This window comes from Megachile rotundata, chromosome 5 (genome assembly GCF_050947335.1).
Source record: "Megachile rotundata isolate GNS110a chromosome 5, iyMegRotu1, whole genome shotgun sequence".
NCBI lineage: Eukaryota > Metazoa > Arthropoda > Insecta > Hymenoptera > Megachilidae > Megachile > Megachile rotundata.
In genome coordinates, this window is record NC_134987.1 from 7135836 (window position 1) to 7280014 (window position 144179).

General features: G+C 31.5%; 2 protein-coding genes across 3 annotated transcripts; one reads left to right on the plus strand and one right to left on the minus strand.

The window, feature by feature from the left end:
- Positions 1 to 33063: 33063 nt before the first annotated feature.
- On the plus strand, positions 33064 to 112325 carry LOC100877447 (A-type potassium channel modulatory protein KCNIP1; the record flags this gene model as incomplete). Its single annotated transcript, XM_012291770.2, has 6 exons — positions 33064 to 33169; positions 47764 to 48093; positions 53735 to 53923; positions 76975 to 77048; positions 98023 to 98235; positions 111080 to 112325. Coding segments are annotated over 6 exons (1023 nt in total), but the record flags the coding sequence as incomplete, so codon positions are not given.
- An 18861-nt stretch (positions 112326 to 131186) lies between these two features.
- Positions 131187 to 133862, minus strand: Fnta (farnesyl transferase alpha). Of its 2 annotated transcripts, XM_012291764.2 has the most exons (6): positions 133605 to 133862; positions 133235 to 133384; positions 132641 to 132995; positions 132352 to 132561; positions 132092 to 132275; positions 131187 to 132020 (listed from the first exon to the last, which is right to left on the minus strand). In XM_012291764.2, the coding sequence occupies exons 1-6, from the start codon at positions 133609 to 133611 to the stop codon at positions 131922 to 131924; spliced, it is 1005 nt and encodes a 334-aa protein (XP_012147154.1). In that variant the 5' UTR covers positions 133612 to 133862; the 3' UTR covers positions 131187 to 131921. The 2 variants fall into 2 exon arrangements, with proteins under 2 accessions (XP_012147154.1, XP_003706060.1); XM_003706012.3 differs by lacking the exon at positions 133605 to 133862 and having other exon boundaries at positions 132361 to 132561; positions 133235 to 133598.
- Between the last annotated feature and the right edge of the window lie 10317 nt (positions 133863 to 144179).

Below are 144179 nucleotides of genomic sequence, written 5' to 3' on the forward strand. Positions count from 1 at the left end.
AGTGCTCTCATACAAGAGACTGTAACGATTATAACGTACATCTTTCCGATAACAAACATGTCGTGGAACTTGTTCTGTCGAAAAGAACGAAAGAAAAAGAGAATTTCAGTGAAAACTTTCTTGACTCTGTATACTCGAGACTGTTCGGCGTTAATTATTATTATAGAACAGAAGATGTAAGATTGAGTTAATACTGATATACAGACGTAAAACTACCATTTGAAACGTGCGAGGAAAATGTATTGCTTCTTTCAGAAAATCTTAAGAGAAGTTTTTCTTCTTGAGAAGTTTATAAACTGTATAAATTCATCCTTCTCGGATTCTCGGGAAGAAAATGGTATACATTTTTCTCTTGCTGCTTGACATTTTGGTCTTGTTATTTGTTATGGGTGTAGTTGTGAATTTTATAGTTACAAATTATTGAGAAATTTTTTAGGTATACATTAATTTTCCACCCTTTTGTTTTGGTTGATGATTCATTTTTGATAGATAATAGTAATTTCAGTTTAATTATAGTAACTGGTGTTTGAATTTAGTTATCATAGTTGACATTCAATTATAATTGTAGCAACTGATGTTCAATCTTAATTATAGTAATTGACATTCAATTGTAATTATAGCAACTGATGTTCAATACTAATTATAGTAATTGACATTCAATTGTAACTGTAGCAACTGATGTTCAGTTCTAATAACAGCAATTGATATTCAATTATAATTATAGCAACTGATGTTCAATCCTAATTATAGTAATTGACATTCAATTGTAACTGTAGCAACAGATGTTCAATTCTAATTATAGTAATTGACATTCAATTGTAACTGTAGCAACTGATGTTCAATTCTAATAACAGCAATTGATATTCAATTATAATTATAGCAACTGATGTTCAATCCTAATTATAGTAATTGACATTCAATTGTAACTTTAGCAACTGATGTTCAATTCTAATTATAGTAATTGACATTCAATTGTAACTGTAGCAACTGATGTTCAATTCTAATAACAGCAATTGATATTCAATTATAATTATAGCAACTGATGTTCAATTCCAATTATAGTAATTGATATCCAATTATAACCATAGCAAATGATGTTCAATCTCAGTTATAGTAACTGATATTCAATTTTAATTACAGTGATAAAATTCTTACAATTCAATGTGAATTGTAGTCACTGACATTCGATTTTAATTGCAGTAATTAATATTCAATTTCAATTATAGTGTTTGATATTCAGTTTTATTTGTAGTGATTGATATTTAAATGTAATTATAGTAATTCGTACTCAGTTGTTACTATATCAATTGATATTCATTCTGAGTGATAATAATCTCAGGATTCAAAGCTCTCATACATTCATATTTTCAATTCTTTTAATTTCATGAAATCGCAAACTGTTACCAAAATTTTCATTATAAGTACATCATCAAAAAGTCTGAAATCAAACAAAATAGTATTCGTTTATTATCAAGCTATTATTTTTAATAAAAAAAACAATCAGCAAAATAGATCTTCGCTTCTACATATAATCCTTTATTAAATTCAACAACTGCTAAAAAAACAAAAAATAAATATCTCGCAAGCTCTTCCGCCAGTCCAGCAAAATGGAAACTTCACAATTCTTTTAAAAAAGAATCGAGAAGAAAGGTATATTAATCCTCTCAGAATTGGACTTCGCAATCAAAAGAATTACTGACGCAGCAATCAAAATGGAAACTTCAAAACCCGATAGTAAAATATTTCATAAACCATTAACCCTTCGTGTCAAAAAAAGCACATACGATTTCAATATCTCATACCGTAAAATTTCATTAAAATCAAGTGGTCGCATTTTATCGGTCGTTGTAAATCGGTCTTAACTGTCATGTATCCCGTTTTACTCTTTGGGAGCATATTGTGTATTACCGTGACAGATGAATTCGCATCGACGAAACGGCAGGTTTCCATCAACAAAGACGCTTATCTCTGCTAGAAACTTAAATTGCCTATCTGTCACGGATTATTTACCGTAACTTGCTCGTTTTGTTCGCACTCCAGAAGGATTTTCATCCTTCATTCCTGTGGCCAACACGCCCCACCAGCCGTTCGATCAAAGCTCACCCATTTTTCTGTCACGCGACACGACACACAGACACACACGTTTTTCCATCATGGATCAAATTGTCGGGGTTCCTTTTCATACCGGAAACAGCGACCCATTTTATTACTCGTTCGAGAAAGACTGTAACCGGACATTTGAAAATTAAACGAATAGATGGCGAAGAATTTTTCTTGCCGGTGAACTGAAGGGTTTCATTTTCTCGTTAAATCGAGGAATCAAATTGATTATTTCCATTCTGGTCTTATTACATCTGAGTTCTATTTTCTATTGGCTGCATAAATTAGTTCGGCATAATTTTCAAAGATTTGGAAATTTGAGAAATTGTTTTTAAAATTGAAATTTCTCATTTTTTAAATTTTCAAGTTTGTTTGGAATTTTTTTATGTACATTTGTCAGATTTGATGAGTTGAAAAGTTTTAATCTGAGACACTGCAATTTTTGCGAATTTATTGATTTAAAGGACAACTTCATAAATTTGTGTATTTGTAAAATTTAAATTGCATGAATTTGTAAATTTACAAATTTACGCTTTGTAAATCTGTGTATTTGTAAAATTGAAAATGTATGAATTTGTAAATTTATAAGTTTGCACATTTGTAAATTTTCATTTATAAATTTCTACATTTGCAAATTTTCATTTATAAATTTCTACATTTGCTAATTTGTAAATTTATAAATTTGCACATTTGTAAAATGGAAACATATAAAACTGAAAATCTATGGATTCGTATAATTACAACAACTGAAAACTCACCTACTCACTACAAAACACATTTACATCCAAATTAATAAACAGAATGAGAAATTTCTACAACAAAACAAAACACATATTTTTATAAAATAAAAACAAACGATAAAAGCACAAATATACACTCATGCCTAATTCATCTGACAATATTTCCGAAACAGTTCTCGTTACGAAAAGTCAATGAAAGAAATCGTATTCTTGCTTCAAGATCCAATTTGTGGTTTTTGAGATTTTTTTTGGCGAGCAAGCTCGAAACATGGCATATGAATATTTATCGTTGTCCCCGAAGAATCAACTTTCAAATGAGTGGGTTGCATTTTAATGAAAATTCATAAATTCGTCGGGGTCCGTTATTGATGTATCTGATTGAAATCTGCGTGCAAATAGTTTCACAAAAATTGCATATATTGGGTTAATGGTTTGAATGATTCTTCTTCAAATTTTCACATTTCGTTATTAAGAGTTCCTATTGTCCTTCGTGGAGAAGAAACATATCGTGATGTTATTTTACGAGGTTATCAAATTAATACAGAATTTTAAGATACAGGATGTTTCATAATTAGTGTAACCGGAAAGGGATGGTAGAAGACGTTATTCTGAACAAGATTTCCCTTTTAGAAAATAGAATTTGGAGCTCAGTTTTTGAATTATTAAGGAAAAACATGGACATTGAGGTCATATTAATATGCAGAAGGAAAGGTTAGGAATCGATGTTGATAGGTTAGGTCAATAAAATTGTTAATGAGGACAGACGATTCCTAACCTCTCTTTATATGTATGCAGGTGAATGTTTGATTAAAACTGTCTTCATTAATAATTTTGTTGACCTACTCTATCAACATCGATTCCTAACTTCTATTACAATAATTAATAATAAGAATGAATACTTTAACTGATACTACATTTAACGTAATATACACTTCCAATCTTAAACCTCACCTAAAAACCATCGTACCTCGAATAATCCTACGCAGCAAAAAATATAAAAGAATCCGATAAACCTCATCAAACTGCAAAACCAAATTCCACTATTCAAATAACCTTGCTAACAATCAAGTTCAACAATACACAACAGACGAGATATCCACAAAAAAGACAAAGTTTTATAAATTCAGATTCTCGAGCTGCAAACTTGAAAATATCTTGCGCAGTTTCTACAATCGAGACTCTCGAGAATTTCTCGAGGTAGTTCAAAAAAAGCACTGGCTCTTCGTGGAAATACCTGTTGTTTTATTTTCTTTGGGATTCTCATGGGTTATCCGCTTCCATTTTATTCCCCCGTTGCAATGGCGAGACGCGTCGCTTTTTCGATTCCTAAGGATCAATTCAATCTCGTAGGAAACGCCTACAAAAGGTCTCATGTAGAGAGAAATGCACGGTGCATCGGCCTTTTTCACTTTCTTCTTTACCCTGTGGCGAAAAGAAGAAATCTCATGCGAGAACTCCGTGACCCGTTTTGCAAGCGTCGCTCCACAAAGGTACTCGAAATCGAAACGAACGGTGCATTGGCCGACAAGAAACAGAAGCTTTTACGGTGGTGCAATTAATCCGGAAACAGAGCTGCTTCTTGCGGAGGAACACTGACGTAATTAGCTAGAGATTACGGTGGCTTCGGAGACTTTGAGTATGGTCAGCTGGTCACTGTGTGAGAGGTGTGGGATTTTCACGTAATTTGGGGTTGAAAGGACACTTTTAATAAACTTTCAAATTTGTATATTTTTGGGTTTGTAAATTTTTTAATTTAATCCCAAGATTTTCAAATTTTCAAATCCACATATATTCATGTATTTAAATATAAAGGAAGAATAATGTTCAAGCTAAGACACTTTTCATCAACATAGGTAAGTCATGTGCATATTACAGCGAAACCTCAGTACAAGTTTTCAGTTATACAATATTTTTCGTTCCTTCACATTTGTAGTTTCAAATCAATTTACCCGTAATAAGACTCAAGTTATTACATTCTAGCGACTATTTTATTGTTAGTCACATCTGGTTGTGAAGCCTTAACCGTAGCAGTAGACCTTTGTTTGCACTTTCGATACATGTATTGCTTGGTTTTGTTACTTGCTACGGTCATTTTGAGAAACCCAGACCCACTTCATACGTCATTTGTATTTCCATTTCCACCCAAATTTTAGCTAAATCAATAGAAAATTAGAAACCGTTTTCCCTCACCAATGTCACAAAAATTGTACCCACTCCGAGCTTTTGTAAAACGTAAAACAACAAAGACTCTCGGACAGTCATCAAGTACATAGCAAAATAAACTAGTCGTTCGAAATCAAATTCATTTAGATATAGTCCTCTTATATTCACTCATTGGGAAATTTAATGATTCCACGCGACGTTTTATCGTCACTATTACTGACTCTGCGACGCACACTACTCTCGTACAAGAAACTGTAACGATTATAACGTACATCTTTCCAATAACAAACATGTCGTGAAACTTGTTCTGTCGAAAAGAACGAAAGAAAAAGAGAATTTCAGTGAAAACTTTCTTGACTTCGTATACTCGAGACTGTTCGGCGTTAATTATTATTGTAGAACAGAGGATGTAAGATTGAGTTAATACTGATTTGCAGACGTAAAACTACCATTTGAAACGTGCGAGGAAAATGTATTGCTTCTTCCAGAAAATCTTAAGAGAAGTTTTTCTTTTTGAGAAGTTTATAAACTGTATAAATTCATCCTTCGCGGATACAAGAATGTTATGAAAAAATCAATAGTTCATTTCTGGAGAGAACGTTTCGTTTATTGAAAGTCAATACACCTTTATTTTGTCCAACTCATTGCTTGTGGAGTCAACTTATAGCTAAGTTAGCTGACTGTACATCCTTGATTTATCTCATCACACAATCTGACCCAATAACAAATAATAAAACTCCCAAGATAAGCACATAGTAAAAGTTGGTATTATTATCGTCGACAAAAATCACAAGAATGTCAAACACCTTGACTCCGTCTTAAAAGCGACATCACCCATCGAGAAAATTAATTCCCTCTTTCAATTGCTTCGTGCATGAAGTGACGTATATACTTTCCGTTTATAGCATCGGTTACACGACACCCCGTATATATGCTAATAAAACCGGGAAACGACAATGTGAAATATTACGATCACGTCTTTGGCGAAAGGGAAATCACGATTGTCAGCGCTTCAACAAGGTGGGTCCACAAGTCCAGCTTGCTATCTGGAAAAGTGCCAATCGGTTTGACCTACATTCGTTCGAAATGACAGTGGACTGAGCGGCTCTCGTTAGGAACTCTGATTTCCTCGAGAATGCTAAAAGTTTTGTACGAGCATTCTTGTGATCCGTAGTTCCTTTATCACTATGATCCGTCGTATATATATCGGTGAAGCATGGTAACATACAACTTTTATCCCTTTGTTTCCGAGCTACGTCTCGACTTCAATCTCGAACCGGCACGGTTACAAGGCTAATATTAAGAAGACGAAAACCGTCGAAAATGGAACACGCTTATAATGCTCGGTTTATCGTAGCTTAATTTCAAAACGGATCGAATACGCTTGCGGTACTTGTTTTGGTCCTTGAAACGGTTACAAGGCTAAATATTAACACTTTGGTCATGTCATTCATATGGTGGCTCTTAAGTTTCCGTGCAAACCTGCTATCTATTATTAATATCTTCCCTTATATAATTAGAAAATACTCGAATCAACTGTTCATTCATATTCATTAATTCTATAATCATTAATGTTTTTGACAATTTTCGAGTACTTTTTTTATTATGTTTAATATTGAAATTAACAAGCAAGTCATTTAATGCAAGTTTTCAAGTTTTCTTCTCTTAAATTGCAAGATTTATGAAGATAGTTCATTCATATTCATTAATTCTATAATCATTAATGTTTTTGACAATTTTCGAGAATTTTTTTTATTATGTTTAATATTGAAATTAACAAGCAAGTCATTTAATGCAAGTTTTCAAGTTTTCTTCTTTTAAATTGCAAGATTTATGAAGAACCTTCTTTTTAAATTTGTAGGAAGATGTGGTGATTATAGTTGTATGAAGGTGAAGAATTAAAGTGTACATTAATTTTTCTTTCATGGTTGTCTGTTATTATTTTTGTATATGTCTACTTTATGTTTAATTTTGAATTATGTGAGTATTGCACGCTGGAGAGTTTAGTGTTAATGTGGATATTAACAATTTTAGTAGCTTTTGTAGCAAGAGATGGTTGTAGCTTTTATGCTTCCGTCGTTGAAGTTTTATCAACTGCAGGACGCCATTTTACCTCTGCGTCATCATTCTGTCCCTTTTTTTATAACTCATATATTTCGTGTTTCAAAATTGCGGATGAAACTTCCTTTCATAAACCCTTATGAAGGGCTTTTTTATGTATCTTTCAAGAAAATCACCGTTAAAGTTATGATCGTGAAACTTGCGTGAAAGACCGCTCTGTAATTGAAAATTTACGATTTGAAAATTCAGAAATTTGGTAACTATTATTAAAATGATTATAACCAGTATGATTATATGTTCTGTTATTAACAACTTCGTGCATAGCATTATATCCTAAATACCATTATCTAAAGGTATGTTGAAATTAAAATGGATGACATGTCAACGTCCCATCTCCATATAATAACCCGAGCAGTACAAAATTTGCATCCAAAGATGCGCAGCTGAAGTTCATTATAAAAGTTTGACAGTTTATCGAAGTAAATGGGAAATCACATTCGCATTTGATCGATGATTTTAATGCTCGTACAGGCGTGAACTCGTTAAAACCGGAATATAAATGAATATATTTACAAAAGAAACGAATCGCGGGGAATTTTCACCGTGTGTGCAACGTCATGTGTGATTCTCATCAAATTGTTCCGAGTTCAGTGAAACAAAAAAAAGAGGGAAAAAAAGGCTTCGTTCAGCGTCCCGAACAAATTGAATCTTACAAATCATGTCACTGACTTTGAATTCATTCTCTTTTGCACGTTCATCGATTTCTGTTAATAATATTCTTTTAATGGAAAACATTTTCGGCGACCCGTTTGCTTATTAGCTTTTTAATGAAAATGGTAAAACCTCGTTGTTATCGCAAATTAAAATACGGGAAAGACAGAATCTATATCGGTTATATTTGTAATTATTATTTTATGGGTTGAAGAAATGTCCGCAAATGTTATATTTGGAAGTTTTCTTTTATTAAACAGTTTCAAGCCTTAGAGTACTAGAGACGCATCGATGACAACCCAAGAGTTGGTGCGTGAAGAGTGACTCAAGTGGTTAGAAGAGCTATGGCTCCAATTGATCAGAATAGAAAAATGGACGTCTCACACGTATTTTCGGCGGTATATTGGCTCGAGTGGTCGTACACTAATTAGGCCAAAATCAATGACAGGCAAATGTCTCGAGAGTGAGATAGTGCGAATTGCGTTCAGCAGTTGTTATCGTCATTATTATTCTTATTTGCCGAAATGTAACTGGAAGTGTTCACGGTTGGGAGCTTCTTTTACTTTGGGTCACGCACCAACTCGTGGGTTGACATCTGTACGTCTCTAGCACTCTAAGAGTTAAAACTGTTTTCGGTTCCACTGGTTGTTTCAACATACTATAGAATAATGTATCAACAAACTTTTTAATCAATTTCTACCGTTTTGAAAGTCACGCTAGTTTCTAGTGTTTCGAGTAATTCATTCGCAGACTTGACATTCGTTAATGGAATACTTATAGTGAGTTATAATCTTCGGATGCAATGCATTCTTGTAGTTTATCGCTATGTAATTCTACCTACGAAGAAACAGACAATGCAACACTATGTTAATATTTTATAAACAATCTAAGTTATCGACAATGAAAGTGAGATTTCGTTCTTCTTTGAAATGTAACTGGAACTGTTCGCGGTAGGGAGCTTCTTTAACTTTGGATCACGCGCCAACTCGTGGGTTGACAACTGTATGCATGTTGTAATTAACTCACCGGTGTGATTAAAATTTTAATTAAGATATAACTCATATTTTTTAATTAAATTGTAATCATATCGTAATACAACTTTGCGGGATATTTTTGTACATATTAACTTATACATTTTAGCTTGAATAAATAAACGAATAATTCTTCAATAATTATTGCTTTACAAAAATATATTTGGGTTTTCATTACAGTAATTACATTGTACACTACAATCTTGAAATAAAGTTTCAATTTTAGTACAAAGGTCTTGGTACAATTTTTACTTGCTATTTAATTAGTCGTTTCGCTAACAGGAATATCGATTAAACAATTAAGCAATTTCTGCTTTGTATTTAATTTGTTTCCAACGATGTAGTAATAATGGGTAGGTTTGTTATAAAATGTGACCCAATTTTTATTTTTTTATTTTATAAGTTATTTGAGAGACAAAAGGTTTTTTATTCGCTCTTTTTTCGTAATAGTAATTATATGATAAATTAAATTGTAGGAAGTTTTCTTCAGATTTTTAAAACATGAATTTACAATGTTTGCAGTTTCAAGTTTTTAAAGTGAAAATTATTAAATATAAGAATTTGAATTATTTGTTTGTAAATTTACAAATTTACCAAATTCTAAATTTTCAGTCTTAAAAATGTAGATATTTGCAACTTTACAGGTTTAGCAATTTAGAAATTTAGAAATTTAGAGATTTCAAATTTTTTAAATTTGATATTTTAGATGCTTAAAAATGTAGAAGTCTAAGTATGTAGAAATTCGGACATTTTGCAATTTGAAAATTCAGAAACTCAGAAGTTTGTAAATTTGAAAATTGGAAATTGGATAAAATGGAAATTTATAAACTTCAAAATTGTTTATTGGAAATTCGATAAAATGGAAATCTAGAAATTCATAAATATGAAATTATCCAATTTACAAGTTTTCAAATTGTACAATTTTAAATCTCAAATTTTTCATTTGTATGTTCAATGTAAATAAATAATGGAAACAATAGAAAATTAACAAATCACAGAAAAATAGAAATAAAAATTTAAAAACAATGAAGATTTCAAATTAGAAAAATTGACTATTCTAATCAAATCTAAACCATTTCAACCGTATTTCCACCTTCACAAAAATAATAGCATCACCGAAATCGTACAAAATCTCATACAATCAGCCCATGCCGTGTCATCAGTTCCAATATCACAAAGTGAAAATACCAAAGGTAACATTTGTTGAATATTTACTCGCACGGCAATCAAAGGAAAAATGTTGAATTTAATAGTTAAAAGAGTAATTACATTGATCGTCTAATGGATTGCAGCTAATTGCGCTACTGCAATCGAAGTTAATCACAAACACTCGATCGATTAAGCGATTATCACACCGATAGTCCACCGATCACTATTATCGTTTCGCTAACAATCTTGTATCGCTTTGTTGGCATCGTTTCTGTGTTGTTCCACGAGTTTAACAGTGGATATAATCTGACCCCACCATGCTGTTAGTGATTTTGGCACCGCCAGGCCATATTATTCTACCTGTTACCCAACTGCTTCACAGCCTATTGCCAAGAGAAAAGGTTATGGTCTCGTTAAAACATATTGAAGCTTGCAATAGAACAGCAGTTCCATTATGTGAGAAGTTGGAAATGATAGTGGTGTTCAGAACCGCGTTTAAAGCTTTTAGTGCCGTAGGCGTGAAAATGAAAACAGTTCTTTTACGGTTGCAGCTAAAAGTTTTTGAACGATGTCGATTTTTGTTTTACAGTGGAAATAAACGTATTCTCTTTATACAAATTTTTGGTGATTATTGTTAAATGATTTTAATGAATTTTAGTGAATTTTGTGACAAGTTCTATAATTCAGTGACTAATTCTGAGTATTTTTAGTAAATGCTGTGTTGATGACCGTAGTTAGGTTTTTAGATTGACTAGATTTTTGGACCGATTAGATTTTTAGGTTGATTAGATTCTTGAGTTGGTTAGATTTTTAGAATGATTGGAGTTTTAGATTGATTAGATTTTTCGACTGATTTGAGTTTTAAATTGATTCGATTTTTAGACTGTTTGGAGTTTTAAATTTATTAGATTTTTGGACTGATTTGCTTTTTAGATAGATTAGATTTTTCGACTGATTTGAGTTTTAGATTGATCAAATTTTTGGACATATTTGAGTTTTAGATTGATTGGATTTTTCAACTGATTTCAGTTTTAGATTGATTGGATTTTTCGACTGATTTGTTTTTTAGAGTGATTAGATTTTTCAGTTTATTTAACTTTTAGACACATCAGATTTTTTGATACTATTTTCAGCTTGATTAGATTTTTAGATTTATTAGATTTTTGAGTCGGTTAGATTATTATGTGGATTAGGTTTTTGGACTTACTAGACTTTTAGATCTCTTATGTTAATTAGATTAATTAGGTTTCAGAATCGATTAGATTATTGGATCGGTTTGATTTTTAGATTGATTGGTTTTATGGGTGGATCGGATGTTTACATCGATTCGATGTTCACATTGATTAGATTTTTGGGTAGATTAAATTTTTAGATTCATCGTATCTTTAGATTTATGAAATCTTTTAATCGATTTGATTTTTACATTCACAACATCCCTAGATTGATTAGTTTTTTTTTAATTTTGAAATGAGACATGAAATACAAAAATCAATATGGTTTTAAAACCCTTGTATGCAACCATATCAACAAGAATAACACTCATATTTTCTCAAAAAGTTAATTTACATTAACTTAATTATTAAGTTAATTTACAAGTAAATTTACATTATTATAGTTTGAGGTTTGAACAAAAATGTAGCATAAAAATAAAAAATAAATTAATATTAAATTATTATAAACAATTAGATATTTCCATTTTCTAATTTTGATGTTTGTAATTTTATCACTAATCTTATAACAGCCTCATTTTTTAAATAATTTAAAAAATCTATATTCAAATTATTATTTCGGATTAAAAACTTTATTACCATAGTTTCATTAAAATGCCAATTTGCCAATTTCTATTATGTTGATTTCTACAAATGTACATCCTACTTCATATTTTGTCGTTCATTTAATCTTTCATTTATTTCGATTTTAAAGAAACTGGTTTAATTAATAGAATTTTATGAAATACTGACTTGTGATTGTTGAACAAAGGTTATTCAAGATGAATAAAAAAAGCGACGAGCAATTGTGACTGCAATTTACTTATCCGAGTATAATTAATTACCGCAATTAATCGTTATTCAAGAATGGCGAATAAATTTCATTTTTATCGCATTTCGCGTAGGAAAACTACAGAATTAATCTATTTATTCCCATGGTCGCGTTGACGCAACAACAAATCTCCTCTCCACATGGGAAGTAATTTCGTTTTTTCTCCAGCGTGATAAATGAAATTACGTTTAGAAATATATGAACGTTTTAAATATTCGGTATCAAATAGAAACTCGTTATTTTATTATCGAACAAAAATTAAAAAGAAGTATAAATTTTCGCAAGAAAATTCATTGTGGCAATATGACAAATAAAAAAGATTTTACTTATTGTTTATTACTTTTCATTTCCTGTTCTTAATATCCTGTCCTGAATAATATTGACCCGAATTTAATTCTATTTTCTAGTAAATCGCACGCAAGATAATAAATGATCCTAGAGCAATTAACTTGAAAGCACATTCAGAGACACTTTTACACTCATCTTCCACAGTTTCGTATTAAACCCATTCATGCATTTAATTCGTACTTCTGTACTTCAAAGTAAAGTGCCATACGCTCTGTTACGTTTAAACATTTCTTACGGCTAGATTATTCACGTGTTCTGTGATATATTCAAATGTTCGCGCTTTGTAGCATGAGAAGTTGTGAGGATTGGACAGATTTTCCTACAATCGTGTATTTTCAAATTTTACTTAACTGATGTAACCTTTTAATTTGAAGATAATAAAAACTTTAATATTTTAATATTTGTCAGTTTTGGATACTAGCAATAGTTTTGTAGTAGCAATATCATAATATTGGTCGACTATGACATTCATGATTTTATGATATTAATTTTATAATATTTATTATGTACAATATTGATAATATTGATTACATTGGTAGGATTTATAATATTGATAAAGTCCATAATGCTGATAATATTGATAATAATGATAATATTGATGATATTGATAATATTGATGATATTGATGATATTAATAATATTGATGATATTGATGATATTGACAATATTGACAATATTGATAACATTGATAATATTGATGATATAGATGATATTGATGATATTGACAATATTGATAGTATTGATATTAATGATATTAATGATATTAATGATATTATTGATAGTATTGATATTATTGATAATATTGACAGTATTGATAGTATTGATACTAGTGAATTTCTAATATTAATTTTATAGTATTTACAGATTTTAATATTCTTGATTTTGTATTACAATTTTATAATATTTGTTAACTATAATATTTGTAATTTAGTTGCTATTAATTTTATAATATTTATTCACTATAATATTCGTGATATTGTAATATTAATTTCATAATATTTACCAACTCTATAATTCCTGATTTTATAATATCAAGTTCATCATGTTTATCAACTACAATGTTTATAATTTTATGATATTCATATTTTGTCTTTTTCTACGACTACCGTAAAATTTAACAATTATATTTAAATTAAATTTGAACAGTGTTATATCAATTTAAAAATGCACTAAAAAATTGTTCTTGACTTACAATTTATGTTTGAAAATTAAGTTAACGTTTTCAGTGTTAAACTAACTCAATAATTTTTTAACAAATAATTCATCCAAAGTGACAATAAAAAATGTTGCTAAATATAATTCTATTGATAATATCGCATTTTGTTGCAAATTTCTGCTCAAAATAATGCATTATAAAATTGTTGTATTGGTGGAGTATAAATGAACAGCAAATTGTGAATAAAATTATTAAAAATATTTCATCTTCTCAAAATATCGCAAATTTGCAATATTATATCATGTTTCTTTAAATGAATTTTTTTAATATTCATAAAATATTTATTTACAGTTAGTGTTGTATTAATATTATTAAATATTACTAAACATCTATTACTAATTATCTAATACCGATAAATATCACTTGTGAAATTCACGAAATTACTTTTTATCTAAAATTGAAATGAGACCAAGTTTAGTATCCGAGTCTATTTGCAAAGAACATAGTTCAAGGTGATAATAACATCAATTTCTTCTCGTGAAAAATTCAAGTAATTCTTTTACATCTTTTAACCTTTGAGTATATTAAAAGGTAAGGAGAAAGAACGATAAATTTTTGTGAATTAAAGGAACCCTTTCGCTGGTATAAGGTACCTCCAGATTCCACGACGTACAGAACCACAACCGCACATTTATTCTCAGAAGTTTGACCGTAAATTTTCTGCTAGAACGTTTTCGGAACAGAAAATCACCATTTTCAAAATTTTGCGAACTATAATTTAGGAAAACCATTAGTCATCTGTCTCGTATAAATCTCATATCCTTTCTTAAACCGCAGATAAACAATCATATAGATATTTTAGAAATTATTTTGAGAATGGTCACTGAATAAAAATGAGTTTCTATTTGAAAATATTTGAAACAAGAAATAAAAGTTGTTGTAGTATATTTTCATTAATTTCTTGGCAAAATTGTTACTGATAATTAAGGTTCATATTTATTGATTAATATTTTAGTTTTTAAAATGTGCACTTTGTTAATAGTGGTAGTAATAATTAACCGAATTGCTCATTAATTATTTTTTTTAACTATTACTAACTTTTACTCCAAAGTTTCTTTAAATTTTTATAATTGTTTAAATTCACATAATTCTTAAAATTACATCAATTCAATAATTCCTATATTTTCAATGTACAAAATTCATGAAATTCTTGATTTACCAAAATTTCAAAAAATTACCAAATTCTCTAAATTCCAAAAATTACCCAAAATTTCAAAAATGCCCAAATTCCCTCAAATTTCCCAATTTCTCAAAATACCCCAAATTCCCTAAATTCCCCGAATTCCCCAAATTTCCCCAATTTCCCAAATCCCCAAAATTTTCCCAAATTCCCCGAATTCCCCACATTTCCCAAATTCCCTAAATTCCCCAATTACCAGAATTCCCCAGATTTTCCAATTTCACAAAATTCCAAAAATTCCCCAAATCTCCAAAATCCCCAAAATTCCAAAAATTCCCAACTTCCCCAAATTTCCCAATTTCCTAAAATTCCAAAAATTCTTCAAGCTCTCAGAATTCCAGAAATCCCCAAAATTCGAAGAATTCCAAAAATTGCTAAAGTTTCTAAAATTCCAAAAGTATCCAGAATTCCCAGAATCCCCAGAGTTATCAAAGGAGAGCCTCTTACAATGGTGCCAGTCCGGAAAGCACGAAGCACGACGAGCAGGTAATCAGGTGACCGTGTTTCCTGCTTGAGAGAAGATCGATAGTGTCGAGGAATCGAAATTGTAACGACCTCGAGGAATCATCGGAGAGGAAGGACCTCTAATAGCCGAACCGCGTAATGGCGGCGAACCGGCCAATATCAAGTTATACCGTGTAGGGAATAGGATATCAAATAGTGCGCCATGCCATGTCACGCCTCTAGCTACCTGTTAATGAAGATTAGGCGTCACTTGATCGTTTAATTGAATACCATCAAGCACTCTTACGTGTTACGCGATTCAGATTACATCTAGGGTCTTTGTACGATAGATTACTATCTACGTAGTCGGCTCGTGTCCCAAACCTGTTTGGTTCGCCGCGGGTTCATGAATAAATGCATTAGAATTTGAAAACCTATGAAAATTATGTGACCTTAGAGATGTCTCGTTTAACTCGGGTTGTTCTCCTTACTTCCTCTTCCATTTTGTGATAATGTAGTTTTTAGTATTTGGGGATATTCTATTGTACTTTCGACAGTTTTTATTGATGGCGTTTTAGGATAATTTTTATAGACGATGAATGTAGTTGTTGATGAATTATTAGTAGGGATTTGTAGTTATGGACGAGTGTTACTAAATTGTCAAATTTACTTTGTAAATTCCTAAATTACGAAGTTTCCAAATTCCTAAATACTCAACTTACTATATTTTTGAATCTTAAAATTTTTAAATTCTCAATTTTTCAAGTTTCAAGTTCTCCAATTCACCAATTTACAAACTCCCAAATTCTCAAATTCTCCTATTCTCAAATCCCCAAATTCTTAAATTCCCGAATTCTCAAATCTCAAAATTTTCAAATTTCCAAATTTCCAAATTCTCAAATCCCCAAATTCTCAAATTCCCAAATTCCCAAATTCTCAAATCCCCAAATTCTCAAATCTCCAATTACTCAAATTCCCAAATTCTCAAATCCCCAATTACTCAAATCCCCAAATTCTCAAATACCCAACTTCTCAAATCCCCAAATTCCCAAATTCTCAAATCCCCAAATTCTCAAATTCCCAAATTCCCAAATTCCCAAATTCCCAAATTCCCAAATTCCTAAATTCTCAAGTCCCCAAATTCTCAAATCCCCAAATTCTCAAATCCCCAAATTCTCAAATCCCCAAATTCTCAAATCCCCAAATTCTCAAATCCCCAAATTCTCAAATCACCAAATTCTCAAATCCCCAAATTCTCAAATTCCCAAATTCTCAAATCCTCAGTTACTCAAATTCCCCTATTCTCAAATCCCCAAATTCTCAAATTCCCAAATTCTCAAATCCTCAATTACTCAAATTCCCCTATTCTCAAATCCCCAAATTCTCAAATTCCCAAATTCTCAAATCTCAAAATTCTCAAATTTCCAAATTCCCAACATTTCCTAAGTCTTAAATTCCCCATCTTCTTTAGAACTACTAAATCATAAATTTGTAATCTTAATTTGAAAAGTTTAGTTTTTTCCCTCTTACTTTGTGATCACTGATCACGCTGTGAACAGCAGACAAAATTCCAAAAGCACAGAATAGTCTTCATTTAACCAGGGATTTACAAAAATCAATTAAAACAAAAGAATCAGATTCAAAGTTAATGAAATGTTCGTACTCGGAAACGTTTTTTCTGTTTTTCTTTCATTTTCTTAAATAAGCTGGGGAAGTTTTGATAGCTTTAACGGTCCTCCAATCGTTTGGCTCAACCCTTTCTGCTGTTCCAAGGATAAAAGTATATTTGGAATATTCTTGAAGTAATCTGAATCTGAGAACCAGCTACCAATGCTTCCTAAATAAATATCACAATATTATGCTTTTCTTTGTTAATTAAAGTTGATTTGCAGGCAAAGTGAAGTTTTAGTGTAATTAATTATGTGAATTATATTCTATGTGTAATATTGATTATTTCATACATATCAAGCTAATGATGTAATATATAGATCATTTCTTTATATATGTTAAACGGTAATTTCGAACATACGGTTCAGTATATTAATAAGAATCACATTGCATACTAAATAATGATACATTTAATCACTAACTTAGATTTTTACACAACATAAATATGCAATTACACATTTCCTGCGTTGTTACAAAACCGATCGTCTTCAACCTCGATTCTTTTGTTCGTCACGGTAGATGTCGCGAACATCCTTGAATATATATTAAATAATTAATATCAAACTATAATTCAAGTTGGTATAGTATTGTATACACATAATTTTGAAGACTTTGTATAACTCGAGCTACCATAACGTTCAATATTAACAAATTTGTATCATTCAAATTATTGGAATGTATATAATATTTTATGACAAGTCTGTAATATTATATTTTCCTATTTTCCGATTTGTAAACGTCCATAATTAAGTTCGTCATTCTGTAAACAAACGCGAATATTTATTTGCATTATGTATCTTTGTTATAATGTATAATAAACTGTATGCATTTTGTATACAAATTTGAGAATCAAAGGCTATAATTTTAGTTCTATATTATTGTTGTAACGTAGCATCAATACAAGGACGAAACAATACTGATTCATGTACAACGATTCTAATTGTAAGTACTATGAAATTATAATATTAACATAATAGCGATGTCACTATTACGGATAGAAATAGTCGAACGAGGAACCTCAGAGCATAAGACGAGAATTTAAAAGTATATAGACGATTCAACGAAATTAGCGGGGTCTTCGAGGACGACTGGTCAAGAGCAGCAGGCATGGCGAGTTCCATGTTTCGAAGCCCTACGTGGACGGGGAAACCTGTGGCCGTATTCGTCGAGCATCATGAGTGTTTCGGCATGAAAAACGTCACCGTAGCACTGGGGGTAACCAATCCGCCCGGGAGTGGTGGTGCTCAACAAAACACCGAGGGCCATACCGCTCGGGAGAGGTGAGAACCCGGGCGGGGACGAGCTAGCTTGCCCCGCGCTCCGGCTGGCTGTCTGCGGGATCGGTCGCACTCGAAGACGATAAATAATTAATTTTCTAAGAAATGTACACATGCGTGGTACACGTGGCAAATGGCACGTGGCAAGTGGCACGTGACAGATGCTCTGAAATTCCAAGGAAAACGCAAATTAATAAGTATTTGATCTACCGCGGAATGTCGGCGAACCCTGGTGCATACTTCGGCAGAAAAGAAAGACATTCCTCGGCGTCGTCTCCCGACGCGTAATTTCCAGAAACGCGTACAAAGGTGCGGACGGCTCCGTTTGATGGCGGATACCGGCAAGTGCCGGCGCGCGGCGTGACGGCGCGGAGGCTCGGCTGCAAAGGGCGGGCGGCATCGCGAGGTTCGGCGGTTCGGTCGTAGAGGGGTGGCCGCGAAACAAAGAGCAACGGAGGGCACGTGGCAGATTTCGGAGAAATTGGTGTGGTTGCCAGGAGACGTCGTAGGGGAATGAAACGTATAAAATGAGCGAGGGCACCGGGGCCCGCGGTTCACTTCATATTTGTTATTCCGCAGAGACACTTTTATTGCTTGAACTACATTCGTTATACTTTAATTGAAATACATTTGTGCGTTTTTCGCCGTCATGAAATTAAATTTGTTGTGATACAGTCACACTATTGTTATATAAATGCAACGGCAGTAAAATTGTAATACAATAATAGTACAAATATAATACGATAATAATTCACTGTGAATTACATGGAAAATAATTATCTAATACGATCATGATATAATTATAATATAATACCAACAGAATAGTAACATGACAATGGTATAATAACAGTCCAATTCTATTGCAATAATGACACTATAGTGATACTAGTATAATATCATTAGTATAGAACAGTAATAATAGTATAATATCAGTGCAATAGAAACGCAGTAAATAAACAGTGAGAGTAATATTATATTATAATTGTGCCGGTTTTACTCCTACTTATCGTCACTAGACGGCGCATATCGAGACTTGACTTTCTCGCTACTACTCAACAAGCCTTTCTATTCATATAAATAGAAAGTTCCAGTCCATCCCTTCCATACATGGCCGCATCTGAGGCAGGGGTCTGCAACAAGGATGCCTTAAACACTTCCTCCCCTTTCCTTCATTTTTCCTAGCCCTTCCATTAGCTAACCAAATCGCCAAAATAAAATAATTACTTTATTACCAAAATATAATTACAATAATAATATAGTAATGACATGACAACAACGCTATAGGAACGCAATAACAACACAATTACTAGGCAACAATAATTCAGTAACAATGCAACAATAACACAATAATCGTTCGATAATAATTCAATAAAAACGCGCAGTAGGAACAGAAATACTATTCAACAATAATCCAATAAAAATGCAATAAGAACACAAATACTATTCACCAATAATTCCATAAAAATGCTATAAGAACATGATAATCATCCCACACTAATTCAATAGAAATGTAATAGGAACAGAAATACTATCCAACAATAATTCAATAAAAATGCAATAAGAATAGAAATTACTATTCCACAATAAATTCAATACCAATGCAATAAGAACACAAATAATATCCAACAATAATTCAATAAAAATGCAATAAGAAGAGAAACTACTATTCAACAATAAATTCAATACCAATGCAATGAGAATGCAAGTACTACTCAACAATAATTCAATAAAAATGTAATAAGAACACAAATATATACAGTATTTGTGTTCTCAAATACTCAACAGTAATTCAATCAATACCTATGCAATAGTACCAAAAATAATTCGATACTAACAAAATAATAGTACAATACTACCAAGATCGTGATAAAGTAGTGACGAAATAGAAATACAATGCAACAGCAGCACAAGAAAAATGTTCGTTTAAAGAATAATAGTACACGGAACGTTTCTCACCATTTAAAAGGGTTAATGTTGTTACGGAGGAGGTTCACATAGCAATTTCGTTTCCTATACAACAATGGGTCTACAATATTGGCTTTCCAATACCGATACAAACTCCAATTACTGTCTACAATACAGTATTGCTGTTGCTGTGTTCGATACCATTTGATTACACACAATGATTAGCTTTACAATACAATCTGTTTTCTTTTCTTGTATAAACTTGACGGCATCATTTAATATATATTAGTGGGAGTGGTGTTATATGAACAAGTGAACAAATGTGAAAATATTGAAGAGTTATGAAATATACTGTTTTAAGTGATTCTTGGGGGATTTTGGTAAATTTATGGATTTAGGAATTTAGAGGTTGAGGATTTAAAGATTTGGACTATTTGGAATTAATTTTGGATTTTAAGAATTTTTGGAACATAAAGATTTGGGGGTTCAGCAATTTAGGAATTTAATAATTTAGAGATTTAGGGATTTGGGGGTTTGGGGATTTTGTGGTTTAGAGATTTGGGGGTTTAGGAATTTGGAGGTTTAGGGATTTGGGGATTTAGGGGTTTGGCTGTTTAGGGATTTGGGGGGTTTAGGGATTTGGGAATGCTACATTTGGCGCAGTAGAGATTTGGAAACTTAGGAATTTGGGAACTTAGAGATTAGGAAATTTAAGAATTCGAAAATTTAGGGATTTGGTAATTTGGAGATTTAAGAATTCAGAAATTTGGGAATTTGGCAATTTGGCAATTTTAGCATTTGAAACTGTAGAGATTTGAAAATCTAGGAATTTAGGTATTTAAGAATTTTGAGACTTGTGGATTTGGTAATTTAGAGATTCAAGAATTTAGGGAATTGAACATGTAGAAATTTAAGAACTTATGAATTTTGGAATTTAAGGATCTGGAAACGTACAAATTGGGGAATTTAGAAATTTGAAAATTTACGAAAATTTAGAAGTTTGAGAATTTGGAAATTTGGGAAATTGTTAACTTCAAAGATTCGATAATTAGTTGAATCGGAAATTTCAAGGTTTCGAAATTGAGAAATCTTCAAATTACTAAATTTGAGAATATAGAATCTTGTGAATGTAGAAATTTGAACTCATCTCAGAAAGAACATTTTAAATCTACGAAAAAAAACCATCGCACAAACTCTAAAGATGAAGACAAAAACACTGATTCATTAGTGCCCTGAAACATTCCTCGTATTCTACATATGGTTCTTCATCAGCTAACAGAAGAACAAGTTTTCCAAAAGCGTAGAAGTTCGGACGAAGGGGCCATTAACGGACAATGGGACAACGTGAAAGCTTAGCTAAGCTTTAAACAGCTTTGTACAGCTTTGTGAATCCTTGATTCCTTGATGGGAAGCCTGTACATTGTACACGGTGTGTTAAGCCGAGCAATGTCAAAGATTACTTGCCGCTGCTGGCCATACTTTAATCTTAAATTGATTAAAATGATTCGACTTTGTACTTTTTGAAATTCTAGGATTCGTGGAGATTCTTTCAAATCTTAAAATCCTTAACATTTTATAAAAATTCGTAATAAAAACAGATGAATTGAATAATACACTTCATATATTAAGATTACAATTTATATATTAGAATTGAGAAATGCTAGTCTGTTTTAAGGTTATGTTACCATTGCACAATCACCATTTAGTGCACTGTGTCGGTTATTTGTTATTTGTTACTTTGTTAGTTAAGATACAAAAAATATTTCAAGTAAAATATTTCAAGTGAAATAAAAATATTTCAAGTTATATTTAGGAGGTGTTTAGTTGTGAGGTTGAAAAACATTTTAAGGATATCAGTGAGAGAAAATTTATATAAAATGTAAATGTCACACATTACGTTTGTGGTTATCTTATATTTTCTGATCACATTATATTTTAACCAGACATTTTTGTTTTTTGGTTATATTATATATTCCATTTTACAGCGACCATTATTCCATTAAATTAAATTTAGCCTGTCGTATAAAGGTGTTAGAAAATAGTATTAATAAAACCAGCATTTAGTGATTTTACCAACTAACATTTTTTATCAAAAGTATATATATTTTATATTTTGTATTTTGTATTTAGTATCTTGTAGCTTGCAATTTATATTTTATATTTTATATTATATATTTTGTATTTTGTATCTTGTATTTTATATTTTATATTTTATATTTTATATTTTATATTTTATATTTTATATTTTATATTTTATATTTTATATTTTATATTTTATATTTTATATTTTATATTTTATATCTTGTATTTTGTACTTGATATTTTATATTTCATACCAAAAGTATATATTTTAAAATGAGAAATAAGACATTTTTAATATAAATTTATTTAATTTCCCACAAAGTATCATGTTTTTTACGTTGAACTTGAACATGAGTTCTTTAATGTTAACCTATGAAAGGAGTCACATTATTACAAAAGGCTTGTAGAAAAAACTCTTCGTATATTGCCAATTTCAAGGCCAGTTTCCTGCAACACTGTTTGCGAAACAGCAACAAGAATGTACGGTATAATTATGCTTTATCTCGACACAAGTCAACACGCATACTTTGACAGAGACATGTTTCCTCAAAATGGAGAAAACATCTCGAGTCGCAATGTTAGGAACAGTACCTTACAATTTTACGCCTACGTAAATATCTTGCATTTGCATTTTCCTTCTACTGAACAGGAAATAAGACGTCATAATTTATACAGGGCATTAATTCTACAGCGTTTCATTTCCGTTTCTTTCACATTAGAAAACAGAAACCGTATACATGATTATTGGAGATTGCGTTGCATAGATCTATCCACTGAAAGTAGCTTATCAGATTAGTTAAGTACAGATTGTTTCGCTTTAATTATTCAGTTTGTATTCAAATTTTCAAATTGTTCATGGCTATCAAGTTATATTTTATGATATACGTATAATTATATTTTGAATTGTCAAATTTTTAAGTTTTCAAATTATAAAATTCGTAAACTGCAGGGTTAGTAAAGAATAAAGTTACGTAGTCTCAGAATTATGTAATTTTTTGAATTACTATATTACAAAGTTAAAAAATTGTAAAATTCCTAAACTTCAAAGTTATGAGATTTTGAAATAAAATTTTTAAATACATAAACTTCAAAAGTTCCAAATTTCATAATTATAAACTTCATAAATATTCAAATTTTCGTAATATTCAAATCTTTGTATTTGCAAGTTCCCAAGGTTCCAAATTTCCAAATTACCAAATTCCCAAATTCTCAAATTCTTAGATCCTAAAGATCTGAAATTTCTAAATTTTCAATTCTCAGATTTCCCCAATTTCTCAAATTCCCAAGTTCCAAAATTAACAAATTCTGAAATTTTCAAATTGCTAATTTCTCAAATTCCAGCAGTCACAAATTTCTATTTTTTCAATTCTCAAATTTCCATATTTTCAAATTTCAAAAGTTCCAAGTTTTTAATTTTGTAATTCTCAAATTTTCAATTTTCCTTATTTCAAAACTTTCAAATTCTTACATATTTTCCAATCTTCATGGTTTCTAATTTCCAAATTACAGAAGTTTTCAAAGTTTGCAAATTTCAAAATCCCCATATTTTCAAATTCTCATATTCTTAAAACCCTCATAATCTCAAATTCTTGTGTTCTCAAAATCCTCATACTTTCAAATTTTTACATTCTTAAAATCCTCATGTATTCAAATTCTCATGTTCTTAAAATCCTCATATTGTTAAATTCTCGAGTTTTCAAAATCCTCTTATTCTAACGTTCTCAAAACTCTCATATTCTCAAATTCTCATGTTCTCATAATCTTCACATCTTCAAATTCTCAAGTTCTCTAAATGCTCACATTCTCAAATTTTCAAGTTCTCAAATTCATGTTCTCAAAATCCACATATTCCCAACTTCTCATACCTTCAAAATCCTGTTATTCTCAAATTTTCATGTTCTCAAATTTGCAAAAAATAATGAATCCTCAACCTGTCCACCGAAAGAGTATTTAATGTTTCAGTCAGAGCTACCCAATTATTGCTCCAGCGTTAATATACATAATATATATATGTATATACATAAAGAATGTCAAAAAGTTAGATATATTTTGAATTTACTTATCTTTAATTATACAAACTGCAATTATTTAACGCTTTAGACTCCTATGTCGGGTGTGGCTCGACGTCACTTTTCTCTTTGATTTTATAAGTAATTCAGATAAATAGAGTGATTCAATATATATATATTTTTATTAATTTACTATTTATAATAAATGAAAAATGTATTTGTCACATACGTGCACTGTTACAACACACTTGATGGAGAAACCCTTTTTGGATCTATTTTGTAAATTAAAGAGTTGGTAGGTAAAAGAAATTAAGGAGTGCAAAGGGTTAATACTCAAAATTTCAAGCAAATACGATTTATTATAGTTATGTCACATTTGAACCGTAACATTCGTCACGAGTCAGACTCGCTGTTATAGGCCAGGGGTTAAATATTTCATTACTGTAAGAACTCTATATCGAAATTTGAATGTAGTAGTAAAGATCAGGGAATCATTTTAAGAATTTATCAGGTAGCAGATCGTAATAGACACCTGACAGACATTAACCAGAAAATCGGCAATTTTTCATGGATCCCTGCCAGACTACGTGACCAAATTTCATTATCAGCTGATTCGAAGCCATCTCAGCACTCGTTAATAGCGAAGGTTTGGCACGTAATTACTGCATTCCTCTTATTGTTAGTGAAAGGCCGGACATCTGTCATTTTTAGCGATCCTCATCGTATTTGTATCTTTAATTGTAAAAGTGTTACGATTCTAGATAACGTGACATAAATAAATTACCGAATTACCACCTCGTTACATAACCTCTTTAATTTTGTCAAGAAAATTGTATTCTTTTTTTATGAAGAAAATTTGAGAATTCGAAAATTTGGTAATCTGGAACTTGAAGATTTAGAAAAGTTTGAAATTGAAAATTAGAAAAGATAACAAGTTTGAGATATTATATTATATTTGGAGATTTGAAAATTTATCAAATTAAGGATATAATTCGTAGAAGCTTAAAGTTTGACAATTTGAAAACTACAAAATTAATAAACTTGGAAATTTGAGACTTCGGAGTTTTGTGCCTAGAAAATATAGTAATTTTGCAAATTAAAACTTCATACACATAAATATTGAAAATTCTGAAAAACTTAAAATGTGAAAATTTAATTGATAAACCTAAAGCCTCGAATTTTGTAAATTGCACCCCTAAAGAATTTCTAAATTTGTAAATATATAAAAAAACTTAAAAACAAGTATATAAAACATTTCTACCAAAAGAAGTAAATATAACATCTATTAAACTCCACAAACAAACGAAAAATGAGAAATTAAAATACATCATAAAACAGATAAAACCCCTTAATAACAATGATTACTCCTCATTCATCTAACGTGCAAGCCATTTATACAGCTGATAACGCACACTTCTTATTTTTACGCTCCACTTCCATTTCTTAATTCATTGTCTTCACTCTTCCTTATCGTCTGCAACCTTTTTTTGCGATTCTCCCCTAGTTTGATCGTTTCACCGATCGTCGACAACACCATCGAAAGAGCCACATTGAAAGCCATTCGAGAATCTAGCGAGAAGATTGGGAGAAGAAAAGTGGTCCATCGTGATGATCGTGCGGCGAAATTCGGAGTGGAAGGTGGTAATATAAAGAGATAGCTGTTCGAGAGAATGAGAATGGGTTTCCAGAGGAGATAGGAATAAACCATACACGCTGTCACGATCGATCACATATTTCATGGGTATGGACATCATTCGAAATGCGTTGATATCGGGTGAGCTGCATGAAACGTCGATATCACTTCTGGGAAACTTTTCTTCGGGAAATTTTCATCGTCAAAGTATTCGTGATTTAACGTATGTTTTGAAGGAATGTATGGATGGGATCAGAATTTTGTTTCGTGAAATTTTTTTGTGATTTTTATTGGGTAGATGGGTGATTAAATTTAATTTGTTTTGATGGAACGAGGTTAGGTTTTTTATTATACTGTTAGGTTAACTGTTAGGTTTATTGTACTATATGGTTAATCCTTGAAATCTACAATTCTACATTTTTACAATTTAACATTATACAATTCTATAATTATAAAATTTTACAATTTTAATATATTACTATTTTTGAATTCCACAATTGTGCACATTAACAATTCAACACAGTAAAATTCTACAACTCTAAAATTCTACAATTCTGCAATAGTACCATTCTGGAATGCTGCAAATCTTAAATTCTGTAATTCTTAGATTCCATCACTCTTAAATTCTAAAATTCTATACTTTTATAATTTGTACTAGAAACTGCCCTTTCTTCATCCTAAACTTCCAACCCCTAAGACCCCTTTCCACCAATACCTGGATAATTTTGCATAACAATTTCGCAACTGCGTAATTTTACAATCTGAAATTTCTATAATCTCAACATTCCAAAATTCTCCCAACCCCGTCATCCCAAATGTCTCCAATTTCATCACACAAAAATTCTACAATTCCTTCATCTCAAAATTCCACAACTCATCCAAAAATTCTCCAATGCCATTATCTCAAATTTCCCCAATTTCATCATCCCAAACTTCCTACCCCCAAAACCCCTTTCCACCAATATCTGCATAATTTCATAATCTGAAATTTCTGTAATTTCAACATTTCAAAATTCTCCAATCCCATCACACAAAAATTCTACAATTCCTTCATCTCAAAATTCCAACTCCATCATCCAAAAATTCTCCAATGCCATTATTTTAAATTTGCCCAAATTCATCATCCCAAACTTCCTACCCCAAAACCCCTTTCCACTAAACCAACCTTCCCTTAAAACGTAAACACCCTTCACCCGATCCAACACTCAAAGTATCATTTCTCACCCATCTCTACCCCGATTCCATCATTTTGGAACCATTAGGCACGAGCGATGCATACCGTTACCGCTATCTCGAATAATCCCGCAAACCCATAAAGCTCCATTGAAATCGTCGAGCAAAGATTCGTCCCTTGTTAGTTCCTTTGAAAACCGTCCTCGCACAAACACATCGTCATCCAATCCCCGAGGATTCTTCACGAGCCCAGCCAATTGTCCATTGGCGGTAACGATGGAACAGCGGCCATATCGGGCAACCGCAATATACATACATGTATTCCAGGCGATTCCGCTTCGTCGTTAGAGGCGGGCTAATTTATGCGCGGTAAATCGGTCAAGCTTCGGTACGACGAAACCGTGCACGATATAAGTTACGTGCATGTAAAGTATCTGTTATGTAAATCGACCGAGCAAATGTCTAAGGTCCACGCGTACGATATCTCTGTCTTCTTCAGCGTGTCGTTGAAAATTATAGGCTGTTAGGCGGATTCGAGCGGTCGCGACGTGAGTACACTCGGGTGCAATGTGCACTTCCTTTGGATTACTGTTTCTAGGAGGATCTTTTCTGTATGCAAACATTTTTTTACGTATAAATTTTTTAATTGGGGTATTTGAATTGTGATTTTTTTATAATGATAATTAGTGATTTTCGAATGAAGAAGGTTTTAGGTCTCTTGAACTACTGAATGTTTGAATGGAGAATGAGTTTAAATTGTTAAAGAGATAAATTACTAGAGTCATATATTTCCAAGTTTCACAAATGTTACAAACTTATATAAGTTTTACAAATTCCGAAGTTTCCACAAACTTCACTAAATTTTACAAACTTTACAAATTTCATTAAATTTCATAGACCTTGAAAAGAAATTCCACAAATTTCACAGATTTCATAAATTCCACAAATTTCACAGATTTCATAAATTTCACAAACTTCACGAATTTCTTCAAAATCAGAAAATTTCGAAATCCCTAATTCTTAGATTCCTATGCATTTGAATTTCTAATACTCAAATTTTCCCGCCATGAAATCACCCAATTCTTAAAGGTTTAGTGCCACAAAACTATAGTTTTCCATATGTCTATATTCTCAAATATCAAAATCTCAATATTTACAAATACTTATATCTCAATTTACCAGATTCCCAAATCCCTACGTTTCCAAATCGTAAAATACCCGAATCCTTAATTTTTTGGATCTCTAATTTTTCAAATAATTCCTACAAACCAAAATCCCTAGATTCCGAACTTCTCACAAACAAAAATCCCTAGATCCCCAAATTCCCACAACCCCAAATCCCTAGATTTCCAAATTCCCAGAACTCCAAATCCCTAGATTTCCAAATTCCCAGAACTCTAAATTCCTAGATTCCCAAATTCCCACAATCCCAAATCTCTAGATTCCTAAATTCCCACAAGCCCAAATCCCTAAATTTCCAAATTTCCACAACCCCAAATCCCTAGATTTCCAAATTCCTACAAGTCCAAATTCATAAATTCCCAAATTCACACAAGCCGAAATCCCTATATCCCCGAATTTCCACAACACCAAATCCCTAAATTCCCGAAACTCCACAACCCCAAATCTCTACATTCTCAAATTCTCACAACCCCAAATCCCTACATTCTCAAATTCCCACAAGCCCAAATCCCTACATTCTCAAATTCCCACAACCCCAAATCCCTACATTCTCAAATTCCCACAACCCCAAATCCCTAGATTTCCAAATTCCCAAAACCCCAAATCTCTAGATTCCCAAATCCCTACAAACCCAAATCCATAAATTTCCAAAAATTAAGGTCCTGAAATATCTGAATCTTCAAATTTCTCAATCCCCAAATCCTCACATAATCTTACCTCGAATCCTCACCAAATTACTAACCCCTCCTAAAATTTGCAATTCCTCACTAAATTAGTATCCTATCCCCAAATTTGTAACCCCTCCTAAAATTTGTAACCCCTCCTAAAATTTGTAATTCCTCACCAAATTAGTCCCCCTCCTAAAACGTGTATCTCTTCACCAAATTTATATCCACCCCCAAATTCTTAATTCTCTCTAAAGTTTTAAAATTCCCAAAAATGTATAAAAATCACCAAAGGTTAGCACTATCAGTAGAGAATCCAGCTTTGCTACTGACTGTACCTGCAGAAGTTGCCACATCACGACTTGGAAGATTTGTTGAGGGTGGAGACATGTCTTCGTTGTCCGACCTTCGACGGAGACAAGTTCGGTCCCCGGTCTCGTCCAGGGTCGAGGCTCGTTCATAAATCGTCCAACTTTAAAGCCAGATTTACAGAGCCTCGAACGATACACGAAACGATACCGATTGTGTTGCGAATAAGCGATGACACAGCCAACGACTCCCTTGCAATTTCTGTTACACGTGTCGCCAACCGATATTTCTGGGCAATGCGTCAAAACGGGAGTTTCCAAGCTTTTATACTTCGACTTGTTATATTTACCGTGATGCGGGGAAATGGTGTAAATAGAGGTTCGGGTCGAAATATTTGGCTATTTGAAGAAATGGGTCGTGCTAGGGGCTTCGCCCTAGGGGAATAGCGTGAAACTATGAGTCGGGAGGAAATGATGTCGAAGGAAATAGTCGACTATATTTGTTATCGTTTAGGTCATCTTACTGAAAGTGTATTTATTTCAACTTGGAAGACATATTGACATTTTGTGATATCAGTGGAGTTTTATCTTATCGATATCAATGTTTTAAGAAATGTTGATAACATTTTCAATATAGAGATGTATGTATATATATGTATAACCAATTGAAACAGAAACAAAATTGAATCAATTAAACCAGAATCAAAATTGAATCAATTGCATCAAAATCAAAATTGAACTAATTGAACCAAGACAAAAATTGGACCAATTGAACCATGAGAAGAATTGAACCAATTGAATTATGACCAAAATTGAACTCATTGAACTAATAGCAAAATTAAATCAATTGACCTAAGATCAAAATTGAACCAATTGAACCATGAGAAGAATTGAACCAATTGAATTATGACCAAAATTGAACTCACTGAGCTAATAGCAAAATTAAATCAATTGACCCAAGATCAAAATTGAACCAATTGAACCATGAGTAAAATTGAACCAATGGAACCATGACCAAAATTGAACTAATTGAATCATGGGCAAAATTGAACTCACTGAGCTAATAGCAAAATTAAATCAATTGACCCAAAATCAAAATTGAACTAACTGAACCATGAGTAAAATTGAACCAATGGAACCATGATCAAAATTGAACTAATTGAATCATGAGTAAAATCGAACTCACTGAACTAATAGCAAAATTAAATCAATTGACCCAAGATCAAAATTGAACCAATTAAACCATGAGTAAAATTGAACCAATGGAATCATGACCAAAAATGAACCAATTGCATCATGGGCAAAATTGAACTCACTGAACTAATAGCAAAATTAAGTCAATTGAACCAATTGAATTTCGATTAAAATTAAACTAATTTTATCAGAATCAAAATAGAACCAATGGAACCTAGACAAAAATTGAACCTCTTGAACCTAGATAAAAATTGAATTGCTTGATCCATGAGTAAAATTAAAGCAATTGAATCAAGAGCACAGTTGAACCAATTGAATTTGGACTAAAATTAAACCAATTGTATCAGAATCAAAATGGAACCAATGGAACCTAGACAAAAATTGAGCCTCTTGACCTATGACTAAAATTGGAGCATTTGAATCCAAAGCACTGTTGAACCAATTGAATTTGGACTAAAATTAAACCAATTGTATCAGAATCAAAATGGAACCAATGGAACCTAGACAAAAATTGAGCCTCTTGAACCTACACAAAAATTGAACCACATAAGCCATAAATAAGATCAATGACTCCATTCTTTCAAAAAATGATGTCATCAAACATTTAAGACTTTAATATTATTTCATTTAAAATGCAATTACTTAACTCTTTGCAAAAATACTTGAACATTTTAAAATAATTTCTGAATTTCACCGATGTCAAAATATTTGATCCATCGACGAAGAATAACCGACTCTAAAGATGTATTTGCTTCAGCGGTGATTGTAACATAGTTCGGTTGGCCAGCTACTTTTTGTCGATGATTCTCCGCGTACGATATTCTCCCACGATTTTCGTATTGTCAGGATAAAAGGTAGAGTACCATCTCTTCTTCAACTTCCTCTGGGCTGTTCTGCCAGAATCGAGAGTAAGAGGATATACGTACAAAGTGCACGGTGCATAAGGTCTTCTATTTCAAGTGATCTCGAAGATCTTCGACCTAGTAGTAGTTTTACGAGCGCTCTGACCCAGACTTTATCGTTTGAACATGAACCTTGTTCCTTCAGTGTGAACAAAGAACTCGTATCCGATGTGTTGTTGGCTAAAACCTTGTTAATACTTGCTTCAGCCAATTAATTACTCAATACGTGTTCTTTCTTCTTTAAACTTCGAGAGGAAGTAAATATTGAGGTACCAATTGTTTCGCAAGTTTGGCGAAATTTGTGAAATTCTGTATTTTCCAGTTTTATGTTTTTATATCTCTTTCTATTTAATCGAATGTTAGCAGCTTTAATAATATTATGAGATAATGTGAATTGCTTAGAAAGTGTTTTTAAAAAGTGTTTGGTTTAATATTACGCATAATTTTTTTGAAATATTAAGTGAGAAGCTGGAACGATTTCATGTTGCAAATATAAAATCTTTTTGGTAGATGAGGAATATGAGTTGGAGTCTAGAATAATTTATCAGTCTAAACAAATTAGTTAAATTTGTCTACTTAATCTGGACTGTATAAATTGTAAATACAATACATTATACATTGTAAATACAAACTCTTTTATTTATAAACACTTGTACATATAAACTCTTTTGCTAAAATAAGAAATCTGTATAATTCTCTAAAAGTCTCTATAAGAAGTCATACATATAACATAAAGAAGTCCCGTGTTAATGTTAGAGATAATTTAGTAACAAAAATATGGAGTTTCTATTAATATTAAAACTGTAATGTCAGTATCGGAGTTTAAAATAATTTGGTGATATAAATGTAGCGTATATATTCAATGAACCTTAAATTCGAGTTCTCGAGCTGAGAAACCCAGCACACCGCAAGGTACATTTCCATCCCACAAGTGGACACCTGTGTTACCACGTGTCTCCCTACTTATCGCCCGCAAACTGTGGTAAATTTACGATCATCCTACTGAAAGCTCTATTTTGTTCGAGTAAGCTAATCCACGAACGCTACATGTTTTTGTACTTTTAGTAAAACAATACTTTATTTCTGAAGATTGTATCGTTTTCAGGACAAAACAAATCAAGCTACTGTATCGCTTGTTTCGGACATGGAATTCTTTTAGTTGTTTAACAATTTTTTAAATATTTTTAGGAATCTTCTGGCAATAGTGATTATAACAAATTGCAGTACTTATTTAAAATAGTTTTGTATCGATAATGCTATATGTATATTATTATACATGTATATTTATTGTATACTTCTGTATATGTACTGTATATGAATACTGCTATATGTCACATATGTAGATATACCACAAAAGAAAAAATTTGAAAATAGTATTTGCCTAAAATCCTCTGAATTTACATTAATAAATACTGAACATAAAATTTTGAAGAAACTTAAATTCCTAAATTTATAACTTATATTTAAACAATACTACATAGATGTTCTTTTGTGACACTTGCGTATTAAACTGTGTTGAGCTTCCTGTGTCTTAAAATACAGAAAACTATTTAATATACAAAAATTATTTTATTTAAAAAATTACTTAATATACAAAAACAATTTTATTTAGACAATTACTTAATACATAAAAATAATACTAATAAATAGTAAATAATTATGTATTAAAACTAACCTAAATTTCTTCTTTGCCTGTTTCAGATACTAACACAGAAAATCACCTGGAAGACACACTAATCCAAAATTAAGTGCACTCATTATGATGACCTTGAGGATCCCTCCGTATCGTCTCAAGTCGTAACAAATTCGAGAACAACAGTGTGCAGTGCAGAAGTATCGAATATTTCCACTGGAATTAACACGAGTGCTCTTATTCAACTAATACAGCGTGAATTTCGGAGACCTGCTCAGCGAAAATAATATACTGAAGATTCATTTGAATACTTTATCTTTGAAGAGGGAAACAACGTGGTTGCACCTGAGAAAAGGTGAGCACATAATTGAGTTAAACAAAAATTCCATTTTCTGCACTCCAGTTTTTCAGGGCATTCCTTTTCCCGTAATGAAAATTAAAATTTACGAAATATCTGGAAAAAATTGGGAGAAATTCATATTTTCCACGATTCGAATCATAATTTTAATTAATACACTTTTAGTTGACTTTTGAACTTTTGGTGAATGAAACATACAAAATTTGCTTATGGACTTTTTTAAAAGGTAATTACATCATTTCAGTGTATTAAAATGTTCAATTATTTATGCAGAAATAATGAAGTATATATAATTTTGTGTATTGTACAAGATCAACGTCAGAAATATAACGAATATGTTGTATTAATTATAGATACAAGAGAGATAGTATTATTATTTAGTGAATTATTGTTGAAAGCAGACAAATTAATTCAGTGAAAAATTGTTCTCACGCACTAAAAATTTATTTACCATCTTTGTGTTTGAAAAAATAATAATAAATATTTATATTTTTATTCAAAAACATAAATTACTGCAACAGTTAAAAAGTACATTTTTTTGTACATAGAATATTATGCGATTTTTCAAAATAGTCAACCATTGTCACTATAATAATTTGTTAGTCCTACATTTCCAATATTAAGTGTTTAATTAAAAAATTTCTAGTCATTTGTCAAAAATAAATTATTGTAAATAATAAATGTAAATACTCAAAGTAAATTTGTTTCGTTCATAATTTTGTGCTTTTAACAATCAACGAATTGCAGATATTATTTATTATGTTCCGTGTAAAAGCAATATGGAAGTAAAGTAGCTTTAACAATGTGCACGAAGACATTTTTGACGGCATTAATCGCATTTTATATGGAAGAAAGAAGCACGGTTATAAAAGGAGAACGTGGAGGTTATGAACGTTGAACGAGAACAAAGGTTCAGTAGAAAAGACTGTTTTTAATCAGCCCAGTAGAAACTCGATTTGCTTAGCGAACTCGTCAGGCGTAAAACAGATACGTGTGGAAAACTCCATTTTAAATCACAATTCTCATAAATTCTCGGCTGTTCGTCGAGAATTTCGTTCTCGAAAGACACGAAATTTGAATATAACACATGATTTAAATTGAAATAAATTAATAACACTTTGACAGCCACGTTCAGTGTAGACATCTGTAATTAAGCTTGAAACGAAAATTAAGAACGCGTATGTCTATAATTTTTTAAGCGAATCGGTGTTAATCGATTTAATTTCTCCTTGAAATTCAACGTTTTTATTTCTTATTGAAATTTAACCTTTTTATCTTTCATTGAAATTCGACGTTTTTATCCCTTATTTAAATTCAATGTTCTTATCCCTTATTGAAATTCAATGTTTTTATTGCTTGCTGAAATTCAACAGTTTTATTTCTTACTAAAACGTTTTTATCTCTTATTATTTAATCTTTCGGATTCACTGAATAATTTTACGCTCCGACCTTTTTAAACTGGTATTGGACATATTTTTTTGGACCGAAATTTTCAGTGGAATGTGCGTTTAATTATTAACATAATTGATAAAACACTTGATAAACAGTCATTTTTAGAATATTTTAATTTTAATTAGACTTTTATTGTGTTTATTTTAAATTTAACGTATTAGTTCTTTATATTATATTATTCTTCACTTTGTGAACTCACTTCACTTTGTACTTCACTTTATAAAATTCATAATTGTTACTCTGTATTATATATTCCGTCTACAAAATATTTACAATTTATTAAAAAAATTAGGTCACGAAGAGTACTTGTGTTGTAAAACAAAACGAATTGAAATTGAAGAACAAGGTCTATTGAAAAATTCGATAAAAAGACTTTGTATTGGATTAAATGCTTAATTGGAAATTTTTTAATTGGATTATGCATTTAATTTGTACGTGTACATAACTTTTGTTTAGTAGAGAAAGCTTTAATGGAAATTATAACATCAAATATTCGGTATGTTATTTTTTGGTAAAAATGTCATTTTTCGACGGAAATTAATAACTGAATATTTACTAAAAATTGACTGAATAATAATAACTGAAAATTGGTTAAAAATAGGATGTGATCAAAGTATAAGGTAAATAAATGGCTAACCCTTGAAAGATCAGTACTCTGATATTGATACTAAACAAACACAAGATGTAAAACAACCTATAACAATGTCATGTTTGTATAAAATTTAAGGTATATTTTCACTTATGAATTCATTTAAAAACAATGGGACATATGGTCGTTCTAGTTAAATTCTATTTTTTACTATTTTTGAAAAGAGTGGTTGATTAACCTACATACATCTAATTGATAGAAAGAACACATATTCATAAAAATATTACTCTAATTTTATTAAAAGATTCTATTTAAATTACATTTGAGAATCCTATTTAAAATTCATTTTCAGTCATTTTTATTTAAAAAGTAACAAATATTCAATTCAGAAATTTCAGTGCCTTCCATCTTCCATAACTTAAAATTAACGCTTAGATTTACGGTACCTGTCAAAATGACGAATCTTAGATTCCTCGGTTCAACTTACAGAAATTAATAAATTACTTCTGTCAAGACGTAGGTTACCCTTAATTGAGTTACAAAAATAATTACATAAATTAATTTATTATGTCGCTTATTTATTACCCTATCTTATTTTTATCACAAAAGTATCTTACCAACTTGCAATCTAAATGCTACGTGTTTCTACCCTTTTTATAATTTTATTAGATATTTCCATTTTCAACAAATCTCACACTTATATTTATATTTTTTACATTTATATTGTATTATAGTAATATTATTCCATAGTTTTAGAAAATTAATACAAATATTTTTAATTAGGCGAGTGAACAAATCCTTAATAAAATAAATTTCTGTATGAAAATGTAGGTGTCATATAAATGACATGGCAGTCAAAGTGGTAAAATAAGAACTACAAGACCCATCACTTTAACGGGTTCCGCAAATATAGCGTTAAGATACAATACGATGCGCTAGCCGACAGATAATATCCCGCTTTCGGGGCGCAAGAGACTTCCAAGAATCAGTGATATCTGTTGACTAATGGCACAATCGCGCATTTAAAAAGCGTTCACACATAGCGTGCCAAATCTCACAGACTATCTTCCTCACTCCTATGTCACTCCTTGCGCTATGCTCGAGCAAGTTAAGATGCGATATCTACGAAAATGACTTATAGGTCCAAAAAAGTTATCCTCACCACTAGGGGAAGAACCCTCGAAATGTCAGGAGTTAGATTCGTAACAGATTCATAGATATCGAATATTTATTATACTGGAGACAACCCTGTTCTTGGCGTGTGAGGACCCTGTGGTTTGATCGAACTATACAAGAACAATAGCCGCAATTGATCACAACAAAAAATAGACACCTATTACATATATTTACAGTAGAAACTATTAATCTTTTAGCTTATAAGTTTTTCGGCAGATGCTTCAGTCACAGCTGTCTAATTATTATTGCAGCGTTGAAGTAAATAAAAAATATTGAAATGTAAGGTATATTTTGTATTTAGCGATCTTTAATTATACAAACTGTAATTGATCATACTCAAAACTCGATGTTCATGCAAAGACGATTTACTTCTGTCACATTTTAATTGTAACGTGCGTCACAAGGCTGACTCGATGTTGTAGACTAAGGGGTTTACTCAAACGATCACGTCAAACAATCGCTTCAAAGAACAAGGACAATTGGCAAACGTTTTGAATGGTAACCACGAACGGTAGAACGTCACATTGGGACTGATCAAAGTACAATAAGCCGTCCTTTAAACCTGGGTCAGCCTCCTACGCACCAGAAGCAGAATTGTCTGCAGTACTTACCTGCACTAATAGTACTAACAACACGTTAGATCAGTATCTGGTGCTAGTAGCCTTGCCAATAGGTAGTCGAATTTTTTCAGAAAAATTCTTGCGAGAGAAAAGAAAATGGTTCCTTCCCCTCTTATCTTTTTTTAACAATAGACCTGATAATCGCAAAGCAAGTCACAAAAAATTCAACCATCTACTAACAAGGTTAGTGACGTCACTTGACGCTTTGGCATAAGGGACCATTCACACCATACCAGTAAATCATACTACTAGCTTGGACCATTAGATAGTTGAATTTTTGCGTTTCTTTGCCTGTACCTGGTCTGTTATTGTGAAAGGAAAATGGTTTCTTTCTTGCCTTGCTTCCATCAACCACTATGCCACATTTGACCCGCCCTCTTTTAACATAAGATTCAATGTCCTTTCAATGTGAAGATTCAGGTAAAGTACGAAACGCCTGATACAAAGAAAGAAACGCTAAAATTTGACAACCCCTGACTCGTACTACTAGCACGACTGGCATGGTGTGAACATTCCCTTAGTCTGCGACAGAGTGTGGAGGTGCGTGAGTAATGCGTGAGATAGGGGCGTTATCGACATACTAAGTGACAGCACATTATTTGTCGGCTAGCGTAATTCGAAAGGTATAGCATAAAGGATGAGAAGAAGTTAAAATAAAATTGATTGCAGGGCTCGAAGAAGCCTGCGACTACGGCTCGAGGAGTTCGCGGGGCCCTCCTCAAAAAGAAGGGGCTCCGCACGAGAAGGGGCACGTAAACGTACCCCTGGACCCGTCGTGGTGTTGTCCGCCGGGGGTGGCGGTGGTGGCGGGGGTGGAGGTGGGTGCAGACGACGTGATTTGGAACGACGTGGGGCAGGAGGTCGGGGAGCTCCCTGCCTTGCAACCATCAGCTCCTCTGTTGCGGGGAGCGCGGGGGGCTGTGGCCCTGTGGTGGGGCTCCCCTCCTATAAAAAACGTCAAGGTATCTTCTTCATCCCCGAAATGTGATCAATCTTCTCGCAAATTTTTATTCGAATAGTAATCTATATTCTTGTACTTTTTGGATGCTTTTTCGTGATTATCTAACTTCTTCCATTCTTTTCTTTCGGTAGCGTTACTTCATACCGTGAATATTCATAGGGAAATATTCAAATTTTTAACGTCCTGTAATATGATAAATGGTATGTTATTTTGGAAAATGGTTAACACGGAAGTACCACAAAATTGAATTTGTTGTATACCATTTTCTAATGGAAGCTTTAATTAAAATATGTGTTGATATTTTTTCTTAGATGCAGAAGACATTTTTTTTGTGAAAATAGTCAGAACATTATTTAAGAAAATCACTCATAGCAATAATAATATTATTTCTATTTTTAAGTACAAAATTTCTAATTTTTCCACAAAAGTTCTGAAAAGTAATGAAAATTGAGTTACTGTAATATTATAATTTTGTCCTTGATGCAAAAGTTTATAGAACTCGAGTTTTGGTTATTAAAAGCAAATATTTGTAATTAATCGTTTCAATTCATAACTGACTCACTACACATAAAATTGCATATCAGTTATAGCTAAACAAAATTAGTTCCACGAAAAAGTAATATTTTTCTATTTGATTGAAATTAAATTTTGTGGTACTTTTGAGACAAAATGGTACATAGAATTAATAACCAGTAGATTTACATTTCTTAGTTTTAGCTACCAATAGATTATTATTCAAATAAAAAACTACATGTTTGTGGACGTAAAATTTCATTCTCATTCAATTCATTCAAGCTCATATTCGAATCAGCAGAAAATATTTCTCTCCCAAAGAGAATCGTGACATTTTTTCAAAATCATGTAAGAATATACCTTTTACGTATGTTAATTAAAGGTAGATCAGTAGATTAGTTTTATAATCATAACGAGAACACTGGATTCCCTTTTAATAAAATTCGAATTTAAGAATCGGGTGTACAAAAAGTTTTATAAACAGCAATTTAAGCAAAGAAGCTGTAGAGATTCGCGTTGTCTATACACAATTAAATATAAATAATGTTTGTCCGTTTTAAAAACACATGTTTTCTATCCTGAATGAAAAGCAAACAGAGCAGCATTTTTAAGCGAATGTTTTGTAGAGAAGAATCGATATGCGATGGCATATTAATTGGTAAATGTAGGAGTGGGTGTTGCCGGTGGTTTTATTCATATGTTGATTTTTCCGAGACAAAATGGTTCAGCGATACTCGGACTGTTAAGCTGTGAAAACGGTTTAGAACAAAAGAATTGCATTTTTATTGAAAGAGATTCTTGCTTTACGAATAGAGTCTACACAGTTTTGTTTCAGTGAGGGAAAAAGTAAATGTAGGCGTAGATTAGGGTTCAGGTGTGATGTTTAACATCGTTATTAAAGCGTAATCGTGTTAAGTGAACCAGGGTAGGAGATAAGGGAAGGCAAGGCATGCCTAGTTGACTTCTGAATCTTATCTTGCATGTCACGATAAACGTATCAGACTTGTCCCCACTGGCAGATGCTTAAAACCTTATTCAATCTTTCAGTAAATTTAACGTATTATGGTTGAATTTCGATTAATTATGTAGGGTTGTTAGTGTATGTTTGATGTGGACGTTGATGTAACATTAACGTTTTATTTAATGTGTTTAGATATAACTTAGGCTTGTTTTTGAGGAGAAAAGATATGTAAACTTATGAGTTTATATGTGACAAGATTTCGAATTTTTATACTTTCAATCCTATAGATTTCTAAATTTCTAAATTTCCAAACTTTCAAGCTTCCAAATTTCCAAATTTCCAAATTTCTACACTTCCAAGCTTCCAAGCTTCCAAATTTCCAAATCTCCAAATCTCCAAATTTCCAAATCTCCAAATCTCCAAATTTCCAAATCTCCAAATCTCCAAATCTCCAAATCTCCAAATCTCCAAATCTCCAAATCTCCAAATTTCCAAATTTCCAAACTTTCAAGCTTCCAAGCTTCCAAATTTCCAAATCTCCAAATCTCCAAATTTCCAAATTTCCAAACTTTCAAGCTTCCAAGCTTCCAAATTTCCAATTCTCCAAATTTCTTAATCTCCAAATTTCCAAATCTCCAAATTTCCAAATCTCCAAATCTCCAAATTTCCAAATCTCCAAATTTATATATCTCCAAATTTCCAAATCTCAAAATTTCCAAATTTCCAAATTTCCAAACTTTCAAGCTTCCAAGCTTCCAAATTTTTAAATCTCCAAATTTCCAAATTTCTAAATCTCCAAACTTCCAAGCTTCCAAATTTCCAAATCTCCAAATCTCCAAATCTCCAAATTTCCAAATTTCTTAATTCTCAAATTTCCAAGTCCCTAAATTTTCAAATTTTCAAGTCCTCAAATTTTTAATTTCCACAATTCTAAATCCTCAATTTACCAAATGTTCAAGTCTTCAAATTACTAAAGTCTTGAAATCTCCAAACTCCCAGATCTTGCAATTTCCAAATTTATAAATCTTCATTTTCTGAAATGTTCCAAATCCGAAAATCCCAAATTTGTAAATCCTCATATTCTCAGATTTCTTAAATTTCCAACTTACTGAATTTTCAAATAGTTAAATCTAAATTTTGCAAATACTAAAACCTCTGAATTTCCTGATACTTAAGTTTCCAATCTTGAAATTTTTTAGCGTGTGATCTTTTCTTCTTGATCGTCACATTTTTCATATAAAAACAAGATTTGTTCTTAATTAGATACAAAATTAAGACTTATGTATCCTCCTCAATTAAGGATATCCTCAATAAATAACTCCTAAAACAACTCTCATTAAAATTAACATAACCATAATTCACATACCAAATTAAAACATAGGCTATTATTCCTTAAGCCACATTGACACCCTTCAAAAATTATGAATATCATTTCTAAATATACAAAACAACTCAATAATCCTAACTTGAAAATTGCTATTATTTGTGAAATTATAAAGAAACTTAATTGATTCAATTGTCATCAATATTTCATTTGATCCATCGATATTAATTAAATAAATTTACTTATAAAACAAGTTTCTCGAAGTTATTTTTATTCCATAAACAAGTGAAGTCGATATTAAACTAAATAAAGAAAGTAACACAGAAACATAACACAGTAATATCATTTTATTTCTTACTTTGGTGTAATATACAATTCTTAACCTTATGCATGATACATAACCTCAACGCCTCGTATTCAAACGGAAATGAGATGAAAAACGTGTACAGGATAATATAAGTAACTGAAAATTAAATATTATGCGGTGCATGTCTGTAATGTAAATGTTCAAATTACATTCCACCTTCTGCAACACAAAATTCTGCTGCTCGTAATAAATTCTGATATGTAACTTCACTTACAGAACAATTTTGTATACGTCGACGTGTCTGCATTGCACGTACACTTTGCTTAGGAATTACTTTATTTTCTTTGTGAAAAAGGAGAGTATAGAAAGAATTTTGTAGCTGTAGACTTTTATCAATGAACTTTTGTGATAAAATTGTTAGCTTTTGGTGAAATTTTTGGGATTTTTGGTGAAATGAAATGAAATATGTGATAGATCTGTGAGGAGATGTTAATTCAAAATTAGGGCAAGTTTAATTTTATTAGAATTACGCAGATATTGAGACATTAAGATGATCGAGAGATATCAAGACACAGAATTAGCGATTGGATGTTAATCCAAACATAATTCAAAATTTTATTAACCAGTTAACTGTGGCGACCTTCTGCAAAGCGCGCACCAGTGTGTCGCGATAATCAAGCGATGACGAGTTAGCTCTCAAGGTTTTATGAATCCATCTCAAATCATTTACACTTTTTATTTGTTTATTTCATTTCGTGTTGACCTTTAAACATTTTAAATATATTACAATTTACGAATATAATTTAGTTTTCCCCACAATTTCAATTTAAATGTCAAATTGTAACAAAATTTTACGCATGACGGATATAGTCGTCATGACACATAATTCTGCCATATTTGCATGACGGGTATAGTCGTCATGACACAAAATTCTGCCACATTTCCGTAACGGATATAGTCGTCATGATACAAAATTCTGCCACATTTCCATGACGGATATAGTTGTCTAACATATTTAACTGGTTGAAATAATATTATTATACAATAAATCGATGTTAACAGAACGATGGCAACTACACGATAGAAAATAATCTTTCAGGACGATGTTCACGTATACATATATGTATAATGTTAGGTACTTGGTACAGAACAATCTTTTGTTTATCAATTAATGTACCACGATCACGTTCGATAGTTTGTAATATCCCCAACAAATGTATGGAATTTATTAAATTTATTTTAATGCCATGTATTGTGCTATATAGTCAGATATACATACTCGAAATGTTCAAACAAGTAAAACTTCTTTGAAATTCCTAATATTGCAATTTGTAGTCGATTGGAAGCTCATTAATTTTTATTAGAGACAGTTTGTTTGACTATGGGAAGAATGTAAAAAGTAGTGAAAACTGATGATATATGATTGCCACTATATATCATTGATAAGTATAACTTATTAAAATTTCAAAATTTTCATTACATTTTATTGAAATTATAAATTAATTTAAATTATGTACGAGAAGACAAGGGTCAGAATTGGTTTAGGACCACCATGAATTAAAGAGTCTTTCAACTTGTATTTTTCCCAAAAGAGCAAAATTAGGATGCTTTCCCCATAAAACCTTGGGGAAAGCACGACGACGTCGCATTTTATTAAAAACTTGTTAGAGAAGAACGAAGAGAGAAATCGGACGATAATAATGTTTGTAAAAGTGTCTGTGTGAAATATAGGCATCCTTATAATTAAACCTTATTAGAAAACAGAGGTCCAATTTAAATTAAAGTTAGAACGTATAGCTCTAATTTAAACTGAACTTAAGAAGTATGGCTCTCAGAATTAAACTTGAATAGTATGGCTCTAATATAAATTAAACTTGAAGAGTATAGTTGTAATTTAAGTTAAATTTAAAAAGTATGGCTCTAATTTAAATTGAACTTATGAACCATAGCTCTAATTTAAATTATCCTTGAAAAGTATAGCTTCAAAATAAATTAAACTCAAAAAGTGTGGCTCTAACATAAATTAAACTTATGAAGCACAGCTCTAATTTAATTAAACTTTATTCAAAAGTATATCTCCATTTCAAACAAAACTTTATAGTGTATTATCATCGCTACAAGTTAAAAGTACAACTGTTACATCAAAAGATACAATTAGTCCTCCATTAAAGTCATATTCGATAAAATAAAATGTATTTACTTCAAAACTCATTTACTGCAAAAAATAACTATATTATTCACGATTAGCTCTGAATGTTTAAATACCTGAAACAGTATTAAATATGTAATATTTAATGTACTTCAAAATGTATTTGAAACCTAAATATTTGAGACCTAAGTGTTTGAGACCTACATCTTAGTACAAAATTCAGAGACAATATTCCCGAATCAAAAATGAAAGATACTTTAACAAAATGAGACTACATCACATTAAACTAGAAAATGCAAATATATAAATTATACAGTATAATGAATACAATAACCATCATATTCAGCAATTTATAGAGCTGTCACATCAGATAGCCAAAGCCTAAGCATCTTATTCCGTGTCACTGGATATCTGGGTTGCTATGGTCATCCTGGTCCATATCTAACATTAATAGTGCACACAGCTGATTGCAATTAGGAAATTTACCGGATCAAAGACGTAAACTATACACTGTAACATCGTTCGGGTCAAAATTAAACAAGATTTCAACCGAGTTGCGCAGTACAATGACCGTCCTTTGACATGTATTGAACGCAACTGAAATTCAGAATAAACTCAAAACGAAAACAAGCGTAACAATTATAGTTTCACTAAAAATAGAAAACTTTTATCGAGCTAATTACTTGAACACAATTTTGCTTTTACCGGAATGGTTAAACGGAATTCGGTTAATTAAGATATTAATTGCTTAACGCTGATCTGTTATCATCCCGTTTGGAAGTCATTGTGCCATCGTTTAATTTCCCGAGCATAATTACACCCTTATTTAATGTAGGAAGTCTGACCGTTGCTATCATTTAACCGTATAATTTGTTCCCATAACTACTGCCTCTAATTATTCAAAGTTTATTACAAACCGGTCGGATATAGGCTGCCACGTTTATTATTATTACGCTTCTGAATAATGCGAGGTACAGATACTCATAGGTAATTCATTACAATTTTCTAAAATATACATGATTCTTATCTAATGGTTGTTTAAAATTTCACCTAACAAGTTTTACTTAAAATTCTATAAATATCTTTCATAGAATTAAATGAAATTTAGCAGAGTTATTTATATTTAACAGATTGATTATTATACTTACTGAATACCCAAAATATTTTAAAAGATATTTCTTCACTGACAATTTCAAAATGCCCAAAACCATAAAGTACCATAAAGAGAATATAAAATTAATACGTCAATGATATAAATCCTAGCGTATAATACGGCGATTGAAATGATTCGATAACGAAATTCTCGTTAATTGAAGATCTTTTTTCACGGCCATGAATATTTGACCGATTAAATGCGCGAACCGAAACTGAAACTAAGCCAACGACGCTTTAACAGGTTTCCCGTGTTCTCGTTAAAAATTCAGACATTTTTTCGCGACACCAACGAACGAGATTCACGTTCGTGATTTACCCAAAGCAGCAACATCCTGCCCGAAGGATACTCGGTTTAAGCTCAGCTTGGTCTAATCTTTCTGATTGTTCTGGCGTACTGTGTAACTGTGTACGTATGTAGATCTGGAACAGAGGTTTTGATGGAAGTTACGTCAGTGTCTAGCAACTATAATATGCTTTCGAGACTTCCTTCCCTCAAACTATCTTTACCGAGCGTTGTTGCGTGTAAACCGGCAACCGTAAATGCTGCTTCTCCAACTCGAGTTAACCGTGATAAATTGAGGAAAATGAGCTAACTAAGGTTAAGAAAACTGCTAACCGGGTTAACAGTGGCATCTTTAACTTTGTAACAGAAACACAAATTATATGTTTATCGGAACATGGGATCAGTGTCGAGGTTAGAGGCGGACGGGGTTCGTACGTTTAGAGATGTTGCAAGATTGCAGGTTTTTATGTTTTGTGGAAATTGAAGAAAATTGTTTGTTTTATTTTTATTTTTGGTTTATGGAAGAATATGAGATTATAGATTTTTATACTTTGTGAAAATTTAATAAAATAGTTTACGTTATTTTTGGTGTTGATGTACAAAAGAATATAAGATTGTAGGTTCTTATATTTTGCGGAAATTTGATAAAATAATTTGCATTATTTTTTATGTGAAAGTACAAAAAAATGCAGGATTATAGATCCTTGTATTTTGTAGAAATTTAATGAAATAATTTACATTATTTTTGATTTTGAAGTACAAGAAAATTCAAGATTATAGATCCTTATATTTTGTAGAAATTCAATGAAATAATTTGCATTATTTTTTATCTTGATGTGCGAAAGAATAGAAGATAATACATTTATATATTTTGTGGAAATTTAATAAAATAATTTGCATTATTTTTTTTCTTGATGTGTAAAAGCATACTAGATTACAAGTTTTTATATTTTATGAAAAAATGAAATTATCTGTAATTCTTCTCATTCTTGGTTTTAATATTTCGTTTAAAAATATTTTTATTTCACAAATTTTATATGAGTGTGTTTGATTTATATAATTCAAGAATAAATAAAAATTACATTTAGAGTAAAGTAGGTTTAACAGGAGACATGAAGCAATTTTCTAATTATTAGTCTAATGAAAGTTATAAGAATAAAATATTCGAACTACATATATTAATTAAAACATTGAAACTGCTTTTGGGTAAATCTCGAAGCTGATTTTCACCATATACCATGCATCAAACCCATAAACCACATTCGATTTCTTTACAAAAAAGCAAAGTTTACATTGTTATGAAAAATTACTTGTACAAATAGTAAATTGCGTTGACAGAAAGATCATATGATTGACAAACTCCATTTTGATAAAATTGTTTGGTATTTGTTTATGTACTCATATTTTCTAAAACCCATATTAAAGGGGTGAAAACCCTCAAAGTATAAATTTATAAGAAAATATTTCCAAAAGTATTAAATGTATTTTAGACCATTCAAAATGTAAATTGTCCCTTTTAAACGTATTACAAAATAATTTTGTCAATTGTTTGATACTAGAAAAATTAACTAATAATATTCAAGAGTAAGTGATTGGTACAAGTAATTATAGCAACGTAAACCATGCTTGACTTTGATAGAAAATATTTGAATTCTACCTTGATAGAATATATCTTGGTTCTACCTTGATAGAACACGCCATGATAAAATGAGATTCTAAAATCCTTAAAGTGCACAAAATCCTTCTTCGCAAAAATAATTTGAAAAAGGTAAAGATCTGAAATAAGATCGTCTAAAGAAATGTTCAGTACGATCTATTTTATGCAATATATTTTGAATGGAACTCCAAAATAAAATATAGTGCACTCTAAATGCCAAGAGAGTATTTACTGTCGCTTTTTGAGGCATCAGTTTACGATCTCACTATATCACGATTATGATTATAGTAGAGTATACTAAAGCTGGTAAAAGAAATTTGATCACTGAACTCGTTACTTGTTTATTGAAAATAAACGCACAAATGGCTAGTAAATTTCCTACTAAAATTTGTTAAGCAACTAAATAACGTTTATATTTCTTCTATAGATTCGATTATTAAAATCTTATGAATCACAGTTTTCAATCCAGGTGTCATTAAAATTAATAATATGTTCGCATTAACTCTGCAATCTTTATTACAGTTCTCAATTATCGTGAAAAGTGGCTCCTAATCACTGCAATCAATACTTTATTTTCAATGTTATGAAACAAATGTAGGACACTAGAATCAGATTAAAAATCAAGTAAAGTTGCATGAAATGTACAGAAACGTGTTCGTGACGCAAACGCAAATATAGCACTATAACGATCATTTATTTCTTGTACAGTTACTCTGTTAGAGATTAAACAAACATATGTGACAGTAATGTAATTAAATTTTTATCTGCAAGATATATTTTTCTTGTTATTACTGCAATTCTTAATCTTTAGTCCACGGTCATGTTTATGAAAAGAATGTGTAATAGAATTTAAACTTTTTAGAAAAATATTATGCTTCTATTTATACTTCTTATGTTTAAGAAGGTCGTGAATTTAGCTGCTAATAGAATAGAATAGTTGAGGAAACGAAGTTTATATAGCAGGTTGATACTCTAACATTTTATGGATATTTGATGGACATTTTGTACATAGTTCAATCAGATAAAGATGTTTAACTTTTATTATTTAACTATTTATTACAATAAAAATAGTCTTTATACTGATATTATCAAACTCAATGTGTACTGGAATAATTCAAAATCTATACTACAAAATATCTCTCCAAATCTTAGAAACTTTTAAAACAAAACTTTCTGACAACACTTCATAAGTTATCCATGACATGCAGGGTATATAGAAATATACAGGATGAAAATACTTTATAGACTAAATACTTTAAATCCTTATTAGACTTTGATAGAATAACTGAAATTGTACATACACTTTGCTTTTAGCTAGTCAATATACCTCAAAGAGAAATATGCGGAGGGTTAATAGTATAGTCTTTTCTAAGCGAACCCCGTTAGCTCTAGTATGCTCTACCAAAGTAAATCAGACTTAATTCGACATAAAAAAATCTCGAAGGTAGCGGTACCACCTGGGGTCGAGGTAGCCGGGGACGAGGCAGGGATCGCGGGGGCGGCGCGAATCTCATCGGTTCAGGCGTCGCCCCCGCGAATTACTCTTCAGGACTGCAGGGCGTAGCGCCTGAACTACGGGAAGTTGTGAATATCCTTGGCGAGAGGAATCAAGTTGGTACGCTAACTGGTGTGGGACCACCACCGGACGCTTTGGACAACGACAGCCAGGGGGACGAAGAAGAAGGCACCTCCACGAAGAGACCACCCCGACCGCTCTACAGGAGGCTGATCAACTACATACGGCAGGCTTGGACCGGCGTCAAATTCGCATTAGGTACTGTATTTTGTTGGATTATTAGTAAAGTATAAGTATTGAATTTAACTCCTTCCCGTGCTTTGATGAGTCTGACTCGTAACGCACTTACTACTCAAATGTGACAAACTCTACTTAAATTTTGAATACTCTTTAACTTCAAATTTAAGTGCAGCTGTCAGTTGCGTTATCAAGGATCCCAGACTATAAAATACGCAACACATTTTAATTTTCTTTGTTCGGTTTAATGTTATAGCCCTGATTAGTTAGTCTTGAGTGATGTATCTGCTAAATAAATGGCACGGGAAGGGGTTAATGATGTGAAACATTGTCTGTTCTCTTCATAAGGGGCTGTCTAGAGAGTAGACTCTACACTATGCTAGTAACTGAATCTTTGATTGTACTACGTTTGATTTGTACTAGGTCTATCATTGGAAGGAGACAATGGTTTCTTCCCATGCCGTTTTTTTTCTAACGACAGATCAGACAAGGTCTATTACCATCAGTTACTGGCATAGTTAAACAGTGTCTAAGAAAACTGTACTGACACCATTAGGTTTAAGGGTCTGAGATTGTTTGACACTGAGTAAGAATAGTAATAAGAATTATGAAGGCATAGTTTCTCTTTTTTTTTAAGTGGACACCCAAATTTTCTTTTTAGAAATCTGAGTTTCACTTCTCGTACAGTATTTCAATACTATCAAGTATTGAGTGTCAAGACGTCCTTTCGCACTTCAAATAGAGATCATAGAGTAAATGATAAAATAGTAGATTTGCCACCCTTTTCCAAGAAATTTGATAAAATACATTTTAAGTAGATTTTTCATTCTTCTCCAAGACATTTGATAAAATATATTTTAACACTATCACATTTGATTTTCATAATACTCGTCGGTAATCCGTACTGCAATTTTAATTAATTTTTCATAAGAAAAGTAAATGAAGGAAACTTTTGACAGTCTCACTGTTGAGATAATAAATTGCACTTTATCTTAATAATTTAAATAACCCTTCTTCTTAAGAAAGAGTTAGTACACTTGTTCTTAACAGGGATTAAGTACTTAAAAGATTAAGTTCCTTGTTCTTAATAATCTGTGTTATGTGACAGATATGTTAGTTTGCACTGTGGTAGACAACGTGGTAACACGTTCAAACATAGAATTAGGTTGGAACGTAAGTGCGGTTATTCTACCCAGAATGGTCTTGTAGAACAGTGATGGGTAGATTAACCCTTTGTACTATAGTGACGAACTGTGCTCATGACGCATTCATGGTAAACCTCTTATGTTTTTAGAACACTTAAATTTTTAATTTAGATGTAATTATAATTTGCGTTGTCGAGGTTCTTGAATAAAAACTGGTATAGTATTTTAACGCTAAAACTACCAAACTGGTCAAATGCTCCACAAGTTTCTTATTATAAGGTACAAATTTTGTTAAAGCACATTTCTTGAAATCAGTATTGATTTTCATCGAGATGCAGAATAAATGTGTGTATTAATTTATGTTCTGTTTGTTTATTTATTCTTTAACTTCATTTTTAATTTCAAAGTAAGTATACATTATATGTCGGTAGGTTTAGTATTAATTTCGTTTATCTGTTTTAACAAACACTAATTATCAGTATCAAATAAAATATGTACATAATCAATCAAAATCTAAAAATTTGAATCTACACATTATTCTGAAAATCATCCAACAATGTAAAATATCTGTATGATTAAAATCAGGTAAATGTATTCGTGTATTCAGTACAGAGACGAAAATACTTGAAATATAGTAGGTAGCTTTGAAGCATAGATCCTAGGGATTTTCAAAGTTTAAATTTTTGCGGTTAACGTTAGCCAAAGTTTCCAGATATTAGGCAGCTCAAGGAAAGTTCCTAATGTTTCGACAGGATTATAGTTAACTTAATCGGGGTTCTTGATGCGCACGCTGGCATCCTTTCTGATTACTTCTCATTTAACTCGAGTACGCTCAAATTCTATTTCAAAATAATTATTTGTGTATAAATGAAAGTAACTATCATAACCCCACTAAAAATCTTTTAAAATATTTCATAATTTTAAGATAAAATGTTTAATTACGATCAGTTTTTTAGTTAACAAGAATCTTTATGTTGGAGAGACATTAAAGTTAAAGTCGTTGAAATAGAATTGTAAGAGATGAAAATATTATATTAGAAAAGATATTAAAGAAATACATATGTACATATATTCAGTAATATATAATTTATGAATATACTGATTGCATTAAAAAAAATATTATACAGTACTTGCATATATAACCTAATAGTACATAACCTAAAATTAATAACATTAGGATCAGTAACAAATTTAGCAATTTATTAAATTCATATACCACTGATATCAGATGCTGGCGGTACAATATTCAACTCAAATGATGGTATATTAAATATACTGGTTGCATTAAAAAGATATTATATAGCACTTGCACACATAACCTAATAGTACATAACGTAAAATTAATAACATTAGGATCAGTAACAAAAGCAATTTATTAAATTCATATACCACTGATGTCAGATGCTGGTGGTACAATATTCAACTCAAATGATGGTATATTAAATATACTAGTTGCATTAAAAAAAATATTATATAGTACTTGCAAACATAACCTAATAGTACATAACTTAAAATTAATAATATTACTATCAGTAATAGAATCAGTAATTTATCAAATTAACATGCAACTAATATTAAATACTAGTACAATATTCAACTCAGGTTAAATGATGGTGAAATTATTACGACAGTTAAATCACAGTTGGTGCATTTAAATTACATATAACAGTGTAAAATTGTACAGAACTATGATACACTTCCCACGAAATAATTTCCACATGAGTAAGTTCGAAATAGTTGTATCAAACTGTATCACGAGCAGAGTATTGAACCAATGCATATCTGAAGTGCGTCCAAAACATGGTAGACAACGTCGAACTCAGAAATCGAGCGAACTATATTCCAGAAAGCAAATATGTTCGCGGCAATTTATCGTGCATCCCACCATACGCTTGAATTGCATCCCATGAAAAGGCTGGAACACATTTTCCTGAAACGTGTGAGTCTCCTGAGCTCTGTTGCAACGAGTCTCCGAAGTTCCTCACGTGCTTTACTCGGGCCATCTATGTTGCATGACTCCACCATGCTTCCTCGAGGGTACGTGCACGTTAGCCACTTTTCTACGTGTCCTTAGGTTTATTGTGCCTGACTCGCCTTCAATCGACCTTTCCTCGATCCTTCACTGAACGACTATCATTGCCGTATATTTATCGCTCGTGCGTCTTCAAATATTTATTTCTCTGTTATGTGGACGAGCAATCGTTCAATTGGGAGAATAATGTTAGTGTTGTTGGAAAGTTATTATAAGTATTATAGTTATTATATATATTATAGACACAGCATGCTAATAAGGTATACTAATAAGGTTAGGGGGTGCTTTCAAAAGAACACGTTGGCAAGTTAGCATGTACTGCATTAGTACATTAATACAGTAATACAGTACATATTATAGGCACAGTATACTAATAAGGTATATTATCAAGGTCAGAGTGATGCTTTCAAAATAACACGTTGGCAAGTTAGCATGTACTGCATTAGTACATTAATACAGTAATACAGTACATATTACAGGCATAGTATACTAATAAGGTATATTATCAAGGTTAGAGCGGTGCTTTAAAGAGGACACCTCAATACCTATGCTAAGAAGTGGGACTAAAATTAAATAAAATATTATTACATTTTATATATTTTTTACAATGTATTATACACGCATTAATACAGTAGTTCGAATAACATATATGACACTTCAAAATTAATAAATAATATATACAGAATTTATATAAAATGTGAAAAGATGATTCTGTAATCATGAAAAATGTTCTGAAGTTACTACCAAAAACGTGTCCCTTAAAACTCTAGAATAGACTGTTTCTTTTTAGAAGATTATACATTATTCTCAGAAAATATACATTATTTCAGTTTATCAATTAGAAGACATCAGCTAGATTTACCATTTAGAAGATGCCATTCAAATTAACTATTTAGAAGATATCATTCAAGTGAGCCATTTTAAAAATGTCATTCAGGTTCACCATTTATAAAATGTCATTCAGGTTCGCCATTTATAAAATTTCATGTAGGTTTACCATTTAGAAGACATCATTTAAGTTTGCCATTAAAAATATTATTTAGCTTTATCGTTGAGAAAATACCAATTAAATATATCAGTTAGGTTTATAAATTAGAATATATCACTCAGATTAATCATTTAAAATATATCATTCAAGTTAACCATTTAGAATACACCATTATAGTATATCATTGAGAATATATCATGTAATTTTCTCATTAAAGAAATATTATTTATGTTTATTATTTAAGAATATCAATTAAATTTATCATTTAGGATATACCACTTAAATTTATCATTTAGAATATATCACTTAAATGTATCATTTAGAAGATACTACTCAGATTAACAATATAGAATACATCATTTACATCTGTCATTAAAAATTAGTTCCATACCAACAAATTCCTAATATTCGAAGAAAATCGTTCCAAAATTCTCGCATAAATCAGCATAAAAAAAGAAACAGGTAATAATTTCCATTGAACGCACAATTTCTGCTAAATTGTGTTCGCGTTGTTCGCACAAGCGTCGCCTTTCGTTCGCATGGAAGGTAACTGAATTCTCAAAAGCATTTCCCAACCTACACTCCAACGCCTCGTTTAATCGAAACGAATAAAAGCATACGTCGATGTACATCGAAACAACTTGACAATAGATTGCTTGCCACTCGGAGGGGAAAAAAATTCATTTAAAACATGTCAGTGTACGTTGCCGTGATTGGTGTGTCGATCGCACGTGTTTCAAATTGTAATTGAACGAAAAAGAGATATGAACGTGCGAGTGTTAATTATCTGCGCTTTCGAAATGCCTGTGCGATTGAAATACCGCCATTAGGGGATCAAAGAACAGTTTTCAGCTATCAAATTATGATGTACGAGGTATTAATCGCGAATTAGATCCATATTGAATAATATTTTACTCGATGAGTATAAATTATAAAACTTAAGAGTTATATAATAAATTTTCAGTTAACCTATCATTCTCATAATTACAATATATACAAGGTTTTAATAATGAATTAGATCTACAACTTTAACATACACAAATAATAAATAATGTTTCCATTATACATAAATTACGTAATTTAAAGTTGCTCTATAAAATGCATAATATCGTTTGCAATGATTTTTGCTGTAAACTCATTATTCTGTCTGATATAAATTTTCTTCACAAAATTAGACTTTTCATATAATTAACTTTCCACAAGTAGTTGAACCTTTTGCAAGCTTCATTTAATACAGAAACCTTTTTGCATTTAATAAGTCAATAACAACTATATAAAGAATTAAATAATTTCGTTGAAGTGTCTATTTACAGTCAATGTCCGTATTATATCTGTAAACATAAAATGGCGTCTATGGTGTTCAAAATGGCAGCAGATGCTCAGATTAATAAAAGCAAAAGAGGTTATGTTCTAAAGTTACGTAGATATCGTCCAAGTATTTGATTTCTTTGATTTGATTTGATTTCTTGTTTAAATAAAATATGTTTCTTTTTAAAGACTCAGAATACGAAGAAGAACAGACGCCACGATACAGACCTGACTCTTTGGCGAGTCTTTGTCGGGCCACAAGATTCACCGAGGCAGAGCTGAAGAGAATATATCGTGGCTTCAAGGCAGAATGTCCCACAGGAGTCGTCAGGGAGGAAACTTTCAAGTGCATCTACTCACAGTTCTTTCCGCAAGGAGGTAAGCACGTTATGATATAATATCTGAAAAGTGTTACTACCGTTTTAAATTAACGATGAACGCGGCTAAAACCCGTGGGAAAGCGAACAGCATCTTGATCCGTTTAATTAAACTCACTCTATCCACTCTGTCTCTCTAAACTCTCTCAAGCTTTCAAGATTCCTCTTTTTTCAGCACTTACATACGTTCGCGTGTTTTCATGAAATACGCCGCTTGAATACGGTTTCAGAAACAGTTAGTTGTGAGGGAGTAAATGAAATTTCAGATATGAGAAAAGTTCTGCTGTTTTATTGTAGAGAAATTTTAATATTTAGTTGTATCTATATTTTAATTTTATATCTTATATTTAAATATGGTATATATTATACATTTAATATATGTTATATTCATATCTTTTATAGTTTTGAATTGGGAGAGTTCGCATTTATTGGAAATTAGGAAATTTTTGAATTTATTTGGAAAAAAGTTTGGAAATTTAAATTTAAATTTTGTGAATTAATACTGTAGAGATGTACATTTTGAGTAATATTAAAAATGCACGAGTATGGACGTTCTTAATTTAGGAATATGAGAAAATGGAAACTTGAAAATTTGAAAATTTAGGAACTTGAGGATTCTAAATTTGAAAATGTAAAAATTTGGTGTTTTAATTTAGGAACTTAGGAGTTTGAAAATATGGAAATTAGATGATTTTATCATTTAGGAAATTAGATGTCTTTAATTCAGAAACTTGGAAATGTGGAAAATGGAAAACTTGGAAATTGGGAAATGTGGGGATTTGGAAATTAGGAAATTTAGAAATTGGGAGATTTGGGAATTGGGAGATTTGGCAATTGAGAAATTTGGGAATTGGGAAATTTGGGAATTGGGAAATTTGGGAATTGGGAAATTTGGGAATTGGGAAATTTGAAAATTAGGAAATTTAGAAATTGGGAGATTTGGGAATTGGGAGATTTGGGAATTGGGAGATTTGGCAATTGGGAAATTTGGGAATTGGGAAAGTTGGAAATTGGGAAATTTGGGAATTGGGAAATTTGGGAATTGGGAAATTTGGGAATTGGGAAATTTGGGAATTGGGAAATTTGGGAATTCGGAAATTTGGGAATTGAGAAATTTGGGAATTGGGAGATTTGGCAATTGGGAAATTTGGGAATTGGGAAGTTTGGGAATTGGGAGATTTGGGAATTGGGAGATTTGGCAATTGGGAAATTTAGGAGCTGGAAGTTTGGAGAATTGGAAAATTAGAAAATGGGAAATTTGGAAAGTTGAAAAGTTAAAAATTTGGAAAGTTGGATTTTGAAAATATAAAAACTCAGAATGTTAAGAATATAATAACTTAGAAATGTAATAATTTAAAGCACAATAAGATTATAATTAATTTAACTGCAAATTAAAAGGTCTTTCAACGTCCACATCAAAATGGTGGTAGGTTCACTAAACTGCGCCATAAGCTGACAAAAAGATGAAACGGTTTGCATGTTCATTCTTTCCAGAAAAAGGCGTTGTTCTCCCGCTATAAATAATATAGATGTACAAGATCGCGTGTAAAGCACTTTTGTAACTATTTTCAGCATGTTTGCTAGCGGAACGAGCGTAGGTACGAATTTAAATTTCAAATGCTGCAATTCTGTGAATAATTGGCTGTTATAAGACTAGGAGCAACAGTTTGTACACCGAAATACTTTTCATGCTTTCGTGTAGTCTCATTTACGAGATTTTCTGCATGCACCATCACGTTGTTAACAAAAAATGATGACATTGAATAATTATCACACTTCAGATATAAATTTTCACTGTACTTTTCAATCCTCTCACAACAGAAAAGACAATGACTTCTTTTCGACAAATAAATATAAAGTAACACTTTTTTGTATGTATGTAATTTTATTTTCAAGAAAATCCAGTTTAAAAATTCTACGATACTTCTCTTTTCACACGTTTCTTCTTTTACAAACTTTTTCACACATTTTATTTACTTTTGCACAGTTTTTTATTACGCTTTACTTATTCAAACTCGGTTATGACGCATACTAATTAGTTTACAGGAAATATAAAAGTCGTATGTATTCTTTACAAATATTTAAAATCCATTTTTTTTTCATTACAATCTACAATTTAAATTTTTATTTCTGATTTACATTTTCTGTTTATATTTTAATTTTCTTTTATTATAATATAATTGCATTTTGTACTGATGACGTCAAAACGTTAATTTTTTAGTATGTTTCTTACAAAATGTCAAATTACTGATTTCTTAAATAATGTACCGTAGGTATTGATTTTTAAAAAATTATTGTGAAATTTAATTTTGAAAAATCATCAAAAAAATTGTGATACTTAAATTCATCCAATAAAATCCTTTTATTGTTTCTTTAGGAAATGTACACTTATTAAATAAAATTCATACAACACTAAAATATAAATCATTATATAACTCTAACTATTACATTTCCTTTAAAAAATTGTTGTCGTCATTTTATTTTTGTTTAACAAGAAACTATTAATATTTAGTATCATTTATTTTTGCTAGCACGTTAATCTCACAAATTCAAATGAACATTTTTATTTTCCACTAAAGAGAACCTTTTCATGCTATAATATTGATTAAAAGTTGTATAATCAAAGTATTTTTAGACCAAATCGTAAAAATAAATGGATACGCTATTTAGAACACGTACAGTTTACTAATTGGCTTCCAGTCCGTAATTACGAACAAATAAGAACGTTTTTTATTGTAAATTAATTTTTAAACGTTCTTTTTAACGGTACCTTTTACACGTCCCGTAATTATACCATCCTTCATCTGCATAGTTTATAATCCTTCTTCATACTTCATTTTGCGCTTCTTTTTCTGCACGTTGAATACGTATGAAAAAACTGGGAATGATTTATAAAAGCTGTTTCATTTTTCTTTTGATTTCTTTCAAATTTCTGTGATGGGCAAAATGAGTGGAAAACCACTCGGACCTCTTTTTTATAAAGGGAATAATAAACTGAATTGAACTCTTTCTGTGACAGATGACGCGTTAAACAGTGATCGATAATATTGATCGAAAACATTGATTGATAATGTGTAGTAACATACTGTGTAGTATGTCGAAAAAATAACGGAACTTTGTAAATAAAAAGAAAAGTATTAGTTATTGTGCCAAAATTAATTATTCTTATTCAAAATACATTCCTTCCGCGTTAATACATCGCTGGGCTCACACAACGTTAACATTGATTTTTTTATTTCGTTTTGAGGAATCAAACACCCTTGTCACTGCTGCTTGAACTTGTGTAACAGTGTTATAAAACGTTCCTTTTATACCTAATTTCAGTTTTGGAAAAAGGTAGTAATCACATGGAGATAAGTCAGAATTTGGAGCAGACTTGTTTTTTCGCCAAAAATTCACGAGCGACAGTTGTGTGACATGGCGCGTTATCAAGCAACAGAAACCAACTTCCCGTCGCTCGATATTCGGGCCTCACACGAACGATCCTCTTCCACAAATGTTCCATAACACCTAGATAATATTCGCCATTAACATTTTGTCCCTGTGGAACGAATTCCCAAAGTATAATTCCTTTAGAATCGTAAAAGCAAATTAACATTGTCTTCTCTTGGGACTTCTGGAATCGCAATTTTTTTGATTTTGGAGAGCCTGGAGATTTCCACGTAGCACTTTGGAGCTTTGGTTGAGGTTCATACTTGAAGCACCAAGTCTCATTACTAGTTACAATTGATTCCAGGAATGTACGGTTTCGTCTGGCTGTTTTGATAAGATTCTCGCAATATTCAACACGAACAATTTGTTGCGCTTGCTCGCGATTTTGTGACACGATGACGGAAGGTTCTGTCGCATTAAACGCTATAAGTTTACAATTCGTTGGTCGATTTCAATAATAATTGTTGTGTTTTGTCGAGGAGATATACTGCTTTCAAATAGCGTATCCTTTTAATAAATGGTGCCAGTTTTCCTTAAATTTAAAAAGTTCCTTTACTTTTCCGACATGCATAGATGAATACATAAAAATATAACAAAATACAAAATACGACATAAAATACATGAGTGAATTTTCTAAACAACCAATCGTACAAAACCAATTAAACTTCGATGAAAAATAGTAACCCGCAACTACAGATCCGTTGTTCGATCAACGGTATCGAGTTTAAGAACTGCAGGAACGCTATTTCTTTCTGTTTATTCGCAATTCAAATTCCCTCGGTTTCACCGTAACGCTACGTTTCGACGAAAAAGCATAAACAATAGCGAAGTGATATACATAGGTAGCAATGGAAGAAAAATACAAAGGGAAAAGGAGAGGACAATTGAATAGCGCAAACAGTCCCATGGTATTCCGGTGAATACGGGTGTAGTTACTATAGTAACAAACACTCGCGTCAAAGTCTTTTCGCTTTTCGGTGTTTACCAATTCCCGTAAACGGTATCTGTGGAGCTAAGATATCTGGCGTCTTTAGGTAAAATACGACGATTTAGGTGAAGAAGATAGGATCATTCGATTCATTTTAGGGTGGTTAGCTTTTGAAGACTTGAAACCCGAAACCTGAAACCTGAAAACTTGAAACTTGAAACTTGAGGCCTGAAACCTGAAACCTGAAAACTTCAAACTTGAAAACTTGAAAACTTGAAAACTTGAAAACTTCAAACTTGAAAACTTGAAAACTTCAGAACTTGAAAATCTAAAACCTTGAAGACCCAACAACTTGAAAATCTAAAAACTTGAAAATTGGAAACTCTTGAAAACTTGAAAACTTGAAAACCTGCATACTTGAAAACTTGAAAACTTGCATACTTGAAAACTTGAAACTTGAGACCTGAAACCTGAAACCTGAAACCTGAAACCTGAAAATTTGAAACCTGATACCTGATACCTGAAACCTGAAACCTGAAACCTGAAACTTGAAACCTGAAATCTGAAACCTAAAAACTTGAAACTTGAAAACCTAACAACTTGAAAACTTGAAAACCTAAAAACTTGAAAACCTAAAAACTCGAAAACCTAAAAACTCAAAACCTGGAAAATTGAAAATTGATAAATTTAAAAACCTGAAAATTTGTAAAATTGCCAATTGCAAAATTTACATTCGAATATATATTGTCATGCGAAAAACCTACATGGATTCTCAAGTACTCTCGTTCGTATATCTTTTTCATATTTTTCTGTATTCCTTTCAAGTTTCTCAGATACAGAACAGTCACTTCAAAGTCAATCGGTATGCACTCGTTAAAAAGAACGATAAACTTCTCGTATTATCTCCAAGTTTTTATTTCCCGCGATGGGACCAGCTCGCAAACTTTAACTGCACTTGAATATTCCATGCAAACTTACGCTTTGAATATCTCAAATACAAGTTATGGTACTTCTACCATATCTCTGCTACGCATATACTGCTCTGTATATTGTATAGTGTGTCCTATAAACATCTAAATTAATGGTGTTGCAACATCCTATTTAGATATTGGTGTCAATAATATTCATAGTTACTATAGAATGAGTTGTTTATTATTATTAAGTAGAATTATAAATAAATTTATGAGTAGCTTAAATATTTTTTGACAAACTTAAATTTTCATCAACCACAATATTTAAAAATTTAGTATTTCTGAATGCTGTTTATATTATTCATTTCGATCAAACATTTATTTCTTGAACTTCAATAAATTCTTCATAACAAAAAATGCAGAAGATGTGAGTTTAATTAGGTACTGTAAAGTAAAGTAAAATATTCTTGATAAATTATTAATCTTATTATATATGCTTCTTAATACAAAATTTGACTGAAATAACAAATGAAATAATAAAATTAATGAAATAGTAGAAAGCATGAAATACCAGTTGAAGAGGTAAACAATCATTTTGTTGGAACAATTTTGTATAATTTAAATACAACTGACATAATAGAATCCTTTGTTACGAAAGGTTTAACATTGTTTACAAAATTATATCAATTTTTGTCACGAACTTTTTTAACTTTCATTCGTTATAATATTAGCAAATTGTAATATAATATTAGTATTTATATATATTTTACACAACATTAATATTTGTATACATATAATCTACACAACATAGTATTTGTATATATTCCATACATATTAGTATTTGTACACATTTACGTGCATATGTATACAAATACTAATTTATATGAAAGTCAAGTTTCATTTGTATCACAGTGACAATTTATTTTCGATAACAGATTTATGGCAACCACCTACACGTCGTATCAGTGTCGTGATGTGTTTGCTATTCGACATAAAGGAAAGAACGAGAATTTACGAGAGGATACCCAAAATCCTTATACAAAAAACTCCATCTCGAAATATAGGAAAAGTTTTATCGATTTGTACTATGTCACCTCGATCGGATAATACGTATCGATATACGTTGTCTTCTACAAATTCTGATAACAGTGTTTAAGCTTTGAACAAATCGTCATTTCCTTAACATGTCATAAGTTTAGCCTCATTCAAAAATTTTTATATATAGAAATCTTTTACCAAAAATTAATTATAAATAATTATAATATTAATTGCAGCTAGTTATAAATACTAGCAGAAAGTAAACCAAATTTTAATTTCTGAGATTGAAGGATTATTGTAAAATGATTTAATTGTTTTAAAATAGTGTAAACATATTTTGTTCGAAATTAGCTGTTGACATAAAAAATTATTGTTTATTATTTTCAGGAATTATCTTAAATAATAAATTGAAAAATATGACTGCAAATATGTTTATGTTTACAGCGTATAAAACCATATGTTATATGTAACATATGTATAACATATGTGTAACATGTGTGTAACATATGTTTTAGTATAACATAATACCTTATGCTTGTACAATATGTTTAAAAAACTATTCTAATAATTAATTTCACAATACTATTGAACAAAAATTGAAATCCATAATTTCTGAAATTATTTTTAATTCATTCCTTGATTATTTTCAAGAATTATCTTAAATAACGAAATTAAATTAATATGATTGTATAAGCATATTTGTAAAATTATTCCAATAATCATTTTTACAGTCAATTGCTACACCTTATGAGACAAAAATTAAAATACACAATTTGTAAAATTATTTTTAATTTATTCCTTCGTAACTTTCAATAATTATATAAAATAACAAATTGAATAATACCATTGCACAAATATATTTATAAAATTAATTACACAGTCAATTACTGCACACTATTAAACAAAAACCAAGACACGATTTGTAAAAATTCTTTTAATTAATTCTTCACATATGTTTCGTTAAATAAAATAATTTTTGGAATCAGATAATTTGAAGATTCATACGTGAATTAAAAACAATTATCTACTTAAATCTGATTTTAGCATATCTTCATAGCAAAATAAATTTAAATCGGCCATGTGACAAGCACGAACTCTGTAAACTCCGCAATTTCCGTTGATTCCGACAGTTATCGTTTAACGAATAAAATTTACTATTCTATACGTGCTTTTACAGTCGCGTGTACAACAGCGGCACTGTTTCACGGGTTACAGCTTAACCCCCAACATTTCCTACAATTTATTGACCTTAAGCTATTAGTTTCATTTACATTCACGATACTGCAATCAAACAGAGATCAAAATGGCTACATGGTTAGCGTTATCTCGATACATGTACAGGATTTCCGGGAAGAAGGAAACCGTATGCAAAACAATATACCCGATTTGTGTAATTCTGCGAAATTAATTGTCCTGTAGGAAGTGATTAATAATTTTAGGTTATTTGGTACATAACGTTGCTTCTACGAATATTATTAAATGTTTCATTTAGATTATATGAGGTTTTTTTACTTACGAAACAAGCAAGTAGGAGATTTTTTTGAATTACGAGATGTTTTCGTAATACAAGATTCTTTTTGAAATGCAAGATTTTTGCAAAAATAATCAAGGATATTTTTATGGATGGCAGGTAGAAACAGTATAACTTTCTAGTTGGGGAAATTTAAGAAATTCTTTTGAAGTTGTTGTTTTTATATTACTAGCCGACATATTGTTCGTTTCACTGTGTTTATGCATCACACATAAAACTATAGATTCAGTTAAAAAATTTTTATTTATAATTGTTAAATAGCGTGAATGTGTCACCTTTCAAGTACAAAGGGTTAATATGCGAAATAATATACATTATTCAGAAGGTGAATTTAATAGAAAAATATGAAATGATAGCATTATAATACATTAATGATATGTTTAGAGGTAAGGTTAGTGTGCAAGATTATTTATTTATTTTTTTAATGTAAGCTTGACTACTAATTATAAAAATTTATGATTCATTTGGAAGTATTTAAAATTCGATAATTTTATAAATCCAACATAATTTTCAAGTATCACAATTTAATATAACTTTTAAGTAACGTAATTTAACAAAATCTTCAATTCACAAAATGTAATATAATTTTCAACTAACATAATTTGACAAAATCTACAACTAACATAATATAACAAAATCTTCAATTAACAAAATATATTATAATTTTCAACTAACATACTTTGACAAAATCTTCAACTGACATAATTTAACAAAATCTTCAATTAACAAAATGTAATATAATTTTCAACTAACATAATTTGACAAAATCTTCAACTGACATAATTTAACAAAATCTTCAAGTAACAAAATGTAATATAATTTTCAACTAACATAATTTGACAAAATCTACAACTAACATAATTTAACAAAATCTTCAATTAACAAAATATATTATAATTTTCAACTAACATACTTTGACAAAATCTTCAACTGACATAACTTAATAAAATCTTTAATTAACAAAATATAATATAATTTTCAACTAACATAATTTGACAAAATCTTCAACTGACATAATTTAACAAAATCTTCAATTAACAAAATATATTATAATTTTCAACTAACATACTTTGACAAAATCTTCAACTGACATAATTTAACAAAATCTTCAATTAACAAAATGTAATATAATTTTCAACTAACATAATTTGACAAAATCTTCAACTGACATAATTTAACAAAATCTTCAAGTAACAAAATGTAATATAATTTTCAACTAACATAATTTGACAAAATCTTCAACTGACATAATTTAACAAAATCTTCAAGTAACAAAATGTAATATAATTTTCAACTAACATAATTTGACAAAATCTTCAACTGACATAATTTAACAAAATCTTCAAGTAACAAAATGTAATATAATTTTCAACTAACATAATTTGACAAAATCTTCAACTGACATAATTCAATATAATTTGCAACTAAAGTAATTTAACAAAATCTCCAACTAATAATTTGACATATTTTGACCATAAAATTTCTCAATTAACCCAATTTCATAAACTTATTTTAAAATATCACATACATCAATTTAAAGCTAAAATTTTGACAAAAATATTAAAACAATTTTGATAGACATGTCATCTTTCAACTTGTTCATCGAGTTATATCACAGTACAAAGCAAAATAATACATTAAATATTGGTATTAAATTCTGTCTCGTTAAATGGAATTGTTTTCTTTGTGAGCAGACCAGTTATTTACGTATAAGCCGTGTTATAATCATTATAACATTTCCTATGCTTTGTTCATCAATAATACGCTCTTGAATGAAAATAATATTCCCGCTTTACCGTTCCCCGGTATAATTTGTAAATATTCGGAAAGAAGATTTGTGAAAAACGTGAAAACTGTTTTACACAGAGAGAATCCGTTGTTATTTAACTGATTAAATTAAACAACAACGGTGCAATTAAATGATTCTCATTAAACGGTAGGAATAATTGCATTTTTAATCGAAATCGTTATTAACGTAGAATATATGCCGAGTATTTCTTGATGAACGAATATATTTGAATCTGTTCAGTCTTCGACAGAGTTTGAATATTAAATTTGCAAAAATATGGCAAAATATGCAATCATCGTTCCCTCAAAGTTTCTCGATTAAACAGAATATTTTACGATATCAAATTTCAGATCACCAATTGCACGTACGACGAACCATCATTAAAAATATAAACTTAAAAAAAAGAATTATAAAATTGAAATTTTCATTGCTTTGAAAAAATCTTATATTGCATGTAAAATATATTATATTAACAATTTTTATTTATTTTTCACTTATTTTTATGATGAATAATGATTCTATACGCTGTACAAGATGGCGACTGTATGTCACTGTACAAGATGGCGACTGTATGTCACTGTACAAGATGGCGGCTGCACGTCACTGTACAAGATGGCGACTGTATGTCACTGCACAATATGTCGACTAATACAGCCCTTTACAAATTTTGTCCATTTTCTGTCACAAAGACAATAACATCTTTTGTAAACGAATGAATATTATTTGACAGTAATATCAAAACTTCCACCAATCATAAGTTCATTATTTTCAAAGATTATTCTTAATATTTTTCAAACACTAACCTCACTTATTACTTATCGATTTCTCAACTGTACAGATATGGTTAAATCAGCTAACATTGCTCTGAAACTTCATACTAATATTTAATTTTGCATTTAATTTTTATCATAACATTTGTATTCACTTAAATTGTAATTAAAAGACAATATAATAAAAAATTAATATACTAATAGAAAATTGTTTTGATGGAACTCTTAATTTGAAATTTCTAACCTAAAACGTTGGGAGAATTTTTTTACACAGTATAACATTTTCAATGGTGATAATAAATAAAACTAAAATGAATAGAAATAAAATTGTTTGAACCACCCCACTATATTATGCTTGAACCACCACCACTAATTATGTCATATTCAACAGTACGTAAAAGACAAATTAACAAATCAGCTAAAAAGGTTTATTTTTCGCATACATTAAAGGATATGTTCGCAGTGACCTTCTTGAGAATATAGTACAAAAATATTGTAATATCCATAAAGGGTCGTATATTCAGAGGGTCAAAAGCATCGGTGGTAAATAACTACCCTTCTTATCAAAGAGAAACATGTTTGTACTTATCTGAAACCCCTGGAGCGGTTGGAGAAAGTAAACGAAACTCTTACGTACAATTCGGGCCAACCCCCATAGAACGAAATGAAATTTATACCTTTGAAACTGACTAGGGAAGCGTGCGGTGAAGGAACACTCTGAGATTTGGATCGATATAATCGAAAGTCGAAGATGTGAATTACGACAGTGCGATAACGCCCAGTTTTCCGAAATATAGTGTTTCTTTGTTACTTGAGATAAATTTCTTCAGGTTAAATTTATAAGTAGTTATAAATGTGGGGGAGGAAATATTTTAAGATTATTTTTTACTGTGTATCAGTGGTAGGTTTTTGGGTTCTCAAATTTAGGAATATGGCACTTTGTGATTTATGTGATTTATCTGTTACTGTGACTTAGATACATGGAATATTGTGAAATTTGTAAATTTAAAGATTTGGGGCTGGAAAATTTGAAAATATAGGAGTCTGATGATATGCAGTTACGAATATTTGAAGACAGTCATATTTAAATGTTTTAAGATGTGAAGACTTGAGAATCTGAACATGTCTGAACATTTGGGGATTTGAGTATTTGGAAATGTAGCAATTTGAGGGTATACATTTGGGAAATTTAAAATATAGGAGCTTCTCAAATTGGAAACTGAAAATTGTAGAAATTTGTATAGTTAAAAATGAAGAAATGTTGAAACTTGATAAATTGGAAATTAGAAAATATAGAAATTTGAACAGTTAGAAATTGAAAAGTATAGAGATTTGATCAATTGGAAATTGGGTAATGTAGAAATTTGAACAGTTGGAAATTGGAAAATACGGAGACTTGATAAATTAGAAATTGGACAATGTAGAAATTTACGAACTTGAAAATATAGAAATTAAAGTATGTACAAATTTGAAAATCTATAAATAGGAAAATGTAGAAATTGAAAAACGCAATTTGAAAAATTAAAAATTCAGATATTAGAGAAGGTAGATTTGAAAATATAAGAACTTAGAAATTAAAAAGTTGAAAATTAAAGAATTGAAAAATTAAAAAATTAGAAAGTTGAGAGATTAAAAAATTGGATGATTAGAAGATTGGAAAAACTGAAAATTAGAAAATGAGAAAATTGGAAACATGGAAAATGGGAAATAGGAAAATTGGAAAATGGGAAAACAGGAAATGGGAAAATTGAAGAAATGAAAAATGGGAAAATTAGGAAATTGAGAAATTGGAAAAATGGGAAAGTGGAAAATTGGAAAACTGGAACATTGGAACCTTGGATATTGGAACATTGGAAGAATCGCAAATTAAAAATTGACAAATTGCAAAAACCACAAAACCAAATGATTAGAAGACTAAAACACTGAAAGATTAGAAATTTAGAAATCTAGGAAATTAAGAACTAGGAAATTAGGAAACCATAGGACCAGAAAACAAGAAAACACCAAAATTGCAAAACTAGAAAATTACAAAACTACGAAACTACGAAACTACAAAACTAGAAAGTCAAGGAATCACAAAATCAGTAAACTAAATTTAGAAATTCAACCCTGTAGAAACTACCAAAACTTTAAAATCCAAAAACGTGAAAACTGAAAGCTCTGAAAACGTACAAAATTTAGAGACCCATAAATTCAAGAAAGTTGTAAATAGTACACAAAAGATACAGTAAGATGTAACTTGAGATTGCTGATGTCCTTATCTTCCCCGCTACCAAGATACATTACGAAGTCCCGAAGAGTACGCGAAACATAATTTAGAACTTGAATCTCAAGATTCTAAAAAACTCAATTTGTATGCGGCGAAAAGTAACACTGTTCTCGAACAGAGTTATAATATGGTCTCTCGAATCCTTTCCATTGTAAACAGGAAACTTACTTATACTTGTAAGAAAATACGAGATCTGGCGGAGATATAAGTGAAAGAAAGTTATGGTTAGTATTCAATAGACATACATTTTCATTGTTCAGAAGGGTACATTAAGTGGTTGCAATCCTTGAAGAACGAATAATACTGTGTTTGTTCTCTAAACTTTGGCTGCTTTGAGAAAATATCTAACGTCTCGACAAGGATATTCTTTCAGAATTTTTGCGATAGAAAAGATCAAAAATGTATTTATTTGTTTCATTTTTTTGCTGATATTTTATTAACGCTTTAATAGCCGCTCACGCAGCATGTGTGTGATGATAGATGAACGAGGGTGGTTGCTTTAATAATTATTACTCAAAGAAAAATATTAAAGTTGTATTAAATATATCGTGATTGTTTTCGTTTGTTTTATATGTACATTCGCACAAGTTAAATTGTTTCATTTTACATAAACTTTCTTCAAATTAATTCTTCAAAAATATGTTGCATTCTTCAAAATAGATAGTGACGACATTTGACTGCGTAGACAGCCATTAGAGTGTTAAAACTTTTTGTAGTATTTAAGAAATTGTAGTATTAGTATTAAGAAATACATTGTAGTATTACAATTTATTACATATTATATCATATTTTTTATAATTTACTAATAGAGTATGACGAGTTAATTTGTCACTCAGTGGATTTACTTGCATCAGTACAATTTTTATAATATCGACGACTTTGAATGTATTGATATAATACTTTTAATATAAGTATAAAAACAATACACTATATTAAATTTATAAAATACACCTTATTTATATTTAGTGAAAATAAAATACTTTCATTTGCATTATTAGTATTTTTATTTCAAACAAAAATAAAAGAAATTATTTTCTGAATATTTTAATTAATTAATTGATTGAATGTTTAAGGTCACATGCACCTTCTTAGGTTATTAGTGACCACATTTGATTTGGGACTATGTGATAAACGTATTAATATTACATTTCATAAGTTACATCAAAATTTGTTGGAAATGCAATTCACTACGGTTTTCCTCGCAGATAATTTCGGCATAATCGAATTGTGCCTTCTTAATTATTTTTGTCGATGTACGAACACATTAACAACAGTTTTGTTTTTGTCAACTCACTCTTGCTTTTCAATCGCCATGCTCTACACGTTTATGTTAAGATAAAGTTTTATATCAAGATATTTGTGTTCTTTATTCGGTATTTTAAAACTCTCTGCTCCCTTTTTTCAATAAAATTGTTAAATAATTATTTGCGAAAAATTTTATGTTCCTCTTCACGAAATTAAACAAAATACTAAAGAACCTGAAAATGGCATTATTTTACTGGTGTTTAATAATCAAAACAATTAAATTTGTACGAAATTACACTAACCTAACCTCAAAACATATATTAATATTTTTAGAGAAACATCGTAGTTTTTTCATCAGATAAACCTGTTCGCAATTATAACAAGAATTTTAATTAAAAAGAAATTCAATGTATAAGTCTTCACGATATTTTGCGATACTTTTGCCGTGGAATTTGCTGGATTAAAAATATTGTTTTTATACTTTTTACATCATATAATTCCCTGAACTTTGATTACAAAAAAATTCATTTTACGATACTCCACGATATCCTGTGATACTTTCATCGCGTAATTTATTAGATTAAAAATTTGATTTTCGCTAAAGTTTAATTACAGAAAAGTTTAATATGCTAAATTTTTGCGGTACTTATTTGAAAACTAGTTAAATTACACTTTTTGTTACTATGGTTTTACAAACTCCATTTTATCGGTAGAGATTATTTGTGAAATTTTCAATTGTGAAATTTCAATTGTGAAATTTTCACAAACCGTACAATTCTTTTAGCTTTGTAACAGCTAGTTTGTTATTTTGTTAGCTTGCACAAAGTGAGAAATTGCGGAATTTGAAATCGAATCGCTCTCGAATTTCGTAGAATGAACGAAATTTGTCAAAAACTATCTAAATATAGAATACAGTTTTACAATCGAAAAATTCAATCTCAAAACACTCTTCCGCCAGGAGTGTATCGGTCGTATACTTCCTTGCACTCGAATTCTTGTATCATGGTGAAATGTTTCAGGAATCTTCAGGGAAAATGAAACCGAACAATATTTATTTTCCAGATACCTACACACAATACTCCAAGGATATCTATATTTTCACCCTATTCCATTTTTCGAGATTGAATTTGATAATAGTATTGGAATCGTAAAGAAAAAAGTGTTTCGATCAAATAAAATTTAATTTTTATAGTAATGTAAATCAAAATTTATTTGTAGATCTTAACGTAAGGCAAAATTAATTTTTTTTAAATATTCTTGTTTGGAAGAATCAAAGAAACATGTTAGATATACAATATTTAAAAAAACATGTTAAATATACAATATTAAAAAAACATATTAAATATACAATATTAAAAAAACATGTTAAATATACAATATTAAAAAGACATGTTAAATGTACAATATTAAAAAAACATATTAAATATACAATATTAAAAAAACATGTTAAATATACAATATTAAAAGAGTATGTTAAATAAACAATATTAAGCATACGTGTTAAACATACAATGAAATAATACGAAAAATATAAAGTGATGTGAAACTAATCAAAAAAATGAAACTAATGAAATTAATGAAACTGATTAAACTATTAAAAATAATGAAAATCATGAAAGTGACGAAAATGAAGAAAATAATGAAAATAACAAAAATAAAGAAAATAAGAAAATAATAAAAATCAGCAAAATAACCAATATAATAAAAATCTGAAAAATAAGACACGCAATAAAAATAATAAAAAAATTAAAAATATTAAATGTAGTAAAAAATGTCAAATATAGTAAAAAGAAGCTACCTTGAAAATCTGTTTTATTTACAATAAATAATTGCAGTGACCACTGTTATTTAATAGTAGATAAATTTTACTACTAATCAAAAACTAATAGCATAAAAGACAATAGTAAAAAAACTTTAAAAAATAACTAATAAACTCCAGAAAATATTTTTAAAATATATTTCAAAAAAATGTCAGATACAAAAAATAAAAAGCTGTGAAGTTTATAATTAACTATACCTCTTTAACCAAACATCTCTCAAACTAAAAATAATTTTAAAAATGTAGAGTACAAATTTAAGTAAAATGTTGTTCATTATAAATTGAATTTTAGATATTTCGTATATCCACAATGAGAACTGACATGTTAATTCAATGTACCTTTTCTTATTTCTTTTGATCAGTTGATAAAACAGAAGTGCCGAGTTTTACTCGTTAATAACTTCAATATCTTGCGAAACCCACTTTCAATAATTGCTTCCAGTTTAATATCGTTTGTTGGTTCAGTCTCTCTCTCGTGCAGCATCGCATGGTTTGATGTGCTCGAAATTCTTGTGTACATCCAATTTTGATCGTTTACGTTTTGAGCAGTTAATAACAAACTGTGGTTGCTTTCCAGAAAGAAACACAAGCATATCGATTTATATTCAATGAAAAATATCAATTTATTTTCAGAAGCCTTCTATTCAAACAATTATACGAAAATTCCGTTAAAAATATTCTTAATATGAACTCGACTTTTTTTAAATAAATTTTATGTCGATATGGTCTCGATTTTGTGCAGAATTGCATTTGAAATATCGTATGACTCATTTTCTTAGTTATTAATGTAAAAATAAAATTAAAGAAGTGTAGAAAGTATCAATTAGGGAGAATATCAAAATTTTTTATTAATTTATCAAAAATATCACAAATAGTACTTTTAGCGATTCAAGATCATCACTTTAGATGAACTATTTCTTTGTTTTCGATTTTTTATAATTTATTCAGTAACTTCAATCTTTAACTGTAGGGTTTACTTACAAATTAATTTTTATATACATTTTGCATTTTCAAACATTTCAAGAATTTAATTGTTTGAGGTACTGTAGTAGATTTTGGATCGATGTGTTGTCCTTCAGATTGTCCTTTAGGGTTGCCGTTAGCGGTTGATGCGACTTTAAACAAATAAATGAAAAAAAAAAGAATTTAATTTAGTTTTGTTATACTTGCTATGTAGTGTATACGTATACATATGTATACATATACGTTTCACATATTCTAATATTCTATACATATATGAATTCACATTAGCAGTATAAAAATAGCGTTCTAAAATAGTATAGTATAGTATAAGGATAATTGAATATTACTAGCTCAGTAATTATAAAATTGCTAATAGTCATTTAGATAAATTGCCTATTTATGAAAACATAGATCTATTATATTCATACTTATAATTTTGTTAAATAATTTTAAAATATTTTAAAACTTTAATACGTGTTTTAACTATAATTTTTAAAACCTTGAACCGCACCTTCAACATAATTTTTAAAATGTCAAAACGTATCGTGAATAAAATTTTTAAACCCTTGAAACGTGTTTCAACTACAAATTTAAAAAAGTTAATAACCCTAATTACACGATTTAATAAAATATATAGTACCGCAAGAAAACTATCCACGTGTTGCGGAATATATATAAATCTTATAAACAATCAGTGAAAATAAGGGGTGCCATAAATCTGCAAATCTATCCCGTAAGGACCCCATAAATAAAGAGGTAAAGAACGAGCTTTTCTAGCAATCTCGTAGAATCCAGGTTGAACGAATCCGTGCAAATGAAACGATCGTTACAAAGCAAACACATTTTCGTTCAAGAGAATTCAAAGGGACATTTACTTTATCCGGACCAAGATTAAAGCAATAAAAACACCGCTAACAAAGATAAGAGTCATTTAGTTCTTCTCTTTGTTTTAAATTTCCATATTTGTACAGACAATTTCAGTTATATTCAATTCTTTTTACTTCTGGGGTCCCTTTTCATTTCATAACATTGCCTTCGTATGGCGAATCACAATTTGAAATTGAAAACCCATTTCTTAAAAACATATTTTATACTTTGTTAATGAATTATGAAATCCAATTTATTTTACTATTATAGCTACGTATTTACATCATTATAAGTACTGGCTAAGTTATACTGTCACTATTAGGTTACTATCACGAATGAAGATTGATTGATTGATTGATTGATTGATTCTTGTTGCGGGCGTCGACTACTGTGGTCATTAGCCCGACGGATGAACAAGATACCACAATTTAATCATACTGAATTAAATTCTTAATATTTCAATTTAAATTCTTTTCGTTAGATGCACAGTAAACAAAGTAAAAATACCAATACTTAATCAGTAGTTGATCAATTTTTAGAAAACATAAAATAAGGTTTTTATGATGAGAGTGATCTTCAAGTGCCACGCCATCTGTCAGTTAAATTTTAAAACAATTACATATGAAGCAAAGTATGCTTACTAGACATCTAAATTCATTAATTAATATGTTACATTTCTATTTCCTTAACGTTTCTGTTAAGAATAGCTTTACGGTTCAGATAAAAAAATTCATACGTTGTGAACATTTCGGGAATGAAATGTATTTCTTCTAGTATAAGTCGCTAGCAACGAACAGAAAGTGAATTACTAATTCTTTAATTTTTAAGAGTGGTCAACTTCTGAAGCATTTGCCAAATTTTTAAATATACTTTCAAATTTGTGTAACAACTTTTTTTAAAGTCTTAGACTTTTTTGAAGTCTTGTTACATAATCTGGAAGACTTACACATGTCTTCAGGTATCGAAACTTGCTATTTGATGACAAAGTTATTATTGTTCACATGGAAGATTTCTCTTGACAAATCAGTAATTGATGTCATTAGCTTAAAGTAGTATAATAAAGTATATTAGTAATGTGATAAGATGGAAGAGTTTATTAGGAAAATGGCGAGTAAGGGAAGATGGTGCTGTCATTTGTTTTAACATACTTGTAGAATAACCACGAATCTTTTCAGTGAATAAGGTTAAATGTAGTTTTCAAATTTGTATAACCAGTTTTTTTAACTTTGTTACGTAATATAGATGGCTTAAAGATGTCTCCGGGCATCTCTTGCTATTTGATAATAGGGCGGTTAGGTTAGGTTGAAGATTTCAGTAAGAATTAAGGTAGAAGATTACTTAACAACTTCCTTAGTAGTAATACAAACATTTCATTATCGATAATAGCGTTTCAATAATTCCTGCGTTCGACTATATGATTTTAATCACTCATGAGATCAAAACTAAATTCTTCAGCTAACCGTTTAACATTAATACATACACAATTAGAAATTAAGAATAAAATAGAAAAAGATACAAACAACTGCAATTCCATATTTCTAAAATAATATACATTTCAAGGAAAGTAACTTGTGACTAAGTAAGAAACTCGTGAGACTATTTGATTCGGGAGTTTCAGTATTAAGCTCGTGAACAAAGAACGTTACCCTCCGATTAACCTTATCAAAGACCGAAGTTACGTTTGGGAAACTAATTTCTGACTTTTGTAATCAAGTGACAGCGGAAGTATCGTCCTTCGGCGGAAGCTTGATCCATACAAGGTTGACAACTTTGACGAGTTAATCTACTTTGTCCCCTCTGTGCTGTTACGGAAGTCCCGCTGTGATAATTCGGAAGGAACGGGTACTAATTTCTAGACGAATCCTTTCAATTGAAGGTATACCTCCGAGATTTCTGCTCAGGCAGACAGACGTTTCTCAGTTTCGAACGCAAAGGAAATTCTTAGCGACAAAAGACGTTCCCTAATCGCCATTCTCATGACCTGCTACACGCCTTATTCTATGAAATCACTAAATCCTTGTTTAACTACTTCGTAATTCACGTTAAACTTTACTGCGTGTTATAATTTCCCTCTGAATATTCATGCGAGAACATATATCCTCGTAAAGTGGGATCTAAACAAAATTTCATCGGGAAATAAATTTTTATCGTTGGAAATACATTTTTTGTAAGATTTATGCAGATATAATATTGTTTGCAATGTTGATGACATGTAGGATATTGTGAAATAATATGGAATATTGAAATATTCTGAAATAATGTAAAGGCTGTAAAATATTTTTGAATATTGTAACATACTGTAAAATCTTGTAAAATATTTTTACATATTGTGACATGCTATAAAATCTTGCGGAATATTTTTAAATATCGTGACATGCTATAAAATCTTGCGAAATATTTTTAAATATAGTGACATATTATAAAATCCTGTAAAATCTTTCTAAATATAGTGACACACTATAAAATCTTGTAAAATAATATGAAATGTAAAATATCCTGCAATAACATGTAGAATCATATGTACTTGACCATATGAACATATTACACATATTTCCATACCAACTAATATTCCACGAATTACAATCAACTGCTAACATACTTCATCTCCCAGCTTCCATTACTAAAATAACTGAACATATTAATTTCTCAAAACCCGAAATAACTTTGCCATAATAACTGTCCTTTAATACAGTCGTAGCCATTAGAAAGGAAATACATTTCGCCGCAGCAAAGGATCTTTCATATTAAAATAAAGTCATGAGAAATGTTCAATCTTTCCCGGCTATATTCAGTATCTGACCCGAAGCTGATTTCTTTCCTCGTGAAAAATGTATTCGCGATATTTGTATGGATAACCGATGAGTCTATTTTCGAGTTGAAATTGCGGATACTTTAAAAAGTTCTTTCTTCCTGAAAAAAAGAAACTGCGTTCTTAAAATGTGCAATCCTCATCTTAACTACAACTTATTTATAATATCGATTGACCCCGCTTGAAGAAGATAACGACCCTTTCCTGGAGCTCGTTGCGGACGAAACACTTGCCGGAAGGGGAATAAAGCAACGTTTCCGTGAAATAATTTCAAGTATAAATCTCCGCTTTAAATCGAAAGCATTTCCGTCGGACAAGCTGAAGTTAACATACACACAAACAGAACAGGGGATTTCAGTTTATGGTAGATTCGACGGTCTCAAAAGGTTTCTCAGGAAGGCCATTGAATGTTTGCCATCTGGGAAATTGGAGTGCTTATTAAGGCCATCCCTCCGTTTTCTACCAAACACGACAACTTATTCCCGACAAGTGTCTTTCTCCCTTTGTTTCTCGAATGGGGGTTGCAAATTGATTTCGACACAATGCGGAATATCAGTTTGTCAACTACATTTGCAATCTTCCTGTGTAGTTTACTTCAACGCTTTAGGGCAGTGACATGTTTACGACCCTTTGATGTGTTTCTGCAGGTTCTCAAATATTGAGTCTTACATTCTGAGATTATACTTATAATAATATTTATAGTACTATATAAGGATGACTATATAGGTATTATTACATAATAATAGTATATAATAATATTATTTAATAATAATATATAATAATATTATGCAGTACTACACAATAATACTTATTATACAATACTTACTACATAAGTATTAACTTATAAACATATGTATAGTATAATAATACTAATAGTAATACTTGTAATAATACTTGTAATACCATATAAGCATTATAAGTATATATAAGCAATAACATTTATAATACTGCATAAGTATTATAAGTATTACAAAATTTATCAAACGATATTTACACATCAATGTAAATAATGTAAATAATAGAATAAAAAGAGCATTTGTATAAGAGTACTTGTTCTACAAAGAAAAAGATTTCTCTCATTGTTGACTGATGTTTCATTGCGTTCGAACAAGTAAAAATGAATCGAAATTGCAAAGAAAATGGTGAAAATCTCTTCTATACGAGTTGGTAGTAAACATATAAAAAGAACGTTTCGAAGATTTGTGTAGATTGAAAGCTTTATCGAAACCAATTGACGCAGAGTGAGATGCAATCGGATAAAACTGTTGAAAACCGTTTTTTTTTTTTAATCTGTAACTGTGCAGTGAAAACTACAGATGATCAATATGTGTAACTGTCAATATTTTATGGTGCTCAATGTCTGTTGACAATAGTGAAATATAGGGGATGTTATGTTGACAAATTACCGTGAAATTGGAAATTTAGTAGTTAAAAAATTGGAGAGTATTGAAATTTGTCGATTTAGAACTTGGAAATTTGGAAATATGATTATTTTGAAATTTGGGAATGTGAACTTTGAAAATTTGGGAATTTTGGAGCGTAGATATTTTCAAACTTAAGAATTTATGAATTTGGGAATTTGGAGATTTTAAAAATTGGGAATTTGGAAATTTGGGGACTTCAAAATTTGGGAATTTTAGAACGCGGAAATTTGGGAACGCGGGAATTTGGGAACGTGGAAATTTAGATATTTAGGGACTTGGGAATTTGAGAATTTAGGAATTTGGGAATTTGGGAATTTGGGAATTTGGGAATTTGCGAATTTGCGAATTTGCGAATTTGCGAATTTGGGAACTTGGGAATTTTGGGACTTGGAAATTTGAGAACATAGAAATTTGGGAATTTAGATATTCGGGGACTTGGGAATTTTGGGACTTGGAAATTTGAGAACATAGGAATTTGGGAATTTAGATATTTGGGGACTTGGGAATTTAAAAAGTTGGGAACTTGAGAACTTGAGAACTTAAGACTTTGGGAATTTAGGAACTGGGTGATTTGGGAGTTTAGGAATTTAAGAATCTGGGAATCTAGGAATCTACCAATCCATGAATTTTCAAACCCAGGAGTCACAAAATCTAGAAAATTGGATACATAGAAATTTAAAAGCTTAAAAATCCAAGAATCCAAAAATGTAGAAATTTAGAAATTTAGACATTTAGAAATCCAAAAATTTGCAAGTGATCTAGTTTTTCAAATATTACCCTATTTAAAAAAATGAACAAATACATTTCGCACTGAATATTTGCTAACTGTAACACAAGCTGTAATTGGAAGCGTTCGATAAAAACGGAAAATGAAGAATCGGTAAATTTAATACACGAAGGATTTTATTAACCCTTCACAAAGGAGTCGAATTTAAATTTGATATACAATATTACCTGTAGTACATTTTTCATTCGTACAAAATTAAATAATATTCTTTTACCCCTTACAGAGTTCACTATATTTATAAAGTTTGCCCTTGCAATATATTTATATATTCATTATTCCTAAAGTATTAAACATTGTTTCAGTTTGAAATATTAAATTTAATTACCACTCAAAATTATTTATCACAAAATATAATATTATAAGTAATCACTGTAGATGTATGAATTATCATATTATAAGTAATTACTATAAATTTACAATATAATTTTGTAGTAATCACTATTTAGTTTGTCTCTTTTCTATTTTTCCAGCCAATACTAGCCAGTACGCCCATTACGTTTTCAATACACTGGACCAGGATCATAGTGGCATTCTCAGTTTTGAGGTAAGTTTTTCTCTAATAAATGATCCATAAATACTTATTTTATATTTAACTACTTTATAATGCTACTATTTATTATTATAACTGCGTACCATGTCATATGTATACAAGAAAAAATCCAATTTTTGTTAATATCAAATAGCTCGTATCGCATTAATTTGATCTATTTTGAAACGTAAAAAGTCTAATATAAGAGTATTGTAATTTACAATCAGTTACGTATATCAGTTTAATGCTTAAAGAATGATGAAACTCACGATCTACAAGCATCTTTCGTTCATACAAAATGGCTTTCGTTGAATACAAAATGGCTGCAACATTAAAGCAATAGTTTTCCGTATGTAATAATAGATTATTTCATAATAGTTGTGCGACAATTTCATGAGATATACTACACAATATTTAAAACTGAATGTTTAATTATAATTACTGTGCACAGGCCTATTTTATTAACATTGTTCACTGACTTCCAAATCCAAAATTCCCACTTCCACATTCACAAATTTTCAACTTTAATTCCCAAAACCTCAAACCTTGAAATTTGTTGAACTTCCTAATTTCCAACATTCAAAATCCCTAATGAATTAAAAAAGTTTAATATTCCTTCATTTCTAAATTCCTAAATGGCGGAATCGTCAACTTACGAAAGTACCAAATCTTCCGTCCTATCCCAGAAACACGAGGTCCACAAAAAGCGACGGATTACTACGTGCACAAAATTTCTCGTGAAAAGTAGCTGGAAGCTGTTTTTTGCACGAATGTCTCTTCTTAACTGGATGTATCCACTTTGGAGTAAAACGACCGGACTAAGGCAAAAAACATTTCAGTTCAGCTTCGTTATAGTTTCGAACTTGTACAAAAATGAAGCAAAAACTGTCTAACATTCAGAACATTGCTAAAACGCGTAGAGCGTGGAGTATCGATCTCTGTTGGCAGTTTCGATACGAGGTACAGCAAAAATGAAGTTCGATTTAGTCGATACTCGCAAACCTAGGTAATTCGGATCCAGAGTTCCGCTAAATTTGTGCAATCGGATACGAATGAAGGTGAAAAACTGTTATTGGTTGTACAAGGTGTTGGGTCGTACAATACATACTACAGCGAGAGTGACCTCAGTACATGTTTTTAGCGATACAATAGTTTAATGGTTTTTCGAACCTTCATAGTTGTAGTTTCAAATCAATTCAGCCGGAATAGAACCCAAGTCATTACATTCTAGCGAGTATTTTATTGTTAGTCACATCTGGTTGAACCCTTAACCGCAGCAGTCCTTTGTTTGCTGTTTTCGGTACATATATTGCTTGGTTTTGTTACCTGCTACGGTCACTTTGAGAAACCCAGACCCACTTCATACGTCATTTGTATTTCCATCTCCACTCGAATTTTAGCTAAACTAATAGAAAATTAGAAAACGTTTTTCCTCACCAATGTCACAAAAATTGTACCCACTCCGAGCTTTTGTTAAACCTAAAACATCGAAGACACTCGGACAGTCATCAAGCACATAGCAAAATAAACTAGTCGTTCGAAGTCAAATTCATTTAGATACAGTCCACTTATATTCACTTATTGGGAAATATAATGATTCCACGCGTCGTTTTATCGTCACTATTGCTGACTCCGCGACGCACAGTGCTCTCGTACAAGAAACTGTAACGATTATAACGTACATCTTTCCTATAACAAACATGTCGTGAAACTTGTTCTGTCGAAAAGAACGAAAGAAAAAGAGAATTTCAGTGAAAACTTTCTTGACTCCGTATACTCGAGACTGTTCGACGCTAATTATTATTGTAGAACAGCGGATGTAAGATTGAGTTAATACTGATTTACAGACGTAAAACTGGCAATTGAAAGGTGCGAAGAAAATGTATTGCTTCTTTCAGAAAATCTTAAGAGAAGTTTTTCTTCTTGAGAAGGTTATAAACTGCATGTTTTAATCGCAATGCACATACAGGTTTTATCTAAAACGAAGTGCACCGAGGAAAACGTTGTTGTGACCGATGAACAATTTCCAGGTACTAACTGCGTTTACCCCCTGCAAGTGTCGTCTACAACTTCCGGTTCACTATTCCATTTTCACGTACTAGCTCGACAGTTAACGATTCGCCAAAGTTACTAAACGAAACCGAAACCCTGCTCGTGCAGTCGAGAGCAAAGCTGGTTTCCATAGCGACAATATGGCAACCGAAGGTGAAGTGACATTACACTCGTTGAATTTTAGAGACTTGTACGGATTTTTGGGGATGAACGGACAATTTTATGTGGAATTTTAGAGATAAAAGTTTGGGAACCTTGAGATTTGGGGATTTAGAGATTTGGAAATCTGTGGATGTTGGATTTGGAGAATTTGAGGACCTAGTTTAGAAAGGTGGGAATTTGAGGATGTGAGTGTTTGAGGACCTTGGAATTTGGGAATTTTTGAATATTCGAATTTAAGAAAATACGAATTTTGAAATTTGAGAATTTGTGAATGTTGAAATTTGAGAATTTGTGAATTTTGAAATTAGAGAATTTTTGAATTTGGATATCTAAGAATCTTGAAACCTCGAAATTCAGGGATTTTGGGATTTGGTGGTCTGTGAAATGGGATTTCATCACATTCTCCAATTTTAAAATTGAGTAATCTGGTAATTTGCAAATATACAAAGCTACGAAGTCCAAATTTTCAAATTTAAAAAGTTTTCATCTTTCAAATTTTCAAATCTTGCAATTTTTAAGTTCACTACAAAATTCATACTTCTAAAAATATTAAATTTTCATCTTTTCACATTATCAACTACCCAGTACAAAAATTTAGTATTTTCTATATCAAAAAGGTACAGAAACAAAACTTCAAGCTTTGAAATTTCCAAAGCTTCATTGAAGTTCTCAAATATCATAACTTTAGAAAGTTTCTAAATATAAAATATGGAATTGAGCCGTTTATTTTGAAAGTGGCCTAACTCCATTTTTCAATATTTTCCGGTTACCATGGTTACGTGTACAACTTTATGTTATTTATCAGTAAAGCATTTCAGGTTGCTTCTATTCCGAGCAAATACGATAATTCTCGACACATAAGTTTTCAGAGTTAATTCAATAATTGAACCATGTAGTTTGAAAGTGGCCTAACTCCATTTATACTTCAATCAAGATATTTACTATTGATAATGTCGGAAAGCAGTGATTTTAATTAATTAGTATTTACAAGTTAACCTCAGTTTTTAGACAATTGCGTTAGTTGCATAACCAGTACGTTTAATTAATATGAAGCTTAAAATTTAATATTAAACTTTAGAAATTATTTCACCCCTGGGGAAGAACAGAACAAGACCATTTAGTTCAGATAGTGAAGAAGAAATAGTAACTAATGATTTAAAAAAAAATTGAAAAAGAAACAGAATTATAGAACAAAATTCGTCTTCAGAGGGTGAAGATACGAATAACAATGGAGGAAAAATTGATGAATCATATATCCAAAAAGTGCGAAAGATTAAACGAAATTCAGGAAAAAGATATTGTACTCAAGCCGGAAATATTGTACCTGAAAAAATTTTCGAAAACAAAGATTGCCGTTGTCGGAATGCTTGCATAAAAACTTACGATGAAGAAGAAAGAAAGAATATTTTTGAAAAGTTTTGGGGTTTGGGAGATTTTAACAAACAAAATGTATTGCTTTACGAAGCTGTTGGGCGCAAAATTGTGGACCAAAGACGTGTCCAACAAACGGAAAAGGTTCACCTAGAAATTGGAGTTTTAGGTATAATTCTTAAATTTGCATATTTTCACTATTTCGGTCAAAAAATGTCGACATGTAAAATTTAAGGCGTCAATAGCCATCAATAAAAGATTTTCCCTCCGCCGTTTTCGATATCGTAGTGTACAAAAACGTGTCAGAACGATCATGGCCGGACAACCCATCAAAAAAGCTTATTTTTATTTTCTGTGTTTTTTTCCTTTTTTTGAAATTCGTTCACTCCATGTTATCTCCGCTAAAGACCCTTTACGTTCGGTGTCGATATTTCCTGCTTTGAGTGCTTTCGATCCTCTACGCCTGTACGCTCAATCGGAATTGTGCTCGACGTTGCATAGCTGCTAGTATAATCGCGAAAGCCTAAATCAACAATCGCTATTTATTCCGACAAGCATCGCTGTTTGCGATTAGGGCCGATGTAAACGCTCTCGTGTATTTGTAAACGAGGAATTCCTACTTCGTCGTTATAATGCTTACTTACGCTACTGGCTTATTTGCTTGCACGTTTCTGTACACAGCTCTGCTCAAATTAAAAATTACTGTCCGTTGGTAAATTTGCTTCTTCAACAAATACGTGTCAAAGAGAATATTAATGCCTGGAGAAAGTAAACAATGCAAATGTAACAATTCAAAATGATATACAAATTGTTGACTTAACATTTTGTACAAGATTCGTTACATTCAATTTTGGTTAAAATTTGTTACTTTTAAAGATTAACTGACTGCATTTAAATTTAATGATAAATTAATTCGTTGTATTTAAATTTTTTTAAAGATTCATTTATAATATTCAAGTTTGAAGGTTAGTTCATTATACTTAGGGTTTAACGAAGATTTATTTATTACGTTTAAATTTCGTTAATGATTGATTCATGACATTCAAATTTTACAGGAGATTGATTCGTTACATTTAAGTTTTGTTACAGATTAATTAGTTACATTTAAATTTTATTAAAAAATAACACATTCTTTTTAAATTTCATGAAAGGTTAATTCATTGCATTTGAATTTAATTAAAAAATAACTCATTATATTCAAATTTCATAAAAAGTTAATTTATTACATTTGAATAAAATAAAAGATTAATTCAATACATTTAAATTTTATAAAAGATTGATTCATTACACTTAAATTTCCTTTTTAATATAAAGTCCTTAACCACTTTACCAAATACTTATTTAACAAACTCAATACCTTAACAATTCCTCCCTTGCACATAATTCACTAAAAAACATGAACTCGAGAATAAAATTTCCACAAAATTTTTCAGAAAAAATCCCCAAAGAACTAATTGTTATAAAACCCTATAAAAAGTAAAATTATCCGACAATTTCGATAGGATAAGAAAACTCAATTTTCTTGAAGGATTTATTCTCCGACAACGGATAATCTCTATTTCCCCGTATCGGGAAGAGATTATAATACAAACAAAACTGATTGCTGTAAAGTAGCGTGGTTTATAAAAAGCTCTATTCCAATTGTTCCGAGTTGCTCGGAATATAATTAGCTTTAAATTTATGGGTATTCTTTCAAACCCAAAAACGATTCATTCTTACAGTTTTGAACGGATCTGTAAGACCACATGAACGTCTCCACAACTTGACGTTCTTAACTATTGTCAATAGCCTTCTAACAGGCCAGAAAAGCACATCTTTCTAATGTCAATATATCTTTCCTTAAAGAAGTTTATTTCCATGGTCCTAAACTGTGCACCCTTGCTGTGTGCAGTGTTTACGAAAATTCTTGCATACTCGGCGGACCAGGCACTCTGACTCGGTCATTCAGCAGTCTCACAATGTGTCCCATTACTAGTTCTTTTGAAGGACCCAAATCACTTAACTGTTTGGGTCACCTTATTAACGAAACGTTATTTACAACCCTGGGGTGAAGCCTAGAATCTTACAATCTTATTCGCTGAACCATCTCACCAATCACTGTTTTTTACAAATAACAATCTGTCCTGATTGGTCCTTTTGGTAACGCCTTCACGTCCTGAACTTCCTCCATAGCTTTCTTTTCTGGCTTTTTAGAGGCAACTAGTCAGTCTTAGAACTACCTTCGGTGAACATATTCACTTTGACAAACCATTGTCACTATCAACATACAACAATCATTACTACTAGTGGGATGATGACCTACATCCTTCATTGACCTGGGCACACCAGTGTGGAGGATTCTGAACCACTCTATAAATTCTACTCTATAATACTAACTCTACATATAATTCCACTACCGTAACAAGTTGTGGAAACGCCATGGGTCGACGAAGATTTACAACCTTCGAAAACAGCTATAAATAATTAATATTTTGCCCAGCGCGTGAACACCAATAACGTAGAAGTGTACGTAAATTGCGATAGTATCGCAGCTTCGCAAGTTGCTGCGATAATGCGATTAAGCGCGAAGTCTCTGGACTCTGTTTCGTTGTTCAAAGAGGCGATAAGTTCGCGCGAAAAGTCGAGGAGGAGCCGAAGATGGAGAAGCTGTGTAACATGAAAATCGCTTGGCAAAAACTATCGTACCGTGAAACGGAAACGGTAATCTTTTAGACTTTGCAGATTTAACACCTTGTTCGGATTAGTCGAGTGACTTGATAACAGTTTTCGTTTTGTACTTTTTTAAGAATTTTTATTGTGTATCAAGAATATTATGGAAACTTCAGAAACCTTTTCATAGTAATTTTTTTACTGTTCATTTACTGTTAAATAATATTACATGGTTTATATTAATAATTGATGTTATTGGTATTTGACATTAAATATTATTCTTGTAATGAGTAAATTTTACGTTATTCAATTGCTGTTAAATAATGTTAAATATTTCATGTTAATAAGCTTCATGTTAGCTTCATGTTAATAATATTAATATCAATTGATATTAAATAATATTGTTGTAAATAGTAATTTTTACATTATTCAATTGCTGTTAAATAATATTAAATATTTCATGTCAACAAGCTTCATGTTAACTTCATGTTAACTTCATGTTAATAATATTAATATCAATTGATATTAAATAATATTGTTGTAAATAGTAATTTTTAAACTGTTCGTTTAAATAATTATTTATGTGAATAATCATTATATGTATAATAGTAATCATTCATATAAATAATTATTTACTATTAAAGACATCTACTAACAGTATATTATCCCATTAAACTTAGAAGTATTATAAAATATTCCTAGTAAACATTCACACACAATAAATATTATAATATATCCTTAGTAAACAATCACACACAATAAATATAAAATATCCCTAGTAAACGACCACACACAAAATAAATGTAAAATATACCTAGTAAGCAACCACACACAAAATAAATATAAAAATTCCTAGTAAACGTTCAAACACAATAAATATTATAATATATCCTTAGTAAACATTCACACACAATAAATATTGTAATATATCCTTAGTGAACAATCACACACAAAATAAATATAAAATATCCCTAGTAAACAACCACACAAAAAATAAATATAAAATATTCCTAGTAAACGTTCACACAATTAATACAATTAATAACCTTCCTCTACGTCGCCATTTTCCCCCGGAACGCTTAGCTCAACAAGATGCCTCCCGCAACCATTTCACATCACCAAAATGAATAAAACTCGCATATACAATCGAACCTTGAACTTCAACCGTATAATCAACCGCAATATTTACTAACACAAACCTATACAAATAAATTAACTCATACCAGACATATTTTTCTTGAAACTTCACTTTCAATCCCGCCGTACAAACTGAAGTTGTTATTGCAAACATATGGTCGTTTAAAAGGAATTCGATACAGAGACTTAATTAAAGCAGGGTTGGACGTCAAAGGCGAAAGCAGAGAAACTTGGCGGCTCACAAAAGAAAGGGGGTTGCGGGGAGATGAAACGGGGAAAAAGAAAGAGACGTAAAATGTTCGTTGTGCAGAAAGCCATGGTAATGTGTGAGCTTCGGGCAACTCGAGAGCTAATTACACAAAGTACATTTTCAGCCTGAAGCCACGAGAGAGATAATTGAGTTAGTTGGTAATTATCTCCTGACGAGTCCTCCGCTTTTTCTTATCTCTTACCGTATTGGAAATAGTAAATAACAGAGGCGAGAATATTGGTATCGATCTGGAAAATTAACCGCGAATTAACACGACTGATTGGCCCCGGACCATTCTGATTGGGAAAACTTAGTTGGATCTATCCTGCTCATTATTGCCGTCCTACCTGGCAATTAGCTTTAATCTCCGCCGAATATTTGTTTCGTGCATACTTGCCTATTGAATCGTGCGAAACCAACTAATTGTACGAGCGCGACAATCGTTTGCATGATTAATATCAGAGGGCGATGAAATGTTTCGATGCCTCATGAATGTTTCATAACGCGATAGCACGCTAATAGAGATGCCGTTAAAAGCCAAGGAGGGGGAAAAAATTTCATTATTTTCTCGACTGATATTCGAGCACGGATGCTCGATTTTGCGAATTATTTTTGGTCAAGTTTTTATACATTTTATTGCGATCGTTTATGTCACTTCAAATGGAAGAGGAGTGTTCTGTCAGCGATCGATCGATGCAGTTTTTTGAAAATATTAATATTTTTAGTAATGTCTTTTTTGTGCGAAATTGTGTTTGGAAAATTATACATGTTTGACAGGGTGAAAAAATAATGTAGTTTAGAAATTGTGTAATTTTATGGAGATAATTGTTCGATTGTAACAGTTTAATGTAAATCAGGTACATAATTTTGTATAAAATGTAAGTGTTTGTTTAGAGTTCATAATAAATGCGATTTAAGAAGGAAGAAATTTATTTTGTTTCGAATTCCATTGTGAACTAATGGATTAATATGTAGGTTTGAAAATTAGGAACATAGAAATTTAGAGATTTGAAGATTTGTAAATTTGCAAACAGAAAAATGAAAAAATTTGAAAATTAGAAATTGAAAATTACAAATTTTTCTATTCTTGTATTCCCTAATTCACAAATTTCTAAATTCCTAAATTTCCCAATTTTTCAATTTCTCAATTTCTTAATTTTCCAACTTTCCAATTTCTCAATTTCTCAATTTCTCAATTCCCAAATTCCCAAATTTCTAAATTCCTAAATTCCTAAATTCCTAAATTCCTAAATTCCTAAATTTCCCAATTTCCCAAATTTCTAAATTCCTAACTTTCCCAATTTCTCAATTTCCCAATTTCTCAATTCCCAAATTTCTAAATTCCTAAATTCCTAAATTCCTAAATTCCTAAATTCCTAAATTCCTAAATTCCTAAATTTCCCAATTTCTAAATTCCTAAATTTCCCAATTCCCAAATTTCTAAATTCCTAAATTTCCCAATTCCCAAATTTCTAAATTCCTATATTTCCCAATTTCGCAATTCCCAAATTTCTTAACTCCCAAATTCCCCAATTCACAAATTTCTCAATTTCCCAGTTCCCAAATTTCCCAATTTCAATTCCCCATTTGAAAATTAGAAATTGAAAAATTGAAAGATTGAAAAATGTTCAAAGTTGGAAATTGGAAAATTAAAATTAGAAATTAAGAAATTGAAAAATGACAAAAATTGATAACCTCTAAATGTAAAAATTAAGGAAATTCAAAATTGGGTAACTCACAATTTAAAAATTTTAAAGATACAATTTGCAAGTCTAAAAATTTATGAATATAGCAATTTGCAAATGTATCATATAATCACAATAATGTGTAAATATAGTAATCTAGAAACATGATAAATTGCCAACGTGCAAAAAATTCTGAAATTAGAAAATATAGACTTGAAACTTCTAAATTTAAAAAACAACCCGTCACAACCTGGGGGGCATATTTGCCCGTCACAGCTACACACAATCACCTAATACCTTCATCACCTCGCAACATAAAGCATGGCCCCCCGTCGATTTGGAATGAAAAACTGTCGTAATTCGATTTTCCATAATTGAAGCTTGTACTAATCCAATTTGTCCCAGGAACATGAACTCGAAAGTGCTTTCGATCTTGTCATACACGTGCGCAGCTCCCTACTCTGTTATTATCAATTCTTTTTGCAGTTTTCAATTATACCGTTCTCGATCGAAGACGTCGAAACCATTATAACTATCTCAGCCATATTGTACGAGCAATAAAGGTTAGGTGCAGTCGAAGCAATTTATTCGTAAACGGATAGAACTCTTCTTTTTCGACATTTTATTTCGGAACATTTGCCGGCAACTCGTAAAAGGCAGTATACGACATTATTTTATTAATAATCAGAAGTTCAATTAAAGCTTCTGTACTGTTGTGAAACGAACAGAGAAAATAGAGTTACACTGATGCTGAAAGAATTATCAAGGAACCTTTTAATCTTTTTTTCTTTGCAATCTCATTATCCCTTGTTACTTTATGCTTTAGAAGTTTGTTTTCTCTAGTACTGATATTATTACAAAGTTCGCGGATAATGATTTTAATACAGGGGAAAGTTCTACGAAAGAAATTACTGACAAGTTCTTAGAAATTTCTCATTTCTTTCGTTTTAATTGCGGAATCATGAAAGTTTCAGATTTAATTATATTTTTTAATGAAATTGGAGGTTACGGTGTTGGTTAGTGACGGACAGTTGTTTGAGGATGATTATACTGTTAGGAAGTATAATTTGTGGTAAGGATATTAAGTTCACGCTTTTAGTAATTTTGTTATTTATAGGAGAACTGTAATATTTCTAAATTTTTGTATTTTGGACTTGATGAGTTTGTAGATTTCTAAATTTTCAGATTATTAAATTATCAATTTTTAGGTTACTAAAGTAGCAAATTTCTAAGTTTGTTAATTAGCAAATTTGAGGATAGAAAATTTAAAATTTGTATATTTCCAAAGTTGAGCATTTTTAAATTTCTAGTTTTCCAATTCTCAAATTTCCTAATTCCCAAATTTCCAAATTTCCCAATTCCCATATTTCTCAATTTCCACATTCCCCAATTCCCACATTCCCCAATTCCCACATTCCCCAATTCCCACATTTCCCAATCCCACATTCCCCAATTCCACATTTCCGAATTTTCACATTTTCCAATTCTCACATTCCCCAGTTCCCACATTCCTCAATTCCCATATTCCCCAATTCCCACATTCCCCAATTCCCACATTCCCCAATTCTCACATTCCCCAATTCCCACATTCCCCAATTCCCACATTTTCTAATTCCACATTAATAAATTTCTGCAGCTCCCAATTCCCACATTCCCCAACTCCCATTTTCCCCAATTTCCACTTTCCCCAATTGCACATTCGCCAAATCCCACACTCCCTAATTCCCACATTCCCCAAATCCTACTTTTCCCAATTCCCACATTCCCCAAATCCTACTTTTCCCAATTTTCAAATTTGCCAATTCTTAAATTTTGGAATTCCTAAATTTCTCACTTCCCATACATCTGAATTTCCAAATTTCTAAATCCCCAAATTTCTTCTGAATTCGAAAACCTCTAAATTCCAATATTCACATCTTATTTAATTTCTGAACTTGAAAATCCCTAAATTTCAAAACTCTCAACTTACTAAATATTCAGATTCCAAAACTTTAAAGTCACAAAAATAAAAAAAAATAAAAAACGAAAAAACTTAAATTCCACCTGCACAAAGTACATCTAACTTTCACATTATATCCGTAGCAACATATAATTCCATACTCATACCCAACATTTCCATACATTGTTGTAAATCGCTGAGTGCATTTGTAAATCGCTAAATTCACCCCAAACAAATTTCAATTAAATAAACTACCTTGCGATTAAGAAGAGGCATCTTGCTAATGTACCCGAATAGCGAAGATGTCTATCGTGATTATGCAAAGGAAAAGCAAATGAATAGCGCAGAACGTGGAAAGTTGTGTAGATTTTAGTAAGTTAACAAAGCCCGAAATAAATCAAGAACGACGATACTTAATCTCACTTTCGTGGCCTGAAGTTTCGTGGTCCTTTCATTTCGTTTGTTGTGCTTGATTTTACACTTTCTGCCACACCTTACTCATTGTATACGATGCTTTCACGTGCTGCTAATAAATCTTCATTTACGTCAACGAAATTACGTGTCGTGTACTCAGTGTGCCACCGATATGCTGATTTCTAATTTCGCGTAATATCTGTAATATAAAGTATAGTGACGTTTTGTTTTGGAGCACGTCAAGGTTCTCTTTTGTCTTCATTTTTTGTCTTCTCGTGATATCTTTCTGTTTCCTAATGGATACTGATGTATCATGCAACAATTTTCATCATTTGTGAGGCATTTCTAATTCTTTTTATAAAGTTTATATTGTTCATTGTAAGTTTTGGTGTTTGTTAAGGGTGTTTGTTAATGAAATTATGTTTGAGAGTTTCAGTCAATTTATGTTATAAAGTTATTTGCTTTTTGATGGTATTTTATGTGTTTATGTTAAATAATAGAATATTTATTCAGTGAAAATATGAGTACTGTGATAAATATGAATGTATGTACTTTACATACAAGGTGTCTCACAAATAGTGTAAGTTCCTGAAATGGGGGGTAGCTAATGTGATTCTGAATAAGATTTCCCCTTGCAAAAATGGGGTTTGAAGCTTCGTTTTTGAATTATTAAGGAAAAACATGGACCAATCAGAGCGCGAGGTTTACGCATGCGCACCGAGAGCGACACCCTCGAGCCTAATGGCTACGAGGGCGTAATCCTCGCGCTTTGATTGGTCCATGTTTTTCCTTAATAATTCAAAAACGAAGCTTCAAACTCCATTTTTGCAAAAGGAAATCTTGTTCAGAATCACTTCAGTTACCCTCCATTTCAGGCACCTACACTAATTGTGAGACACCCTGTATGTATGTACAGTATACTGTCATAAATGTAGGATTGGGTTTGCGGGAATTGTCGAAATGAAGGCTCGTCGCACGTTGGTTTCAAAAATATGTAATATAATATAACAATGGATAATTAGGAATAATTTAGAATTAATAAGTATATTAATAAGTATTTATTAATTATTAGTACTAATATTAATTATTAATAAGTATTTATTAATTATTAGTACTAATATTAATTATTAATAATTATTAATTAGCATTAATTGTGTAAATCAGTTAAAACTTACATAAATAGAAATATAACAATATACATATAATAACAAAATGTTTTTCATAAGTTTCAATTAAATAAAAAATATGTACAAACGAAAATTAAAAGTACATAAATTAATCTTCCTTTTCCTAGAAATTTAGTATGTACATTTCTACATATTTATTTTATACAGTGGCTCAATAGAACAGAACAAATTAATAGACATTAATCGAACGAGGCAGAACAAAACTCGTTTAAAATTTGACCAAACTACCCTATATCGGATTATATGAGATAGAAACTTTTGCACATACCTAATAATTTCATGGTTATACAATTTCAGGTGATGTACGGTAATTTAGATAAGGACATTATATTACAGCGATAAGGAGATAAGTGCTTTAGATAATAACTCCGTCGGTGATTTTGAGTTACATTATCAAAAATAAAGCAATTTGAAATTTAGATTATATGAAAATTCAAGGTGTGTTGTTTAATTGAATTATTTAAAAAATTGCGGGTGCATATAGTTGCAATTATATTCATGTTCTGTCAATTTATAATTGATAAATATATACGTTGAATATACGATTTGTATCAAAATTTTATATTTTAAAAATTACGAATTAAATTGTAATTTAATATTAATTGATCTTATATTAGGAGATTGCTTTTTAATAAAAATTTTAAGAATAATTTTTGTGAAGAGTAATGTGGAAGATTTTCTAGCTATTAGGGTATTATACTATACATACTATATTATAATTTATTACTTATGTTGTTAGTATTATTTACTTTAATTAGTTATTTTTCACTTGATTTTTACTTTTTATTTTCTATTGTTTTTTATGTTAGTTTTACAAAAATAAACCTTGCAACGTAAGGTAAAAAAAGTGACAAATTTTTGTGTAAAATATCTCATTCAGTTTTAAACTTGTAGTAACCAAATATTTTATTGAAATAATTACTTCACTTTGAAACAAACCTCCTAAACCATTGCTGTCTCTTAATATTATTCCACAATACAATTTTACGTAGAATATTCAAAATCATAAACCACTTGCAATGTTCGAAATACATAGCGTACCATACATAACTTAACCACCAAACATAACCTAACTTTCTCCTTGAAATATAATACAGTAAATTCCTCGTAAAGCTACAGTTACATTTATAATGAAATAATTATGAAGTTCTCAATTAATCCTAAATTAATTCGTTTATAAAGATCTTGAACATTGAGAATTATTTTGCAATTAAAAGTGAAATTAAAAATAAGTGAACAGGCGTTTCCATTGTAACAAATAATTGTAATTATCATTAATTACTGTATTTTACTATTTTAATATAGTAATTAGCATATTGTTTTAAAAAGGTTGAAGACATTTATTCTTGGGTCGTATTTTAATGTTCAGTTTATGTTCTACTTTTGATATTTGTGCAAACGTCAAATATTCTCAAATTTCCCAATTCCTACATGCTCCAATTTCCACATTCCCCAATTTCCAAATTTTCGAATTCCCAAATTTTCCAATTTCCACATTACCCAATTTACATATTTCCCAATTCCCAAATTTCCCGATTTCCACATTTACCAATTTCCATATTTCCCAATTCCCATATTCCCCAATTCCCAAACGTCCCAATTTCCACATTCCCCAATTCCCACATTTTCCGATTCCCACATTCCCCGATTCCCACATTCCCAATTTCCAAATTCACTAATTCCCACATTCCCCAATTTCCACATTACCCAATTTACATATTTTCCAATTCCCAAATTTCCCAATTTCCACCTTTCCCGATTTCCACATTTCCCAATTTCCATATTTACCAATTCTCATATTCCCCAATTCTCAAACGTCCCTATTTCCACATTTCCCAATTTACAAATTTCTAAATTCCTTAATTTCCCAATTTCATAATTTTCTACATTCCTAAATTCCCCAATTTCCCAATTCCCAAATTTCCCGATTTCCACATTTACCAATTTCCATATTTCCCAATTCCCATATTCCCCAATTCCCAAACGTCCCAATTTCCACATTCCCCAATTCCCACATTTTCCGATTCCCACATTCCCCGATTCCCACATTCCCAATTTCCAAATTCACTAATTCCCACATTCCCCAATTTCCACATTACCCAATTTACATATTTTCCAATTCCCAAATTTCCCAATTTCCACCTTTCCCGATTTCCACATTTCCCAATTTCCATATTTACCAATTCTCATATTCCCCAATTCTCAAACGTCCCTATTTCCACATTTCCCAATTTACAAATTTCTAAATTCCTTAATTTCCCAATTTCATAATTTTCCAATTCCCCTATTTCTCCACAAATTTCTACATTCCTAAATTCCCCAATTTTCCAATTCCCAAATTCCCTTATTCCTCCACAAATTTCTAAATTCTTAAATTTCCCAATTTTCCAATTCCCAAATTCCCCTATTCGTGCACAAATTCCTAAATTTCCCAATTTCCCAATTTTCCAATTCCCTTATTCACAAACTTCGAAATTCCTCAGTTTCCTACCTCCCAAATTTCTCAACCCCCAAATATCTCAGTTCCCAAAATCCCAAAATAATAGTACTTATCATTAATTACTGTATTTTACTATTCTAATACAGTACTCCCCAAATTCTTTTAAAAACATTATACACACCTTCCATCTATTTTCGACTACTATTTTAATATTCAGTCTGCGTTCTAGTTTTGCTACTCGCAAACGTCAAATATTCGTTCTTATGCCGAGAAATTTTTCGACATGATAAAATTTTCGACTGGTTACATTTCTTTTTTCCTCCCTCTGTACGATACTTTTCGTTACATTTTTAATAAAAAGAAAAACTCCACCTCTCGTTCTCTCAACGGTCGTTTTATCTCTCAAGCTCGTTGATGCCGCTTTAGTCTTTAACGTCACAAAATGTAATTTACCGTGCCAACGGACGTAACTTTTTAATCCAGAAAAAGAAAAAAGAAAATTTATTAACAACGTATACTCTGATCTGGTATTCTTCAAAACCGAGAAGAACTCGTTCTGGGTCCCACTAACTATGCCAAGCTTGTATCTTTATAACGTTTTTAAAAGAGCACCTCTCCACGTTCTCCATTGGCATGTACTTCATTAAAAACAGGAACTTTTTTTCTATTAAGAGGTCTTAACGGGTGGCTATAAAAGGCTACAAAATTATTTACACGTACATAGAGGAGATAAATGGTAATTTGCATAGTGGTTCACGAAATATTTCAATCATCACTTGAATGAATGTGTGCACATTTTTTAACGCAAGAAAAATTTATATTCGTTGTGGAATATTCTGTATAATATTTTTAATAATTATAATTTACCTTTTGGAGCTACAGAGGAAACGAGGGTGCTGTTTTATTTTATTAACGAAGACACGTGATATTTTGCAGAAAATTTTCGATGTAAATGGGTGGCGCTGTTTTTGTACTAATATATAATTTAGAAATACTTTTTTATGATTTTATAAATGTAATATTCCTGCAATGTGATTATAGAGAATAATTGTGTCACGTTATGAAGGTTTTTAATTTTTTGTTTGGTTTTCTGTTTTTAATTTTTAAAATTAGAGAAAGAGGAAATATTGCAAACTTCAAGTTAAAAAAATTTAAGAAATAAATTTGACAAACCTTGATGCTGGAAAATAGGAAACTAGAAAATTTGACAATCTTTGATATTGAAAATTAGAAAATTGCAGTTTTTAATTTTGAAAATTTGAGAATAAGAGAATATAACAATCTCTATCGTTAAAAATTTTAAAACCAGAAAATATGACATTTTTCACTATTGAAAATTTGAAAAGTAAAAAATCTGACAATTCTTCATTTTGAAAAGTGAAGAACTAAAAAATTAGACAATCTTTAGTTTTAATAAGTGGAGGACTAGAAAATATAGCTATCTTTAATTTGAACAATCTGACAACTAGAAAATTTAATAATCTGTAATTAAAAAATTTGAGCACTAGAAAATTTGACAATTTTTGACTTAAGAAACTTGTGAACTAAATTTTAAAAAACACATATTACATGATATTTTTATAACATATTACTCAATTTACAGAAGAAGAAATGTGTAGTACTTAGCTTTTGACTTTAGTAATGTAACCACTATTTGATTCCGAAGAGATTACTGAATGTAAACACGCGACTAGAATGTAAGAAAAATACACTTTATTTAATTACATGTTCAAAATGTATGCCGCCTTCCATCACGTAATATTCCGGTTTTTTACTTTACATTTCCATTCCTGTAAATCGAGTAATATGTTAATAAGAATATCATGTAACATGTGTTTTGAATTCATCTCGATGTCCTCTAAAGCTACAAATAAATAAAATGTATGTTCCCATTTAAAAAACCCAAGGTGACCTTGACTTTGCCAAGAGAACAAACTGTTTCCAAAATTTGCTTTACTAATATCTATTATGCACTTCATACCCTGCAAATATTGTTTTAAACTTTTTTCCGTAAGGTGGCTGCAAGTGGAAGAAAAATCATGAATAGCGTTACAGGAAACATCCTGTAATAATAAATAAATTTGAAAGATAGCAATTGATTTTGAAACTACAAATCTACAGTATAAAATTTGAAACCTGAAATCTGAAATTTCGATGCAGGTGAGATATGGAGCATCATCTATCTCAAAATACAGTTATGTAGCACCTGTGCTCAATTTTCATACGGTAGGGTCTCTCAAATGGTACTATTGCATGCAATAGTGTTACTGCAATCGTTTCCTTCCGGCGTAAATTGAAATACGAATGAATGGTACAATGGAATGAAAGTTGCGAACAGGTCTCTTCCTTTTAGGACTATTCAAAGTTCTACCAGAATTTCCATAATAATTGCTGTATTGGAAATAGTTCGCACGGTTGAATCGTTTTTTTCAGTTACACATGTATGTACGTTTCGAAATTGATCCAATATTTTCTTCTATAACATACAGTTATTTCGATATGAATTCCAATTTATTACATTTATTCGATTTGATGTATCTTATTCCGCTTTATTTTATCGTTCTCTTTTCTGATTTTATTGCTTTTCATCGGTTTATATCGCTTTTAGTTTTGCGAATATCGCGTGGGGGAATATTGGGTTAAATTTTCATATTCTGACATTTATACATTTTATGATTCACAAATTTTTTAAGTCTCAAACTAACAAATTTCTAAATTCACAAAATCACAACTTGTCAAATTTACAAATTTACATATCTTTTTATTTAAAAAATTTTTAATTCCCAAATTTCTAAATGTCTCAATTCTCAATTTTCAATTCTCAAGCTTAGAAATTTTTTATTTTCTCAAACTTCAAAATTGTTTAATTTTCTAATTTCTACGTCTTCAAATTATAATTCACAATTTTTAAATCTCCAAATTTTCAGATTTCTAAATTCTCAAATTTCAAACTTTTAAACTTTCGAATTTTCTAATCTCTAAATTCTCACATTGCAGAGTATTCAGATCAGAACTCCCTAATTTTTAATTCTTTATTTTGCCAAATTTCTAAATCCCAAAATTTCCAAACACCCAACACTCTGAATCATGAAATTTAAAAATAACTGTATTCACAAATTTTCTAAGTCCTTCAATTACCAAATTTTTAATTTACAAATCCCTAAATTTCTAAATTTCCCAATTTCCAAATCACAAATTTTAAAAACTCTTAAATTCCTATATTCCTAAATTTCTAAGTCCCCATGTTTCCAAATGTCCACACTTCTAAATCCCCAAATTTCATAATTTTCAAATTTCTAAATCTCCGAATTTCCAAATTCCCAAATTTCTAAAAGCTGAAATTAAAAAACTAAAAAATTACAAATTTTCAATTCCGAAAGTGTGGTTACACTAGACTATAACAGAAATCTGCTTTACCTACATTTTACCTATACTATTAATGATAAAAATTATATACAAACACACAGATAACAATACATTCAATTTCACTTTGAAATACCAGAAAATAACATTCCTATAAATTTATTAATTTATAATTTATAAATGTATTAATTTATATTAATTTATAATTAACCCATAATTACATAATATGCAAAAGATCAAGCAAAAAAAATTGAAATATTAACAATTATATGTGATAACACATGTGTTATGACAGCAAAAAAAGTGTAACATGTAACATCTACTATTACGAAAAAGTAGATAAATTTTGATAACGAGAGCTATCGATAGTCGAAATGTTATCTATATTTCTCCACTGATATACTAACATACGTACGTGTAGGTTCTAGTATAAAGTAGAAATCGTTTGTGGAATGTACGTTTTCAGTCTGAAACGAGTTTCTGGTTCGTAACTTAGCGAAATGCCATTAAACTTTATTACCCATGGGACGATGTATTATCTGCTGTTACCGTTGGACAGTCAATTAACACACGATTAAATGGACTTTTCGCGTGCATTTTGATTTCACTTTCACAGCGCGAAAAATAATCAAATTCCCCCAAATGTGATACATACCTTGTGACGTCTGTGTTCTGCTAACCACTTTTATGTTCGTTTTTGAAATTTAAAGGCAGAAACACCGCAGAATTCTAACAAAATTTAACCTTTAAAAGCAAGCTAATTTAGTTGCTCTGATTTTAAGCGAAAAATACCTCGCAGCTTTATAAAACAGAGATACAGAGTTATCAGGTGAAACGCGAGTATAAATCCGATAATTAATTGTACCTCTAATGTCAATAATATCGATTCATCCGTTACCGCGTATTGCAATTGTATCTTTGCAAATACAACCCTCAAAAATAAATGAAACGTTGGAGCTATTTTGAGTTCCATTAAATTGCTTCGATTAATCAATTCCCAGGGCATTGGTATTATCAATTGGTTTTCCAATTAAACGCTTTACCGTTAGTCTGTAATCTCAATTCTAATATCATGCAATCACCGTAAAGGAACAGATCGAATTTCAACTCAATATGAAATCAGAATAACTGGCTACGATTGACATGCCAGGCTGCTAATTTAACGGAGAACAATAATCTAGAGATTTGAGTCAGTATTATATCCATAAAGATTTTGACAACCACATTTTCCAATTTCTGTATTCCCCAATTCCCACATTCCCGAATTCTCACATTCTCCAATTCCCATATTCTCTAATTTCCACATTCCCCAATTCTACATTCTCCAATTCCACATTCCCCAGTTTCTGTATTCCCGAATTCTCACATTCTGCAATTCCCACATTCTCTAATTTTCACATTCCCCAATTCCACATTCCCCAATTCCCACATTCCCCAATTTCACAGTCCCCATTTCCACATTTCCCAATTCCCACATTCCTCAATTCTCGTTTTCTCCAATTCCCACATTCCCCAATTTCTGTATTCCCTAATTCTCAAATTTTCCAATTCCCACATTCCCCAATTCCACATTCCCAAGTTCTCATATTTCCCAATTCCACATTTCCCAATTCCACATTCCCCAATTCCCACATTCCCCAATTCTCACATTCCCCAATTCCCACATTCCCCAATTCCCACATTCCCCAATTCCCACATTCCCCAATTCCCACATTCCCCAATTCCCACATTTCCCAATTCTCACATGCCCTAAATCCTACATTTCCCAATTCTTCAACTTGCCAATTCCCAAATTTCTCAGTTTGGCTACGATTGATATGCCAGACTGTTAATTTAACACTAAATCTACCGGCGTATAATATGTACTTAATCTGAGATGAAAAATGGAGTCAAAAAGTAAATGAACAAGCGACCATACATAAATTAGTACACACATTAATTCTTTATCTTGATGAAGATCAATACAGATATCAGAAGAATCAATTCAACAAATTGTGTCATTTATAATAAGTATCTTGTGGAACGGTCATTTAATCGGTTTGGTAGTTTAAGTGTTAACGGAGAACAATAATCTAAAGAGATTTGAGTCAATATTACATCCTTCAGAATTTTGAAAAACATGGACGCTAAATTTTAATTAGGTTTCTCTTCGTTTGAGGTATATACTGCACATTTTTAGGTAAAAATTTGTTATAAACAGGAACATTCAGATATTCTGTAGTTTCATACCTAGCAAGAATACCAAAAGATATTCCAAAATATCCATTTATACAATATTTGAAAAGCTATGTAAATTTTCTGCTGAATATAGGAAAGATAAATTTGATTTTGATTTTACAGGACTTTGTCACTGGTCTCAGCATACTGTCGCGTGGTTCAATCGACGAGAAACTACGGTGGACATTTTCCCTTTACGATATCAACGGCGACGGTTGTATCACGAGAGAAGAAATGACGGACATCGTGACAGCCGTATACGAACTGATGGGGAAATTTGCTGATCCAAATCTGGATCACGCTGGCGTACGTGAGAAAGTAGATCGAATGTTCCAGGTATGCACTTTTCACGTTTCTATATTACAACCCTTCTACAACGTCAAAGAATAGGAAACAATGATATTATCAATAAAATTTATTTAAATTGACTACACTGGTGCATGAATATATTAGGAATCAAAGATTAAGAATTTTAAATTAAGAATCAAAAGATTCCTTCAAATTCTAAGCAGTTTGCTAAAATACGAAGATAACATACTTATAAAAGAAAAGAAAAGAAAAAAGATTTTAATAGTATGTTACTAAATAATTTTAATAGTTAACTAGTAGTCCTTCATTTTTATTTTTAATAGTTCATTACTTAATCATCAATTACAAATATGACACGTTATGTTTTACTAAAAACATTTTGTTAGCTGGGAAATATTAACACGATCAAGACATGACATTACTCTTTGTTAAAAATATTTTATTAGTTAAGAAATATTAACACATATGATCCTTCAATACAAGATTATATTTTGTTAAATATATACTATTAACTGAAGAATGTTAACACGTTCGATCCCAGAGTAATAAGTACAGAAATTGCTGTCCCCTGAAATGTGTAATTTAACACAATTGGGTCTGAAAGCAATAATCTTGAAAACAATAAAATAATAGAAAGAAATAATCTGGACAACAAAAATTTCTGCACATAATATTAAATCTGCACAAACATAATTTTCAAGTATTTCAATCAGCAAAAGGTTTGAAACTTTGAATTGTTTGAAAACCTGCAGCGGTTCGAACCCATCACTAGTTAAATATAAATCACTGTACATACTATACATTACGAATTAGGCAAACTTATATGAATACATTAAACTTGGCGGAACGTTCATAAACACATATTACTTAATACCTATAATTACCAGAAAGTCTCTTGTACTATATCCAAATAACGCTATAGAAATCCTCGCAAAATAGATGCGGAAATCAAGTTCAAGCTCATACTCCGCCTATTAGAGGCCACTATAAATTAATCTAGCTTTAACTTCCGGGACAACAAAAGTCCCAAACGTTAGTTTGTCGTTTTCTTCCAACAACAACAGTTCGCAAAATGAAAGCTGCAAAAAGTGTCTGACTACAAAGAGATGACGGTATTCAAACGTATAAAAGATGTGGGTAAAATTAAGAGACTGGAAAAAAGAGTGGTTCACAATTTGAACGAAAGTCAGAAAAAAAGAAGACTAGAAATTTGCGATTCATTGTTAGAACGACATATTGCGAAGCCATTTCTGAACAGATTAATAACATGCGACGAGAAGTGGATATTACACGACAACAAACAATTGTCAAGAGCAAATTTGTACCCGGGAAAAATTATGATGACGGTTTGGTGGTGCATGGCTGGTATCGTACACTACAGTTTTTTGCAACGTGATGTTTCTATCACTGCGGAATCTTACTGTCGCCAGTTGGACACTGTGAATAAGAGATTAGCGGAGAACAAATGGAAATGGTTCGATAAGAAATGTCCTATACTGTTGCACGACAATGCACGACCACACGTGGCGCGTTTAACGTTGGCGAAATTGGATCAACTGAAATATGAAGTTCTGCCTCATCCTCCGTATTCGCCGGATCTCTCGCCTACGGACTACCATTTCTTCCCGAATTTAGACAAATTTTTGAAGAACAAAAGACTACTGACTCGAGAAGCTATAACGAAAGCGTTCGAGGAGTTTCTTAGATCCAGAACGCCGGAATTTTATTTTAATGGGATAGAGGCTCTCGTTAGTCGGTGGCAGAAATGCCTCGATTCGAATGGAGGATATTTTTATTAATGCGTTTGTTATGATGGGATGTTTATTCTTTTTCTGTTGGGATTTATGACAGAAGTTTTATAACGATCAGTATTTTTAAAGTGATAGATTAATATTTATCGATTGATAGGACAGTTAGTTATGTTTGTTGACAAATAATATGTCAAGTCACAATAATAAGTCGACAAATAATGTGGTGGTTAATAATATTTATTAACTTATAAATAATAGGATAGTTAATTACATTTATCGCTTGATAAATAATGTGAGAGTTAATAATATTTGTCGACTGATAAAGAATATTTATTGCGAGAATAAATGTGATAATTGGGGATGATTGTACTATTCTATTTATAGCATCTTTATGAAATACTATTTCTTCTTCTTTCGAATTATATTAAATGAATTTTACAGAGATCGGTAATATGTACATTATTATTGTTAAAATATAATTACTATTAACGACTTGAGAACAAACTATAGTAAGCCATAATAAATATTATAAATTCTAGTTTAAAAGAAAATACTTTCATGTTAATATTAACAATGTTATTTCTATGAAATGTTACTTTGTTAAATAAATTTGAAAAATAAATTATATTAAAATCGACAAAATTTCTGCTAAATATTTCATAAATATTCATCACAGCTCTTGACTACTAAAGTACATTAAAAATACATTAAAAGTGTACTTTAATAGTAAATACGAATTAAAATTTAATATGAAGACTGCTGTAACGTTTTTGTTGAAAGATTAAAAAATTGTAACAATTTTAATTTATGAAATGACAGTTGTAAATATGCGAATGTTTTAAGCAAAAAGCGATAAGTTGCAAGGAAAATTCTGTCAGCTTTTCTTGTTCTTATAATTTCCCTCTTCCGATATTACCGTCCCATTGCATGTTCTGAACAACGAAAGCATATTCGTCTTGAACACCATCTGGCAAAGTACCAGCTGCACGAAACGTAGAAATACGTATTTTAAGATGAAAGCCGTATATAATCTATACGTACTTCAAAGCAGATGACCGAAATTACTAGATTTACGAGATTAATGAAAAATTGGGCGATAAAGCGAAGAAAATTTTATAGTCAAGTACTTGTGAGTTGTGAACTGAGTTATTTGATAAATTGGAACTGAATTATATCAATAAAACAATATGTTACTGTAAATAAAACAATATGTTATTGTACATTTTTAAAAGAAAATAAATATAATAAATATAGTTCGGCGAAAGAATTTGTTTTGGAATAAAATATTTAGCTAAATGATTTTTTTATAGGATCCATTGTGTGAGTTCTTTATAAAAATTTTTTGAAGAAATTCAAAATTATTTGAAGAGATTAACAAATATTTAATTGGCGCGATTTTGGGGGTAGATGTTCAGACTTCCAAATTTAAATGTTTTTGAACTTTCTAAATTTCTAGTTTCCAAATTTAGAAATTGAGGGATATAGAAATTCAGAAATGTAAAAATTCAAGAATTAAAAAATTTCAAATTTAAAAACTTTAAATCTAAAAATTTTCAAATTCACTACTTAATTTGAGAACCAATTTCACTAAAATTAAACAAATTCTGAAACGTACATAATTATTTGAGTCATGATTTTCAACATAAAATTTCCCCACAAAATTAGTTCATTTTAACAAAGAATGCAACAGTCATTTAATTATATATAAAAATTTAATTAAATTCTATATAAAAAATGACCTCAGTACCGATCAAAGATCAAGGAAATCTTTGACATCAACTCGAAGCATCTTAAATATAACTTGTCCTTTAATTCGCATAATTGAAGCGTCATTGAAGAAGCAAGATACAAAGAGCTACTTGATGATCTCTCACCGCGATACAACAATAGAAGGAACGCCTCTGTAGGCACTGACAAACCTGCTCGTTCACTTTGACGAAGGAAAACGAGTGGTTGCTCGTAAAGCGCCCAGTCGGTTTCAATGATGCAAGAAAAAGCCTTTCTTCTTAGCGGCTGTCACATTGTTAGCCGCGAATGACACTGTCTACAATGATCTACTCATACCTCTCTCTCTGTGCCTTCTTTCTATGTCGAATAAAGGACGCCGCGATTCGCTTCGGGGAGACAATTTGTACGAACCTCTCATACCTTCGATTTTCTCGAAACGAGTTTCTTGTTATCCATTGTCTCAACATTCAAACCTGATATACACTCAATAGCAAAGAAAAAATACAAATTCAATTTTAAGAAGATCATTCAATGATAAACATCTAGTAAAAAGGATTTGAGCAAGTATACAATCTTTTGAATATAGTGTATAATGTAGAAAAATGTAAAAAACATGTAAGTGGTTCAAACTTTTGAGTGTTGTATATATTAATTTTTTTTTAAGTAGTCATTTCTCTTTTATTAAATCTTTAAGATCGTATTAACTGTTTCTTTCAGTATATTGAAAAATAATATCCACATATTTAATTATCATATTTGCAACCTAAAGTATATGACGCACCAGGTGCGTCAGGACAATGTATAAAATAACCAGTGACGTATTCAACTTTATATTATTAGTCATGTAATGTAAGTTTACACTAATAATATAGAGTTGAATACGTCACTGGTTATTTTATACATTGTCGCGACGCACCTGGTGCGTCATATACTTTAGGTTGTAAATATGATAATTAAATATGTGCATATTATTTTCGAATATATACATGAATTTAAAGGTCCATATATTTCTTGCGTTATAAACAATTATATTTATAATATCGTGTTAAATGTTGCATTATATTTATTTAATAACTGTACACATATGATAGTCATGATATGTATATAATAAATGAAACAAAGCATAATATTTATGTAATGAAATAAGTATACAATAAATATATTATATATTCATAATAATATCAAATATCGCAATTATTTAAACATATAAACAAATATTTAAAATTGTAAAGTAAAACCTGCTAATTTTCTGAAGTTGCTCGTAAAAGCTATCCAAACAATTTGGGTATAAGACCCAGAAGTTAAAACGTAAAGTTGCGAAAGTTAAGTCTTGCATAATCATCACAGTGTACACTGTGCAACAAATCAACTCATGTTAGTCATCAATTTTCTTTCCCTCCGGTACCTGATCAAATTTGCAAACGCTGTATGCTAAAGTTTCGTTAAAAGGAAAATCGTAACGAAGACTGTTTGGTGAAACAGCTTCGAAAGCCAAGGACAAACTGCTTGTTTACAGTCGCCAGTTTCTGTGCTCTCATGTTCTGTGTGTGTGTGTTTGTGTAGTATGTATCTTACGCGTGTACGTGTGTGCATAAAGAGGTAAGAGAACTAACAGGCAAAGGGAGGAACACAAGGAGAATAGGGAGGAAGGAAACTCAGTAATTCCAATTCTAACGCCAACCCCTATTGCAAAACATGGCATTTGTGTACGTGTCCTCGATAGAATGACTCTTGAATCGCAATTAGCTGGAACTTCAGTTTTCCAGTGCCCTAAGAGAATCCTGTGCATGAAAGGTCCACTAAAGACAGGTATTTTGTGCACTGCTATTCGATAATTCGATAAATGCAGGGACAATTTAGGTGAAATGTTATCTTCAATATTAACTGTTCTGTGATAGGGTAGTTCAAGTAAAGTAGTTCATAACAACTACAGTTTATGAACTATTATATTTTAAATGAAGTCAAATATAATAAAATTGATAAATATTATATGTATAAAGTATAAGGGCAGTATTAACCAGATTAGCAGATATACATGATGTGTGATGCAGAGGAGGTTAGATTTGGGAATTGGAGAATTTCCGTCCTCGCTTAGAATTTCACTTAGAACTTCCATTCTCCAATTCTCCAATTTCCGAGAATTCCACATTCCCACATTCCCCAATTCCCACATTCCCACATTCCCAATTCCTACATTCCCCAATTCCCACATTCCCAATTCCCACATTCCCAATTCCTACATTCCCCAATTCCTACATTCCCCAATTCCCACATTCCCTAATTCCCACATTCCCCAATTCCCACATGCCCCAACTTCCACATTTCCCAATTCCTTCATTCCCCAATTTCCACATTCCCAATTCCTACATTCCCTAATTCCCACATTCCCAATTCTTACATTCCCCAATTCTCACATTCCCAATCCCTACATTCCCCAAATCCCACATTCCCCAATTCCCACATGCCCCAACTTCCACATTTCCCAATTCCTTCATTCCCCAAATCTCACATTCTCAATTCCCACATTGTCCAATTCTCACATTGTCCAATTCTCACATTGTCCAATTCTCACATTGTTCAATTCTCACATTGTCCAATTCTCACATTGTCCAATTCTCACATTATCCAATTCCCAAATTGTGCAATTCCCACATTCCCTAAATCTCACATTCTCCAATAATTTTAACTTGTTCAATAAACTTATAATTTTTATAAGTTTTGTGGATACGGCCTTGTAGACAGCAAACTAAATATCCAGAAACTAATTTTCTATATTAACATTTCTGTCGATTTCTAATTCTTCAAATGAATTGAAGATTCAACATCATCTCAAGCTCATACAAATGCCATTCATCTTATATGGATCATAATCTACAATTCTTTATAATCTAAAAATTTTATTAAAATCTCGTTTTTATGCATTAAAAAACAATGCAAATTTGTTGGAAATTCTTGAACATGTCCGAGGTTAAAAGAATAAACTTCATCGCCTTAAAATTAATTCTAGGACATAAAATCAATGATATACAAAAATAATATCTGATATACCTAAACAATGATATTAAATTAAACAATGATAATGAATTTAGATATATCTAAACAATGTATGTAACAAGTGGAAAATGTTTACCATTGTAATAAGAAATGAATATTTATTTAAATAAAAGAAACACACGAAATTTAGAAGCAATTATCACATGCTATTATCGTTGTCGCGTGTAATGCAATCCGTAGGTCAGAAGTTAGCTAAGTGCATGCGTACTGAAATTCAAACAAGACCTGACAATTTTGAACAGGTCAGAAGGTCAATAGCAAATCGACTAAGGGCTCGTATTCAAGCGAAAGGTGGTCACTTAGAATAATTTCTGTGGAAACAGTTGAACAACTGTTACACGACGAAAACGACTGTAACTCGCAAACTAGTTATAATACAGTCAGATAGAACAAACGTTTGTGCCAACTGTTTTTATTATTTATGTGCACTGAACCCACTCGTTGAAGTTATGTTCCCATATATTACATATGGTTGACACAGGCACCCTTATTGTGTAAGTTCATAATGGGGCACGGTGGATTTGAAAATTATAATTCTCGTGCATTGTGTGGAAGGAATGTCTATGGGTGTAGATTGTAAGATAATGATGTGCTATAGTGTGTTTCTATATGAAAAATAGATTTGGTAGTAGGTTGGGTGGTACATTTATTGTTGAAACTATTCAAGATTTTTGAGATTGGTTTTGGATGGAACAAAATGGTTTTTGGGTGAAAGTAGGTGCATATCAGTAGGGTGCAAGTTCACAAATTTTCACATTCCCCAATTCACATCTTCCACATTCTTCAATTCCTACATACCTCAATTCCCACATTCCCCAAATTCCACATTCCCAATTCCCACATTCCCCAATTCCCATATTCCACAATTCCAACATTTCTCAATTCTCACATTCCCCAGTTCCCACATTCCCCAATTCCACATTCCGCGATTTGCACATTCCCCAATTCCACATTCTCTAACTCCACATTTCCCAATTCCCACAGTCTCCAATACCCATATTTCCCAATTCCCATATTCCCCAATTCCCATATTCCCCAATTCCCACATCCCCCAATTCCACATTCTCCAGTTCCCACAGTCCCCAATTCCATATTTCCCAATTCCTACAGTCCCCAATATCCACATTTCCCAATTCCCACATCCCCCAATTCCACATTCTCCAGTTCCCACAGTCCCCAATTCCATATTTCCCAATTCCTACAGTCCCCAATATCCACATTTCCCAATTCCCACATCCCCCAATTCCACATTCTCCAGTTCCCACAGTCCCCAATTCCATATTTCCCAATTCCTACAGTCCCCAATACCCACATTTCCCAATTCCCACAGTCCCCAATTCCACATTCGCCAATTCCATATTTCCCAATTCCCACAGTCCCCAATTCCACATTCTCCAATTCCACATTTCCCAACTCCCACAGTCCCCAATTCCACATTTCCCAATTCTCACAGTCCCCAATACCCACATTTCCAAATTCTCACATCTCCCAATTCCCAAATTCCTAAATTCCTAAAATCTCAAATTTCTAACATTCTAAATTTCTAAAATCCCAAAATTCCAAACCCTATCATTTTCTATAATACTTCAGTTATCAAATCTCTAAACCTGCAAACTGGTAGATTTGTACAAAAATCTGCAAAAGTACGTGATTCATACCCATCACTACATATCAGAAAGATACTATTCGACATCACCATATTTACCCATATAAAATGCAGCAAAGAATACTAACTTCTCCCTCTTTTATACAAAAATTAATCCATATAAAATACAATTTAAAATTGTAAATTATAACCAGTTCAACCCCATTAATCACTCCACTCCAACTAGCATTGCCACAAAACAAAATAAAAATAGAAAACAAGTTTTATGAATAATCTAATCGATAAATTTATCGATTGTTCGTAAATAGTTGCCATTTTAAACTTATTTAGACACGATTGGAGGTTACTACTCGACCCTATTTTTTTTTTTAAATTTCCACACGAACCGTACGTTTAACTAGGCATAAAGTACTCTCGAAAGTTCGGCAGGTGGTTTTCAGAAACAATAGAGCTGATTTCACCGGTGGTCTCTTCGCTACTCGCTCAAACCCCGATGCTCGTTTTTAATTAAAAGTCTATACCGGGATAACGAACTGTATGTGTGGTATGGTTCGCATCAGTTACATCTGCTTTCTCCCTGATTAATTACCATCGATTGATCCCCTCCACAGTCTTTCACGGTCCATGGTCGGGAAATTTTTCCATTGAAACGAGAGGGGTAGAAAAATTGTACGGAGGTGTCGAGGAACTTTCAACGCGAATTTTCGTTTGCTATTTCATCATCGGTATTAGCTTTTTTTTTTATCACTGAACGAGGTTTGCACTTATTCTGACGCGTTGGTAAATCTAAATGTAATTTTTGTTCGATAATTTTTATTTCTTTGTTTCAATTTTTTAGCTTAAAGTACTTTTCAGGTTCAACTTTTGCGTTTGAAGGATTTTGACTTCGTTTCAGATTTCGTGTTTGAAGAATTTTGGACGTTTTAATTTTTGCGTTCAAGGAATTTTTTTTCTCTCAGTTTTTATGGTTAAGGAATTTTAATTTTTGTAATCAAGGAAGTTTAACTTGAGGTTTGAAGTTTTGCGTTCAAGGAATTTTTTTTCTCTCAATTTTTATAGTTAAGGAATTTTAATTTCTACGTTCAAGGAATGTTAATTTCTGTGATCACATTTTTGCGTGCCAGGAATTTTAATTCGAACGTTGCAATTTTTGCGTTTGAAGAATTTTAACTTTTTTGTCCCAATTTTTAATCAATTTTAATTCCCACGTTTTCGGTTTTATGATTAAAGAATTTTAATTTCTTTGTCTCAGTTTTTGCATTTAAAGAATTTTAGTTTTTGTATTTAAAGAATTTCAATTTAATCATCTTTTCCTTCTTCATAGGCGTTTTACGTCACGTCCTTCGTCTAAATTTTTATAATAAAAGAAATTTAATTTTTTTGTTTTAGCTTTTGTATTTAAAGAATTTTTATTTTAAATTTACTTGCCAACATGTTGATTTAATATTGCAGAAAATGCACCATGCAATTAAACATATGAAATACAACCCAAAAAGATCAAATATCACTCTTTCCTTATAAAAACATAATTTACTATGTTACTGAAAAATAAAACAAACACAACTACAAATTAATTATATCGTTTATCGTAATTTAAATGGCCATAATTTGTTCGTACAATGTTAATTACCTCGCAAGTCTCTGTGTCCATATTTCCAGACCATTAATTACAGCATCGTACCAAAATTATTCCATAAACCAATAATTGCAATACCAAGCTAAAATGACGAAATAATTTCAAAATTCATGAACCCAACATAATTATATGACCCAAACTCGATATACCATTTCCTAAAAATACCATTTTAATTTATGCGTCATACTTGTTTTACACATAATTAGTGCCAGAGTTTGAAGTACAGTGAATTGCAAATAAATGTTTACATTTTCCGAGCACACTTAACAGAATATATTTATTACAAAAAAATACAGAAGACACAATTTTCTTTTTTACAGAAGAAAACACACGAACGCATGTTACTTGTACGGAGACATTTCGCAAATTGACGCTCGAACACAAAATGTAAAATAAAAGAAATAACCTAAAAATGGTGCACTTATCAACCAATTAATTAATATATTGATTCTATTCTAACAATCAGAAATTATAAAAGTAAATAGAAGTAGAATTATTTGAACAGAACTGAAAGTGAGAGGTGTAACAACAAAAGTGAGCAAAATTGGCATTGACATCTGTGACATATCAAAGTAGGAATATCACAAACCGAACAAACACATAACGATCGATGGAAATCTCGTATGGCGTATGCAATCTCAATAACCACCTACAGTGTGAATGATATTGTTGAAGCCCGATGATGGACCGTTGGTTGTTGTTAAGCATGAGTTCAATTAATCCGGAAACAGCGGACCATGCTAATGAATTCCCGTTCCCTTTATAGAAGCGTTAGAAGCTTAATTCAGGTCCAACAGAGATCGACGATGATTTTGCAATCCTCGATTCTCAACAACAGATTTACCATTGTGTTGAACAGAACTCAATTTTCATGTATTTACACGGAGTATACGATCAGAGATAATCGATTCTTGTTCGCAGTGGCTCGCTAAAGAGAGAGAGAGCCGTACGGACGAATTGATGGATACTGTATTGATTCACCATAATTAGAACTTGGTAATGGGAAAAAGTATCGATTGCGTGCTCGCGAATCGTGTTGCATATCAAGTACCCAATTTTCGAACATAGAATGTCTAATGTGATTCCATGATGGAATATTATGATAAAGCTGCTTTTATGGTAATTTGAGGCTGCAGAGATATGTTTAATTGGAGAATGTTAAAATAATGCAATTCCACATTTTTTGGGGGAGAAATGTAATAATTGTAAGATTTAGTGATGTGGGATTTATGCAGTTTACAATTTGGAAATTTCAGAATTTGGGGATGTGGGAATTGGACAATGTAGGAATTGAACAATGTGAGAATTTGACAATATAAGAATTGGACAATGTGCGAATTCGACAAGGTGGGAATTGGACAATGTGCAAATTGAACAAGATGGGAATTGGGGAATGTGGGAATTAGGAAATTTGGAATTGGAAAATTTGAGGATTGGAAAATTCGGAAATTAGGAAATTTGGAAATTGGGCAATTTGGGAATTGGGAAATTTGGGAAATGTGAAATTTAGGAAATGGGAAATTTGGGAAATGAGAAATTTGGGAATTGATAAATGTAGAAATTGGGGAATGTGAGAATTGGAGAATGTGGGAATTGGGGAATGTGGGAATTAGGAAATTTCGAGTTGGGAAATTTGAGAATTGGGAAATTTGGGAATTGATAAATGTAGAAATTGGGGAATGTGAGAATTGGAGAATGTGGGAATTGGGGAATGTGGGAATTAGGAAATTTCGAGTTGGGAAATTTGAGAATTGGAAAATTCGGAAATTGGGAAATTTGGGAATTGATAAATGTAGAAATTGGGGAATGTGAGAATTGGAGAATGTGAGAATTGGGGAATGTGGGAATTAGGAAATTTCGAGTTGGGAAATTTGAGAATTGGAAAATTCGGAAATTGGGAAATTTGGAAATTGAGAAATGTAGAAATTGGGGAATGTGAGAAGTGGAGAATGTGGGAATTGGGGAATGTGAGAATTGGAGAATGTGGGAATTGGGGAATGTGGGAATTGGGGAATGTGGGAATCAGGAAATTAGGAATTGAGAAATTTGAGAATTGGAAAATTCGGAAATTGGGAAATTTGAGAATTGTGAAATTTGGGAATTGGAAATTGGGAAATTTGGGAATTGGGAAATTTGGCATTGGGAAATTTGGGAATTGAGAAATGTAGAAATTGGGGAATGTGGGAATTGAGAAATGTTGGAATTGGGGAATGTGGGAATTGGGAAATGTGGAAATTGAGGAATGTGGGAATTGGGAAAATTGAGAATTGTGGAAATTGGGAATTGACGAAATTGAGAAATTAGTAATTGGGAAAATTAGTAATTGAGAAAATTGGGAGCTGAGAAAATTAGGAGTTGGGAAATTTGAAAATTAAGAAATTTGGAAATTGACAACTTTAAAATTTAGAAATTTAAGTACAAGAATATATTTTCATGATCTAAATTTATTGATTTGATGTATCATACAAAAAATATCCATTATTTTTATGTTTACTAATTTAAAAAATTGATAATTTAAACATTTACTAATATAGATATATCCAGTTATCTAAGTGGTAAATTTCCTAATTCCATATTTTATATAAAAACATAAAATTGTTTAACTTACTATCTTATTCGAAAAACAGGAGTAGTTCCGAAATAAAAATATCACATATAATATTTACAAATTAAAATTTGTTAATCCATTTACAAATTTTAGAGAAATTTACACAGATTTATAAATCTATTAACAAATGTACTGATACCAAAAATTTAGATTTTCATAAATTCATTTAAAAATTTTCTGATACGAAGATATTTTGCAAATCCAAAATTTTGAAGGTTCAAACATAGAACTTTAGATCTCAAAAAACTTGCAAATAATTTGATAATTTACTAACATAAAAACTCAAGATTTTAACGTGTCCAGTATAACCCAAGATCCCTTTCATATCCCACATTCTTTACGACAAAATGAACAACAGCACTTGGAACAAAGAACGCGGTCGTGAAAAAGTAAATCTTCTTACACGGAACAAATTCAATTCGTGCGACACTCGGTAGTGTATACTCGAGGGGATTCGTCGTAACCATAAACGTTTATGACTGTTGCAGAAGATGGACGGTAACAAGGACGGTGTGGTGACGTTGTCAGAATTTTTAGAAGCGTGCCAAGCGGATCCTGATATCTCGACGAGTATGGCGGCGTTGGACACGGCCTTCTGACACTCGGCGCGACCACGATACACGCCATGGACCTGAACATGATTTCTCGATTCTTTTGGAATAAATCGCTCAACGTTGTACCTTACCTTCTGGACCAGATGCATTTCCTCAAGATGTATCGCGAAGATCTCGAGCGAGGCTCGCCATGAATTTCCGAAGGGGATTGGTCGACGCGTCTCCGGAGAAACCGACATACATTTTTCTCTCACAACTCGTTAAACTTAAAAAAAAGATCGAGCAAAGGTCATAGGATGCCGGAACGTCTGTTTTGCCCAGGGCAAAGAATAGAGATCGCTCTTTCGAGAATCCGTAGTTCTAGTTCCACGTATGCGTATCGCTAGACGAGAAAGGGTTAGTTGAACGAGGATTTACTAAAAACAAAAAACTACAAAAAAAAAATAACGTAACACACAGAAGAACGATATTAACATGGTTGTTAGTAGTTACGACTGGATATTATTGTTACGAACTTAAAATGGTTCGTTTTTAAGGGACGCGCGCTACAAACGATGAACAAACATGCAGCTAATTATAGAGACAGAAAAGAAAAAATGTTATTCTTAATGGTTGACGAAAGGATTAACGAAGAGATTTAATTGCGTGAGAGTCGATGTTTAATGGCAGAACGGGTTATATTACTGTAGCACTCGCGACACGAAAGAGAGGGAAAATAAGGGGGAAAATTGTTGAAAGAAATGTGCCGTTTGAGGAGTAAATTGTACGCGGCATTGTTCGTTCCAGAGAATAGTTGTATAGAGAAGCACAGATATTCGAAACAGAGTATTTATATGAGAAACAATAATTGAGCTTAGCTTTGTACGATTACGATTTTTTTCTTCATTCGTTTCTTCGACGAGGGATCTTACTTTGGGAAACTCATTTGCACGGTATTGTAATGTGGATAGTAGTGTTGTAGTTTAGTTTTTGACCAAAGTATTTTTTTACGAGCCCGTTTATTGCGTAGGCACGTATCGCTATTTGTATTTGTCAGGTGATTTCACGAATAATGTTATTTGAAAACATATTGGAGTTCGAATTTTTTAAGTTATACAAATATTTGCATAACGAAGCAAGTGCGCCTGTTATAACAAGACTTTTCTGCGATTAAATCACTTGTTTACGATATAAATTCGTAAATCAATAAATTAATAAATCAGTATTGATTACTGAGTTTTAAATTAATTTTAAGAAATTGTGAATTATAAATTCTTGGTTCTTGAAGTTTAAGTAAAAATTGGAATTGATGAAAAATTAACAAGGTAATAGTTAATTTACCACAGCTTAAATAACAGGGTTAAATTTGACCTCTTAACATCTGAATAGTATTTTATAATAATTACTTTCATATTTATGTTTATCAGAAAGTTCAATAATATTGCTGTCCATAAATTAACCTTCTACAGGATCAAATTTAACCTTGTCACTTAATCAATATTACCAAACAACATAACAACATTACTCGTGAAATGACGTGATAACCAAAACTACATGAAACAGATATGATCTGCTCACCATTATTTTATTTCTTCCACAATGTAGTTTCTTTAATTTCGTTTTTGATACCACCATTGTTTGCTGCAAGAGCATGTTAGGCTTCGAATTTCAAATTCCGTCCGCGATCGTGAATCATGAAATGAATTTAGACTTTGTCCATTATTTAAGAGACGATCGCGGATCATCGTTAAACTTTCAGCTGCACAACGAGACGTTAACAAATGAATCTCGTCGGATTAACACGTTGACTGCCATGATGAGTTCATAGAAATATGGCAAAACTTCGTTCATTGGAATTCAAAAATATTATCTTCTAAGATTAAGTAATTTTACATAAGTAAAATTTTACATCGAGTGAAAGATTTGTTATTCGATTTCAATTATATATTTATCAAACTGTATATACTCAACCTCTAAATTCGACATGACAAACTTGTCAGATTGATCAAATTTTAGTCAAAAACATTTTCAATCAGAATCTTTAAATATACATGTATATTTTTATTTAAAAAATTGTATCGGCATGTGCTCTAACGTTTCTGAAATGGACTTTGCATTAAAAGTACAAAAGGGAAATAATTTCCTCTGCATCCAAAAATTGCTAGTCAAATCAATTAAGAGGCTAAAATTAACCAAAAAAATTCGTGCAAATTTTGTCATTGTCAAACTGTATTCCATATGAAAAAGCAACAAAAGATACAAAATATTAAAATATTGTTTAGTTAGACCTTATACATACAGAGCCAACTTTCTGGCTAACTCGAAAACACAACAGACAGTAATCTGTTTTGTTACAAGTTGCTAGATATACAAGTATATTTTGCACTTCGCATGTTTCATGCATATTGCAAATTTTTTGGATATGTGTATCATGAATATTCAGCTGGTTTTCGCATACATAATTGGGTCATGAAACAATTGACAAATAAGATATATTATTAGCTCCCTCGTGTTTCATTTTCCCAAACAGCTATATTTCTGCCAAAATGATTCATTACGTTATTTCCTGTATCTACAAATTTTACATCTACTTTGCATATTTTGCATTAAGCTGCATATCTGCAGTTTAGTTATAATGTCCAAATATAGGACACTATCATTTCAATATTAACACAATTTGTTCATCATTTCCAAAAGTCCTATTTACCGAAATTCAGCACTCGAACAGAGAACTATATTGGAACTTTTAATATCACAACAATTTGATTATCAAATTTGAACATATTCCAGTAAACGAAGTTTTACAGTTTCCGCGATAATTTATTGATTCCTTCGTTATCAACACGTGTAACGAATAAATCGATTGGTCGTTTTGGACCAATATTGAGTGGCAGTCAAAGTGTTAGGCATGCTTCGAAACGTTGAACGTTAGAAAAAAGGGAAAGAAAATAAATTTAACTCGAAATGTAGAAAGTATATAAAAGAGATATCGTAAGTACCCGCTGGAGCAGCTGGCCATGTTGAGCGGGGCTCGTTTCTAATTGATAAGAGAGTAGATTAAGCGATACACTAAAAGTATTTATTTTTGTGACAGGTAAGTGAATTATTATTATTATTATTATTAATCGTGGTGTAAGAAATTTAGCTCGTAAAGACTGCGTGCTGCTAAAGAGAGAGAACAAAGCATAGTCTGTAACGACGCGAAAAAAAGTTTCAAAGATCGGGAGAGTAATGGCGGAAGAGAGGGTTTGTTGATTTCCCATTCGATGGAATCCAAGATACCGAATTTTTATTGTGATTAGTAACATTTTGCAATGACTGGACCAAAGCGTCCGCGTCGGGTGACGACGATACCCCGAGCGAAATATATATTTAAACGTTTTTCATCACTGCCCATTTCTGATAAAGTATAAAGTAAAAATGGTCGGTGTGTGCTCGAACGAACGAAACGGGACTAGCGATGCATCGAAACCACAGTTCGTATTTCGTTTGAAACCCAATCAGATGGGGGTGGATTTATTTGAACGGAAGCAGTACCTGGGCAAATTTTGTTTGATATTAAAACAAAAAATGTCTGTTTCAAATAATACTTTGATCCGCTGTTCTCGACACCGTTATTCGAAAATATGATAAATGTTTAATTAATTCTTTATTTCGAATTCGGGTTAAAAAGCTGTTGAAACGATGCAATTGAAATATTTTTTTTAAGAATTAATCGTTGAAATAATACTATCGAAATGTTTTATTTCAAGAAATAATTTTATTGATATTATTTAAATTGTTTTATTGCGGAACATGTTGTATTCGTTTTTGTGCAAAATTAAGAAAAATTTATTTCTTATAGAATGAAAATGTTTCTGAAATATTAATTTTATAAGTGTGAATTAATATTTTTCTTGCTTTTCTCGTAGAGATTACATATAAATATATGATAAAAACTTGATATAATTCATTTTTATTTCTGCACTAAATTTTTTATGGAAATAAATTTTATAATCTATTGAGAACTAATAACTTGTTAAGAAATAAGTTTTAGCTGATTTCGAATGCAAAATTGTAAGTTTGAATTCTTATTATTTTCAGAATTATTTCTTGAAATAATTTAACACGATTGCATTTTGCATATAAAGTGATTAAAATAAATTGAATAGTATTTCAAATGATGTCATTTTTAAATGCTCAGGTCTGAAGTTCACCCCATTCGCTGGTATAGTTTTCTTTTTCACACCTGTATTTCACCAGATAATACTTTCTTTCGATTCTGTTCACATTTGAGATTTATATAAAAAATAATCGAATTTTTTAATAAATATTTTGAATATAATTCTTCTATTCTGAAGAAAGATACATTGCTGTTTTGTATCCACAGAAACAATTTAAACTTATTAATCTAACTTGTATCTCAATTTCACCAAAAAATTTCATGTTATTAAAGAAATGAAGACAATTATTAATTCAACGAAATGAATCTTGTAATTTTAAATACGAGCAGAACAAATTATTTTAAGAATTTTATTAATTCTGAGAAGTTATATATTTTATTTATTCATTTCGGACTACTAATTTGTTCAAGTAAGTCTTGATTTTTATAGAGAAATTTTCGAGAATAATAACATTTTTACGGTATTTCAAAAATTCGATTATCTTTTGAATGAGTCTCGTAATAATTTTTATGTTTAACACGTTCGCTATCAGCACTCATCATCAAATAAAAATTCATACATCTTGCAAATTATTTATTGCTTTTGAAATAATTTCACTTTAATATTATATATTTGAATATCTTTGAACATAATTAAAGTAAAAATTTTTTATTCTCAAACATTTTATTTTAAATTTGTATTAGAAAATTATTCGAATAGTGTTTAGTATATAAAACTAGTAGTGAATGTGTTAAATGTACAAGTATGGCAGACTTTCCTAGAAAATGGCGACACACCAAGAGACTCCACTACTTCTACAATATTAAAGAATTACAGCATACTATACCTAACTTGTGTTAGATTAACACAATATCAATTTAAAAAGAATGAATGCAAATTCTATTAGGTCGAGTCATAAGTAACTTCCGATGCAGCTAAATAGATTTTATTGTGTGTATGGTGAGATTATGATGGTATAAGTCACCACGAGTTGTTGAAGTCAAATTTAACGATTACTGCGGATAAATACATTCAGCAATTACAAAAAGTGCAAGAGAAGCTCCTAGAAAAGCGCCCTGCACTCGTCAATCGCAGAAATGTCATTCTTTTCCACGACAACGCGCGACCGCATACAACAAGGGTGACTCAAGAAAAAATTCTTGAGCTTGGATGGTCTGTTTTACCATATCCACCTTACTTCTCAGATCTTGCCCCGACAGACTACCACCTTTTCTGTTCCTTACAAAACTTTTTAAATGGAAAAACCTTCAATTCTGAAGAGCAAGTCAGGCAGGCTGTTGAAAGCTTCTTCCAGTCCAAACCAACCACATTTTACAAGGAAGGAATTGATAAACTACCAGAAAAATGGGAGAAGGTTATCGAAAATAGTGGTGAATATATAATAAAATAATATAATTTTGTTGTTTAATGAGAACGAAATAAATGTCTGATTAAAAAACGGAAGTTACTTATGACTCGACCTAATAATTATCGAACATCATAAAATTTAACATATAAATAAAAAATTGAAAAATAGGTATTAACACATTTAATATTGAGTTATCACAACTCAATTGCTACAAAGCAGCATACAATAATTGTACGAACGAAATAAATGTAAAGTCACCCTAATACACTTTACTAGATCATTATTATTCTTACATGTACATCCTAAGTTCGTGTATTGCAATTTTATATTTAATTCAACCTACTAAAATTTCATATTATTTTCAACCTATTAAAAATGGCCGCCTCTGTGTAACACGTTTCAAAACACAGTTGCTCCCAAACATGTTAACAATATAATAAATATTAAATAAAAATGTCTAAACTAAAAGGTCTGCATACAAAATGGTGGATCATCTTTCACAACACGTCGCCATTTTCTCTAAACAAAAGTCTACCACGCTAGTTATTGAATTAGTGACGATAAAAAAATTTGACGATGCATCAAGATAGCTGAAACGATGACAATTAAAATTGAAACGAAAAGCGAACAGTTGAGAATACGAAAGGACACGAGAAATAGATATAGGCAGTACAGAAATACAGGAACAGAGATTTCTTCGATTTTTAGCAGCGCCTACACTTAGAACATAAGAATTTACGTGTAAAAGTGAGGCAAACGTCGATGATTGCCTCGTATCAAACTCGATCACTACCGCATGTCTTTGAAGTTACTGATGTAAGTATAAAAAAGGCAAGAGAACGGAGTAACTATATTGTCTAGATATTTTCAACCTCAACCGAATATTAGAATCTAGATTGTCAGAGAGAAAAACAAAAGCGTAAAATATTCCTCGTCCACAATGTTGATCGAGAATAAGATAGATCTAATACCTTCAGCAAAATAACAAATTATCTGAATTATAATCAATTTTAAATACATATTTGGACAATTTTCGTTCAATCAAAACAATCACACAAAATTATTTTAATACAGAAAATTTATTTTAACTTATAACCAATTTTAATTAGTAAATTCAATTATCGAATTTAAGTCATGAGATATCTTATTAAAAATGCTTGGGTACATTTGTGAGAAAAATATTAAAGAAAATTTTTTTAAAAATTGAATTAAATCTAACGATTGATTAATTTAATAAAAAGATACATTATTTTTGAAAAATATATATAAGTTTGTGAATAGTATAACATTTTTTCCTAGAGATTTGTTTAAATTTTCGAAGTTCAGAAAATTTGTTGTGACAGATTTTTTAAATCATTTCTTATTCTTCATTCTTCATGACTAGGGAGCATATACAGGGTGTTTCACGTAACTGGGCCAAACTATAGCTAAAATCTAAAATATAGTAAACAGAGAATTTTCATTAAACTAAATTTAGTAATGTCGAACGCAGCACTGTATGAACTCTAAAAGTGACGTTTCAGATACTTCAAATTCACTCTCAATTTATTTAAACGAAATTCTATATCTTTACCTTCACATAAATTAATTTTGAAATATTCTGTGTGAAGAAGCACGGTAATATTAGAAAATGAACAATTCGTGAAATAATTCAATTCAAAAGCTGGAAATATCTCAGAAACTTGACATAAATTAATTTCAGAGTATTCTGCCTGAAGAAGTACGATAATATTAGAAAAAGAACAATTCGTGAAATAATTCAATTCAAAAGCTGGAAATATCTCAGAAACTTTCTTGATATTATACTTTCATACTCTCACACGTAGAAAATTCAAAAAAATATATACAAAGCTATATAAGAAAATATGCAAGTTAATCAATTTACATGGTTTTGAAATAATTATAAATTTTGTGTTAAATTAGTTCTATCCTGTACTTGATCAACGCGCGTACACAAAATACACACACAAGCACACAAATACACATATACACACACAGTATCACTAACAGCGAATTGTCTTATCTTATAGCGTGTCTAGAGGCTTGCATTCGTAAGACCTTGTATCTATGATTAGAAAGAAACGTTGCTGGTCGACATAATTATTACATCACTGTCGATCGTTAGTCAAAACTATTATGCATATACGTATTTAACGTGTCTTCTAGAACGCCTTGAAGAGAAGGTGAGAGTTCAAAAGTAACCAAAGCCCGTCGACTATGAATCGAATGAAAGTTCAGTCGGATTTTAAATTATACAAATTGGCGATCTCACCCAAGACATGCATTTCGAAGTGTTATCATATTTCAAATTCGCATCATACAAAAAATTAGACCGGGCCTGCCCATCAAATACGTTGAAAGATTGATTGATTGATTGATTTTACATGGGCCTCGACTGCTATGATCATTGACCCACGTTGAAAGATATTGATAGATGAACACAAAATGAAAAAGTCATTTTCGGAGTTTTTATATTCTTCTTTACTTTTTCGATGTTATGAATTAGAGATACAGCATTTCTTCGTTTGATTTAGTGTTTAAAAATGTTACAAAGTGGAAACTTGAAAATTAGAAAGATTTGAGTATTTTAGTAAGTGGCAATTTGAAAATTCGATACTCAGAAATTTGGGAGTTGGGGAATATTAAGATATGAAAATTGGGGAATGTGGGATTTGGAGAATGAGGGAATTGGGGAATGTGGGATTTGGAGAATGACGGAATTGGGGAATGTAGGAATTGGAGAATGAAGGAATTGGGGACTGTGGGAATTGAGGAATGTGGTAACTGGGGAATGTGGGAATTGGGGAATGTGGGAATTGGGGAATATGGGAAATGGGGAATGTCGGAATTGGGGAATGTGGGAATTGGGGAAGGTGGGAATTGGGGACTGTGGGAATTGGGGAATGTGGGAATTGGGGAATATGGGAAATGGGGAATGTCGGAATTGGGGAATGTGGGAATTGGGGAAGGTGGGAATTGGGGAAGGTGGGAATTGGGGAAGATGGGAATTGGGGAAGGTGGGAATTGGGGAAGGTGGGAATTGGGGAAGGTGGGAATTGGGGAAGGTGGGAATTGGGGAAGGTGGGAATTGGGGAAGGTGGGAATTGGGGAAGGTGGGAATTGGGGAAGGTGGGAATTGGGGAAGGTGGGAATTGGGGAAGGTGGAAATTGCAGAATGTGGGAATTGGAAAATTTAAGAATTGGAAAATTTAGGAATTGGGAAATGTGGGAATCGGAAAATATGGAAATTTTGAAAAGTGGGAAATGTGGGAATTTTGGGAGTTGGGGAATATGGAAATTGAGAAAATTAGGAATGGGGGAAATTAGAAATTCGGAAAGTTGGAAAATGGGAAATTTGAAAATTGAGGAAATTGGCAATTGGGAATTGGAAGCTGGGAAAATTAGGAATTGGGAAATTTGAAAATTTATAAACTTGGGAATTGTAAAGTTTAAGATTTGCAAAATTTCATAATTTAAAATTTTTTAAATTAAAGAATTTAAAAACTTAGTACTCTAGAAGCAGAAACTCCTATAATTAACCATTTAACGACTTTAAAACTTGAAAACTATGCAACTTTAAAATTTAAAAATCTTGAAAATTATAAAAATTTCGTTTTGTAAAACTTTCTAAAATCCATAAAAACAAATTGTTGGGCAGGTCTGACTTACACACAAATGGAACGCGGACACATCACGAATCACTTATCAAACGATATAGAAATGTTACTTTTTCCAAGCAAATTAGCGAACAGAGAGTATTTTTCTGGTGTTATTCCTAAGGACCAGATTTCGTATTTTCTAAGGGCTCAATTGAGGGAAGAACCCTCGGAGGAAGAAAAGTGTTTCTCTTTAGTTCATCGATGGAGACAATAAGAACCGGTTCGAAATGATCCTCTCATTTGAATCGTTCATATACCTATCACTTGCACGGCACTAGTTTCATTCTCGCGAAACTTCGCTATCGAAAAACAACTCGATTTGCACCGCTTCAAAATACTTTCCGCGAAAGTGGAGTCACAAAGTCTTGCACCATTCTTCAACGATCAAAAACAATGCAACATATCGCCTAACAAATTATTCAAATTCTTCGTTATCTAATAAAGGAGAAATGTTACTAGCGAACAAGTACAAAGGAGATAAAAAGAATCTTGATTGGCTCCACTTGGAAGGATAAATGGAACGAACATAGGCACACTATATTTGAATAGAATTCAAATTACACGGAAGTTGAACAAAATAATGAATACTAGGTACACGGTTATTTTGAAACATTGGATTTTAATAAAAATAATTATTGTTTGTTTTAGCAGAAATTGTTATGTGGGTACATGTATGTAATAATTTTCATCTGAGACTTAACATTACATGTTATTTGCATAGTATTTGGTATTATGAGCAGGTATTATAACAAGATTATAAGCACTACTATTATAACTATAGTACATTGGTCAAGCTAATAGAATACCTCTGTAAAATATTTATTATGTTACTTTTTGTGTCCAGTATAGTATCAATTCTTCTATAAATGAATTTTTCAGTTTGAAGTAATATATATTAAAACTCAACAACTTTACTTCATTATGGTTAAATTATTTCAAAACTGCAATATTAATTTTAATCTTCATAATGTTCAACTAATCTGATGATTTTGCCTTCAGGGTTTTAGAAGTCTCTGAAAGTTCTGGAAGTTTAAACAATTCTGAAAAATCTTAAATTTCCAAAATGTTATGATTTCAAAGTCTCAAAGAATCACAGATCCAAGTTCTATTTTAATAGCCTGCATAACCTAAGTTCCAAAGTTCTGAAGTTATGATGTCGAAAAGTTGCAAACTCTTGAAGTCCTAAAGTTCCAATATTCCAAACGAAGATTCAAACTCCCACGGTCTTGAAGTTTAAAAATTCTAAAAACCCACAGTCTCAAAGTTCACAAAATCAATTCTAAAATTTCAAAATCGCAAACTATAATACCAGAATCCCTCAGATCTTTAAATGAAAATATCTCAATGTCTCAAAGATCCAAAATCCCAAAATTTCAGAGTCTAAAAATTCAACAATGTCAGACTCTCACAGTGCCAAAATTGAAAAGTGTCAAAATCACATTAGTGAAATTAAACCACTTCCCTCTCTCATTTCTTAACAATTAAATTGTTGAACATCCTCAAATTATAATACTTGAAAACCCTCCAAAATACTTCGAAACCCCCAACATCTCCAATAAAAGCGTTGGGAACCGAATATTCCGAAAACTTCCAAGTGTCCATTATTTTGTCCAACGCCTGTGTCTTCTCTGTACGAAATCTATCTCCTTCTCGATAGCTAATCGCATCTTTATGGAGTATATATTTTCAGTGGTATCTAACTAGGCGTAGTATTGTAATTGTTGGACAAAACCGATCGAGAGGGAATTGATCCGTGTACGGGGTTTGATGTCCCGACAAAACAGGCAAACTCGAATGACGAAGATTGTTCAAAGGGTCATTGAACCGTTCACGGTCAGCATCAATATTTAAGCAGAATTAGAAGATTATGGTCAGGCTGTGCTTGTACTGGCTAACAGATGGTCCAATCGTATAGATTACGTATTCATAAGGAGAATATTAATTGAGGACACAACAATGTAGCCTGACTGTGTTACACGGCGCACGAGTATGATTTGAACATTTTTTTCCCCTAAGGACGTTCTCTGTGGAATATGAATTATGAAACTGTTGACCTAAGAAAGTGGAGCGCGGAAAAACTGCAACTGATTCGAATTGATGTAATGAATTACAGTAAAGGATAACCCCCATTGTGGTGATCTTAGGACTATGGTCTTTGAGATTTTTATATTTTAAAAATTAACGAAATTATATTATTTAAATGTAGAAATCTCTTTAACTATCTTCGACATTTGTTCTCTTTGGTAAAAAGTTAAAGGGTATGGTCATAGTACCATGCCACTGGATTGTGATGTTTGTTCTAATACAAGTTATAGAATTATAGATCGCATTTTTCAATACTATTTGTATTTAAGTACTGTACTTGTATTTAAGTAAATATTTAAGTACTGTTTATTTTACCCTGCCTAATATAAGAATTGTGTAGAAAATGAAATCACAGCCATCTTTGTCTTAAAATTTTGTTTCAAACTGTAACATTTTTTTTTAATTCAAGTTGTTAAAACAGTGACTCTAAAAATATTACATAAATCTCCGAAGCAAAAAAAGGTTGAATCTGAATGGTTGAACAATTTCAATTTCAATTTGTCCAATAACCGTGTCACTAAAAAATTGCTCACACGATGAGAATTAATTTTTAACAGTAATTAGGTGTTTTGTAATTGCTGCCAATATCACAGATTCATAAGAAAATTATCAAAATTTTAAAGAAAAATATTTTTCATAAAATAGGTTTTGTAAACACATATGGGGGTTATCCGCACTGAACTATTTAAATTTTACTGTTCCTAGATTTAAACGTACAAATTCGAGTGTAAAACGAAATCAAATGTTGCTATCGATATCTCTGTTTGCTCAAAACAATAAATATTGTATTGTACGAACATTATTAATTTCGCTGTCTTTAGATTTAGCGTAAAATCGAAACATACCCTTTCTCAGCATTGTATTCGAGATTATATTTGAAGTTTAAATGTATGTCAGTTGTATGTATGTATGTATCAAAATGATGCATTTAAAATATAGAATTTAAAAGTAAAATTTGAAAAGTAAAATATTTTACTTCATAAAAAATAAACAATAATTCTATAAACTGTCAATAGCGATTTTTTCAAAATTGATTTTATTTTAGTAATTATAATGATCGATTTTATTAATTACTCGTTTCTGCAGATTTTTCTAGTCAAATGATAACTTTCCAGTTAGATGATACTAGTAGATGAATCTGTCAAATTAAATTAAGGTCAAAACGTAATATCGCCACGCGATGTATGACCAAACGTTGCGTTGTATCACTAGTAAGTATTACATTCGATTGTCCTAGAAACTTCAACATTTCAAAACTTGAACATTTGAAAATTCTTTGCAAATATTTCGTAACACATACGTTTAAACTTCAAATACTTTCGTGCACCTATGTATATTTAATACAGAAATACAGTAATAACTCGGATAAACTTAATCAAATTTCTTATTTCATTCTATTATATTGTTGCATATCAAATGACGATTTGCGAAACAGAGAAATTCTGACACCATTTGACAAATTAGTACTTTGGAAAATAAGTACTATTTTGTGTTTGTGTCATGAAAATATAAATCGATCATTTGGCGGGCAACAATCTACAAGTTATAAATCAAATATTAAACAGATACGAATCTGTTTGAATAAAATAATTGGACGCACACCAGAATATGAATAAACACGGTTATATATATATATATTTGATAAAGGACGATATACAATAAAATACAGGATTTGAAAAACGATAGAGCGCTCACGGAAACTATACTGATACTTGCGACGGTTCAAGACTAACTAACTGCTTTTTGAAATACGGACGGTTTCGAAAAGGTGACCCGTTGCTCGCTTCGTGCAAACCGTTGGCTCACGACCTTCGCTATCCTTAACACTTCCCCTCGAAGTCGTGAGCTATTTCTCACTTCACATAACAATCATTCCCATATTCCACAAACATTCCAGATGTTTTGTCCCACTCAGACCTTTTGTAAAAACATCCGCGGGCATTCTTTCCGTACACAAATATTTTAAATCGATAATACCCTGTTCAAAAACCTCGCGAATAAAGTGATGTCTCACATCAATATGTTTCGTTCTCGAATGAAAATTGTTATTCTGTACCAATTTCACTGCACCTTGATTATCATTGAACAATGTAACGCACTCGCACTCGAATCCGAGGTTATTTAAAATCCCGCGTAAATATACAGCCTCTTTGGTTGCTTCGGACAGAGCTACATATTCTGATTCGGTACTGGACAGGGCTACCGTTCTTTGCTTGCGCGCTTCCCAGCTAATTGGAGCTCCAGCTAGAATGAACGCGTAACCGGTATACGATTTTCTATCAACAACATCTGAACTCCAGTCCGCGTCAACGATACCGAATATTGGTAATTCCGTTCTTTCATACATCAATCCAAGATCACACGTGCCTTTCAAATATCGCAACACTCTTTTCGCTGCTTTCCAGTGCTCAACATTGTAATTTGTATTGAACTGACTTAAATAATTAACGGCGTACGCAACATCTGGCCTTGTTGAAACCGCCAAAAACATTAACGAACCAATCAAACTCTGATATGGGTACCGATTCATTATACCTACATCTACATGCTTTGGTTTTACAAGCTTATTACTTAGATCTATAGGGGTAAGAGCTGGCTTACAATCACTCATACCAAAACGTTCTAACACTTTCTCAATATACATCGTTTGCTTAAGATATACCCTGTGTTCTTTGTCGCGCAAAAACTCAATACCTAGACAACGTTTTATGTTACCTAAATCCACCATTTCGAATTCGTTTGACAACTCACGCTTGATATCTCTCAACCATGCATCATCATTCGTAGCAAAAATCATATCGTCTACATAAATCGCGGTTAAAATTATTCGTCTATTTCTTCGAGCCATAAACACACACGGGTCTTGTGGCAGTGCTTTGAACCCTAATTCACTTAGTTTTTTGACCAACTTTTTATGCCACTGTAGTCCCGATTGACGCAGACCGTACAACGATTTCTTTAACACACACACATTGTTTTTCTTCGTGTTTAGTTCCTGACACCAACGCTTAGCTGTCTTAATAATTTGTGTATCGCGAATAACTTTACCACTTAAACCAACACTTTCACCTGTGATTATTTTATTCAGCACTTCATATAGTTGGTCTGGCACTTCCATAAACACTTCTTCTTCCAGTTCACCGTTCAGGTACGCGGTAATGACGTCCATCTGATGCATCTTTAGACCTAGTTCCGCTGAAAGTGCAGATATTAACCTAATCGATGTTGATCTCACAACCGGCGAGTACGTTTCGTGGAAATCCTCTCCTGGTCGTTGCGAGCATCCCTTGGCGACAAGCCTGACTTTCTTCCGTTCTTGTCCGTTCATATTTTTCGTTGTAAAAACAAAACGGCTTCCAATTATTTTTCGGTCATGAGGTCTCGTCGTTATTTCCCACGTATTGTTTTTAATTTGGGCTATGTATTCATCTTCCATAGCACCTCTCCATGCATCAGCATCGGTCGTCTGTTTCACTTCTTCCCATGTGCTCGGTTCTACGGTTGTGTAATTCGCGACGAATACGTCATCGTTTTCCGATGTTATTGGCGTCTTCGTCGCTTCTTCGTCTTCTTCGCTGCTTTCTTCGCAGTCACTCACATTTACCGTACCTGTAGTAAACACTTTTCGTGGTCTCCCCACCGAACCGTTACGCACTAGCTTCGGGCGTCCTCTTCCCCTCTTCGATGGCCCCACAAGCTTATCCCAGCTGATCGTTGCATCCCTCTTCTTCCTGCGTACAGGTGCACTGCAAACTTCTTCCTGATTTTGGGTCTCGCTGTCTCTCTCGTTGTCACTCGTTTTTGCTCTAGATACCCCTCCTCTTCTTGCTCGTAGTATCCTGCGTGGCTCTCCTTCTTCCTCACGTTTCTCATTCATAGAGATTGCGTCCTCATTGTTTACATTTGGTGTGTTTAAATCCACGGTTATTTCGCCTTCACCTATACTCTCATTTTCGTCAAGTATTTCCTTGTATTCGTGTCTGAAGGCCGATTCCGTCATGAATTTGACGTCACGACTCACAATCAACTTTTTGGTTCTGGGATTGTGAATCCGATATGCTTTTGAAGCCACGTCATACCCCACGAAAATTCCTTCTTCTGAGCGCGAGTCAAACTTCCCCTTGTCTGCAGTTTTGTTTTTGTAAAACACTTTCGAGCCAAATACCTGCATGTACCCGACTGTGGGGGTCTTCCCCTTCCACATTGTAAACGGTATCTGTCCATTTAAAGCTGACGTAGGGCACCGATTACGTATGTAACACGCTGTGTTTACTGCTTCAGCCCAGAATGCTGGCGGACTACCTGCTTCACGCATCATGCATCTCGCCATTTCAACCAACGTTCGATTTTTCCTCTCAGCTATTCCATTTTGCTGGGGCGTATGGGGTACCGTTAGCCTTCTTTTTATGCCGTTAATTCTCAAAAATGTGTCAAACTCAGTGTTCACATATTCGCGCCCATTGTCCGATTGCAAAGTCTTGATCTTTTTCCCGGTAAAGTTTTCCACTTCCGCTTTATAATCTTTAAACACACTGAGAACATCACTTTTGTTTTTCACAAAAAATACCTCGCACCACCGCGATTTATCGTCTATAAATGTCACGAAGTATCGGTTCCCGGCAAATGAACTATGTCGCATCGGGCCGCACACATCTGAATGCACTATTTCCAACAAATCTTGTGTACGATCCACACTACCCTTTGGGAAGGGCTTGCACGTTTGCTTCTGGCTTACACAGATTTCGCATTCCGATAATTTATCGTTTTCTTTAATATTTAACCCGTACACTAGTTCACTTTTTGCCATTGTTTTGAGGTCACGTTCGTTTACATGCCCTAATCGACGGTGCCACTCATCTATAGGTCTTTTCGACACAACAACTTGGTTTGCCTTTTGCTGACACATTCGCACGTGGTAGAGGTTACCTACTCTATCCGCACGCATATGTATTTTGTTTTGTTTGTCAATCACAACCGCACCGTCTTTCCGAAACCTTACTTCAAAACCGCGATCCGTTATCTTCGACACTGATAATAAGTTCGTGCGTAAATCGGACACATAGAACACTTTTTCTATGTCAATTTGGCGCTCTTCGCTGCCCGTGTCCACTGCGAGGCTTACTTTTCCCATCCCATTTATTTGTGTGCTGTTATTATTGGCCAGGCTCAGTTCACTTTTCATTGTAGTGAATCCTTGTTTAAATAATTCTTTTTGGTTGCACATGTGACCCGTGCACCCGCTGTCTATGCACCATACAGAACTACTTGCTTGGATGGTCATTGCCTCTTCGGTGGTGATCGTTAAAAAGCATGATTTGCTTTGACCTCCTTGTTTTGCACTCTCGCCCCGATCTTCCGCTTGTCGAGCGCTTTGTTTTGGCCTCCTATATGTTTTGTTTTTACACTCCCTTGCGAAGTGGCCAAATTTGCCGCAACGGTAACATTCCGTTTTACTGTTACCCTTTTGAATTTGATCTTCGGTTTTCTCTTTGTTTTCGTTTCCTTTCCGTTGGAAGCGTGGATTTAACCGTTTCGCGTACATTGCTCCATGATCTGCGCACTTGGATTTCCTTCCTTCATAGTCTTCAACGATTTTGACTTTTAAAACCTCCGTCGTTGGTAATTCGTCACGTGATTCCATCGCTGTTCGAAACATCGAAAAGGAATCCGGTAGACTGTACAGCAATAAAATTGCAAGTAATTCATCTATTACCACCAACCCAATTTCCTTGAGTTTCTTTACGGCGTCAAAGAAATCCGCAATGTGCTTGCGCAAGTCGTCTTCCTCTTGCATACGCGATAGTACCAACTTTTTCAATAATGACGCTTTTCGCGCTGGACCACTAGACTGGTATAACGATTTCAATTTATCCCAGATCTCTTTAGAAGTCTCCAGGCCATCGAGTGCTATCAATTCACTTGCACTAACAGCCAAAACTATGTCCGACTCGGCTTTTCCATCGTTTTTCTTCCACTCTGCATATTTTGGATCCGTAACTGACGGTTTAGGCATCTCACCCGACACATATTCCCATAGGTCATTTTTCTTCAAAATAGCCCTCATTTGAATCTTCCATGTGTCATAATTATCGCCAGTTAATTGATCTATTCGAATGGTAGTTGCCATCTTTTCGAATTGACTAACCACAATCGTCCGTATAACCCTTGTAACGGTCTTCCCGTTAAATCACTGACCACGCGGTAACCGTTTCTCTTGAGTTCTTCACTCGAAATTAAACCTCACCGATCGTTATTCACTATTTATTATTCTGGGCCCATAACCTGTTTGAATAAAATAATTGGACGCACACCAGAATATGAATAAACACGGTTATATATATATATATTTGATAAAGGACGATATACAATAAAATACAGGATTTGAAAAACGATAGAGCGCTCACGGAAACTATACTGATACTTGCGACGGTTCAAGACTAACTAACTGCTTTTTGAAATACGGACGGTTTCGAAAAGGTGACCCGTTGCTCGCTTCGTGCAAACCGTTGGCTCACGACCTTCGCTATCCTTAACAGAATCTGTTTTCCAAAAGAAGGCGTTTCGTGAAACTCTTACAACTTTATATATTTGAGGTAACATAAAACAATCGTACTGTTTCATTAGCAAATAATTAATATCGATCCTTTCAAGGCAACATGTATCACGAATCAATTATTCCACAATTCTTTAAAAAATCATTGTAAGACATGCGAATATTCAACAATGGCGTAACTAGGTAGGAAAGTGGATCTGTTCACCAAAAATTATTAGAATGAAAAATATTCGTCAGTCCAAAAGTCTTAGTATGGTAAAATTAATATTCAATTTGCAATATGCTTTATTTCGAAACCAATCAAACTAAATCGCAGAAAATTAAAAAATAACTCCGCACTGAGTTTGTATAATTATGTATGAATAAAAATGAAGTGAAACCAGTTATAAACCTAATTTATTCATTTCTCAAAATTATAAATAAAAACTCTGTTAAATTATGTAACATTTGATGGTTCACTTTAACTAAAAATCCTAGTTACGTCAATGGTTTTCAGGCACCGTGCGCTTATATCACAGTAAGTTGAACAAAAAAAAACAAATAAAGATACTTATACGACATGTTAAACTTGAAGGAATTTAACAGAAGAGAACAAAGAAAAAACTAGAAGAAGTAAAATGGTGAAAAATATTCATATGATGGTATATTTTCGGTGTAAAGCAAATGTATATGTAATATATCCGTGGTAAAACTACGTGTATCTCGTAGCTTTAATGTACCAACCGGAAACAGCGATCCTCCTAACGAGCGATTTTTTGAAAACGTTCCAATTCGAGCAAAACGAATCCTTATTTTACGCGTTTGATTTTCAGCCGTGAAAGAGAATTCGTTTCCGATTGGTACCAGCATGTAATCGGACTATTCGTTTGAATGTTGATTGTTAAATGTTAGGAATAGAAGAAAAAAATCTTACGAAAACATGTCCTTGTCTACAAGTATCGTGCATCTGGGACATCGGTTACGTTGCATACGGGATTTTGTTAGATTAGTAACAACTTTTTCATCGAAATGAAACATCGATCATTATTATTTCGTTTTTTAATGCATTAAACTCTAATGGATACGATATTGAATGTGTAATCTTTTTTCGAAGAGTCATGTGTCGTCTAATGTACGTACGTATATTGGCATTTAAACATTAATGTTACTTTGTTGTTTACACATATCGTTGGAAGATTTGTGTCATGTGTAATGTCGATTATTCTATTAAAAACTTCTAATATTACGAGAGGCGTTTGGAAATCAATACCCACCGGATCCATCGTTTGAATTCATAGAATATTTTCCGTTCATAATTTTTAATAATCGATCAATGTTATCGAGCATCATGAAATCATTTTATTTCATTCAGGATTGACGTATTGATTTTACAAGGACTTGGCGAGTTTTGATTTTAAATGTCTCATATTGCTCGAATCTATTGAAAAAGTTAATGAACTTGTTACTGTTTTTATACTTACGATTTACTTCGATTCACTTTCTTTACGTTGCACAGAAAGACTGCCCTAAATAAGCTTTGTATTTGTAATTTTACTTCAAGGAGTATATACACTTAAAAAATCACAAAAATATTTTCATCATTTTTTTTTCAGGAAGCTATTGAAGTTGAATTGATATTTTTATAGCTAAAAATATTCTGAAAAAAGATAATATTTTTTATTGCAAATTTTTATGTATTTAAATATGAATCGGCAATGTTGGATATTTTGTAAATATTTAAACGTAAAAAATTTTAATTTTTAAAAATATACATTTTTGGGTATATATGCTCCTTTAATTTTGTAAAAGTATAAACTATGTATATATTTCTTTTGTTGAAGAATTTAATATTTTCTGTTTAATGGCTTATCATTTCTGGAAGAAAACGAAGGAAACTGAATTCTTTGATTTAAAAAAATGCAGTCACTGCCATAGCTTATTTGCAACGAAATTCACTTCTCTCGATAGAAATTTTGACACTGCCTCGAAAAGGTGGCTATTGGTATACAAGAATCTTGGTATCAACGAGTATAATTTCAGTTGAAGCTTTATAGATGCATGGGAATATTTTTAATGGTAAAAATCATCGTTTGAAACGCTGCGTTCGCAATACCTTAGTTACGAGAAAGCCTAAATATTGATATGATTATTATCACTAGTTATTGTACTATAATTGAAAGTATGTAACTATTTTATAAATAAATAGATAATCAATGTTCGTTGCTTTGTCTTCATTTTTTGTTAAGGTGTACCAGTTGTGAGAAAAAAGTATAGCTTCTAAAAGTTATTAAGATTTTATTTTCCTCGTCCACATTTATACAACTTATTCAATTTCTTATTGTACTTAAAAATATTGTATACAGTATTACGAATTTCTTATATATAATAATTTTTTATGAAAATTTTTCAATTACTAATAACTATCTCAAGATGATTTCTTTAACTCGCTCGCTGCCACCCGTTTCTTTGTTACATTTAACTTGGAAATTTGTAAATTGGACAATTTTTAATCTCTATACATATATTTTGAATGTCCCCAATTTTTTAAATATTTAAATTCATCGATTTCTTTATATTGAGGCTATTAATATTCTTTTAATTGTTAATTTCTTTTCTTGTTAAATATTTAAAAATTCATTTTAAATCAATTCTTCAAAGTTAGTTTTATTAATTTATATATTTCAAAAGTTTTTAATATGATCTGGCGATAACGACACCATCAAGTGCCACCTTCATCAAATTTCAAAATGGAGTTATTAAAATAAAGAAACTATTTAAATTTTGATATACCGCCATTTTTAATAGGTGGCAGCGATAGGGTTAATCAATAATATTAGTTAAAATGCATTATCAAATTTTATGAACAATATATTTTATATTGATACATTCATTGTTATTTCAACATATAAATATATGATACACAGTTCCTTCCAAGTATAAAGATTACAACATATCAATCAAGAGTATACTATAAAAATGTAAAGTAATCTAAATACTTTTAAAGAACTTATTAAGATTCTAGCTTTAATTTTTCCAGTAATTGTTGACCAATAAAATCCCAGTACCTTCTTCTTATCGTATCGTGTTTTTCAGACAATTCTTTACACAGCTAAAGTTGAATGTAAGTATAAGTAACATCAACAGTATACAAATATATAAATATGTGAAAAGATGAAATACCTTGAGAGCATGATTAATATGAAATATCGAATCTGGTGGTTCATCTCTTGTTGGTCTCTCTTGACAGATGTCTATAATACACGCTAGTAAATGATTGGTACGGTAGCCTGCTGCATAAAGCTCCTCACATTTCCGCCTTACTTTTTCATTATAACTTAAACCACTGCTGTCATGCATTAAAATACTAAAATATGTTATACGATTTACATATTAACGAGATCAAACAATTTATAAGTATTAATTACATAAAAATTGATCACCAACAGTACCCTTGAAGATAATTCCAAGCGCTTTCATTTCCTTTTACTATGTCTATTTTTTTCAAAGCAAAATCAATTTCTCTATCAACTATATGTTGCTCAAATTTTGTTGTGTTACTTATTACAAAATACCGTTGATTCCAAGCAGAGTTGTTACGAATATTTTCTTCCAATAATTGTTCTACATATTCCAATTCATTGTCGAACATGCTAAATACAAATGAAATATTGATTAAGGTCCACACAATTACTTTAATATTATGAATGAATATTAGCACAATCTACTAACTTAAATGTCTGTATACACCACTGACGATATTGCCAGGCATGATAATTCTTTTCATCCTTTTTTAAAATATATTCAGTAAACTTTAATTCTTCACTGGCATCTTGAAGCCATTCGACGATTACTTTTCTATGATGCCAAACTTGATAGTTTTTAGAATTGATTTCTATTACTTTATTATCGTACTTTAATTCTTCGTGTAAGTCTTTTCCAAGGACTTTAAGTATGTCTCTTCTATATTTCCATACTGTATAATTTGCTGGATTAAGCCCAATACAGTCTTCCGTTAAAGCTAATGCACGTTCAGATTTTTCGCCAGACTTTAAAACAGCTCGGAAGTAGTCATAGCAGTCTTTAACTTAAAATAATAGTGACCATAAATATAAATGTTAAGAGATATAAGAATTATTATTCTTTAATATCATGAATACTAATTCTATCATTCTAATATTTACAAAGACACCTTTTATTTTAGGAGCATGCAAGGTTAGACAGTGAAGGTTATGTATAAAAAAGATCTTATTGTGATAAGATAAATCTATTAGGTGCTGTCATTTCCACATAAAATCAAATTCAGAAACAGCATAAAGTACTTACATTTTTCAGAATAAGCAATTGCAACAATAGGATGAGGACCGTCATCCTGTGGTATAGGAATCACGTCACTCCATTCTTTGCGATCCTTGTACAATATCCATGAAGATTCTTCGGGACCATCTCCGCTGTTCAGTCCCTCGTCAGAACTCTCTGTCATTTTTGTTTTCACAAAATATTATACAGCAACAGAAAAAAATATGTTTATACAACTTAACTCCTAGCCTAACTTTATCTTTTCAAACCTGTAAAATCCTCTATCAAATTCCTTTCATATCAGTCTTTCGAATCATACTATAGATGTCTCCGTTAAGTTATAAAAATTCATGTTTCAAAATTATTTTCTGAAGTAATCTTTTATTCTCAAAATTACCTTGCATAGATATGAATGTGCATTGTTCAACTCTAGTTACATAAATGTATATTTAAACTATAAACGTCATCGTCGAATCTACAGAATTTCACACAATATTGCGAGTTGTATTTTCAATATTAGGAAATGTTCAGATTAAACGAGCAAGAACATACTGATGCAACATAAGAGCAAGATAAGAGCAAGTTAATTGTTTAATCTGTTTTTTTTTAATATGTAATGTTCTTCAAAGAACTAATAATTTTGACTTGTCATCGCAAGTATCAACATGACGCATTTTATGATAAAACGTAGTCTTTAAATTAGTTCATCCATTGTCAGATGGAGCCAGTGGTTATCGTTTTGTGGTGATCATCAGAGTCATCGTCGATCAAGAAGAATTTCATTTTCAAGCCATCGATAAAGAAGATTTCTATTTATATTTGACATTCAATTTTATTGTTCAATTGTATATTTTAAAAAGAAAAACGTTCGCTATTCATTCCTTAATCAAATTTAAATTCAGCAACACGCATTTCAAAATCAATATCAATAAATCAGTTATTTTTGAAGTTTTAATCTATTAACTAATTTTAAATATAGAGACGCATTCTCTATAGTTTTGTGGGGGCCTTGAATAACGTAGGACTCCCACTTTATCGAGTGTAGGTAATTGAATAGTAATGTTCACTCGATTTAAAATGGAAAAGTTCAAAAAGTTTATTTAAAATGTTTGAATTGCTTATAACGTGAATAATATAGTATTCTTTATAATTCACTATACACATGAATAATTACACAAATAGTTCGCGATTAAAATATAAACTATGTGATTCGACGCGTCTATCCACAAGAACGTTTTTCAGGGAAGTGACTTTCTCTTTCCGAGGGAAAACCCCTTCCAGGAAAAATGGGGGAAAAATGTACCCTCCGGCGGAACGGTTGAGCGGAAGTAGGTGTCGCCACAGTTTTGTGGCGACTGTACCGACAGCGACACATGCGCCCTCGGGACAGTTCCTATTTTTAGTTACTTTTTATTTCTTAGGTTAAGTTGTAAATAGTAGTTGGTAAGACTAGTTTATAAGGAACGCGGCGCGAAAAAGAAGAACGTCGTTCTTCCACTTCTTGTTACGAAAGCGAAAGAGTCAGCACGTGTGCGTATTAATAAAAAGTGCAATCCTTGCAAATAGCAAGAAAAGTCGTTGTGCGTCATTTCCTACACCGGGCTCTCCTTCACGAACCTTAGTCCCCACAGTTTTAAAAGAGAATATGCAGTCAAAAAGTGCATATTTGAGATTAATTTAAAAAATGCATAATTATAGTTAAAGCAAGTTTTACGACAGGGAATAAATATTATACTGAACGTTGTCATTGAGTAATATAATTGTCATCTGTTCGAGTTTTTCCTACACACCGCGAGTCAGTGTTGGGCAGTCCCAGTGCATGCGCAGTAAGCTATCCGTAGAAGTCCTCAGTGGCGCATACACTTTGATGAAATATAAGGTATCATTAGACCCTAGTAAGGAAAAAAAAATAAATCTGAAGAAAATTGCAGGAGAGAGAATAAAAGGGTTAAATAATACAACAGATTATATATAATAAAAGTAATATTAAATTTATTTATGATTATTATTATTTTTTACGTTTGCAGCCGATTTATTATATGAATACCAATATTTGTTGCAAGAGCAAAAGGAAAAGATACCGCTCGATTTTTATCGGATCTATGCATGTTAACAAAATAAAATCCATGTATTCCTTTGTTATTGTTTCTCTGATATTATAATTTTCACACGTATAAAATATAGTTATTTAAAGAGGTCCTTCGAAGTCGTTTTTCTTAAATAATAAATTCATTTAGTGTTTTAAAAGTTATTGTGCTTTTGTGTTATTTCAAATATAATAATCTCCTATATTCCATCATATTATTCCCATTATATTATATTATATAATTCACGATATATGTATACATATATGTATATTAATAAATAATCATTTTGCAACATATCTGCAAGATTAAGTTAAAAAAAATTAATAAATTTAAATAATTACAACAATAAATTTGTTAATAAACTACCAAAAAATATAAAAGTATAAAAAATATGACGTTAGAATAATTATACAGCAACCAATGAGGGTGGCTGCACGCTATTGGTGGATTACATGATGTCTGATTGGCTACTGTACACTAGCAATCACTCTTGCACTTCGATTTGATCTATTGGTCGATTACGTGATGTCTAATTGGTTACTGTAAACTACCAATCGCACTTACACTTGAAGAGGTCGCCGCTGCTCAGTTCTGTTTTGGAAGTCGAGGAGGTCGGATCGGTCCTGTCAACACTTACCGGTACGAGACAAGGATTTACTTTACCGATATTGTGCTGGTGCCTGTATTACCTACTGTGCTTTAATAAGTGTTTAGTGTATTTTAATAAATATTTGTTAATAAATATGCGGGTGTATTAACAAATTTTATGGTGTGATTCTACAAGTGTTAGTGACTTAACCAGTGTGTTACCTACATGCATATACGGATATATTAGTGTACCTAGTGTGTTATTACTAGTGTTTAATGTGCTTTAATAATTATTTTTTATTAATTATGGGGGTGTATTAATAAAATTTATGGTGTGGTTCTACAAGTATCAGTGACTTTACTAGTGTGTTTCCTTAAGTGATTGTGCATGTGTATACGGATTTATTACTGTGTTTTATGGTGCGGTTATTTGAATGTTTTATTAATTTTTTATTGTTTTAATGTATTTTGTGGAGTGATTATTTAAGTGCTTTTACAAACTGTTATTGGGTGTTGGTGTACTTTATGCAATGATTATTTAATTGTTTTGACATATTGTTACTGGTGGTTTAGTGTATTATGTGGAATGATTATTTAAGTGTTTTGACATATTGTTACTGATGTTTTAATATATTTTATGGAGTGATTATTTAAATGTTTTAACAAATTGCTACTGGTGTTTTAGTGTATATTATGGAATGGTTATTTAAATATTTTAACAAATTGTTACTGGTGTTTTAGTGCGTATTATGGAGTGGTTATTTAAATGTTTTGGAATACTTGCACTGGTATTTTAATGTGTTTTACCATGTAGTCATCTATGTGTTTCGGTATAAATTTGCAAACGTTTTAACCTGTACCATACAATAATTATTCAAGTGCATTGACATATTTTTTCGAATATTTTATAATGTTTCACTGAGTGACTATACGTTTTGATATACATTTGCAAATTTATTACTGGTTTTTGTAATGTAGTACTGCATGCATGCTTAACTTGTTTATTAACTGTTTGCGTTTCAAAAATGTATACGTTACTCGGAATGCAAATTGATTGACAGTTACTAAATTGTTGTCCTGCTATGATTACAGGTCACGCTGCCAATCCAATGAACAAACTGCCAAATCGAAACGTTACCAAAGCAGTCCAAAGCAGTCCAAATCTCTGATGCTTTACCGGTAAAGCGATCACAGTGGCGCAAGTCAGCGATCGGTGAGTCGCATGCTTTATGGTTCCTCCGGTTCCCATCATGTCGTAGGACGAATGGTCCGAAGCGACACGGGAACTGGTTGTATTTTATATTTTTGAGCGAGCATAGTGACCACGACTGTACGATCGTGCAAAATTCGTACAAACTGTTTATTATATTTATTAGATCAGGTCAGGGTTTTCTTGTACATCGCGTTTTAACTTAACTTCTTTACGAATCAAATTAAAATTAGTATATTGAAGTCGGATGACCCTCCGATTTCGTGCTAGTTTACTTTTAGAGTCACTTTCAATTTTATTTTCACTTTCAATTGTATCGCGAACTCTTTTTGAATACACATATGTACAAGAAAGTTTCGCGGAAAACAGATTTTGATATCAAAGTTAATTATGAATGCTTTTGATCATTTAGTAAATTTACTTTGATATTAAAAATCTGTTGAGAATGAAACTACCGATATACTTAGATTTTTGCAAAGTGATCTTCCATTTTCCATTTTGAAAATTTTTTAAAGTTAGAGTCAATTTTTGCTGGAAGACACTTTATTAGCATGTTTCTAATCATTTTTTTAGCTCAGGATTTTCAGCACACATGAAGAAAACTGGTAGGTGAAAATACATGTGGCCGTGTTCATTTTTATGCTCTATACTCATGCGCGTGCTTAGATGCTACTCGCATGGGTTAGGGCAGGTGGACACGGTTTAGTTTTAAGATGTTTTGGCGATCGACAAATTGACAGTGAATTATCGACACAAGTTACACGTGTGTGTGTGTGGTTAGGTCGTGGACCTTGTGTCGATTAAACTGTAGATTTATTTTTTAAATTTTGCAAAATTCTATTTGACAATGCATACAAAATGCAAGTCGAGTCATTTGAAAATGCATACAAAATACAAGTAGAGTCATTTCAAAGTTATATAAATTGATTGATCATAGAAATTGATTGATCATAGAAAATTGTACGAGTAGTTAAAATTATTACATGTACATATTGCATTGAATATTCGAAAGAGTACAAAAATGAAATATGTTCAATGTTCACTGTCGATTGTCGATCGATTTCAGCAAAAAGGTATGAACTTAGAGTGTGAATGTTGTATTGAACTCGGGTGTCGGAGACGTCCCGGGACGTACTCCCTAGGATTAGGCTTATTTGCACCCGGGTGGTATGTGTGAGAACCGTGGAGTGTGTTTTTGTGAGAATGGACTTTGCAATTTTTTAAATATAGCGATAGGCAGGCAGGTAGCTTACTTCTGGTGTGAATGAGTTAGTTTTAAGTAGGTAGGGCCAGAGCAAGCTTTCACGTTTCTCTATCCTCCTTTCTCACACGTGAGATGCTTGCATCTGGGGGGTTTACGAAAAATCGAGAAGAGAAAAATATTAAATATGAATTTATTTAATATCTCTTGAACTCGATTGTTCGTTCAGGCCAGGCCTTTTAGTTTGTAAGTCGCAGTCGGGTTCTAGATCCGACTGCAAAAATGAAGTATGAAGTGAAGTGAAGTGCAGTGAAATAAAATATTCTGCTCGGACATTCTTTTACGGACAGCGCATTCTGAGAATCGCTGGTCGTATATCTTTTTATTTTGAGTCATTTTTCTTTCTTACCAAACTAACTTATATAAAATTTCGATTTTGTTATCGATCGAAATAAATGGATAGTATTGCAATTTTATTTCTATAAAATTGTCTGCTATCTTTTTATGGAGATTGATAGCAAAATTGAAAATTTATGTAAGTGTGAAAACTAAGAATGTCCGAGTTACCGTAAAATTTCGCTAGTGATTTTTGTGAGGCTGTGCCGAAGAGAGAAGAGGCTATATGCCGAAGAGCCCCGGCAAAATTGCCAAAGAAGAGGGGAACTATCAATGGCTGTCCATCCTAGGATGGACAGTCATTTTGTCACTATGCTCGCTATTATTTTCTTGTGTTTTACATGTATTTTTTTGAACGATACAAAATGTATCGTTTTGCTCGAATTTTTACGAGCAAAGCCACCCGCGATTTTTATGCCCTCCCAATTAAATTTCGAGATTAAAGATTTTTTCATAACTTCGCGATTAAATTATGAGATTAGAGATTTTTGTATCCCTTCGCGATTCGAGATTTTTATGCCCGCCCAATTAAATTTCACGATTAGAGATTTTTGCGTCCCTTCGCGATTACATTTCGAAATTAGAGATTCTTGCATCCCTTCGCGATTACATTTCGAAATTAGAGATTTTTGCATCCTTTCACGATTAAATTACGAAATTCAAAATTTTTGTATCCCTCCGCGATTAAATTATGAAATTAAAAATTTTTGTATTCCTTCGCGATTAAATTACGAAATTAAAAATTTTTGTATTCCTTCACGATTAAATTTCGAGCTTCGAGATTTTTATATCCCTTCGCGATTTTATCTCGAGCTTCGAGATTTTTATATCCCTTCGCGATTTTATCTCGAGCTTCTCGAGATTTGTATACCCTTTCGCGACTTTAATTTCCCCGATTTTTATGTGTCAATTATTTTTCTCTGTTTCAGGAATTGATTTTGTAAAAATTTTTTTACTGTTGGTTAATTTTAAATTCGTAATTTTTATTGTGTTTTCTGTTTCTGAATAGGTTCGTTTCACTTCTTCTCGTACAATTTTCTATATTAATAAATTTTTCTATGTTTCAGATTTTAATTCTTGGTAAGTCATTATTCTCTGTTCTGAAATTTCTATGTTAATGAATTCTTGTATGTTTCAGAATTTAATTTTTGGTAAGTTCTGTTGAGTGTATTTTACATTTATTCCGAGCTGTGGGAGGAAGGGTGGGCTCGGGCGTAAGTTTTTCGTCACAATTTGTGGCGAAAAACTTACGCATTTTTCAGTGCCTCTTGTTCTACATTGCACTCATCTTTATTGCAATTTTTCAACTTTTTACAAATTAAAATTTTTCAAAAATTTTATTTATTATACATTTTTACTTTTAAAGCATTAGTTTATTCTCGTGAATCGAATGAAACATAAAAGAAAGTTCTTCCAACTTTCTTTTCATTTGCTTCATTTTTCTTTTTACATAATTTTACACTATACGAGTGCAATTTTAGAACAAGAGGCACATGTAGAGTCTTTAGAAATTTTCATGTGTGTTTGAAATGCAATTGCAATTGCAATTTCATTTCTTTAATGTGTTAATGCTTTTATTTTCAGGTTCGACTTTTTTCAGATATTATTGAGATTTTATTTTGCGTTTTAAGGTACTCGAATCTTTCGTAATGTTTTCTCGGGTACTGAAGTTTTCTAGTTTTATGATGGTTTCATTTCGGTGTTCATTTCGGATTTTTTGAAGATTTTAATTGAGGTTTTTGAGGTTTCAAACCTCTTCGTCGTTTTATATCAGGTTTTGAGGTTTCAGAACCTTCTAAGTCTATTTCGCATTTTCACATTTTCAAAGTCGTACGATCTCGGGTTTTGAAGAGTAGGGTTTTGAATGAAAAATGATATTCTTCTATTCGCCTCGAAATTCGCATGTTAATTTCATTTGTTTCTTTCAGATATTGATTTCAAGTAAGTAATTTTTAATGTTTCATGTTTGTCTTAATCACTTTTGTATGTTTCAGATTTTTATTTCAAGTAAGTAATTCATTGATTTATGTGTGCCTTAATAATTTTTGTATGTTACAGGTTTTTTTTTATGTAAGTAAGTTTTGATGTTCCATGTTTATCTGATTATTTTTGTATGTTACAGGATTTTATTTTAAGCAAGTAAGTAAATTTTTCATATGTGTCTTAATTCTTTTTGTCTGTTTCAGATTTTTATTTTAAGTAAGTAATTTAATGTTTCGTATGTGTCCAATTAGACTTATCTCTTTCAGATTTTTATTTCAAGTAAGTAATGTTTCATATGTGTCTAATTCTATTTTGTCTGTTTCAGGAATTAATTTTAAGTAAGTAATTTGCTTATTATGTTAATAAATATTTGTCTGTTTCAGGAATTTGTTTTAAGTAAGCAATTTACTTTCTGTCTTAATAAACATTTGTCTCTTTCAGGTTTTAATTTTATGTAAGTAATTTTTAATGCTTCATGTTTAATGATTTATATTTCTCCTAATTATCTTTGTCTGTTTCAGGTTTTTATTTCATGTTAGTAATTTTTAATGTTTCATGTTTGTCTAAATTATTTTTGTATGTTTCAGATTTTTATTTCAAGTAAGTAATTTTTAATGTTTCATTTCTGTCTAATTATTTTTGTATGTTTCAGGTTTTAATTTTACGTAAATATTATTTAATGTTTCATTTTTGTCTTAATTATTCATGTTTGTTTCAGGTTTTAATTATATGTATGTAAGTAAGTTTTAATAATTTATATTTGCCTTCATCATATTTCCATGTTTCAGATTTTTATTTCAAGTAAGTAATGTTTCATACGTGTCTAATTCTATTTTGTCAGTTTCTGAAATTTATTTTAAGTAAGTGATTTATTTTCTGTCTTAATAAATATTTGTCTGTTTCAGGTTTTAATTTTATGTAAGAAATTTTCAATGCTTTATGTTTGTCTAATTATTTTCGTGTGTTTCAGATTTTTATTTTATATAAGTAAGTTTTAATGATTTAAATGTCTTAATTATTTTTGTATGTTTCAGGTTTTTATTTTAAGTAAGTAATTTTTACTGTTTCATGTTTGTCTAAATTATTTTTGTGTTTCAGATTTTTATTTCAAGTAAGTAATTTTTAATGTACCATGTATATCTAATTATTTTTGTATGTTACAGGTTTTTGTTTTAAATAAGTAAGTGAATTTTTCTTATGTGTCTAATTACTATTGTCTGTTTCAGATTTTTATTTCAAGTAAGTAATTTTTAATGGTTCGTATTTTTCTTAATTTTATGAGTGTTATTTATTATTAGTTATTTGCATGTATTAGTCATTTGCATGTATTAGTTATTTCATTTGCATGTTCCCCTCGAGTCGACTCGAATTTTTCCCTTTTTTCCTATCTATTTTTCCGCATGCTGTTTCTCATCTTTACAGATCAGAAGACATCCTTTGAGGACATCCTGGGAGAATCGAGGGATGCGTGCGTTAGTTTTAAGTCGATTAAATTTTAAGTTAGTTTTAAGTGTATGCTTGTGGGCAGGGCGGGTGGGTCCATGTAAGTGCCTCTTCTTCTAAATTGCACTCATCTTGACAATTCTCAAACTTTGCACGCTTTAGCTTGTAGTATACTCGGTTATTTTTTGTCAATCGTTCCAAACCCAAGTGGATCATTGGGGGTTCATAGTGCTGTGAACACGTGGCAGAGGTGAGCTGCAAGTGCTGGTATAGCACCAGGGACACATCTCTGCGGGGCCGATCGATCGATGTACCATCTCGATTTGCCGCCTCACGGCAGGGGTCTCCTCTCTGCGGTTAGCCTTGCTTCAAACGCAAGCGGGGAGAAATGGGAGACCCTCCGCGGATGTGTCACTCGTTCTTGCCAGTACTTTCGGTTCATCTCTGTCCCGTGGTTCACGTAAGTCACTATGGACTACCCTTTGACCCATGGAAGGCGAGGTTCACTTGGCGAAAAATACTGTCCCCCTTTTTCACAGAAAGTTCTTCTAACTTTCTTTTGCTTTAGTAGTAGGTTCTTCTAACTTTCTTTGCTTCTAATAGAAAGTTCTTCTAACTTTCTTCCCCTTTGCTTTTTGAATACGTCATAGATTATTTGAGTGCAATCTTAGAAGAAGAGGTACCGTGCGGCGTTTATTTGGGATCCCAAAAAATTAGTATTATGTTAATGTATGTGCGTGTGTGTGTGTGAGTGATACAAGCTCTTTGCTCGATTGTGGTAAAGAACTTGTATATGCGAACCTATGAGCTAAGTAGAGTCAAAACTCATTTATCCTTCTGATAAATGATGTTGCATTTGGAGGGTGGATGGGATTTGGAGTTAGGGTGGGTCACTATCGTAGTCACCTCCACGTGGTGTGACCTGGTAATCGATGTCGTTTTCTAAATATTTTTCACGAAATTATCTGTAGAAAACGACATCGAGCTGAGAGCTACGATTATAACTTGTCAATTTCATATCTAAGTTACAATAATTCCGAGCTGTGGGAGGAAGGGTGGGCTCGGGCGCAGGTTTTTCGTCACAACACGTGGCGAAAAACTTGCGCAAATTGTGCCTTTTGTTCTAATTTGCATTCATCTCTACAATTTTTTAACTTGTTACATGTTAGATTGTTACAAATTAGATTGTTACATATTAGATTGTATTAATAGCCTATCATTTTTATTGTCAATTGCTCGAAACTTGAAAGAAAGTTCTTCCAACTTTCTTCTTTTACTCTTTTCTTTACTTACTTTTACATTATACGAGTGCAATATTAGAACAAAAGGCACATTTAGGGCTTAATCATTTTTGTATGTTTCACGTTTTTATTTTATGTGTGTAATTTGTTTATTCATACGTATCTTATTTGTATTTTTATGTTTCAGGTTTCTACTTTAACGATTCCTGTCTGTTTTAATTTCATTGAGATGTCTCACGTTTTGATGTTAATAATTCTTGTATGTCTTAATTTCACTCAGATGTTTCAGGTTTTTATTTTAACTAGCTAATCTTGCATTTCCTTTTCTGTTTTCTTTTTCATTGTCACGCCTATTTATTTTACAGGCAATGAATAGTTCGTTATTGAAGACATCGATCAGCGAGGGATCATCGAGGGATCATCGAGGGATGCGTGCGCTAGTTTTAAGTTAATTGTATGCGTGCATTAGTTTTAAGTTAATTGTAATCGTGTGGGAAGGGTGGGTGGGTTCCTGTAAGTACCTCTACTTCCAACTTGCACTCATCTTCTCAATTCTCAAACTTTGTACGCGTTAGCTTGTAGTATACCCACTTATTTTTTGTCAATCGTTCTGCGCCCAAGTGGATCATTGGGGGTTCATAGCGCTGTGAACACGCGGTAGAGGTGAGCTGCAAGTGCCGGTGTAGCGCGAGTGATATTCTTTGCCCGGCGGGGCGGATCGGGGTTGGCACCTCTCATACTCTGATGTGCCTCCCCGACCTGCCGCCATTCTGCCAAGGGGCATCACGGTCTGGGTATCCTCTCTGTAGTAAGACGCGAGAGC

Excerpts from the sequence above, each read along its gene's own strand:
- Fnta (XM_012291764.2), bottom strand. Across the intron at positions 132,996-133,234 it reads AATTGCTTATTCTGAAAAAT|TTAAAGACTGCTATGACTAC; the intron begins GTAAGTACTTTA and ends TATTATTTTAAG. Across the intron at positions 132,562-132,640 it reads TGGTGTATACAGACATTTAA|CATGTTCGACAATGAATTGG; the intron begins GTTAGTAGATTG and ends ATTTGTATTTAG.